Source organism: Populus trichocarpa, chromosome 16 (assembly GCF_000002775.5).
Source record: "Populus trichocarpa isolate Nisqually-1 chromosome 16, P.trichocarpa_v4.1, whole genome shotgun sequence".
Lineage (NCBI taxonomy): Eukaryota > Viridiplantae > Streptophyta > Magnoliopsida > Malpighiales > Salicaceae > Populus > Populus trichocarpa.
Window position 1 is genome coordinate 14,435,933 of NC_037300.2, and position 102,014 is coordinate 14,537,946.

Genomic DNA, 102,014 nt, shown 5'->3' on the forward strand with positions numbered 1-102,014 from the left:
AATAAATTCTCCTTGATTACTTGAAGGGAAACCAAACATCATACATGTAAGTCAAGCTTCATTTTCAGAAGTTACAGAAGCAGATGGTTTTGGTTCTATTAAATTAGCAAGGATTGCAAGGTAACTCCACCCTGTTTGTGGAGTTCACATGTATTCAATACACACATGATGTTCAGAATGAATTAGCATAACTAATTACACAAGCCTTACAGTTCCAAGAAGATTCAATTTGATTTTCATGCCAGTTAGAATAGCAAAAACTTGGTCATGTTCATCAGAAAAGTTGAGTATCAATGCTACTTTCCAATTCCTAAATCTTGTATTACTTCAAGTGATTTGACACACATGATAATTCAGATGTAGGCCTGTTGAGTGCGTAGGCAAATGTTTTAAGTCCCAGGTCTAACAAACCTCGCAAGAGCTTTCAGAATCTCACTGTTTACATGCTATGCAAGTTTCTAATTCCTTAAAACTATATTGATTCACTAACTCCATATATGAAATTAATCCATATTATAACAAGAATAGCTGTTCTTTCCTTTATTCTCCCTTTCTATAGAAACTTGTCAATGAGTCTGGTGCACACAGGCAGCAAAATTGACATGTTCCAATTTGCTTGCAATCAGAATAACGACCAACCACAAATAACAAGAAATGATTTGGTGTAAGAGGCAAGCATACCCAAGAATATTGCAGCTGTCAGTGAAAAAGAAAAGGGGAGAATCAGTTGTAAAGATCAATTGCTTCAAGAACGGTACTGCACCAAGGAACATAGCTAGGATCTGCAGAAAACATGTAAATATGAAAAGGAAAGTTAAAAGAGGAGAATAATAAAAAATTATTCTCTCCGTTGCTTCCTTTTCTCCTTCTTTTAATATAATGCACTCTGCTGGAAATAAGGGGTAAAGTCAAGGCTTTTGACAAGAACCAACTTTACTAAGCCAGCTCACAATGCCAATTAGTTAAAAAGTGGAGCTTAGAACTTTGGCCCATTAAAGGATGGTGAATTATAAAGGTGATCGCATGCTTCATCTTTAGGCCTATCATAGTGCCAACAAGTGGAAGAAAAATGATATTAGCACAACCATGTTCAGGGTTATTTCCTATTCAGGCCATATAAGATGCACCAACACAACATTCCATGAAACCAAGTGCCAGCTCCACTTGTCAACAGCATTCTTACGACCAGGCAACAGATTTTGCAATTCTAATAGGTAACAAGAATCTCATATTGCAGTTTCATGGAATCACTTACGAGTTTGCCAAAAACATACCAAAATAAAAGGTCAAGGAAAAAGATGAACTTACCGAAGCAATGATAGGGGGCTGAAGAATTTGCTTGAGCTTCAACTTGTCATAGAGAAAGACAAGAATCTGTTTGATCTGCAACACCAAGAGATAAAGAAACTCAAGTCCATGCAGATAAAATATTGATATGATACAACACCAGCATCAGGTTAAATAGGAAAAAATCGTTTTTATGTGCTTTTTTCAAAAGTTTATGGTGTTGGGTCAGAGCTTAGAGAAAGCTCTAACAAATAGCAAGAGCACTGATCACCAGTATTGAGAAAAGTGGTAAGTTAGTCTTAAAACCACTTCAAAAATCAGTAAAAATCTGATCACCAGTATTGAGAAAAGTGGTAAGTTAGTCTTAAAACCACTTCAAAAATCAGTAAAAATCTCACTTAAATACCAAGAACAATAAGTTTCAATGTCATTAGTTGTGAAATTCATCTTAGTACCATTTCCTTGCTAAAAATATAGAAACTTAAGAGCAGATTGCAATCAATTGACACCAAATAGTAGATACCATTGGTACAGAATGTCAAGTTATTCATCCATAAGATAATCATGATCTGGAAGTTTGATTGCCAACTGTTTATCAAATAAGTATAACATGCAAACATAACTTAATTCATACCTTCCCTCTCTTTGGAGCATCTGGTTCTGCCGGTGCCTCCTCCTGGGCAAGCAAGGGGACTTGCTCCATGGGAGCATCTTTGGCTGGCTTCTTGATGGGAAGATTCGGTTCATCAATATCAAAGGTACCTTCCGGTGGAGGTGCCAACATGTTAAATACATATGTGTATAGAATGATTGCACCAACCTGGCATGCATCAACCAGAGCTTAACCAGTCAATTTCTTGAGAATATATATAAAGACATGTTTTCACAGTAAAAAAATTTATTTCCTTAATTTTTAGCTTCCAGCTTGTTGGGTGAGGTAGTGAAAAGAGAGTAAGCAATCACGGAGTGTGAAGAGTTAGTAGTGAGAGAAACCCCCAACTTATTTCAGCAAGAAAACTGTATTTATCACGAAGGATACCATATATCTAAGGGGAAGAAGTATGCAAGGTAATTTATTAACAACCAAAGTATGACATGGTTTTGCAACTCTGATCGTAACATACAAGCAATTGCAAAAGACTAACAGATGCTTGCGACTTACCCACTGGCCAAACGAGATGTAAGCAGTCCCATCTGTGCTACATTTTTCCGAGTCACCAAAAGGGTTGGATGTATCTCTACATAAAGCTGCAATCAAGACAAGTGGCACATTCCCAATATTCCCTGCACGTTATAAACAAAGGTTTGAAAAGAGTGAACACCAGCACATTTGAAGCACTAATATGTAGAGACTGCAGTTTATGTACTTAGAAATTAAAAAATGCAGAGATTTTCAAAATTACTGCATAATATACACACTTGTTTTTGAAACTTGCATATGCATTTCACTGCCCAAGTAGCAGACAAATTAATAAGCACACACTCAAAATTAAAATTTCAAAAAAGGAAGTGGCTCACCAATTCCGATTTGTACAATTGAAAATTTGAAGAATGGGTAAGGTGGCCGGACAATGGATGCAACAATAAAACCTATTAGCGAGCCACAGATGGAGCTAAGAACAACATTCACGGGAATAAACCACCTGCAATCAAACAGACAGCAGCTAATTAACAACAAACCCTATTACAATTTCGCAGATGTAGTAAATTGAAAAGGAAAGACAGGAAATAATTACCACTCCAACATTTTCTGTAAAGTGACAGCTTGTCCAAGTTGAGAAAATATCAAACAAGGAAGCAAAAGTGAAAACACCAACTGCACATATAACAAGAAAACATGTTTGTTTAAAATAGCCGATTAGTACTGTATTATTACTAAAGCAGCAATGAAAAAAATAAAAATAAAATGAAGTTGGAGTTGGTTTAAATTTACCCCATTTAAGAGTTTCCTTCCACTAGCAGGCAAGATGTTAACATACTTGGAGGCCATGAGAAATCCCAAGAAGCACATGGTAAAAACTTTGGCAATGGGCAGAACAGCAATTTTGATGGTGCCCAAGAGAGTCTGTCCTCCTCCCACCTGATTTGCTCCCATGGTGTCCACAGCTAATAAAAATCTCTCCATGGTCTTTTCTGTGATCCCTTTGGCCGATCGCTATGCTCATTCACCAAGTCTGCTCTGCTCAGACAATCATTTACCTATATCGGCCGAGAGACAAAACACTATATTAAAATCCATTTCAACCAAATACCAAACACACTCGTCTAATGAATCCTCTCCCTATAATATTGGAGTAAAAAATTTATGCATGTAGGTAATAATCGACCCAACCCAGCCTGATCGAATTCTAATCCAACATATCATCATCATCATCATCATCATCTGAATAAATTTCTTGAAAAAACAGAGAAGAATAATATTCTTGAGAGAGAGGGGGGGGGGAGAAAAGGCATACCAATTAAAAAAAATGACGAGGGAAAAAGAGAGAGATGACGTCTCCTTCCTCGGTGCAGGTTCTCTTCCCTTGGGTTGGTAGAAGAGGACAGAGAAGAACAATAAATTGGGAAAAAAAATGAGAGACAGGGTGATATGAATGTTTCTGTAGATTGATGATGCCACAATAGGGTTCCAGACAGATAAATCTAACGTTGTATCAATCAAAGGAAGTGAATTCTTGTACTCTTCTTCTTCTTCCTCCTCCTCCTCTTCTGTAAATTAAATGAATTTTATCATACAAAGAAAAGATGAGAGGGGGGGTTAGTGTGGAAAGATGAAGGACGAAAAGAAGGCTTGGAAGAAGAAGCAATCTGTTTTGTTGTCGAGGAGGAGAGAATGGAGAAGAGACTGTTAGCTGTTGATAAAAATAAAATAAAAAAGAGCAAATAAAAGCTTATAAAAAAAAATTATTGATGAAGGCCAGGGCGAAGGCACGGACTGACTGTTGAGTGCTGAATTCCGTTTCTTTTCTTTTTGGTCTTGTAACGGTGGGGAGGTCGGTCACTCACACTGTTAAAAAGAGAGATGGGATACGTGGTGGATTAATTTTGATGAGAATAACTCGGAAACGTACGCCTCTCTCTCTCTCTCTCTCTCTCTCTCTCTCTCTGTCCTATCGTAAATAGATGGGACACGTGACACACGTCCATAATTTCTTCAAGGGAAAAAAATAAAATAAAGGATTTTGTTTTTGTCTTATCACTGAATTATCTCGTAGTTAATATAAAAAATAATTATATTAATAATAATTCTCAGAGTTTAAGTTGATGTTTTCTAAAATTAATATTCAGGTCGTATGTAGTTGTGGTGTGAAAAAAGAAAAATACATGTCCTTACGTGTCAAATAGGATACAATTTGTGTGGCCCTTCTACCCTTTTTCCTACCGATTTTCTTCTTTTTTGTCTCTGTATTTCACGGATACCATTTGCTTGTACACTTTTTTTAATTCCTTTTCTGCCCCTGCTCTCGCAGAGGAGACATCAAATAGGTCTCAAACTATATTCACCCTTGATATTTTATTATTTTTTTTTATTTTATTAAAAAATAATATATATCTGGCGGGATAAGCCGCCATGTTTACCATGGGCATTTACTCGATTTTTAATAATAAATCTTCAAGATCAGTCCTTTTCTTCGGACAATTTTCTTTGAAAATATTAAATCAGTTAAAAAGGCACTGTGCATGTGCGGGGGTGACGTACGAGCAGGGATAAAGAAACAGCGTGAGAGAGAAGGAAAGATACAACTACCCTTCCATCCCACCCACCGATCAACCCCCTCAATGTTATTTCTTCGGCCCCACCTTTTTTTTTTTTTTTTTGAGATTGCCAGTTTGTTATTATTATTCTTTTATTTAAAAAAATATATTATTTTTATGTTTTAGCCTCTTTTAAATAGTTCTTCACCCGGGAAGTATTACATTGACTTTTTTTCAAGTGTGTTTTTAATGATTTTAATGCATCGTTGTAAAAAAAATATTTTAATTAAAAAATATATTTTAAAAATACATCTTATTACTAAACACACAATTATTACAGGTAGTAGGCTAATTGAACTAAACTGGGTGTTTGGGAGTGTGGTAGTGGTTGCTTTTCAAATAGCTTTTCGTGCCGAAATATATGCCAATGATGTTTTTTTATTTTTTAAAAATCATTTTTGATATCAGCACATCAAAACGATCCAAAAGGTACAAACCGCACTCAATTTTAGCAAAAAAAAAAAAAAAAAAATTGAAATTCGCCGAAAAGCAGGTTGAACAGCAGAGCCAAACGCTTAATTAAAGGTCAATATGGAAGATGGATGCGTGATAGAGGGTTTTTCTTGCATGTGGCACAATAATTCAGCATTTAATTATTATTTAAAAAAAGGTATTTAAAGATAATTGACGTGTGAGGGACCATGTAATTATTGGTAAATCCAAGGGGCGCTTGTCCTAATAACACCTAATGAAATATTAATGTTTATATATATTATACTGTATGAGTGTATGTGAATAGATAAAATACAGAACTGGTTTATTAATAAATGTTCTATTAAATAATTCCTACTATTTTATTAGCTTCTGTGTAATTACCATTTATTTTTCTATTTATGATTCTTTTAATTTAAGGTATATGACTAAAGATGAAGAAATAAGTATGAAAAAATCTCAATCCAACCCATTCAACCTAAAAAACAAATCTGTATGTAGTTGTTATCCTTACCCCGTTTATTTGGAGTTTTTTTTAGCACTCCAAAAAAACAAATAAAATAACACAATATATAAAATATTTAGAAAAATAGTATAGTTTAAAGAGTCGTAAATGACATCTATGACTCACGAGCCGCGAGTGTCATATGCGACACTCTTCAAAGTTAAAAATAGACCAACATAATTTACAATAAAGATAAAGAAAATAGAGAGAGAGAACAAAAATCCTATAGACACATTGAAAAATTGATATCAGTATCATAGGTACCGTTGAAAAGATATTGACGAGACGAATCCAACGACATTGAAGAATGTCATGAGCGGTGACTGGAGTGGGTCACACGAGTCGTCCAAATGTGCAGAGACTCGTTTGCTTTTGGACGGCTCGTATGACATACTTCGGTCACCGTTGATGATCTTATTTGATATCGTTAGATACCACTCGTCGAGATCTTTTTATCGATATTTGTAATGTATTTATAGAAGTTTCGATGTGTCTATATGATTTTATTTTTGTTTCTTTATTTTTTATTTCTTCTTCTTATAACTTGTGAAGAGAAAAGAGAAAGATCACATGGTACAAGAATACTCATATTTATTTCCTCTAGGCTCTATGTCGTATATTCTTTTCCTATTATTAAGCCTTTATATTCTCAGTCAAGTTGTCTAAAAGAGTCCTCAAATAACTGGATTCCAACCTTCTCATATTTAATTTATGATTTATCATGTCTTAAATCCCATCATCATTTTTAAATTCAATAATATAGATCAAATGAGAGAGTAAAGGTGATAGATAGTTAGTTGTTATATTTTTAAAATACATAGTTAGTTGTTATATTTTTAAAATACATTGAAATTGATCATCTTGATGCATTTTAGATTTAATTCTTGAATTGAAAAAATATTGATAATCTCATAGAAACGATATATATATATATATATATACATATATATATATAGGAGGTATTTTTATTTTTATTTTTGTTGATTATTGTGTACCGGCCTGGGAGGTAATAAAATAATGAATAAAAAGAATCATTGAATCGAAAAGAGGCTTGGATTTACTTCTTTTAATCACTTTCGATGGGACCACCGCAATCTAAACAATGTCCTTTCCCTCCCTTTAAAGCAAGTCTTGTTAGAGCCATCCAACCTAAAAAACCTTGCTTTCTACCACATCCAGAGATCTGGATATCTTTGATTACGCGGTGTAGGGTATTTTTATAAATTTAGCAATTTTCAATTAAAATAATATTTTTTAAAATTTTTAAATTAACATATTAAAATTATAAAAAAATATTTTAAAAAATATTATTTTAATGTTTTTCATATAAAAAACAGCTTGAAAAATATTTTAAAAAACAAGTCAAGTGTAAAAACAAATATCACCCAAAACAAAACTTTGTTTTCTAAAGAAAATTTGTGTGCAACGTATTACTCTCTAGGGGTGAGCAAAAAAATAAAAAAACTGAGAAAATCGGAAACAAAATAACTGAAAAAATCGAACCGTGAAAAAAACCGATTAAAATTTTAAAAAAACCGGCCGGTTTGGTTCGGTTTTGGTTTTATAAGCTTAAAACTGAAAAAACCGAATTGAACCAAACCCAAACCAGAAAAAAACCGAGCCAAACCGGTTTCGCTTTGGTTTCGGTTTTTTTTAAAAAAATTCGGTTTGGTTATTTTTTTTTATAAAAACCGAATCGAACCGAAAATAATCACTCTTATTACTCCCTCACCTAACAGGTTTCGAGTTTTAACAACACCTTCTTCATATATATATATATATATATATATATATATATATATATATATATATATAAAAAGTTATAAACATTTCACATCTTCTTTATACACCATCATAAAAAAGAAGGAAGATATAACCATTCACGTGATAATATGGTGGGTATTGTATGGTGGTGGTCTAGGACCTGGCTAGCACATGGAAGCGATTACAGCTAGCATATGATTTTTTTCTTCATGAACTCTTTAGACAAGTTTTAACAACACAACGTGTGTTTGTTCTTCAATCTTTTTTTTTAAATCTTTTTTTATTTAAAAAACATCATATTGGTATGTGTGTGTATATATATATATATGATTTTAATATGATAATATTAAAAAATTCCAAACAAATATTATTTTAATACCTTTCAATTAAAAATCAACTCCAACCATATTACCTAACACATACTGAGAAGTATTAAAGGAAGCAAGCATGAGGGCTCGGAGGCATGTCAAGCAATCTTTTTTGGGAATGCTTAAATATCTAATTATCTCATGTAAATTAATAGCATGTTTAGCATTGTGGCAAAAACTCAATTTAACCTGAGCTATGTCATTTTTTTTCTCTTTGATCTTATGCTCTCTTAAATCCATTAAATTGACACAATCATATAAATGTGATTACTGCACGATTGAATTTGAAACTTGATTTAAGTAAAGAGTTGAGTTTTGAGTGCTCGAGATTAATCCATTATACCAGGTTTAATAATATTATAAAAAAAATTACGGGGTAGATGTAACGCCCTAACTATACGTGAAGGAGCCTCTCGTAAATTTTCAGTCTGATCCGACGGTTGGATTGAGCGTTATGTTTAATAGCGCTAAATTAGCCAGTAGGTAATTTTTACCCAAGAAAAATTCAAATTTTCTTGTTTAACCCTTTTATAGAACATATACATTAATCCTCTAAGCCCTAGGGGTCATTTTATCATTTGTACACAAACCTATAACCTTATGTTATTTGAATATTAACCCCTCTTGATATTACGTATTTATTTTATCCCCATAAAATTTTCTTTCTAACAATTTAGCACTATATTCACTTTTCATTTTATTAATTTCACCGTTTTTATCTTGATTTAGGTTTTTTAATTTAATTTAACCTATTTTACTATCAATTAAATTTTTTATATTTTAAAAACCTAGAAAAATTATAACCGAGAGTTTGTATTGGATGCGGTTTTGTTATGCTTTTAAAAAAAAAAAATCACCCCAATGCTAGTAAAATATAAGGGGAATATTGAATACCTGTATCTCATAGTATCAAGTTTTCCTGGCCACATGCATCTATCGGAGAATTAAAAATATCTATCTGACGTATGGTGACAGAATTTCTTGCTCACGTTGTCGGGATAAAAAGATTTTTCATGGTTGTCCTAATTTAAGTGTGAACCAATCCCAAGAGGTTGATGTCGTAACTTAAATGTTAATCAATTATAAGGTTAAAAATAAAATTTAATCTTCAAAATAATATGAATTATACCGAGTGTTTTTATAATATGATGGATAATGTTTTTTAAAAATATTTTTTAATAAAAATATATTAAAATGATGTTTTTTTATATTAGCATCTCAAAATTATAAAAAAAAAACATTTAAAATAATTAATTTAATGTATTTTTAAATAAAAAGCCAGATTTTCTCAAAACTTCTACTAAAAAAAATATAGCCTTAAAGGGGACAGTACGGTCTACCACGGGCATGGTGTCAGGTCAGCTAGCAGTTATTGTAAAGTAAAAAAGGGTAAAAATATTATAATGGTCCTGGAACTCTGCTCTAGGTTGATCTTCCTCTCCGCTAACTACAATTTAATAATATATACTTAATTCCCGAGGCTTCATTATTAGTACCGTTTCGGTATTGTTCTTCTTTTAACCGTAGAAAAAAACTACTTCTTCACCTAAATAATTTTTTTAGCCACTAGATTTTATATTTTATATGTAATTATGTTTGGTTTTAATTTATTTTTTATTTTTTCTACTTATAAAAATCCATCCTAGTTTTTATTAAACACATATTTTTTAATTTATTTAAATCATAATTAAAAATATTTTTTTAAATCTATTTTTTTAAAGAACACTATATATAATGGTATTGTTGTGCATAACACTGCATGTATATAAACACTATTAGACATGTAATTTTTTTAAAAAAATAACTACTAAAATATTTTTTAAAATATTTTTTTTAAACAACAATCGTAAAAATTATCTATAATGGTATTGTTATGCAGAGTACTTTTCAAAAATATTTTTCGTTTCAAAATAAATTTTCTTTATATTTTTCTAATTTTTAACTCCCGCACATCAAAATAAAAAAAAATTACTAAAATACATTAGATTTATGTCTTTTCAAATTAAGCACATTTTATAACGCAGTTTCAACCGCAAAAATATACCTTGCAAAATCTTATTTTGTGTTTTAAGTTCCATGGTGCAATTTAATAGGAGGAAGTAAATTTATTTAATATAGTAATGAATATCTTTTCCATGATGTGACATATTTCCTTCGAATATGTGTTTATACAAAACATAGGTTTTCACCAGTGTTTTAAGACCCGGCCCGGCGGGTCAACCCGGAACTCGGCCGACCCGGGCCTGTGGCCGGGCCGGGTCTAAGCAAAAAACAGGCTGGGAATTGGCCCGGCCAGACCCGGTCGACCCGGAGGGTTGACCCGGGACCCGGCCGGCCCGGCCACACCCGGCTGAGACCCGGGTTTATTTTTTATATATATTCTTATGCCCGAAACGACGTCGTTTTGGCCTTTTACAATTAAAAGGCCAAAACGACAAGAGCAGAGAGACGAATCACGAGCATTGCAGAGCAGAGAAGTGAGAAGAAGACCTAATTAATTTTAAGAATTTGTCAAACCCATTTCACTCTCAGTCGTGAAGAAGAGTAGATGAGCAGAAAAATCTTGAATCATTGATCGCCGTTTCAATTCTGAGCATAAGGTTAGATGAGTTTTTAAGTATTTCTTTCTTCTTTCGCCTTTCGCTCTGTTTCATCTTCTTCCTTCTGTTGAAATTGCAGGAGAGTATAACAGTGGCATCGATTCTTCCCTCTGTTCAATCTGTTGTCCCATCGGTTCTTCCCTCTGTTCCCTCTGTTGACCCATCGGTTCTTCCTACCGATTGACCCATCGGTTCTTCCCACAGGTATGTATCTCTGCTCTTTTATTTTTCTAAAAACCAGCAGTTCAAATGTAACTGATAGTATGAATTTAGGTTTAAGCCATGGGAAAGAATTTAGCTGATAGTAATCAATGGTTTCAATTGGGTTTTGAGGAAGCATTTTAGTAGGGCTGTTGTTTAAATTGCCTCAAGATTGTTGGTGAAGATAATTGTGTAAAAAATGAGTTATTTCCTTGATTTTTGCAAGGCATACTCTCATTTTCGGATGTAAAATTGGGTTGTGAGGTCAGGATCCTGGTATGGCACAGACTTTTTCACCTATCATCACCACCATCTCTACCTGTGATTGTTTTATCAGAAGGAGATGGTGACATGAATGGGAGATTGAGGGGTGATCTGATTTTCATTGCGCGCTGAGACTTTGTAGAAGCGTTGCAAAGGCATTATTAGTTCTTATCACCAATAAAAATGGTCATGGAACTGTCTTGCCATCTTGTTTGGAGAGATACTCCATTGAGGAATGTGTCATCACAAGATGGAGTCAACAAATAACAATCAGAAAGCTGCTGAAGATGGAAGCACAAGTCCTAAGGAGCAAGTTTTATAAGGACCCTTTGGGAGGCTAATGATTTTGCTCTTTATGGGAGAAGAATCTCTCAGCTTTGAAGGTTGTAAGAGAAAGGTCAGTAGTCTTTGCACGCCCATGAAGGATGTAGGGTTCGTTACATGATTAGAGCTGGTGCCAGGAATGAATGAATTGTGCACTCAAATCCCTCTTCAGAGTTTTAGTGTGATATTGGGAAATGTTAATTACTTTTTTCTTGTCATCTTGAAATATTGACCAGTATGGGATCATCTTACATTTCAGACCAAATTTTGCTGACTTTTGTGAAACTGCTTTATTTATCTTCAAATTTTCTATGCTTTCGTGATCACATTCATACAACAAGTAATTCCGTATGCCATGTAGTTTTTGCATGTCAACAAACCAATTTGTTATGATTGTGCATGTATATATGCTCAGACACTGATGAATTCAAGAAATGTTCACTTTTATTTCTGCTGGGGTTTTCGTTCAAATTTCAAATGAGAAGTTCCTCAAATTTTACACTAAATATTTGCGAGGCAGCTGATTTTGATTTGACTGGGCAACTTGTATGGCCTGGTGCCCTGCTTTTGAATGATTATCTTGCAAAAAATGCTGAGATGCTTCAAGGATGTTCTATTATTGAGCTGAGCTCTGGTGTAGGTGAGTGATAAGTCTAAGCTATTTTTTCTTTCCTTCTTTTTTTTAGAAATTCCTATTTGTGCTTCATAATTTACTGATTCTGGGAAACCAAGTTATTACAAACAAGTTGAATCTATATTCTTGTTTGAAACCAAAGTATTGCTAACAAGACAAGAACTATGCCCCTTGTTGATTTTCTAGACAAATCAAATTGAGAGAGGCTTTGCAATTAATTGATAGATTGGCCCTTCTAGACATTCATTTTTTTGTTTTTGGGTTGACCCGGGTCAACCCATCTGACCCGTGACCCGGTCACTGGACCGGGTTGATGACCGGGTCGGGTTTTAAAACTATGGTTTTCACCCTGGAAAAGAGAAGTGCCTAGAATGTTTTGTCAATTCACCAACTATATATTTCCTAGTACTGGCAATAAAAATAAATTGGCTGGAAGAAATGATCAAACAAAACAAGGTTCAAAAGTAGTTTTTGACTTTTTTTTTCTTCAAGAAATTGGGATGCTGTGCCCAACAAATCCTTGGATTTTCTTGGAAGATATATTTTAGTGGTCCAAAGATGAAGACCACTCTGTTATGCATGTCTTTTTCCCAATTAATATTTTTTGTATTTTTTTTTATTGTTGTTAATACATGGAGCCTCTTTGTTAGACGGTTATTTTCTAAAGTATTTTTTTACTTGAAAATGTATTGGAACAATGTTTTTTTTATTTTTTTAAATTTATTATTAACATCAGAATATCAAAATAATCTGAAAATATTAAAAAATAATTAATTTAAAATAAAAAAATTAAATTTTCTCAAAGATATTTTCCAAACACGAGATCAAACGGGCTATTGTAAATTCAACGCGTGCTTGGGATTCCAAGTCAAAAGATTTTAAAATAAAACACAACTTGCAGGAAGAAAGGTTACGGTATAAATATTGTTATTATTACAAAGAATGCATAGAGACAGAATAAGAGCAAGCACGCAGACGTTACGCCTGGACAGTGTATAATAATAAATACATGACAAGAAAATAACACGTGGGCCCCTTCCCTCGCTCGCGCACCACTACATACCAAAAGACGAATCTACAGTGAAGCAACACATCCCATGATCCCTCCGCTAACTGCTTCAACTGCTGGCAATTTGATTGCGACATACGAAACTTCGTCGTCTACATGTCCATGCGTATATATGGTTGCTGGTTAGAGTAGCCGACGGGGCCTGAACCTGTTTTTTTTTTGGAAGAAAAGAAACTTATCTGACCGGGCAAAAATCTTGAGTTGATCCAGTGATCGAAAAATATTTAAGTTTTTTTATATGCGGTAAAAGTTATTTTTCTATCAATCATGGGTTTATAATAAGAGTGTCCACATGTTGTGCACTTGATTAACTCTATATTTTTAATATAGTATAACATGTAGAAGTTTGGACACGTGTCAATTTTCCGGTATCTTAGACAAAGGGGTTTCATCATGAACTTAGAAGCATATAAGTTTTCTTCCAGTTTGTTCCCTTTAGGTAAAATGCTTCTCGCTCATTCGACAATTCTATCATAATCAGCCTCACTCAACCCCATGATATGATTTGATGATGAACACCTATGCAACGACCGATAATTTATTGTGATTTATGCAACCATCCTGTAATAGTTCGTTAGAATCTTTTAAAAGATCAAAAAACATGGTCGTGTCTGCATGAGGTTCTTCATCTATGAATGTATGTTGACCGACACGATCCTGATTCATTCTCATCGCATCCATAACCATATTTTTATAAGGATTAATATTGCCATCTACAACTCCATGCACGTTACTAGAACTAGAAGTTGACTCAACCATCATTTCTACCATGGTATCATGAGGAACATGTTTCTCTGTGTGTATACCAACACAAATATTTCTTCATGAACCCTTTTTGTAGAAGATGTATCGTTACAACATCTGGATCAAGCAACTTTTTATTTTTACACATCTTGCATGGATATCCAATACCCTCTCCACTAATATTTCTCGGACTAGATAGTCGTAATTAATAAAATTCTGAATCCCATTACAATAATCCATCCTCCGCAACTCTTAGAATGAATCTCTAGACATACATAAACGATTATCTATTACCTATATCAAACCTATATAAAATAATAATGACAACATGTATTAATTAATTACTTTAACTAAATAAATTTGAAAAAAAATACTGATTTAGCTCAAATTTATTCAATTTATTTTAATAATACTTTTAATTCATTATCAATTATCTACATAAAGTCAAATTTGTACACATTTACCAAAAAAATTAACTCGGTAATAAAATTAAAAAAATATAAAACGAACCGTTAAATAAATTATTATTTATTTCATCACAAAACACCTAAGTCAAAAATTTGATATAAATTTCATCAATTTACAAACAAATATAATTTTACAAAATCTAAAACAAACCCTAAGATATGCAAATCATAAATCCATACAACAAATTTGTATGAAAAAAAAACTATAAAAAAATTAAATACCCAAGCAAAATACATATACTATAAAAATATACAAAAAAATGAACATTTTAAAATTGAGTTCAAATAAAAAAAAGAAGAAGAAATATTTGCTTACTTAAAGTGGAGAATCCTCAACAAAATTTAAATCAGAACATAAATACTGACAAACTAAGTATTGTGATGACAAAATTTGTTGTGGGAGGTTGAATTGTATTATGATTAGGAGGTTGTTGTTTGTTGCAGAAAAATACACAAGGAAGAAAGAGAAATGGAGGAGGGAAATGGTCAATTGTCAGGTCATAAATTAAATATTACTGATGATATTACCGATAAAATTATTCCATTAGTAACTTTGTTGGTTATTCTGTTGGTAAAAATATTATGTCACCGCATGATTTATCTTTTTTTAATTCTACTGTAATACTTTCGGTATATACTGAGAAATTTTTTCTATTGATATATTTACTTATGTACTTTATTTTTGAGTTTTTAAACTAGAAGGGTTTTATAATCATTCTGTAATTTTTTGTTTGCATATTTTTTTAAAAAAAAATTATAATTTTTTTACCTAAACATTATTTAAAAAAAAAAATGGGCGAGGCGCGGCACCAAGGATGGTGTCTTTCTAAAGCGTGTTTATTTCTGCAATGATTTCTCCCTGTTTCTCCAATCCCCACCCACTCTCTTCTTCTTCTTTTTTTTTGGTTCATTTTGTTTCTTGTAATCATCAGCCAGCAGCGCCGCCCTTTCAGTTTCATTGCTGAGCTGCAAGTGGAGACCCCGTGCATGTCCGTACTCTTTTTTGTCTTCAACAGCTGCCGTGTCCTCCTCCACTCCCATACGGATCAAAGATCTTTCCCTTCTTTAAGAACCCAACTGCGTCTGGTCTGCCCCTTGCATTAAAGTTCCACGCATATACATAACTCTCTCAGACTTTCCAGAGTTTTCTCTGCTTTTATATGATCGAAAAGGTTTCAAACGGCATGCATGCATCCATGCCGTGACAGAATCAATTAGCCTCTTTATTATTTAAATGTGGTTGTTTATTCTCTTCTTCCTCTAATTATTTATTGTTCAAAAAGAAAAGGGTAAAGAGAATAATAAAACCAAGCTATGAAGAAGATACATACGTGTTCCATGCACTGCTAGCTAGCGAAAGGATGCTGCAGGGAGGGAGGGAACAAGAAAGTTTATTAGTGTTGATCATCTTCAATTTATTATATTTTTCAAGAAACATAAAAAAATTGATGAGAGCATGTATGGAATTAAATTAAAAAAAGAACAATTTTTAAAAACACATAGTTCATGAAACCATCGAAATTAATTATTATTTTTTTCATCAATCTACTTCTATCTATCTGTTTCTCTATAAATGAAAGATAATAAAATTAATTTTATGTTATGTTTTGTTTTTATTTTTCTTAGGTAATGTTTTAGAATATAGTAATAGTTATTTTTTAAAATATTTTTTATGAAAAAAATAAAAAGAAGCAGGAGTAAAAAATAAATATCTGCCGTGACTTTTAAAACCAAGTGCACTTAAAACCGTGGACCAACGGTGGAGAAATCTGCCAAGGGAGGCCCAGCTCATGGTCTCGGATCTTCATATCCAAGGGAAGGGAGGCTCGAGAAGTTGAGGGGCTCTCTCACTTAGATTTCAATCCTGGCAAGATAATCCCAAAAAGTGGCCAAGTGGTAGAAATCAAATGCATTCCTTCCTAGAAAAGTCTGTCCGAGCGAGATGCAGACAACTAGCTACTTGTTAGGTAATCCCAAATCTTAACGTCAAAACCATGAACATCTCAGATATGGAGAACACATTGTTTTGTTAAATCAAGCTGGTGATTCTGTACATGAATTTCAACATGCAAAAAGGAGAAATTTAAAAATAAAATCACACAATATTGGGGCCAAATGATCTCTTGCAATGAGCAATAGCAGCCTGGATTGAGTTATCCTGAGCACATATTTTGTGATTCTGATCTCCACTCGAGAAACCTAGGTGAGTTGGGGAGGATTTTGTAGAACTTGGACAACTTTTGGATTTCCTATCTTTCCCACCAACGCTAGTACTCATTGCTTCCAAAACTCCTCTAATTGCATCCAAGTTCTTCTCCATAACTCTTGACCTGTCACCATTTCCGAAAGGGTTGTTCGAGTTGCTGCTGCTGCCTTGTCCTTTTCGCACTAACCATTTGTCAAAAGGCTTTATTAACGTCTGATATGCGCCAATGTTTTTCTTTCCTCGGGGAAAGTTAATTTCTTGGCGAGACTTCATAAATGATGCGAGCAAAGTCCGAATTCTCAAGGTTCGAAACTTGACCAAGAACTTCATCACGATGCCACTGCTGTTCATTGCCGTTTCCTTCGATCCTTTCATTGTGCTTTGATTGAATTGAAACAGGAAATCAACATGGCAAGTACTCAGTGATTATTGTAATGTCAAATGCCTATAGTCATCATCATATACAAATAAATATAAATTATTGCAAATAAAATCTATACCCACATCGCTGTATATTAGTTGCCACATTCTGAAAAACTCGAGAAACTAAAGGGGCAAAAAGCTATCTTTTATCCTTGTTATTTTCCGGATTTTTCTCTTGAGTTGCGTTTAGTTAGTATCATAGTGTAGAAGAGGAGATCATAGACTAAATTGAAATGGACGACTCAAGGTCCATCTGCGTAAAATTGTGACCATGGGCCTTTTTTTCTTCCAAAGTCTAATGTATTTTTAATGAACATTAATACTGATAACGAACATGGCCATTTCTGAAAAAAATGCCATAAGAAAATCGAAAAATGATAATCAGAAAATATTGAAGGATACCTGGGGCGTACAAGCTCCAAGTGATTGCTGCTAGCCGGACGGCCATTTTCATCACTGGCCTCTGATGATACCGTTAAACTGGGCTTTAACATATTGAGAAAACCGTGAACTTTAGGAAACTGAGCCTTCCTTTTAATGGTCTTTTGGATTCTACAATTAGAATTAGAAGCCTTGGACCCCATTTGAGTATCCCATTGATCACCCTCCTTGGAAGGAGAAGAAGAGTTCATAGTGAATGTTGTTGTTGTTGATGATGCCGATGGAGACTTTGACATTGTCGCAGCAGACTCATTCTCAATGCTGGTTGTTGTGGTGGAGGGTTCTTGGAAGGGAACACTAGAAGAAAATGATATACGTAGCTCCATTTCCTCATCAGCCCAGTCATCAATATCTCCATGATAATTCTTCTGTTCAAGGGCTATCTCAATGTAGGATTCATCGTCGCTTTCATCGGAGAAAATGGACTGGAACGATGAGGAGTTGAAGTCATAGCAGCTGCTGAATGAGAAGCTCTCTTCTAGCTCTTGATCTCTGTATGCGATACATGCCATGTTAGATAGTTATTCATCGGCTAATCACAACAAGAGTATTGAGATCTTTGTGAAGCAAATGATTCTTGACATATTTTGAGGTATTTATGATGATCATAATCTCGAAACCTATAATAGAAAACGAATCCCTACAGATAAAAAAGATCAGAGGTTGTTGGAATGAGGGTAGAAAAACATGAGAATGGAGGTAATTAAGCTAAGGTAGATTTGATTTAATCAAGAAATTTTGCTAGTTAGCTAAGCTTTAGCCTTTTTGGTTTTGGTTTTGGTTTTGGTTGAAGAGTCTATGTCTAATATAGTCTTGGTCCAAATCAGACAACGCCAGTGGTTATATTATTTCAAGAGTCATCATTTTAGACCCTTGTTTATTCTAATAAACTGTGTTAAAAGTTGAACACTTGGGCTTGTATTTTTGGTTTAACAAACCTCAAAATCCCTCGACCTCCGTGATTCAATATTCTCTTCTCAGAAGAGACCAACCCATCTTACGTTTGCAGATTTGGTTGTGTCTGCTACACTTGTTTTTCAATTTTGTTACAGATTATGACCTCTTAACCCATCTACTAGTCCTCTTGTGCCATATACCATGCCACGTCTTCCATTTTTATACATTGAACCAGACTAGGTCCATGTGTTAGCCTTTTCGGTCTCCCCGGCAAAGCCAACACTCATAGTATTAGGACCAGCTCGGCAATCTGATTCTTGTAATTGTTAGTTGCAATCTCGAAATAAAACCGCAACTTCATGCTGAAATTTCCCCAGTATCAGGAAGGGAAAGGGACTGTCTGGTCTAGTCTTACATCATCTGGTGTTGATACTTGGCAACATATCATCATGTTTCGTATGAATATGCGCCTATAATGCTGATAAAAGCTGATTTCTGTGCTGAAACAAGGTACCATGCCCTCTGAAATACTCCAAGAGTAGGCGGATCCGGCTCCTGGTGCTTGGTTTTGAAAACGTGTACTAAAACAGAATTGAACTACCCCATTTGCTGTGTTTGTGATGTTGGAAACTTTGAAACCTGCTTTGAAACTAACTACCTATGTGGGCCTACGATTCCTTCTTATTAACTGTCTTGCTTGTTCCTCAATCTAGTAATCAAATTAATTGCAGAAATCAATCAAATGAAGCCTGGATTTAAGGTAGTTTGATGACGTCTTCTAGATGTAGCTGGCATTGGTGCATGGCTCCATCCTGTTGTTTTATTCGAGTCATCCTTTCATATTGCTTCAAGAATCATAATTTTTCCTGGATTCCCGCGCTCTAATTTGGTTCTTATTTTTCTGAAAAAATCAACAAGCAAGCACAACACAAACACACAGCCTGGACCAATGATTTTTTCTGATCTTATGCAGCTACAAGCAATGTCAATCATAAAGTTGAAACGGATTTATTACCAACGTCAAATCTCCATCTTGAATGAAAAAATTCACCAAGACTTTTCTTGGGTTCCCAAGTCATCTAATAGACTATAAGTTTAGAACAGTCAGACTGCTGTGTGAACTCAATTAACAGGTTTTATTTTATTTATTTTCTGCTTTCCGTGTCTAGCTAGTTTTCTCCTTTTGATTATTCAAACGTAGATCGAAACTATGATAAAAAAATTATAGTATTTCTTAAAAAGAAATGGATCAAAATTTAAAGGTCGCTGTTGTCTATCCCCTTCTTGAAAGGAACATTTTTTCTTTTACAGGAAATTGTATGAATGCATAGATGTCAATGGTAGTATATTGTTGACAAAGTCGTGCAAGGGCTAGCTCAATCACAATCTAGACTCTAGAGGTCAACTTAAAGCTGCATTTTGAACAAGATCCAAGCTTTGGGCAATAAAGAAATAAAACCTTGCTGTCTCTGTACATGTGCTAATTATCTTGGAAGATGCATAAGCAAAGAGAGAATTGCTTATGCCCAGGCATATGGAGCTAAGAACACAAAGAAAGAGCAGACACCGCATGATGGGATCTAAGAGAAGCAGCATAGAAATACATGAGAGTGCAAATCCTGAAACATCAAAATCAACAAGGATACCTTATTAACACATACAAACATGAAGCCTGAGCATCGTTGGTACAATCATGACAATGATTGATTCATATTTCAAGCTTCATGCATATGAAAACAAACCATAATTAAGACTAATTAACCACTGAAAAGAAAGCGAAAGAAAGGGAGAGAAAAAAAAAGGTTTTCAGGGAGAATTAAGATCATGAAGATGAATAATTAAGAGCTCCTAACAAGAACGCTCCTCATCATTTCCTTAAATTCAAAGAAATCAACACGACCATCATGGTTGCTGTCGACAGTGATGATCATCTTCTGAATTCTGTCAATCTCTTTGGCTTCAGGAAATCCCAACTTCCTCAAGACCACTTGCAGTTCATGTGCTGATATGTAACCATCCCCATCCTCGTCGAAAACCTTGAATGCCTCTGACAAATCAGATTCCTCCATTCTCATCCAAGCTTGATCTCCAATATCATTCGCAGACGCCTCCTCCTCGGCCGCATTATTATCGTAACCAAAGAAACTGTTGTGCAATGATTGATGAAGGGACACGAAATCTTCGAAAGAAAGGCCATTGTTGTCTGGCTTAATGTGGGATTTGATGGTGAATTCAAGCTCAGAGAAGTCAGCGTCGAGGCCAAGAAGGCTGAGTGCTTGACTAATTTCCTGGATGGTGATCATGCCATCGCCATTCTTGTCGAAAAGATCAAAAATGCGGCGGAGGCGAAGGGAATTGAGACTGGGGCTACGTAGACTAAAGGAGGAGGATTTCTTGTGTCTGGCAGAGGCAGAGGCAGAGGCAGAGGCTGCTGCTGCTGCTGCTGCTGCTTCCATAGTTTGCTTTATATGTACTTGGGTTGTTTCTGTTGCAGCAGTAGAAACTGATTTAGATCCACCAATAGCTAAACTGATTTGTTGTTGAAGGGATTTATTGCATGGCGATTGCGTTGTCAAAACTGTGAAGGACAAAGCGCGTTTGGTGGCGGGGAGCTTGTTTGGCCAGCCAGTGATGACTCACGACCATTTTCCTGGTGTTTCTTTTCCATGCCATCCCATAGATTTCAGTGTTATAAAAATTTAGATCAATTTGCATGTGCTCATTACATAGAAAAAATTAGAGATGATGAAGATACGAAGAGTCTTGCTAAGTATATAAATTTATTATTAAAATTAAATTTATTTTATATTTTTATATTCATCTCTTAACTAAATATATTTATGTCATTTCTGAGATATTAATCAAATATAATTTAAACATTTTCATTCAATATGAGGAAGGGAGGAGTTATTATTTCTAATGTAATCGATAAAAAAAGAAAAACAATGAATAATTAAATAATATAATAGGGTTTGAATTGAGATTTTCCTTATTTATCTCCTAACACATAACACAGTGGACCGTCATAAAAGCATGAATTTTATGACATGAGGCATTATACCTAAATTATAAGAGTTTTTTTGATATTGTTATTGTAGTTGTATTTTAAAATATATATTTTTAAAATATATTTAAAAAAATACTTTTATTTTTTTAATATTAAAGTATCAAAACAATTTAAAATTAAAAATTAAAAAAATTAGAAACACACAATCAAGTTGTCATAAATGCTCTTTAAGTGACTGATTTTTTATTTTTATCTTTGTTTTAAATTAATAGTTTTTGGTGTTTGTAAATTGTTTTGATATGCTAATATTAAAAATAATATTTTAAAATTAAAAAAATAATATTTTAATATATTTTTAAATAAAAAATATTTTTAAAAAAATCATCCACAGCTTCGTAGAATGGCATGAGAAATTTCGAGGTAATTATAGCGTCAAATTCACGGAAGAGGTCTTGGTCCATTGGAGCATGCACTGCATTCCCAACACGCGGCCTGTTGCGGTGCACACATAACAAAATATCTCCCTGCAAATTGCTTTTCTCGGGAAAAGTTGGGGAAAAAAGAAGAGAAGAAAACAAACGTCAGCCGTGGAGCATGGAAAACGATGCTAAAATTAGGGTTCATGGTCACAATGTTTTCTCTTTCTTTTTGAGGTGTCGGTCCCTGAATGAATGGTCCACCGTCGAGCTGGTTGGAATGGGTGTCTGTCAAACGTGTTGGTATTTGTTTCACGTGGATTGTAACATTTCTATTCTTAAAAACACTCTTATTTAAGTGCTTTTTAGGGGTAAAATAGTCTTTTTATTTTATTTATTTGTTATTTGTAAATTATTATTATTTTTTTTTTGCATAGTTCAATCACTTTGTTGCTCTTAAAAACAAATAATTAATTAACTATAATTTAAGGGTTTTATTTTTTAGCATTTCATATTTTTGCTATATTCTATTACCTTTGGATTCAAATTTTTTAAGGCTTGACTTAAGGAACTAATTCGTAATTGCTTTATTTCTTTATTTTTTATTTTTATAATTAAGCTTGGGTTCTAAGAATAGAATGGTGTTTTAAAAAAATTATTAAAAGTTGTTGTTGATGCACGTGTTAAACACCTCAGTCACTTCATTGTCTTCGGGCGACACATGTGACTAAACACGGTGGTTAAAAAGTTGATTTCGCCACATCACTGGATTCATATAAGCCTTCTCTTTCTCTCTATGTGATGCATGTGCTCGCCGGACCTCCAGTGAGTCGCGACATCCTTTTCTTTATCTCTTTTCTCCTTTAAAGTCATGTTTGACCCTCCACATCCCATATTATCCCTTCAAGCTTCATTTCTTTTGATTTTATCCCTGATTTTTTTATAACTATCTGTTTTGTTTTAATTCATTTATTAAATTTTCTATGTTTTTTTCTTTTCAAATACCACACCAACGCTTCAAATTTTCAGACCAACCCCTTCAATTTCATTTTCCTTCGCATTTAGTTCTTTACCTTTTGATTACTTTTTTTTTTAATAATCTATCAAATTACAAATATCTTTCAATCTCACCCGTATTATTTTTTAATCTTTAAAATTTGATCTTTATTCTTTTGATTGTTATTTGTTTTAATTGAGGTCATTTTTAAATTATCTTTTTGAAATTTCATCATTCTTGGGGTTTTTCTCTAACAAGTTTTATCCCAATTCTTTTTGTTGCTACCTTTTATTTGCTTTGACAAGTTTTTTTTAATTGATATTTTTTTACAATTTCATTCTTCAAAATTAAATCGGGTTGGAATTAAGCTTCTTTACTAAACTCAAGTTCTATATTTCACGGGTTGCGAGTTTTAAAGACTAGGCGATGTTTAGTAGGTTTGCTTTGTTTTTTTTTTTAATATATATATATATAAGTTGATGTTTTCTTATTTTTTTATCCTTTTCTTTAGAGTTTTGCTTTGTTATTTCTTATGCCTGCCTTCTATAAGTTAAGTTCTGAGTTCATGGCAAGAATAATTAGTTTCAAAAGTTAACTTAGATTGACTTTTGTTTTGTTTTTTTTTATCTTTTTTAATTGATTTATTTCAAATTCATTCTTCAAGTTTTTCTTTTCTTTTCTTTCTACGAGATTATTCTAATTTTATATTCATAGTCGCAAAGTTTGCGAGTTCACCTAGGTCAATAAGGCTTTTTCTGGTTTTTTTTTTTTTTGCAGTTTTACCTTTCAACATTGAGTTGTTTGATAACTCAGATGGGCTAAGTTTTTTTTTTAAAAAAACTTATCAGTTTATTTATGTTATTTTTTTTGTTCATATTATTTAAATTATCAATTAAAACAATTACTAGGGTTTCAGATTTTTTTACCCTAATATTTTTTATGTAGAAAAAAATTGTCTAACCCGCAGCAGAGCGCAGACATGAAATCTAGTATTTTATTACATATAATAATTATACTCCTTAGAAAAAAAATCATAAATTGGAGTCATTTCTTGTTAATATCATCAAGTTCAAATTAATTTCTCATACTAGAGTTCCTCCTAGTTCTATAGTATGTTTGGAAGTGTGATAAAAGTTGTTTTTCAAAGTATTTTTTACTTGAAAATATATTAAAATAATATATTTTTTAATTTTTTAAAATTTATTATTAATATCGGCACATTAAAATAATTAAAAAACATAAAAAATTATTAATTGTTTTTCTTTTCAAAAACACATAATAACTACAACCCCACATCATCTAGTCCTAGATTCCCACGCGCACACGCTCGCAATAACTGGACTCCAACTCCAACTCCAACTCCAACTCAAAGTTCAAACTAAAAACTCAAGCTCAACCCAACCCTAACATATTTTTCTGTCCCTAGAATGGACAAGCCCTCCCCTAGTCGAAACGCGAAAACGAGTGACTGAGTGAAAAAAAAAACGCTGCCGTTTTCCTACCTCTCTCTTCTTCTACGTTCTCAACTTGCTCCCCCTCCGCTGCAAAAATCATACAGTTTTCTCTGTCCAAGTCAGGTAAGCCCTTATGTCAAGATTTCCGATTTCTAATCTACTACACGTTCCGCTGCTATTCATACATTTCTATCTTCCCTCTCATAGAAAATAACTGACGCTAGTGCTTGTGAAAACCTTGTTTATTTAGGGTTTTAATTAGGATTTGAAAGATAGTTTACTGGTTATTGTTTTAGTGAATTAGGGTTTTCATTAGGAGCTGTGAAGCAAACTTTTCTTTGGATTATTAGCTGATTAGGGGTAGTTGTTGTCATTGATTGTTTTTGCTCTTTCTTACAGATATCTCATTTGCTGTTTGATTACCATGGATTCTGAATCTTGTACGGACCAAACAAACAAAACCCAAGATGAGCAAGCTAGCAAGGCCATTGTTGAGGCATATCTAGGTCCTGTCACCCCTGATTCTATCAAAGAGACTGGGGATTTCCCACTCTCTCCAGTCACTTTAGTTAAAAAACTGCCCAAAGTTCTCTCCTTTACCTCTAAAACCAACAGAAGTGAGGACCATTTTGACAACTTTAGCAGCCCACGAACACCCAAGGACGGTGTTTTTGACCCTTTTGCTCCTGGCCATGAAGACAAAATCCTGGCTCCTCAGTGCAAGAAATACAATGATGAAGCGAGGGCCAGTGTTGTGCGCCGGCTTAATTTTACTTCTTCTTTCAGAGCCTTGAGAAATGGGAGTTTTGGTGATGATGTGGAGTTCTTATCGGATGAAGAGATGTTTGAATCTGTGTATGAAAGTTTATTGGAAGCTATTGTTTCGAAGCAGACTGAGGGTGCTCTTGAAGAAATGACAAAATTAGAATGGGATTCTGATGACTGCACAACACCGCCTGCAGCTCCTATTCTAACCGGAGTTCCTGATACTTGTCCCGCCGCTCCTCTGAAGCGAAAAGGTAAATCTAGGATTATTGATTTGGGATTATGCAGAAAGCTTGAATTCTAAAGGTGATTTACTTGTGCTTATCTGATCTGATGAGAGTAGGATGCAGTGCTGCCAACTAATTTTATAAGATTTCATAATGTATTTTGTATGAAAGCTGTTGACATATGTGCCTCTAAGTCATAACTTGTGGTCTATACAGATATTATTTAACTAGGATGATTTGCCGGACAAAGATCACAATGTAGTTGTAGCATTGTATAGGAATTCTTGACGCGTATTTACTTTTGGAAATGAGCAACTGTAGCGACAAGTGTACTTTTTTTTTCTAATGACTCTACCCATGGGAGTTCATTATGTTTGTATCTCATAATGTGAATTGTTGAAATTAATAAAAAAGAATGCCTTCTTGTCTTTTTTGGAGTTAAATTAACTTTTGCTGATAATGGTGCAAAAGCATTACATGCCTGTTCAGGGTCATTTTTTAGGCAAGATATGAAATGAAGGAGGGATAGTAAATGAAGAAATGCCTCATGTTTAAGAACTTTATTTATTAAGGTTGGATTGACAAAGATGGAACTTCAACCTGAATCCTCATTGCTCTTGCTTATGCAATGGTACAACTGAACTACGGGCTCATTGGTATACTTTTTAGCACCTGTGCATTAATAAGCTACTTTATTAATTTTCTCTTTCTTCGTCTTTGTGCTATCTAATGGGTTTGACATTTTGTGCTCCATCATAATTTACGTACTATTTACTTTACATACTCTAATGAGATGCTTATTTCTAACCAAGCATCGATTGTTGTGATAAGACTGGTGGTTGAAAAAAGTTTGCATGCTAACAATAATTGCTAAATACTAGTTCAAACTGCTCAATGTGTGGAGATACAACGAATTGCGTAACCATTAGTAGCAAAAATGAAAATAAAATAGCAGTAGTTGTGTTTGCAGATGATTACAATATACAGATGTTTTTCCAGCCTCTACTCCCTACTCTCTAGAAGTGGCTGAGAAAAACACACAGAATATACGCAGCACACAAATAATGGATTTGGATTCTCTAAAACGATTGAAACTGATGAACAGAAGAACTAATTGACCAGCTTGCTTACTGTTTCCTACGTATATGGTGCGCAAGGCAAAACTGAAGAAGCGTGGTGGGGATGCATGCTTTAGTTGATTTAATCAAAATTTAGTCTTGTTCTTGCATTCCTGGCTTTGAATCTTCAGGGAAGGAATATCAATAGTGAATCGACACTCAGATGTAGCGACAGCATGCTTTTTGATTATCTTCAGGAAGGTGGCCCTGCCTGGAATTCTAGTGCGTGTTTCCAGAACAATCTGTCCGGCAAGAACATCACTGATTAAAGCTGACATATCAGCTGCCATCTGATCCACCTGTATAGTAAGCCGGGAAGGAAGTGTCTCGGTGCCCTTAGAGGGTATCAGGCCGGGGTACAGGTCAGCATCTCCCACCTCATCGCCTCGATATAGAAGGTAGCTCTTTCCGGGGCCGTGCTTGAAGCTGACATGGTTAGGATTCTTGACGAGGAGCGTTAGGTTGAGGGTGATGTTAAGTTGGATATTAACAACAGGGAGTGAGATGCGAGGAGAGATGCCTTCGAGGGTAGCTGATAGCAGCTGGGTTTGGGGCGCTTTAGGCTTGAAGACTGTCAATACTAGGATAAGAAAAATAATGAATAGCAGCAACTGCAAGAGGAGAATCACCCCACCAACAATGAAACACCTTCTAGCCTTAGGACCACGTCCTTGGTCGTTGGTTTCTGTCATTGATGCCTATAGGGTTTGGCTAGTTATTGAGATTCTGAAGGAGGACAAGGGACATATAGGGAATCCACAGAGTTATAAATACAGGCCACAAACAGTACAGGTGGGAAGGAGGAGGTATAAATGCATGGATGTGCCAGCTACCAAACAGGGTGTTGGGGGTTGGAGGCTTTTAATAATTTCCCACCATCATCGCCCCAGAGTCCCAGACAATCTTTTCTTTTCTCACTTTTACGAATGGAAGAACTTGTTTGGCTTATATTTGCCCCCTCTAACCTCTACCAAATATTGGTCATAATTATACTTATACGGCCTTTAAATGAAGTATCTCCTCATTTAATTACCAGTTCGATTTGTTTTCACACCATGATCCATGTACGAACACGCAAACGTTAAGAGAATCAAACAAATCGAGAAGGGAGATCTTCACACCCAAAAGTAGTAGTAGTTCTCTTCACGAGATGACTATCGGTTGCATATAGTGTAATAAAAAAAGAGATAACATGAGCTCAGCAACTTTCGTGCAAGGGGGTTAAGTTCACTTATCTGATGCCGTCACACTCACTACTATTCTGTTTTTAAAACCATTTTATCAAGTCACAATGATTCGTTGATCATGCTGTTGAAGTAGTTTGTCACTGCCACCTCCGGGAAACGACTTCAGAAGAAGGGCCTCCCTTGAGGAGGCCTTGCTTAATTGCTTGATGGTGAAGTGAAAGAACCAAACAAGCAATGAAGATTCCCGCTTTGCAATTCATATACTGAAATTAAGCAAGAGTTGGGCCATGAAGCCTGGAAGATGTCTCACGGATGAACAGTTACACGTGGGCATGGTTTCAGCAGTTGGATCGTACTGTGTGATCAAATGCTCATATGAACATGGACAATTCAGCTTCCAACTAACTCTTAATTGCAATTGCTTGACGTGAACAATATGTCAAAGGCTTCCTAAATCTGTGACATGTGAAAGAACCAAACAAGCAATGAAGATTCCCGCTTTGCAATTCATATACTGAAATTAAGCAAGAGTTGGGCCATGAAGCCTGGAAGATGTCTCACGGATGAACAGTTACACGTGGGCATGGTTTCAGCAGTTGGATCGTACTGTGTGATCAAATGCTCATATGAACATGGACAATTCAGCTTCCAACTAACTCTTAATTGCAATTGCTTGACGTGAACAATATGTCAAAGGCTTCCTAAATCTGTGACATGTGTGGCTCCAGAATAAATGTTGACTGGGTCACTGCTTTGCTCTCAACAAATTACACACGCAAAGAGTACGACTTGCTGAGGTTTGCACGCCTTATTGTCTGGAGATGCAAAGCATAGGCATTGGCTGAGTAATATAGCAGCATGGAACCCCTGGGTTTCTGAATTATCTGTTAGTTTTACCCCCCAAAATCACCATTTATCTCGATGGTAAATCATAATGCAGCAATCATAGAAAAAGAATATTACTACGGCTGCTTTGATCTTGATATCATCTTGCCCATAAAAGTAAATCAGAATTCTCAGAAGAAAACAGACCGACTGGTCAAATTTCATTTTCTGAAAGCAAATCACAATGAATGTAAGATACCAAGGAGATCACGCTAGTAGATACATATGATTCTGATATCCTGCTACTCAGTTGTAAAGAGACAAACATAGGAGTAGCTAGTTTGAGCTGAGCAACTGCTGCCTTTGAGACACCAGACAATCCATCAGATTTCTCATGACCTTACCATTGCGAGATTGGACATTTCCATGTCCTGAGGAGTGTTTCAAATTCACTTGGTTGGTTAAAACTCTTTCCTTCAGAAATGGGAAAGTCTAATAAACATGGTACAGCTATAAAGTGCAACAAAACTGATTTGACTAGAATACTAAATCAGAAACCCTCAGTAGCAAGCTGTTTCCACATAAAAGAATAAGAGACGACATTTTGCAATAGAAAAGCAAAACAAGTCATTAGAAGTCGGTGAAATCAGAAAATCTGATGTCAGAAAGAAGCTTGAAGATGAAGAGTTTTTGCTTCAATTAGCACTGGATTGAATCATGCGGGGCAATTTATCCCCAACATAGCTGGAGAAACAAATCACATCTCTAATTCTAGTCTCATAAATTTACAGTACCTGATCAGTCTTGAAGCTTTGCAAATTATGAATCCAAACAAAACACCATATTGGGAAAAGAAACAAAAAATCATGAACAAGGCTTCTCCAGAAAGCTGCAAATAGGTGCGAGTGTGAAAAGATATGTAATTGCTTTCAATACCTTGCCATAAACAAACATAAAACGCAATCAAGAATTATGTCTGCATCTGGCCAATCCAACAGCAATCAGCATCACAATATGATGTTGCTCTATTAATACATAATCATCTCAATCAAAATCAACAAGAACTAGTAACACAAAAAGAAAGAGAAAAACTAGCACTATAATCTAAAACAAGAAACAAGAGAGAGGAAAGAAAAGAAAAGAACAAAAGGGTTCCTACAATTTTGTCTTATACTTGCACTTTTGATCCCCTATAGTTCTATTAGAAACAAAAACAAGAAGATCACAACTACTGGTAGAAGTGATATGTACATTAAACAGATTAAAAACGCTAGCTTTTCCAGAAATCTTGGTCAAGGTATTAAAGGGTATAGTACCAGCCATGACATCAGAAAAAAACTGCGAATCAGACAACAACCGATCTGCCATAAGTGTAACGGTTACGTTTATGGGTTGTGTTTTGTCTGCTAAAATCTTACCCGCAGGAATTGGAGCTTCACCAACAACTTGGCCTCTATAATTCAGAAAAGCAGAGCTGTTCTTGTACTTGACACTCACCTTGTTCGGATTCTTGATAGAGAGATCCACGTCAAGACTCACGTTTACATCCACTCTTAGCCTGGCTATGTCAAAAGAAACCTTCATGTCACTGATGGAGGTGGAATCCACGGTGGTTGTCGGTTGTTTGGGCTTGAACACCGTTAACCCCAAGATGAGCAAAAGCAGAAAAATAAAGAGGATCACAGCTGCGGTCACCCCTAAACAAATGTTTCTGCGTTTGTGTTTCTTAGGAGATTCAGCTTTCATTGCAGCAGCTTTTGACGATTCCACATCCATTTCTTTTTTTTCCTTCAAAATTGTCTCTTCTTAGGATTTGTAATTCCGAGGGGGTCACATGCATGCCTATTTATAGTTGCTAGAGCTTCTTTTATTTATTTATTTATTTATTATATTAATAAAGATGCAATGAGTTGTTATTTTATTATTTGAGTGTGTTTTTTTAGTCAAATCGAAGAGATATTTGATATTTTGATGATGGATGCATTGTCATGATTCATGAATTTCGAGGGATTTCTGTGTGTCCGTATGTTCCAAATAGAAGCAAGCAACTTGATGGTTGGAAAGATGGCTTAAAGGGAAGCTCTTTCTTTAATCATCAATCTGAATTATTTCATCCTTGATCAGAAGAAAATATAGTAATTTCTTTTTCCAAATCTCTTAGTTTCCTTAAATATGTCTTCAACTATTTTAAAAAAATTATATACTTAAATATCATTCGATAATAATTAATGAAACCGTGCGAGAATCATACCATACTAGGTATATTTGAAGAAAAGATATATGTTTTTCCTTTAAGAATTGTTTTTGAAAATCTTTGATTTTTTTGTTTTAAAATAATTTTTTTATAATTTTAGATAGTTTTAATGTATTGGTGTAAAAAATAAATTAAAAAAAATAAAAACATATTATTTTGATATATTTCGAAGAGAAAAACACTTTGAAAAACAACAATTACCACAATATCAAACACTATCTAAATATTATATTCACATTTGACCATGAATCTTAATTAAATCATACTTAAAAACAATCCCATCTTATATAGAATTTAGCATTATCTTTTAACAAACCCTAAAAAAAAAAAAACTAAAATTGAGAAATCAAAATTGTTTGTTTGGGGATAAACTTGGTATAAACCAAAGGGTTGGAGGGTATTTTGAGGATTTGCCAAAGAAACATCTTTTCCATCTTAAGAGGCAACAACGAAAGATTAGGACTCTAAAAGCAAAGATGGGGCTGTGGTTAGGATGTCATCATCTCCATTTTCCTCTCTTAGTGGGTTTACTATTGCTTGTCTTGGCATCAAATTAATTGCATGGACATGCAATTTCTTGGCCACTCTTTTTTTTTTTTTTTGGTTCCAAGAACACTATATATTCATGAATATAAATTTAGCTTATATCATAGAGAAATTAATTTAACATACCATTATCAGGAATATTTTTTTTCCTATCTTGTTATCAAGGAATAAGTTAAGAGCAAGCAAAGCATCAACTTTTATATATAGTTTACAAATAAGAATAACACTGTATAAATATTGAGTAGCAGCTCAACTAAATAGGTATTGAGTTTGTTATATAATGATCACGAGTTCAAGTCCTCTCAAAGTTATTGGAAGGTTACATAATCGTTAATTTTAAAGCCCGTGGGATTAGTCGAGATACACGCAAACTGACCCGAACATTTATGTTAATAATAATAATAATAATAATAATCAACAGACGAAGAAATAGCTAGTTTGGCAATAAGCTTGATTTGCAGGCATGCATCCCATCCAATCTTCATCTAGTGTAGTTAGAAATATATGATTGAAATTAAATACAATAATAATAATAATATTTAGTAACATCCATCAGTCACATTCTATTGGATTAATCAGTCAAGAAAAAGAAAAAAGATTTTAATTAGGTAAACTTGTAATATCATCACATTATCGATCTTTTTATATATATGTATGTCCTCACAGATCCATATCACACCTCAAGGATTCACATAGAAGAACCACTGGCAGGCATATCCCTCTGTAGAAGCAATATATAAAATATATTTTATAATTTAGATATTTATGAAATATTTGAAGTTTAGACCATCGATTGCCTGAATCAATCAAGACTTTACGTACAATATATATATCCTCCAAAATCTTCAGATATTAATATATAAAACAATCATATAAAATTAAATTCAAGGACAGCACATTAATTTATCTTAATTTCATTAATTAACTATGAGAAATCTCATTATTTAGAGATCGATGATATCATAGTTCATCAACCTACCTAGTTAATTATGATGGGCTATATATAGAATGCCTTTGATCATACATCAAGTCCCCTTCCCCTTCCCCTTCCCCTTCAACATCAAGAAATATTAATTAAATCCTAATTGGATACCGCTTTCGTCCATGGTAGCTTCTTCAATTTAATATCAACCTAGAATAGTTATATGAACTTTACAACAAAACAAAGCAGCAAAATTCACGAACATAATCTATGTTACAAAAATATTCTTGTTTAAAATATTCTTTCAAGTATGAGCATCCCGAGGGGTCACTCTTCTTCCATAAATTTCTCATGATTTCTTATAAAATTATTTTAAATATGAAAAATATTCCTAATAATTTTTTCAAGTACGAGTTTCTCCATGATTTCTTTTCACACGCTTATAAATTTTCTCAAACATGGTACATATCCCTACGCGCGAGCCCTTTAATTTATTACCCGGGATTTCAACCCCTCTTGTCATATAAGTCTAGCAGCAAGGAGGTAGTTCTTCCCATGAGATGAAGGGTGTGTTTGGATGGAAGGTGTGATGATTTTTTTTTAATGGTATAACCCTTTTAAAGCAGGCATCACACTTTCTAAAAGTAAAAAATACATGTTTTTCATTGGTTCACCCAAACACATTCGAACACGGTTTGAACCTCTCACTGGTTTGAACCTCTCACTGGTATTGAAACCCGTTTTAAGATGCCTGACAATACCATGAAGGGGGTTGGTCTTGCGGCTCAGGAGAGGCGGAAAAAAAAAACATGCCCAGGCACAACCACGGAAAAACTTGGAATTTAAATTAGAAAAAATCAAATCATTTTTATTTTTTATTTAACTTGACTCGCAACCGATCGAGCCACGTCCTCTGGCCACACAACAGGCCCACAGAGATCACAGTGTCCAAGGGTCGTGTGTATAGAATAAATATATTTTGATTGTTAGGTGATTTTTTTATATAATAATGACACGAGTGTGTTAGGCGGACAACAAACTAACTGGAGGATAAATAATGATACAGGCAGTCCTTCAAGATTCACAATTCGGCTATATTAATACTTATACCACCATTTTGTATATATACGCCTCGGAGGCCTATTAACAATCCTAGCCATATATGTTCACGTACAAGCTCTAATGATTCAAGGTTTGTTTTTGCATTCTAGATTCATCAACGTTCCACTTTTCACTCTACAATTCGAATATCTCAATTTTACCCATGCAATTTTTACTTCTTATTACTACTAAATAGCTAGCAAAATACTCATTTTTTTACTTTTAATATTTTTATTTAATTTAATTCTTAGCTTCTTCCTCTCAATTATATATATATATATATATATATTTTTGCTAGTGACATAAAAATAAAATCTCGGGTTGAAAAACCTAGGTTACCTAGCCAAACCAAGCAAGTAGAGGCAACAACTTTCCTGCTTGCGGCTTAGGTCAGTGTGAGAAAAACTTGGTTTTTTTTTTGTATTTTTATACATATTTTCTCTCATTTTGACCATTTTCTTACATTATTTTATTTAAGTATCTTTACACATAACAAATTTTACCACACAATTCAATAAATAAAATACTTAAACTCACTTTTTATTAGATGAACAACAAGGTCAATCAAGCATTGTTTTCTAAACTAATGAAACTCAATCTCTTATTTCACAAGATAAGAATCTTTTTAGCATAGCTATCTTGCACGGTGAGACAAGTTTTTATAAGACTTAATCGTAAGCGAGAGGTCAAAGCTCTCATCTCTCGATTACACATAAAAAATCACTTTTTTTATCGTTTAAATAATTTTTTTTACCTGCTTATCCCTTGAACAACGAAAACTAATTTAACCATTAGAGAGTTATTTTACAGGTAACACCAGCACAATCCACACCAGTATGACCCAGTTCGTTGTTAACCGTGAAAAAACTCAAAGAGATTCGTTGAAGTTCTTCACCGATTTCATCATATATTATCTCACAAAAACTATCAAAAACATAAAAAAAACTCAAAAAAACATATTCAAAATATAGATTGATTAATGGAGTATTTAACATTAGAACTTATAAAAAACTAGAAGAGTAACGCCTTGAAATTTTAAACTACAGTGGTATAATTGAACCATTGATGAATCTATTAGGGAAAAAACAAGATTTAATGGTTTATCATAGGAACTTGGGAAACTAGAAGAGTAATATTGGAAAATCTTAAAGTATAAAGGTATAATAGTAAGATTAATGAATCTACAGGGACAAAAACGAAGTTTATCCTGAAGCGGAAAGGAGTATAAATAACGTGGGCGACCATCACGTGATACAAAATCTGCCGTCAATTATTATTGAATTGAGAGGCCCAATGCCAATGCTACTGCGCAGGATAACAGAGTAACTGACTGCCTACTACTACACTCCGTTTAGCATTTACCACACAACAAAGAAAGCAATGGAGATGGAGATGGAGATGGAGAAGACGAGAGGAGGAGAGAGTGAAGAATCAGAGAGAAGAAAACTGATATTACTGGAGAAAGTGAAGGAATGCCTTTCACAGAGACAGGATCAGAGACGAGAGGAATCGCCGTTAGTGTGGGCGATGGAAGTTGTGAAATGTTTAAAATCGTTAAAAATGGAAATGCCAAGCCCTGACTTAGCTGAAATCTTAGTCTCTCATCTCTGTTTCGATAACAACAACGCTTCTACCTGGAAGTTTCTACAACAGGCTCTTTCCTCTCGCCTCCTCTCTCCGCTTCACGTCCTGTCTCTCCTCTCCTCAAGGTATAATTAATTTTTAAGAATTTATGTTTATTATTAATTGATTAAATAATTATTATTACTTCTTTTTATTGTATTGATTGATTGATTGCAGAGTGATTCCGAATCGACGGTCTCAACCGGAGGCCTATAGATTGTTTCTGGAACTTTTCAGCAGATATGCGTTTTCGCTTGATACAGCTGTTGATGATGCTTGCAGAGATAAGTATGTTTTTATTTCTGTGCCAATCCTGTTTAATTAATTCAATTGAATTGAATTGAAGGTTAGGATGCAGGCAGCAATCAAACATTTTTTTTTCCAATTTTTTTTTAAATTGATAAATTAAGAAGTATTCATTGTTAAAGTAAGAAGAGGAGAGAGGTGGATTTTTGTAATATTAAATTACTTGTTGAGTATTTTCTGCCAAATTTTAATTCCTATAGTATCTGTCTGTGGAAATATTGGTGGTTAGGAGGCTGTCTGATGATTTTTACTGCCTGATTGTGCTTCTGTAATGTGTTTGTGTTTTTAGTGGCAATTTAGATTTCTTGTTGTCATTTTCTTTCTCCTGGTTTTGTGGCACTATTCAATACTCTAGCTGAGTAACTATGGACGTTTCTCAAAGAATCATGCTTTGCTTGCCTTTTCAGGATAATTAATTCTGTTGATGCTGCTCTTCAACTGTCACGGACTTATGAAGTTCGTCTTTCAGAGCTTGGACAGTTGTTGGTGTTGTTCTTTTTTACTGTTTTTGTTGGATTGATTGATAGCACTTTTGATGATATGGGATTACAGATAAAATCTTCAGATATACAAGAGGGACCATTGGGAACAGATAATTTCCAGGATATGGACATGGATTCCAGAGGGGATTATAGTGTTGAGAGAAATGAGCATCGTGAGCTTTTAAGGAAGAAAAATACTATCATGTCCATGGAAGTGCTGGCAAAGCTTATGGAAAGCAGAAAAGCTGTAGTTCTGCTCCGCCTTGTACACTTTAACATGTATGATACATTTCCATTTCTTATTTACTTTGCCACTGAATAACTATTGTTGTTTCCACAACTGAATTGTGTGTATCTTTTTTTTTTACTCCTATTCTTTTGATGCTAATGTGAACGAAGATGGTGCCAACTTTGTGTTGACATTACTTTGATAATGCATACTTTCAACCCATCTTTTCTGCTCTTTATCAATCCTTACACTTTTAGTTCTCTAATTGCTATATTCGTTTTTTTCTCATTTTATGTTCTGATTGTGAATCCCATAATGACTTGATTGGTAGTGGTACTCTTTTGTGTACCCTCAAGCTCATGTTCTTAGGATAGTGTATGGTATGCTGGGGATGGCATCTACATATGGATCAACATGTGCCTGTAATCATCCATGTCCTACTGTTCTAAAATGTAAGAGTTGTCCACCAAAACAGGAACCATTCATTTGCACATGACCGTGGAAGGAAACACTTATCACCAATGAGATCACAACCCAAATGCCATAATTAATAAATTTCTCTCATTATTTTCTGTCTTTGCATTTCTGCTTTCTTATAACTTATAAGAGCTTAAAAGATGATACGACAGAACAAAATGAGGGAGAAGGACTTACATAGCCAACTAACTAGAAACTGAAGCATAGCGAGTTACTCTTTTATAGTTCGTGTTATACAGTGGTTACTTTCTTTACTGAGGTCGCCCACTAGGCATATCTGATTATAATTGAATATGTTTCTCAAAATTAAAGAGTTCCATTGTCACTTTTCTTTAACTGTTTAACAATAAATGTTAAGTAGAGACCTTGTGATGAATTGGAGCTGAACAAGTTGGATTGCCATCTCCACAACAAGAAGTAAAAAAGAAGCCAATGGCTGTTATACTTCGTTTTTCTTTTTGGAGAAAAGAATCATGGGACCAAGAAGAAAACATTGCCTCTTTATTTTACGCATGCTATTAGAACTATGCTCACATCTATACTCTACTTAGTATAATTAAAATTTGTATAATGTCATCCCATTTCTTAAGGTTGTAAATGTCTGAACCATGTACATTCATATCAGTTGCTACACGCCACCTTTTCTACATTTGTTTCAATATTTTCCTTCACAGGCCTGAAAAGTTCCATGGCCTCCTACAGAGGCTGTGGTTTTCTGAAGCCAATAAATTGGCATCCTCAAGTATGAAGCCTGCAAGCCAGTTTTTTGAAAGATTCTCAGCCAGCATCCGTAACGTGTGTGATTTTGAATACCAGTTAAACAAGGGCCAACTTGTTCGGATGCTTACGGATATCAGACAACCAAATAAGCGGCTGTCCTATTGCAATTCTGAATCTGTACAGTCTGCTTGTTGGGCTCCCTTTGATATTTACCTAGAGCACATAATGGATGGGAAGCAACTTCTTATTACTTCAGGAGTTAGTATGCTCACAGGTAATGCTCTTGAAGTTATATGTGCATATTTCAATCTATATTTGTGCTTTTGGGTAGGTATATGTAGTGACTTTATAAAATGCATGGTTTTTCTTTTTCTTTTTTTTTCCCCCCTAAAAATCATATTTTGAGTACTTAAAAAAAACCATGTGGAAGTGGCAATGACACGTTTTCTGATTTGCATGTTATAATTGCAGAAACAATTATGTTGCTTCAGGTTTTTAATCGGGCAAGCTGGCAAGAAACCTTCCTAGCACTCTGGCTTTCTGCTCTTCGGCTTGTGCAACGAGTTGAGATCTATCTATCCTAACTTTTTTTCTTGCAGAACATATGCATCTACGTGTAGTCTGAAGCTTATTCGATTTCATGGCTCGCTGCAGGAACATGACCCTCTGGAAGGCCCTATTCCACATCTTGAGTCTCGTCTTTGTATCCTTTTGACCATTGTCCCTTTAGCAATTGCTAATATTATGGACGACGAGGCGAAGTTTTGCTCTTCTTCTCTTCAGGGAGCTGCAAAATCTGGGTTCATAGAGATTGATGGACATGAAAATCAAGTGGATGGGAAGGGCCAAACTTCAAGAAAAAATGGGCTTATTTCCTCTCTTCAGGTCCTTGGACAATTCTCCGGGCTCTTATGTCCTCCAGCATCAGTTATTGGTGCAGCTAATGCTGCAGCTGTAAAGGCAGCCAGCTTCATTTCTAATTCCAAGAGTGCAAGGGGTGATTCAGTTTGTGGCACTCACAGCGATTCTGATATAAATGCAGGTATCTTAGAAGTATTTAGTTCACATCTAGGATCATAGAAAATTCCAACTCTGAATCCATACTTTATGGATTGAAATGCACAGATACTTTTAACTGGCTGCTGCTTTACACTGTATCTTGGCAATATTTATCCTTTTCAGGTGGTAATTTGAGGCATCTCATTATCGAAGCTTGCATTGCAAGAAAATTAATAGACACGTCTGTATACTATTGGCCTGGTTATGTGTCTGCTTCAGTCATCTCATTTATAGATTTACCACCAGCTCAAAAATCTCCTTGGGTAATATTTATGGAAGGAACGCCATTCAGTAATTCTCTTGTGAATTTTCTACTAGCAACACCTGCTCCAAGGTAGAATAGAAATTTTTCCAATTAACCTCTAGTTGACATACTTGTAACTGATCTCCTTCATTGCTCTTCTGTTAAAGTTTAGCAGAGATAGAGAAGCTATATGATATTGCATTAAATGGGTCAGTGGAGGAGAGGTCAGCAGCGGCAAAAATTCTTTGCGGTGCATCCCTAAGCCGTGGATGGAACATTCAGGTTTGTAGGTGTACTATATTGATGCCAAAAATTCCCAAGTTGTTTGTTTGGTGACCATTGTAGAAAATAGTAGTTCTTAGCCAACATATTTTAGTTCTTTATTCATATGTTTCAATTCTTGAGTGTACTGTTTGCTCTGATCAATGCCTGCCAAAGGAAGATGAACATGCATTTTTAGATTTGTTGACTTGCTGTGGACTAGGGATGGGGGTGCGTTTACTAGTGTTTCTTAATTGAAGATGTTTTTTCTTATTTTTTTTTTAATGTTTGTCAGGAGCATGTGCTGCACTACGTGGTGAAGCTTCTTTCTCCTCCTAAGCCTTCTACACATACTGGACAAAGGAATCACTTAATTGATTATATGCCTATGTTAAGTGCCATCCTTTCTGGAGCTTCTTCAATTGATACTGTCCATGTGCTTTCTTTGCATGGTTTGGTAGGTGAAGTACTGTTCCTTTTTATGGTATTTACTCCTCGAGTATGCAATGACTTAAGACTCTTTCTCAAACAAAGCCATTTATTTATCCATGCTGGCTATTATAGGCTTAATATCTTGCCATCCAGCCCGCTATTTGTCTTGAATCTATTTGCTGTTTTTCAGGTGACTTTGTGTCACATTGATGTGGGCTTTTCTTAATCGTAAGAATAATGAATTATTAAAGAGCTATGTGGGCTGCATGGCTGGTCAAAGCAGGTTTTAGCAGGATCATCTCATTTGTTTTAGCCTAAGGCCAACATGAAATCAAATGCATATGCTGAAGCTGCACCAACCAGTGCCTTAACCACTATCCATGAATATGCTGTTCTTACACACCCATTGTTCTTGAACTGCTGAAATCTGTTTCGAATTTCTATCGCCGCCTCTTAGACACTCATAAAGTATTGCAAGTTGGATCTTCTTTGAGTTCTGATGGATCTTTGTTTATGTTCATGTAGATCCCTGAAGTTGCAGCTTCTTTAATGCCTCTTTGTGAGGTGTTTGGGTCACTTATGCCTACATCAAGTAACATATCAAGCAAAGGTGATGAGCCCTCCATTTACATGGTTTTTTCTTCTGCCTTTCTCTTTCTTCTGCGTCTATGGAAATTCTACAGACCCCCTATCGAGCAGTGCTTAACAGGAGGAGGAGCCATTGGAGGTGAACTCACTTTGGAGTATTTATTATTATTGCGCAATGGTCGCATTGCATCTCACAATTATTCTGCCCAGGATGAAATTAATAGCAATCAGGTTCAGCATGAATATTCATCAGATAAACCTGAATATGTTGATTTTTATCCAAAACTGCGAGCTTGGTATTGCCAGAACAAGTCCTGTATAGCCTCTCCGCTTTCTGGCATTTCCACTGGAAATCCTGTTCATGAGGTTGCTAATAAAATCTTAAACATGATTTACCGGAAAATGACTAAAAGTGGGTCCTCATCCGGGAATTCTTCAACAGTTACAAGCAATAGTTTATGTGGGTCCTCTCCAAGTACTGCCGAAGATCCTTACCAGAGGCCCATGCTTCCTGCATGGGATGTGTTGGAAGCCATCCCTTTTGTTCTTGAGGCAATTTTAACAGCTTGTGCTCATGGACGACTTTCATCTCGGGACTTGACCACAGGTTAATCACAAGTCTAGCTTTAATTGTTGCAAAGGATTTTTAGTTTGTGCTTTGGTTTTCGTTTTATTTGTTATGGTTAGGGTTCAAACTATCTCCTTGATCTCTAAAACTCCTGTCTTGTTATTAGAAGAATAACAGCTGTGCTATCAAGATTTATAAGTATAGTTGAGTCTCTCTAATGTGTTCCCCTCTGGCATGCATAGACTTGAGAACTCTTGAATCCTTGCAGGCCTAAGGGACCTCATTGACTTTCTTCCGGCAACTCTTGGAACCATTGTCACTTACTTTGCTGCAGAAATCACTCGAGGTATATGGAAACCAGTTCCAATGAATGGAACTGATTGGCCTAGTCCAGCAGCGATCCTTTCAGCTGTTGATTCTGAAATAAAAGAAATACTTGCTGCTGCAGGAGTTGATTTTCCATGTGGTTCCTCTGGTACATTTCAGCAGCAAATGCTTTGATTTATTTACACTGATTTACTATTGCATGATAAATTTTTAATGCATTTCATGTCTGCTGTTCACCAGCAATTTTTTTTTTTGTTAAGGGATATCACCTAGTTAGGATCTTTGCTGACTTGTGAGAAGGGTGTTATCCTGCCTTCAACCTTTTTGCAAGAAGTGATTATGCTCTCATGATTCAGTTATGCTCTCTGGTTAAGACTCTGCACCCTATCTACATTCAAGGCCCAAAAATTAGTACTCCACCAGGCATTCATCTCCTTCTCCATGTCTTTGTATGTAGAAATAACTTCCTAATGATTAAACAAGTCCTTCTTGCATGATCACCGTATTTACTGTAAGGTAATTAGCTATGTCAGTTAACCTTGCCTTTATGGGGACTTTACATGGTGCAGACTTTCGTTGAGTGTTTGAATGTGCTCATATTGCTTCTGTTCTGGTTTACCTTCTCTTGTTCATGGACTTCTTATAATAGGCAACTCAGCCAGTGATGCAATTGTTTGTCATATTTGGATGCACATTATAGATTAACACTGACACGTATGAAATTGTCATTTGAAGAGGAGAATGCTAGTGTTTTGCTTGCTAAATCCTGTATAATCTCTTGCAGGGCAATCACCTCCCATGCTTCCATTGCCAATGGCAGCTCTGGTCAGTTTAACCATCACTTTCAAACTCAACAAGAGCCATGAATACATACATGCCGTAGTTGGGCCTGCCCTGGAAAATTGTTCGTCAGGTTGCCCTTGGCCTAGTATTCCTATAATTGGCTCTCTGTGGGCCCAAAAGGTCCGTCGCTGGCATCACTTCATAGTTGTATCATGTGCTCGCTCTGTCTTGAAACGAAATAAAGTAGCCGTTGCCCAGCTCCTGAGGAGTTGCTTCTCATCATTCCTTGGATCACTTAACGATTCCACATCTTTGTTGACCAATCAGAGCAGCGTAAGTCGTCTATTGGGCACCACTATTGCAGTTCCTGGTGTTTCTCCTTCCCTCGCACCTGGATTCCTGTACCTTCGCTCTTGTCGGACTATAGAGGACATTCAATACGTAAATGGTGTGGTCATAGGTCTTGTAACAGAGTATGCAAGGGAATTAGCCACCAGATGGACTGGGATGGACTCCTCTCGCTTGAAGTCTAGCCAGGCATCCCTATCCCATGCAGCTGCCAAGGCAAGGGAAGTTGCCATACTGGGCGCGAGCCTGTTATGCTTGTCAGGTGGGATGAATCTGATTCAAGAGCTTTACCTGGAGACTATCCCAACATGGCTGCTCTCATCCAAAAAAGAGAAACTTGGTGAGGTCAGTGCCGTGTCCCGTATATTGGAAGGGTATGCAATGGCATACATGGTGGTTCTGTCGGGCTCAGCTTTATGGGGCATAGGGCCCACACCTCCAGCATGGGCATTGTCTAGAAGAGCGCGAGTGGTCGGCGTCCACATGGACTTCTTGGTTCGAGTGTTGGAAGGAAATATTTCACTTGGCTGCCATCCAGCCACATGGAAAGCTTATGTATCTTGTGTAGTGGGTCTAGTAGTGAGTTTTGCTCCAGCGTGGATTCAAGTCGTGAAGCTGGAAACATTGAGGAAATTGGCAAGTGGATTGAGAGGGTGGCATGAAAGTGAGCTGGCTCTCTCTCTGCTTGAAAGAGGTGGGGTTGCAGCCATGGGCTCTGTAGCTGAGCTGCTAAATGTAATTAGTTGAGTTTTGAATGCAGAAATGCAGTGTCCATCTGCTGTCATTTGAGTTCTGAATGAGATTAGTAAGGTCCATCAAATGTCGTTAGAAATTGGTGTCTTCACACCGCCGTTATAGCAAATATTTGAAGGCCGTAGCTCAGAATGTCAGAGAGACCTCCGGGGCAGGCTGATCTACGACCTTTTGGAGAGTAACCTGTTAGTAGTTGAGTGGTGGCAGCTACCTTCATGATAGTTTTTTCTTTTTCTTTAAGCAAATAGTTTTGGGGTCTAAATCTTGATCTCCTCCGTGTACGAAACCTTTTAACTATCTCTGCAAATGCTATCATGTGTTTCCTGTGTCGCGGGCCGAAGTCCCATAGAAGAAGCCAGGAGTGATACCAAATGGCGTGGGGCGATCATTTGTCCTGGTCTCGTGTTGAAGAAAGATATCGTCCGATGAAAAAAACAATATGAGCAGCTGAGGACATCAGATCTTGCTTTTGCCCATGAAAGGTCCTCCGCCGACAATAGAGAGGCCTGCTCCTTGGTAAGTAGCCACACTTTGACTTGGGATTCTTTTCTTCCTTTCAGTTTCCCGTTGGGTGGAATTGACAGTATGCATGTACCCATCTAATGTTATTCTTTTTAATTAAAATAATCTTCTTAATCTTTAAGCACATCTAATTTGAATCATTTGCATTAATAATAATAATAATAATAATAATAATTAAAAAAAAAAGACTTCTCGATGGAGTCTTCAAACCAACTGCAATTTATGAAATTGAAATGGAACTGTTTTCAATTTTCATCTCAAATTGTATAATTCTATTTATTGTGCAATTGTACTTGAACACGGGCGGGAGAAATTATGGTTAGTGCGTGATAGTGTTTTGTTGTGTTTTTAAAAGTGTTTTTTAATTGAAAATATATTAAAATAATTTTAAATTATTTATTTATTTTAAATTTTAACATATTAAAATCATTAAAAATATATCAATTTAATGTTTTTTTTAGTAAAAAGTATATTGGAATTAGAAAACAAACATTCATTCTATTTTGGTCCAGTTTAAGGTAGTGGTTGAACCGGTTTTTCATCAAATTATGATTTGTTTTCTTCAAATTAAATTATTTTTTAGTGTTTTTAGATTTGATATGTTAACGTTAAAAATAAATTTTAAAAAATAAAAAATATATTATTTTGATATATTTATAAGTAAAAAACACTTTTAAAAATAACCTCAATCGCTCTCCCATGTAATATTTCATTTTGATACATTTGTAGGAAAAAAACAAAAAAATTTAAAACAATATCAATCTTAATCAATGAGTTCATGCATTTCATTCATTCCATTTATTAGGTTGTTTCGTGCTTCGTGTGATTTCAATGGAGAGCAGGCTCAAATAAAAAATAATATAGAAAGTTAAGTGAGGTAAAAATCAAGGATAATGCTAATGGAATCATCTTATAATTATTTCACCTTGGGTGGAAAAATTAACCTATCTTATTCACACAATCCATAGACTGTAGTAGATGAGTCACCAAGGAAAAAGGCATGATCCTCATCTCTACAAACATAGGGGCCCAGGTGGGTGATGGGCAAACAAGCTTATTTTTTTGTGTGGTTATAATGCTTAACTTTATAAACCCCCAACTCCATTAAATAATATTAATAAAAAATAGGCACTCTCACATTACTCACCTACCTTTCTATCATTCTTAAAAAAAAATAATATTTTTTTTTACAATTATGAAGGCACAAAGAGTATTTAAAAATTATTTTTTTATATTTTTAGGCCATTTTAATATGATAATTTTAAAAATAATTTTTTAAAAATAAAAAATATTATTTTAATGTATTTCAAAATTAAAAACATTTTAAAAAACAATTATTATTATAAACATCCTTAATTTTTTTTTTTGTTTGGGCGGTGAAGATTATAAATTTATTTTACTAGTTTAGACTCTAAAGTTTTAAAAAGAAAAAAACAATAATTTTATTTTACAAGGGTCCGAGCCCTCCCAAGTCCCAACCTTCCTGACTCTGCACCCAGTGCTGCTGTTCATTGAATTACTCGTGAGAGACTAAAAATTGGGTAAAACTCTAAGAATCAAACCAAGTATTCAGATTCAAATTTACCATCAATTAATTATTAAAAAAGAATACGAGTAGAAATTAGTTGATGACACATAAACTGTTAAGAAATTTACTATATAAGCTGTGACTCATAATTACTCATTTAATGTAATACAGAAAAAACTTAATTCACTTCTCAAATAAGAAAAAAAATTAAAAACACTTTAATATTATCAAGTGGATAAGTTTAAAATAAAGATGCCTCTTGGCCACAAGATTAAACAACAAAAAAATAAAAATAACCGACATTATTATTATTATTATTATTATTATTATTATTATTATTAAATTATAGGGAAGGCAACATGGTAAGGAGTGGGGTTTAAATATCTGTTCGGTATTGTTAACTATATTATTTTTTAAGAGTATATTAAAATATTATTTGTTTAAATTTTTTATCGTTAAAATATTAGAATTATAAAAACAAATATTTATTTTCAGAACCTTTTATAGTATAACAGTGAATATATTTCAAGTATTTTTTATTTAAAAATATATTAAAATAATATTTATTTTATTTTTTAAAAATTTATTTTTGATACAACCCATCAAAATAATTTATATTAAAATAATTAATTTTAAATAAAAAATAAAAAAATTAAATTATTTTAAGTTTAAAAATACTTTTCAAATAATAGAAATTGAATTTAGATTTACATATCCTTCCTTCCTGTTTCCTCTCATCATCATCGCACACAATCTCCACTCTCTTTCCCTCTCCTCCCTCCCTTAAGACATTATTATTATTATTATTATTATTATTACTATTACAACTCTTCTGAAGAGAGAGACAGAGAGATCAATTTCTTTTCTCTAGGGTTTGGTGTTCCAAGCGCAGAAGCATATTAAAAACACTGAAGGAGGAGGAAGAGGAAGACAGACAGACTGCTAGCAGGCTAATTAGTTTCTGTAAATTAGGGTTTTTTCCTCCTCCTCCTCTTTTTTATTATTTATTAAAATCAATTCAAATTTTGAAAGAGAGAGAGAGAGAGAGGGAAGATGATGATGGAAGGGTCAGGGAGGAGGATATCAGCAGCGAATCCAAGGCCGTGTTCGGGGAGAAGGATATTAGCAGCCAAGAAACGGGGTCGATCTGATGGGTTCTTGAACAGTGTTAAAAAGCTTCAAAGAAGAGAGATTTCCTCAAAGTCAGATCGTTCTTTCAGTATCACCAATGCCCAGGAGAGATTTCGCAATATGCGCTTGATGGTACCCTCCTCACTCTACCACTCCTCTTCACAACCTAATTTTGTCGCTTTGTTTTTTAACCATCGAGACTCATGTGCTTCTACTGCTCTTGTTTCTGCTAAAAAGGGTTCTTGAAACCTTTGATTTCAATTCTTTTTCCAGGAAGAATACGATACTCATGACCCCAAGGGCCATTGTTCGATGGTGCTGCCCTTTTTGATGAAGAGAACTAAAGTTATTGAGATTGTGGCCGCCCGGGACATTGTCTTTGCCCTTGCACATTCTGGTGTATGTGCTGCTTTTAGTAGAGGTACTCACATTCTGTCTTCATTCTCATGTCATGTTACATAGAAATATACTTGAAATGTTTTCTTTGTGAATGTGAAAGACTATGACTGCATCATATCTTATCTGCTGTTCACTATTTGAAATGCAGAGACAAATCAGAGGATATGTTTTTTGAATGTGAGTCCTGATGAAGTCATTCGGAGTTTGTTCTACAATAAAAACAATGATTCTCTCATCACTGTTTCGGTCTATGCGTCGGATAACTTCAGCTCCTTGAAATGCAGATCAACGAGAATTGAGTGCGACTGCGCTTCCCAGACCTTTGACTTTTCTTGTCAACTTCAGTCTTACATGACTTGCGTGTGTCCTAATTGTGTGATGATGATGATGCCTTGTATTTTAAATGTTTAGGTACATTCGAAGGGGTAAGCCAGATGCAGGTTTCCCTCTTTTTGAGTCCGAGTCCTTGAAGTGGCCAGGTTTTGTGGAGTTTGATGATGTCAATGGAAAGGTGCTAACGTACTCAGCACAAGATAGGTACCGTTTACAGTCCATCTGCTACGTCAATTACATGCTCCAGCTATCCTACTTCTAATATTTTGTTATTGGTATCTGTGATCAGTATATACAAGGTTTTTGACCTAAAAAACTACACAATGCTGTACTCCATATCAGATACAGATGTGCAAGAAATCAAGATCAGGTACTTTCTCTCTCCCTCTGTGTGTGTGTGTATGCGCACATGTTTAAGATGCATCATTATCTTATTAATTATAAGATACTGTTAAAATATGATAGAGGCTTATGCCTTTTACCTTTTGTTAGTGTAGATGCATGGCAATAAATTTTACTCATCATGGCAGTCAATTTGTACGGTCATTCATTTAACTTTAACATACAATACTACGTATCTCGTTTTCTCTTCTGGAATGTGTCTGTTTGATTGGCCCTTGATTTGTTTGTTCTGCATGCTAAATGTCTTCTAACTTTGCCTATGTTTGGCTTCATCTGCATCAGTCCGGGCATCATGTTATTGATTTTAAATAGATCAAGTGGCTATGTTCCTCTTAAGATTTTGTCAATAGAAGATGGTACAATTCTCAAAGACTTCAAGCATCTTCTTCATCGAAATAAGAAGGTGGACTTCATTGAACAATTTAACGAAAAGCTTCTTGTCAAACAAGAAAATGAGAATCTCCAGATTCTTGACGTGAGTTACGTTTTTTCGTTTTCAGTATCTATCTTTCAGCTTGGCTTGTTGTCTGCTCCAGTAGTTGTATCTTCTTTATGCAGGTTCGACATACTGGTATTAGGGAAGTTAGCAGAACCGACTTCATGACACCATCAGCATTTATCTTTCTGTATGAAAACCAGTTGTTCTTAACATTCAGAAATAGAACTGTTGCTGTTTGGAATTTTCGTGGAGAGCTTGTTACTTCATTCGAGGATCATCTCTTATGGCATCCTGACTGTAACACAAATAACATTTACATAACAAGTGATCAGGATCTTATCATTTCATACTGCAAGGCTGATTCTGACGATCAATGGATGGAAGGAAATGGTAATTTTTTTTATCATCATTTTGGTTGGCAAATACTAATGCTTAAATACTCATGGTCGATACTAGATGAGGTCTAGAATCCTTTGTTCTCTTCTCATTTTTGGAGAAAAATTCTATCTTAATTCTATAGAATGCAATTATTAAACATAAAACTGAACATATTATTATACTGCAGTGTGTCTGAGTTTTTAATTGTTTGATTTTAAGCAGATGGTATACATTTTCTTTCTGTCAATTGTAGCTGTACTGCCTATTAACAGCTTGAACATTGTCAGATACTTTCAGGTTGTCCAGCAAGAATAAAACTTGTTCTCGTACACTGATGGTCCCATATGATCCAACTGAGCTTACTATAATTTTGAATCCCTTATGAATTCTGTGCTTTGGTTTGTCTAAATAAATAAGCTGCTTAGAACTGACCCAATAAATTATGCAAAACTTTATCATCCAATTTGACAAACATTTTTTGAGTCAGGTTGTTGGCTTATTGTAATCCAGTAACTTTTTTGAACTGCTGTCTTGTTTCCAACCATACAGTGTATGTTATTATTTCAGACACTTTTTTTAAGTGACTTGATACTTTTACCAGTCCATATTAACTACCCAATTTAAGTGGCATGGTCTAGAGTTAGATCTGTTATCATCTAGAGCTCTGATCTACTCTGAAGAATAAATGTTGATCCTAAAAGCATGTCTGGATGCCACAATGCTGTATCAACTTTTGATTTTTTTTGTCGAGCATGAAAACTACTAAACATTATTGGCAAGAGGAACAAATAATCAATGGAGAATTTGGAACATCTGTGTTCCTGACACTTTGTTAATGTAGATTTTTTCGTTTCTGTGGTTGGTGTCCACGAGGACAATCCCTCTGATGGTGTTTCTGCATGAATTGCTTTTGAGGAAAGACCAATAAGTTGTCGGGCCTTTGTTTGTATAAGATCTTTTGGGAGTTGCCTTAATTGTGATGCAGTGAAGAAAACTTCTTATCGGGAAATTATCAAATCTCACTGTCTGATTCTGGATGCAGCTGGTTCTATCAATATCAGCAATATCCTGACGGGAAAATGCCTAGCTAAAATAAATGCCACCAATGGCAGTCCCAAGGACGAGGAATGCAGCAGCAGCACAGGAAGCTCAAAGCAGAGCCGCTTGATGATGAGAAGTACAGTGGCAGCGGCTTTGGAAGACATAACCGCTCTTTTTTACGATGAAGAGCGCAATGAAATCTACACTGGTAATAGGCATGGTCTGGTTCATGTGTGGTCTAACTAAAGAGGAGTTTTCATTATTTTGATTTTGAAACTGCAAGAAGGGGATGTTGTGTCATGCCTGCACTACATAACTTGAGTGCGCACTGTATCATTAGATTGCATCGGCATTATTTGTATCGGTAGATATTCTTGGACTGCAGCTGTAGCTGTCTGTACATTAGTATATAGGCTTCTTGATTGGGATTCGGAGGAGGCTTAAATCTTGATGTTGTCTCCATGTATACTAGATTGTAGTTTTCTAAATTCTAGTGTCTAATTGTGTTTGGATTTTATTTTATTTTATTTTATTTAAAGAAAAACATAATTTTAAGTTGTGTTGTGTCACTCGCAATAAATCACAAAATAATATTGCGAGGTTGTATAAAACATAAATGATAATAATTCTTGGAATCCCCAAAAAATTAAATCAACATGGAAATAAAAAAGAAAACTAACCTGGGGTCTGGCTATACCTATACCTGCCAGACCTATGTGTTGAAGTGCACTTTGTTCTTTGACATCCTCTCTTGGACCGCAAGAAAGATATAATTTTGATAATTTGATTATAATATTAAATAATATAATACATGTAATTTTTTACAAATGCAAGCACATGTAAGGAGAAAATTTGTTAAAGGTGCATGAATATGTGAGTTTTTTCTCTTAATATCCTGCAGAAAAATGAAAAACTTGTATATATAAGATAAAACTTGTAATAAACTTCTCATAAAGTGTTTATTCACACGTGCACGTGTGTGTGTATATCAATGCGCGGAATCTTATGTAGGATATTTTTCAATAAAAAATAATTTAAAATAGTTTTTTTAGATATTTTATAAATAAAATATATTTTAAAATCTATATATATATATATATATATAGAAAAGACTAACGATATTCATCAACACACTCCGGTACAAACAAGTGTTGAGCATATGTTTTTCCGACAAATTGATAAGAAAATGTCTTGTCCAAACTAACTTGCATTCTCAAGCAACAAAGAAAGGGGGATGGACTGAAATTCACGGCAGCTCGAGAAGACCACCTGATCGTCACCTACGTGTTTACATAACATTTGTTGGAGCATAACGCATCAGATGTCATGATAATCTTTCATTTATACATATATCTACTCCATTTGTGGCGGTTGACCAATTTTTTTTACATAAATAAATAATGTTAACAAAAATAATCAAAATCCGAGTTATTGATTTAATTAATAATTTAAATAATAAAATATAACAATAAAAAATAAACTAATAAAAAATAAAATAAAAGAACCCGACCTATCTCTTCTAAATTATTAAACAATTCATGTCTAGAAGGCTAAACTAAAATAAAAAAAAAAACAACAAAAAAAGTGACCTCGGTTAAACCGAGTTAAATCACTAACTTCATAATTATGAACATAAAAATGAGATGATCTTGTAGAAAGGAAAGTAGGAGAAAAAAATCTGAAGGTCAATTCTTAGTAAATCAAATGAGAACGTAATAACTCAATATAAAATAAAATGAAAAGTTAAAAATTGAAGCTCAATTTTAAGCAAATAAAATATTGAAGAATGGAAACTAAGAAAAGACATAATTTCAAAAAAAGGTTGAAATACTCATCCAAGCCCAATCGGGTCAAGATCAAATATCTTTGACCCAGTCTTGATATTAGGATAATTATGTTTGAAAGGCAATTGAATAAAATCATGAAACTCAATTATCGAATAACCTAATATTTTTTTAAAAAAGAAATTTTATTAAAAAAAGCAATGAAAAGGCAAATAGTAAAAATAACATGCAAAACTCTAAAATTAGATGATAAAAAACAAAAAACATTAGCTTAAAAAAAAAAAGCAAACCTCAGTGAATTTTCTAAACCTGGTCTAATATTTAAAACTCACAACGTGTGAAATCCTATATTTAGGCTTAATTAAGAAGTTCAATTCACAACTACTTTAATTTTGAAAGATGAAATTATGAAAAAAATATCAATTTAAAAAATTTGTCAAAGCAAAAAAGATAGAAATAAAAAAATAGGTATCAAATTTGATTGAAAAAAAATCAAGGAGAATGAATATATATATAAACAAGCTAAAAATTAACCGCAATCTAAATAATAAGGATCAAATTTAAAAGATTACAAAAATAGAAGGGGTGAAATTGAAAATCATAAGTAATTTTATAGATTATTAAAAATAAAAAAGTAACACTCAAAAGGATATGAACCAAATGTAAAGGAAAAAAACTGAAGGGGCTAGCATATGATTAGAGGATGAGAGAGAAAAGAAAAAGAGGAAGAAGAAAATGGTTACCAGCAAAACCAGAGGCACATTAGAAGCATGCACTACCTCATTGTGTAGGGGGCGTAGAGACCTTTCAAACATTGTAATGAAAGACGATATTTGATAACCGAACAACCATGCATCGCTACTTGATGGGTGTGGGGGTCTTTCACTATGCACGCCCCATCATTTTTATAATAATATTTATCATGTGATCAAATACAATAATGATCCTAAGTAACCTTCACATTATCACTAAAACCAATGTAAAAAAATAAAAAAAAAAAACACTCATGTAATAGAGTTATGTTGATTTTGTGTCTAGAGTAATAAAATAATTTTACTATTTTGAAAAAATTAAAAAGACAATAACACCCTTGTTTGATTGAAGAATATTCAATTTTTTTTTTATTTCAGTGTTAAATTAGTAATTCTACTGTAAAAAAAAAAAAAAAGCTAACCTAACCTTGCACAAATTATTAAAAACAATTATATCATGTAAAAAACCACCATATCCTTATCCCTAATGCGTAATTTAAAGTTTTTTTTGAGCAAATAATTTTGTGAAATGACTATTCCAATTAATAGACATTTATAACCAGGAGTATATCGAAACATCCTTCTCTTTGGGTGTTTTAATTTGTTAATGTACGAGCTCACAAATTCATAAACCATGGCATTTATTTAGAATTTATTTTGCTGCTAAAAATCCATCTTTATGAATGCTTTTAAAAGTAGAAGTGGTTCAGGTAACGCGGTACCATCCGCGTTCCCAAGAAAATCAAGAACAACATGCTTTGTTGTTTCTGATTTTTTGAGAAAACAAAAAGTCTAGCCATTTTTTAACTGGTGCTGCATGGGTATAATAGTGGATACCCACGATGTCCATAAATTAGGGAATTAATTAACTTTTTTTTTTTTTGTTTTTTTTAAAAGAAGAAGAAGACAGGGCTGGATGATCATGCCTTGCATGATTATTATGAGTAGTAGCAGTAGCTGTTAATTAGCTAGAAGAAGAAGAAGAAGAAAGCTGCCTAATCTAATGAGTGGATTGCATTTGGGTTTGGCAGCAGGCAGAGAGACAGGCAGAAGGTGGCTTCTCAAGGAAGAGAGCAAAATGGATGGAGGCAGTCCGCAGCTGGCATGGATGTCGGGAGAAGCTGATTCTTCACCCTAAATATATCTTCAACTCTTGCGCTTCTTTCGCCAACTCCCTCTCCCTCTCCCTCTCCCTTTCTCTCTCTATATCATCCAACAGGTCATCTTTCTCTTTTCAGTACTTTTTAACTTAATCAAGAATGAAGGGATACTTGTTCGCGTCCTCATTTCATTGCCTTGCCTAGACATTGTACATTTATTTATCTATTTATTTTATCTTAGTATTAGTTAGGAGGCCAAACTGATTACAAAGAGAAAAGAGAGAGAGAGAGAGAGAGAGAGATCAAATCTACGTTGGAGCAGAATGTTGGTAGATAAAAGGAGGAAGAAGGGAAGGGTTGGGATGGAGGGATTGGAAGGGCTGATACAGAGGTTGCTGGAAGGAAGGAATAATAGAGGGAAACGCATCCAGCTGACTGAACCTGAAATCCACCAACTCTGTGTCACCGCCAAGCAAGTCTTTCTTGCTCAACCTGTTCTTCTTGCATTAGAAGCTCCCATCAACATCTGTGGTACATCTTTCTCTTCCTTCCTTCCTCCACCCCCTTTCCCATCTTGTTCTTCTGCCTGTTCAATCGGAATTCCACAATCAATGGCCTTTTTTCTTTTTTATGCAATCTATATATCAATTTGCTTGCCTTTTTGTTTGATCTTGTTCCATCTTTATGTTGCCCATTGACTATAATAAGCATTCTATCTTCGTCTGCAATTCTCATCTTCCATTTACAATGTTAGATAGATGTTAGAGTTATCTCATAGAACTGATTAATAAGGCAACATTTTGCGAATTGACCCCCGCAAAAATGACACCCTTTTGGACTCGCATATCTCTGCAGAAGAATTACATGCCGATCCTGTTTAACACTTGATACATATTGCTGTTAGTATTCTGGTTGTTTGCAGGTGATATACACGGGCAATATCCAGATCTCTTGCGATTGTTTGAGTATGGCGGGTTTCCACCAGATTCCAATTATCTATTCCTTGGAGACTACGTAGATAGAGGAAAACAAAGTATAGAGACAATATGCCTTCTCCTTGCTTACAAGATCAAGTTCCCTGACAATTTTTTCCTTCTTCGAGGGAACCATGAATGTGCTTCTATCAACAGAATATATGGATTCTATGATGAGTGCAAGCGTCGTTTCAGTGTCCGTCTATGGAAAACTTTCACGGACTGCTTCAATTGTTTACCGGTGGCTGCAGTGGTCGATGACAAAATCCTATGCATGCATGGTGGACTCTCACCGGAAATGGATAGCTTGGATCAGATCAGAGCTATAGAGAGGCCAGCAGACGTGCCAGACCAGGGCCTCTTGTGTGACCTCCTTTGGTCTGATCCTGATAGAGACACCAAGGGTTGGGGTGATAATGATAGGGGTGTCTCCTATACCTTCGGAGCCGATAGGGTCACCGAGTTCTTAAAGAAACATGATCTCGATCTCGTATGCCGAGCTCACCAGGTATTCCTTGATTGCTCTCCCCCTTTCTTCAGATCAAGTCCATTACCTTCCAATTCCTGCCCTAATACTTGTACTAGGAATAATAATGTGATAAATAACCCAAGGTGTTCTTCGATGGGAAATGATTGACAGGTAGTCGAGGATGGCTATGAATTCTTCGCAGACAGACAGCTGGTCACCATATTCTCAGCACCGAACTACTGTGGAGAGTTCAACAATGCAGGTGCCCTTATGTGTGTTGATGCTAGTTTGCTCTGCTCATTTCAGATTCTCAAGCCATGGAGGGGGAGAGAAGGGCATCCTGAATAGTTCCCAAGTGAAGGGAGAAAAACGTTGGATGCCCAGCAAAGGAAAGACATCTACCATCCACTACAAACAATATTCTATCTAGTACTCTGCTGCTTCTTCTCATGTACAAAAAAAAAAAAGAGGGAGATGCTTGCCCACATTTTGCATTGCAATACTAGCTGCAATAAAAACAAAACATGAAAGCGTATGCATGCAGCAACAAGTGTAACTAAATCTAGCAAACTTCACTCCTCAGGAAACCTCTAGTCTAGTTACTGCTGTATTCACAACCAACCAAATACTTTCTTGTAAGGCATTATAAGCTTCTCTGAAAACCTTAATCCATGCAAAACAATGCTATGTGAACACACTAAATTAGCTTCTAAAAGTAATGTTCAGTGACAAGTTTTATTTCACTGCAACAGATAAATTTACTCAAACCTTTCCTTTGCCAAGTTCTTGGAAGACATAGTGATCAGAACTTAGTAATGCATTTACATACAGTCAAGATATGACAGAGGCAACACAAAGTTGAGTGCATGAGCGATTTAAATGTCCATCACACTTCATTTTACTAACGAAAGTCAACAATACAGAAGACCTTACAACACCTGGACCCATTCCTTCAACAATGAACATTTAATTATCACGTAAAACATGGAGAGAGGCATGAACAGTGAACAACTGAATCGCCATTCACAAATACATGCGATATTTTACACTTGATCAGCAGTTATCCAGAGATTAATTTCATTCTTAAAAAAACAATAGATGAAATCTTGCAAATTTGGCGCGCAAAGATTAATTGTACGCATAAATTGCAAAAAAAAAAAAAATATATATATATATATCATATAAGTTGTGACAAAGTTCAAAAGTTACATCACCAAGACGATGAACCGAACATCTTTTACATAAAGGTATCTAATCCTAGAAAATGCATGATGGAAGCAGAAAGTAAAATCCCCAAAACCTTGTAGCTTCAGAACTGCGACTTGTCAAGGCTGTCGAAATAGGGATGATCCATAGCTGCTTTGGCCGAGATTCTTTCAGCTGGATCGTACTTGAGCATCTTCTGCATTATCCAACACAACATGATATTAGTATCCCAATATAGAGGTGATATTGGCAAACGAAGAAGAGCCAAAGTGATGGATCAGTAGCCAGCTTGGAAACCGTAGTTGCAGGACTAAACCTATTGGTAAAGAAATTTATTAGAGTATCTTAGAAACGTAGAATTTGCATATTCCTACTCACATCACTTGTAAAATTTGATTTCATGTTCCCATCCACATTATTGTCATAATCCGGCTCTACTTGTTACTTTTGAGCAAAAAAGTGATTAAAGAACATACATAAATTCTGACAATATTCCAAAACAGTACGATCTGCGTTGTCATTTGTCAGTGTGAGCATATCAGTAATATGACAAAATCAACCATTTGTGAAAAAATATTTAAATCAGCGTAATCCTCATCAGCCTATAGTATTTCTTGGCCAAATTTCAGTCGTGTCACCTATATTGTAAACTATATACTTTGATAATCATCAAACATCAAGCTGACTTGATTCATACCCTATATTCTAAAAATTAGTTCAAGATAACACGAGAATGTATATACATGAGCAACAATATTATATACATTCTCATTCCAACCGATGTGGGACAAACATATACATTATATACCTTGGCTTGAAAAGGATAAGAACTTCTTTGCTGGATTGCCAAGGATGTATATAATGTTGGTACTAATGTATACGTTATATACACTATTACATTACATGTTAATGTGTATGTTTATTCCACATCAGTTAGAATGAGAACACTCCCCTTAGACTAGACTATAAATAGGATACCCCTCTTGTAAACAAATCATACCATTCAATACAATTCTCCTTGTATTGTCTCACTCCCTCTCTTAAATTCAACTTGGTATCAGAACTACTATTCTAAGAGTTGAGCATGCTCTGTGATCCATTATTAATAGACCTTTCACATCAGAAATACTTCTTATATAGTCTTGGTATATCAAGAGTCAATTATGAGAATGTATATTTATATATTAGCAACAATATTATATACATTCTAATATGGGACATACATATATGTCTGTCCCACATTGGTTAAAATGAGAAACCTTGCCTTTAGGCTAGACTTTAAATAAGATACCGTTGTAAACAAATAAGGTTGGTTTCTCATTCTAACCGATATGGGACAAACTTACTCTTGGGCTGGAGAAGTACATCTATGGGAGAGCAACAACAATTCCAGCGCAGAAGCTTATGGCAAGTGCCACATTCACATTCAATTCAAGCCAACATGACAATCCAGCTATTGAGGTGCACTTTGCCACCCATAAAACAAGAAGCCAACAATTGGAAAAAAGCATGCACTTATAGCAGCAGCAGCAGTAGTTACCGATAAGAGGTCCACCCCTTGAGGTCCAAGAGATGGAACAGCTCGTGCAAGGTTTTGAGGCTCCCATTTGGGATAGACATGCCAATCTCTAAGAGAAGTAACTCCTGGCCACTGCTCTTCAGTTGGTGTTCCTAACAACCTTAGAATTAATCGGTAGAAATTAGCTTACGTAATTTATAAAAGTAAATGTATGGTAAAGTGCAAAAGCCACTCTTTTCATAGCTATTAAACCCGGACTGGCGGGTCGACCCGGGAGCTGGACCGGTCCGGGTTTGTCAAAAAACCAGCCGGTGCAACGATCCGGCCAAACCCGGTCGACCCAGCAGGTCAACCCGTGACCTGGGCAAGACCCAAGTTTTTTTTTCCCCTTCAAATGTAGGATTTAAAACTAATTAGTATATATACTCTATGTTCTAAAAAAAAAAGTTATGTTTTTTCAATGTGGTATAAAAAACCTTTTGGTTTAAATACTTCAACTTAAAAGGATAACATAGTATCTTTTTAATGTGGGATTTGAAATCCATTAATATATATACTCTATGTTTACAAGAAAAAAACCATGTTTTTTCAATGTAGGATTTGAAACCCATTAGTATATATACTCTATGTTCCTAAGAAAAAAACTATGTTTTTTCAATGTGAAATTTGAAATCCATTAAGATATATATTCTATGTTCCCATGAAAAAAATTGTGTTTTTTAAATGTGGGATAAAAAAAATTTTTGTTTAAATATTTCAACTTAAAAACTTAACATAATATCTTTTTAATGTGGGATAAAAAAACATTTTAAAATATTTTTTAAAACTTTATTATTTATAATATGGATAGTCTATGTTTACATGAATTTTTTTTTTAATTTTTTTATATAAAATATTAAAATTTTTTTTTTTTTTAATTTTTTTTTGTTGATTCGAGTTAACTCATAAAACTCGGGATCCAACCTCTTGATTGGATCAAACCTCATACTGGATTTAATAACTATGATTCTTTTATCTATAAAGCGCAAAATTAAATTAAATTAGATGAATAAGAGTGAAGCATGCCTGAAAATATGAAGCAACTGTTGAAGCTCGGAGTCTCCAGGAAACAGAGCTTGCCTTCTCGACATTTCAGCTGCAATGAATACAATAAGAAACGAGACTTTCATCGAGCACCAACAAATCAAAATCAAATTGATCACATTAAATTATATTACCAAAGATGCAACCGACAGACCACATATCGATAGCGATGGAATAATGAGTGGAACCAAGCAACACCTCAGGAGCCCTATACCAAAGAGTGACAATCTCATGGGTATAACTCTTAAGAGGCACAGTAAAGGCACGACCCAATCCCAAATCAGCAATCTTAAGAATACCTCTCTCCTGATCAAGAAGAAGGTTCTGAGGCTTGAGATCGCGGTGAAGCACACCGTGGCTGTGACAGTGAGCAACTCCCTTGCAGAGCTGGAAGAGGAAGCTCTGGATGAGGGAAGGGGAGAGAGGTCTAGGGTTGGGACCTTTGCGGTGAGAATCGATGAATTTCTTGAGATCCGCATCGAGAAACTCGAAAACCAAGTAGAGATTGGATTTGGAGTCGTCGTCGGAGTTGTTGGCGTCAAGGTGTTCGACTGAGAGGAGGCGGACGACGTAGAGAGATTGAGAGAGCATCTGAAGAAGAGAAACTTCGCGGAGAGCGGTAGGGGGAACGCCTTCCTCATCCATTTGGAGCCGAGTTTTTTTGAGAGCAACGAGCTGACCTGTTAGTTTGTCTTTGGCTTTATAGACTTTGCCGTAGGTGCCTTCCCCGACCTTCTCCAGTTTCTCATACTTTTCCATCTTTCGTAATCTGGATTGTGTTGGATTGGTGATGGTGATGGCGAGGGGGGAGGGAGGAGGAACCCTATGTTATTTTATATATATATACAATTGGACAGGAGGAGGAGGAGGAGGAGGACATCCTCGCTGGAGTAATAAAGGTTATTTCCCTCGGTTTGTAGGGAGAAGCGTGGCTGCTTTATTTTGAAATTCAAAAAAGGAAGGGAAGGAGGGAGGGAGGGTTGCGTCGGGTCCAATCCAACGGATAGGGTAGGAGCGTGCGGGCGTCTATCCCCTCCGGTTGAGTAACGTTGAGGTCAAAATATTTTATTTTATTTTGATTTTCCAACAACTTTATTTATATATTCATCACCATGGTTGGCTAGGGATCCACGAATAAAATAAAATAAATGCAAGACCCCTTAACTAATTGATTATGGAGTTCCAAGTCGGGACCCATTCGGTGGATGTCGAAGTTGTTTATTTTTGTGTGTAAGATTATATTTAAAAGCGTTTATTTAAAAAAAATATAAATTGATATTTTTTAGTGTTTTTAATGATTTTAATATAATAATTTAAAAATTAAAAAAAATCTAATATAGAAGATTTTAATATATTTATTTTTAAAAAAACACTATTTTGCTTACAACATGAGCGTTTGGAAACACGGGTCAACCCGCGTTTTAAAAAAATTCAATTTTTTTTGTTAAAATTTAATTTTTTTATATATTTTAGATTGTTTTGATGCGTTGATCTCAAAAATAATTTTTTAAAAATAAAAAAACATCATTTTTGATGCATTTTAAAATAAAAAGTACTTTAAAAAACAACCACAATCACAATTCCAAACAGCCCCAAACACGATGAATGATCCAAGATCACCCACGGGCTGCAACAATTAAAGCCTTGTTTGCCTAGACGATAATGTCGCGATCATTTTTATGCTTTCAATATTAATGCATTCAAGAGATCTTAAGACAGATTGTATTGCTAATAAATCTTCATGGCATAAACAAGAAAACATGGCATTCATTCCAAAACAGACAGTGCTCCTTCACAGCTCATAGGCAACTGGATGTCATGATATCATCACAAACAAGAGCACAATCACAAATAAGACCGCCATTTGAAATACAATTCTGTCATCCACCGAGGGGGCAGAAATTACAATGTTCTCTCTCAAGTCTCAACTGGGAAATGGAAAGCCCACCGGTCAGAATCAAAATTACAACTTATTTTATCGGATAATACATAGTTCTCAACAGGCTTCTGCAATTATAGTTGCTTAAAATCAAAATTTATGGGATTACTGATGTGTTTTAATTATGCTTCCCTTCTCCTATTTATCGACAACTTCAATCAGAGTGGGCTCGTAGTCGCTAGGAGCCTCAAATCCATGCAGATTCATCACGGTTGCAGCCACATTGGCAAGTCCACCAGTGGGAACATCATTGCGGAACCTGGCACCAGGGGCCAGTCCAGGCCCTCCGATTGCGATAGGCACCTACACAGGAAGTGGGCATATTTAATCGGTTGACTCTATATCAACTCAAGCAAACGGAGAACAATAACCAATGAAACCACCATGCTATTAAATCCAATCCTTCAATGGGGATATTAGACACTATTTGTTACTTACTGGTTGAAGAGTGTGGGAAGTGAGTATCTGAAGGTTGCCATTCTTATCTAAAAGAGGTTTGCCAGACTTATCCCTCTTGACCATGTCTTCAGCATTACCATGATCAGCAGTGATTACAAAGATTCCACCAACTTGCTCTATTGCATCAATGATCATCTGTGGTAAAGCATATCTCCAGTCAACAAAGAAGGTAACAAAATGCCAGGGCAAAGAAAATACAGCATGCCAGGAATTAGGAAGGGACAAACAGTCAAACAGAAATTATACAACTCGCTCATTGAAAATGCGCAGTTACTAACTTCATGTTCACATCTCTATCTAGGCGTTGTGCATAAACCTTTTTACTAATTTTTTCCCCTCCATCAGCCCCTAGCTAACGCTTATTTGTCCAAAGTTGGGGGCAGCTTTGATATTCACATAAATTGCACTGGAGGACAACTTTTTTATTTGACCTCCACTATCAAGTCTAAAATGAAAAAAATGGCAGCAACACGGTTACTATTAACCACTTTCCAAGTACTCTAATGCTTTGCTACGTGGGCTGGCTCTTGTAATTCATTTAATTGTGTTAGCTTTATTCTGAAGAGAAATAAATTCCCTGGTGGTATTTCCTGAGAACTACTAATTCATTGTCGCTGTCCAAATGATGAGCGAATGAAATTAATAAGAATAAAAGCATCCACACAGATGGATGACACCATACCAGATGGACCAGCACACAAGTTAGCCTGAAATAATGGTAGCATAGACCATACAACAATCAAGTTCAAAGAAAAAGAAAAGAAAAAAAGATCTAACAGCAAGGAAGTTGTACCTTGACAGCATCATCAGCAACCTTGCATGCCACGACTGTGGCCTCAATGTCTCCTGTATGTCCCACCATGTCACCATTTGGTAGATTGACACGAACCTAAACAATCATGTGAAACAACATATCAGTCACCAGTTCAACTAGAAATGAGAGTTCATTCATCACATTATACAAGGCATTAATTACCTGGTCAAATTTGCCACTAAGGATGGCATCCCTTGCCTTCTCAGCAATCTCTATTGCCTTCATCTTAGGTTGGACATTGAAGGTAATTCCAACATCACTTGGAATTTCCACATATTCCTCCATTTCTTGATTAAAATAACCAGAACGATTTCCATTCCAGAAGAAAGTGACATGGCCAAATTTGACAGTCTCACTGTTGTACAAAAACCCAAACATATGTAAGAAAATAGCTAGGACTTAAAACTTTCCAGAAGATGGCGAAGAGGAGAAATAGATTTATGCTCAACATACTTGAACAGACAATTTATAAAACTAGTTGAAGTAGCAAAAGTGTCAAATGTTCCATCACAGATAATTAGCCACCTAAAGAATCTGTTATACCTTATACCTTCATAAATATGCAACTTTCCTATGCCAAAGTTAGACAAGCCACAAGGCTGGACCAAGGAATCAAAGAGTCGTGAGATGGAATAATTGCATTATCCAAACAAACATTACTTGAGAGAAACCAGCATATGATTATTGACAGAATTTACTAGACTATAAGATGCAGGCCTACAGTAAAGCCCCCTAATGACTCGTGTTTAATCATTCTGCCAAAATATGGTTACGAAATGAGTTTGCTTGTTGATTTATAATCAAGTTATTTGCAAACCAAAGCAGCTAAAATAGCTGAGGATGCACACACATATAGAAACAAGAAAAGGAATTTAAACAGTTTGATGAAGGCAAAGACCATTCTATCAATGGTTCTAGCTCACCTGCAAGCAAAGGTGCGAATGCCGTTGTGCACCAAGTATTCACCAGATGTCCTATCTATCTCAGGAGGAGAAACAAGGTAGTGGCTTGGAAGCTTCAACTCGCCATCATATTGAAGCATTCCAGCATAATGGATTTTAGGAACTCGAACCCGATCAAATTTGTCAAAATCCTCGTATTCAAGCGCCTTAGCAAGCATAGCCATGCGATCTGCTCGGAAGTTGAATGTGACAACAGCATCACCATCCTTGATTGGTCCCACAGGATTTCCACTCTCATCAACAATGACAAAAGGAGGTAAGTACTGGTCATTTGCCTTGGGTTCTTCCCTCAGTTTCTTGACAGCTTCTACTGCATTTCTAAACTTGTATGGGGCTTCACCAAGAACTTGGGCATCCCATCCTCGTTTCACCACATCCCAATCATTCTGCAGAAGATTTACAGAAAATGTTCAGACATGCACAAAGAAATGATGCTAAATCTATAACTGTAAAGAGGCACACAGACTGATATGTTGAACATCATTTAAAGAAAAGATCATTTTTGAAAAACATGCAAGTTACTTCCCAACTTCTAAAGGAAAGACATCCATTTAGACTTCATCTTATCATCATCAGAAACAAAGCCTTAGTTTCAAACTATTTAGCTTAGGCTATACTTTTACACCATTCAACAAGACCATAAACTAAATCCTCCTTGATAAAAAAGATAGCTTAAATCATTTGGTAGTTGATGCCTCTTCCATCCACGTACATTTTTAGTCTCCCCCTACCTCTTTTACCCTCACCTTATTAAAAGAAAGTCTTAATTTGCATCATATTGGTTTGCGGGAACATCATTAATATACGAACTACATGCCACTAGTTACCACCCATAAAGACCAGATTGGATAAGAGTGATCCATTCCTCCCCAAAATCTCAGTTTGACTAGATCCTTTTTTCCTCTGTCCACGTTGCCCCTCATTTGGAGGGAAATAGAGGTTTTTAAGCCCCTAATGGTGTGAAGATATCATGTAAGTGTTGAGTTTCTATAGAAATTAAGTAACAAAATATAGAGCGGGAAAAAAAACACAGATTCATACAAGAATAGACCATAAAATGAGAAGCATCACAGGCATTCTTCTCCTCAAGAAAGAACAGAATTTACAAGCATACCTCATAACGATCCATTGTAACATACATGCGACCACCACCAGATGCAATTTGTGCATCGATACCTTTCTCACGTAAATTTGACAGGTCCTTCTCAAGAGTCTCCACAAAGCCAATGCTTGACCCATCTAAAACATCACGGCCATCAGTGAGAATGTGAACACGGATTCTTTTTGCACCATTTTCAACAGCACCTTTTAGCAACAGCTGCAGAAAGAAAAAAAAAAGGAGGAGAATAAGCGTTAGGAAAAATACTAGTATGATTTCGAGAGAACAAGCCAAGCAAGATAAGGAAAGAGATCAAAAACAAAACTCACCTGCAACTGATCAAGCCTTGAGTGAACACCACCATCACTCAATAACCCGATGAGATGCAAGGTGCCGTTGTCAAAACATTCCTTAATGTACTTAAATCCCTCTCCGTCGTAGATTTTTCCCGAGGCAAGAGCAAGATCAACAAGCTTGGCTCTACATTCACAAGTAAATAAATAAATAAAAGATTGTTTTTTATCCGTGAGCTCTCAAGAGAATGAAGCAACTACGTAAGACACCATTGGGGGAGACAAGTATCCGCATAGGAAGATTGAAAAAAATAGAAGATAAGTGAAGTGAAGAGATTAGTTAAGTCAGATACCCTTGGGCAAAAATGCGACCAGCACCAAGAGCGTTGTGACCAACTTCACTGTTGCCCATGTCATCCTCACTTGGAAGCCCAACAGCAGTACCATGGGCCTTAATCAATCTCCATTTCTCAGGGGCAGTCTATCCAATTCCAAACAACAATCATTCATCATTGAAATTGAAATTGATGGATGCAGTTATTAAGAATAATTGATAGAAAAGGAAGGAGAAGAAAGGTACAGTTTTGAAGGAATCCATGGTAGGAGTGTGGGCGACGTGGATGCAGTTGTACTGATCAGGTTTAGCCTCACCCCAACCATCCAAAACCACCATAGCAATAGTCTTCCCCTTCGGAAGCTTAGGATGATCCGCCAATTTCCATGCGTTCTGTCCTGGGCTCCCCATTTCTTATTTCTAACTTCTTTCTGATCCAATAAAAGAAACCAATTAATTAACGAATAGAAGAAGAACCACAGCGATTATGCTAGGCTATGGCTATGGCTACGGTGAATGGAGGAAGATAACTGACAATCGAAACAATCTCGGAGGAGAAGACTCCCGGGCTCTCCTTTTATTTTCTCTTTATTCAAACCGAACTTGATCTGATACTCAGAAACCACGTCTCTGGCCGTTCGATTTATAAAAATACATGTGCTCCTACTTACTATTACTAATAGTGTGTTTCGCAATGTGATTATAGGTATTTTTTAAATAAATTTTTATGTTAAAATATATATTAATGATATTGTTTTATTTTTTTAAAATTTAATATTAATATATCAAAATAATCTAAAATATATAAATTATATTAAATTTTAATAAAAAAAAAATTCAAAATTTTTTAATTTTTTATTATTGATTTAGACGCCGTTTAAACCGCTGCTTTTGCACGCAAAGCCACTTAAATTTAAAAAACAATACCAACCAGCTATACACGTAGCACTTCGCCATTGGTCTCCTCTCCTTTCCCGTGATTTTTTTCCATACAAAATTACCAAAATAGTAGAGATGGGTTGAGTAGGTTAATTTTAGTATCTTATTCTTAGGACGGGTTGTAACTTAGTCCTTTTTATTTGATATCATATAAATTAGTCCCTTGATTCTGAGAGAAAAATTTTCACTCATTAATTAAAGAGCCGGCCCAATAAAATTTATGGTGAAGGAGATAATTTATGTATTTTCAAATACGAAGAGCTATGCTATAATCACATTGAAATGTGAGGGACTGAAGAAGAATTTACTCAAGAGTAGTAACCGATCGCTCTCGACTTCCCCTCGTGCATCATGCGGGCACGCGATTCTTCTCGAAGTTTTTTTTTTTTTTTTTCTAATTTAATTTAACCATTTCGGCTCTGTTGTCAAGTAACGGAATATCCCTTGTGGTTCCTTTTATTATACAACTACGACCGCCGTCCAATGCATGCCCCAGCCCTTACCTTAATTTTATTTATTTTCAATTCTAAGTGTCTTTCGAAGCAAATGTTTTTTTTAAGTATTTTTTTTAATTAAAAATATATTAAAATAATATTTTTTTATACAATATATTTTAAAAACAGAATGTAATTTTTTTAAAAAGTTTTATAGATTTTTATTGAAGACAAAATTAAGGTTTTAATAATATCCTTGAATGAGTTTTTTACATTTTAAATTGATTGAAATAATATTATTTTTTTAATATCAGCTTATTAAAAAAATTAATTTAAAAAAAAATTAAAAAAAATTAAATTTTTTTCAAAAATAATTTTAAAAGTAAAAAACAACGGGCTCTTAACCTGTTGGCACCATGTGTTTGTTTAAAAAGTAAGAAATGAACTTTTACAAACAAGTCAAACACAGTAAATCTTGTACGAAAAGAAAAGAAAAAACCAGTAAATAATAATATATAAAAAAAAGCAGAAGGTGGATCATCGAATCCGTAGTAACAGTAGTGATTATCATTCACAACTTGTATCTCCATCTCTAGAGAATTATGAAGTTGTATTTCATAATAAATTAATATATATATATATAGCGGGTCAATTAATATATAAATTTAATTGATAATAAATTAGAATAAAAGAAACAAGGATGATCATAAATCAATTATGTTTAATGTATTGAAAAAATAAAACTCACTTGTAATATTAAAAAAAATTCAAATTATAATTAATACAAAAATAACCAAAAAAACAATAAAAAAAAATAATTCTTGATAAAAAAAGAAAAAAATAGAATATTTAAAATTGACTTGCTTGAATTCGAAGAACAACACGTGCATAACATGTAATCAATCATTCTATCTTGCTGAAGAGAACTTGTGAATTTAAATATACATGGAGGAAATAGGTTTTGGGATAAATTGCGAGTGGAAATAATATTTGAATATAAATGTATTTTTTTATTATTAATTAATAGAAATAGTTTGTTAAATCCACCAGCACATGATCACCGAAGAGGGCAGGCGCGCCTGCATGTCGACGACTCCACCCATTGTTTATACGCATGCAGAGAGAGAGAGAGAGAGAGAGTTGACTCCCACAATTGACAAGTACCGCTACCGAGTGCTAATTATTTGTCTAAAATCCTAATTAGGCAAGGCAGCATGATGCTTAAGAACTAATAATAAAAAATAAATCCATCTCTCTCCTGTCTCTAGCTTTATGTTACCAGGTACTGTCTGGAACCGTATTTCTTTTTAAAAAACACTTTAAATTAATATTTTTAATATATTTTAATCATGTTAATATTAAAAATAAAACAAATAAAAAATATATTATATTAATATATTTTCTAACCATGACTTCCATGGACCAACAATGTCTTACATAAAAACACAAATCTTGGGCCACACCCTTCAAACCACAAAATATAGCCTAAGCCCACATCCCATATACAGGCAAGTTGAGTGCCTATAGTGTTTGGGTGGAAGGTATAGTAGTTTGTTTTTTAAAGGTATCACTTTTTGGAGCATATACCATACTTTTTAAAAATAAAAAATACATGCTTTTTAGTAGGAGGTGTGGTAGCTTTTTGAAAAAAAACAACCACACCTCCCACCCAAACACTCTAAATCCCCATCTATCTATCTCCCTTGGGTTGTTTTTTTTAATTTTATTTTTTTTAATAATTTTATTATGTTAATATTAAAAATAAATTAAAAAAATATTATTTTAATGCATTTCAAAACAAAAAAGTATTGTGAAAACGATCTCTACCACGTTTCCAGACAAGCCCGAAATTATTATTATTATTTTATGCTTAATGTTCACCTTAATTTGTAAGGTTTATTTATAATAATGAAGTATTATCCCAGTAAGAAAGAGTTGAAAGACAACATTTTAACCATAAAATCAACAATATATATATATATATATATGAGAGACCCTATAAACATTAACCTTATTTCCCTTCTTAATTCTTGAGAATCGTAGATCATGCTTAATTAAAACATCAAACATAATATGGGAGTGATCAGGCATCGGATGCCATGCATGCTCTAATTATGAGCATATATGAGCTTTAAAATCTCAAAAGTGCTTGTTCATCAAATCATAAATATTTGGAACCATATCAAGTTGGATTCCCCATGCATCAGATCGATATGGCAAAATTATCTTCTGAAAACACCATCACTTCCTATTCTGAGAAGACAAGAATGAGGTATCCTATGCGAATCTGCATGCGGATTGAAAGATCGATCGATGTAAAATCCATGCTATAGCATTAACGTAGGATCCTTAATGTCTTATGGAAATAAATAAATAAAAAATAAAAACAGCAAACTAGCTAACACATGTTATTTTAATTTGAGAATGGAATAAGATCAGAAAGCAATCATGGACGTAAACTCATTCCGTAGGCCTATACCAGCGAGTGTTCGGCCAGTTCGCTCGGCATGTTAATGGTCTAAGCCCATATATACCCTATAACCACCAAACTGAGAGCCTGATTCAGCTCGCATAGGCGCTCCCTCTCTTTTCTTACCCCTCGATCTTCACAAATCACAGGTAGATGGTTAATCAAGTATCAAATTTAGAGTTTGCCCCAACGTCAACTCGTTTTTATTTGGTTGTTCTCATATACTGTAACTTCACTTTTATTTCCCACTAAGGAAAAATATCATTACAAGGAAAATAAATCATAGCAGATCACCATCACCCCACTTATCCTGAAACATTGGCCCCACAAAAAAGAAGAAGAAGAAGAGATGAGACATCAAACTATTGTAGTTTGGTTTTTTCTATTGAAATACATGCGTATATACATGATATATCTCCCACATGGAGCTTTGGTTTTTTATTTAAAAGGAAAAAACCAAGCTAGCTCTGATTGCCAGTAAAAAAAAACAAGAAGAAGAAGAAGAAGAAGAACTAAAGAAGAAAAGGTGGGGATTTGCATGTAAAAAGGTCGTAAAAACAAGAAGAAGAAGAAGAATTAAAGAAGAAAAGGTGGGGGTTTGCATGTAAAAAGGTCGTATCCAAGAAGGTAAAGGCCCTCAGGGACGAGATGGTGATGGTGGTGTTACAATTAACTTTCCAGTTCCCACAGTGTTCAAGCTGGATAAAGCTAGCAGATCAAAATTCAAAATCAGAATGGGATGATCATTCGTTCTTTGCAGATTAATTATGTACTGTACTATAAATTAATATACCCTGGCCTTTGATTCCATGTTTGTGGCAAGTGCCATAGCTAGTGCTTAGGTAGAGAATCGTCTGGTTGAGCCAAACATCTGGTCGAGGAGGATGACCATGGCCATGGCCATAGAGGTTCCCATTTCTGGACCAACAATGAGGCGGAATACGTCAACACCAAAAGCCACCCCACCCACCGACTCTTTCTGCTTGATCTCAGCCACTCTTCTCTTCTTCTCATCGTATACGGCACAACATCTTTGTGCATACGATCCCTCTATCTCGTACACAACGTTCTTGTTACTGCCTGAGGCCGGACTAACGTGAGCCAAACACTTTGTGTTGAGGATGTTAACATGCTTCTTCACCAAAAACCGAGGGTTGGTGGTTGTTTCCCCTTCATACACTAGCCAGTTATCTCCAAGGCTCAACCTCTGCAAATTAATTACATATAGATATAAATTAGTAAGACCATTAATATTTGTCTAATAAGTAATCAAAGCATTATTAATGATAAGTATAGAAATTTACAACTAAATGAGATTATTATTATTATTATTATTATTACACATGTATACCTTGCGACGGATGGTGAGGAGAGGCTTGCCAACAGCATCCATGAGAACGATCTCACCATTATTACCGGAAGTGGCCATGTAGTTGTCAACCCTAAACACAAGGTTGCCCCTGCCGTCATAGACCGTGAAGCCATGGCAATTGAACAGCAAAGACTTCTTCCACACGGTTAGGACAACCGCATGATCTACATCCAAGGCGTTATTAGCGGGCTTGAGATTGAACAGCTGCTGCTTCTTATTAGTAGTGGTGGGAGCGACGTTGGGGTATACCTTTGTCATTCCAGTACTTATCCAGGGACTAAATTAACCTTGCTAGCTAACTGCCCGGCAAAGGAGATGAATCAGGAGATGATAGGAAGAGGAGATCAGAAGGGGCCGGGGGGTGTAGCTTCTCTTCTTAATCTGAGCTGTGAATGGCAGGTGTAGTTTCTCTTCTTAATTTGAGCTGTGAATTAATGGCAAGTTGATATACTTAACACTCACCAACATTTATATATATATACACACACAGCAGCAGCAGCAGGAGGTGTAGCCAATGGGGGTACTGGGGTGAAAGGCTAATGGATGAAGTGTGGCTAATATTCCTGCGGCTATCTATGGGCGGTCCAGACAAATCAAGAATTCAAAAAAGGAAAAAGGAAAAAAACAGAGGATGCCGTGACACGGACTAAGAGACGCACCGCCTTCGGAACGCGGTCAAACTGTGTTCTCTTACTCTCTTTTTTTTTTAAATTAATATTTTTATATAAAATATATTGATATTAAAAATAATTTAAAAAAATAAAAAATATTATTTTAATATATTTTTAAATAAAAAACATTTTAAAAAACAATAACAATTAATCTGAACAGCTGATTGCATCACCCCACCCCTCAATGTCTCTCTCTGTTTTTTATTAATTAGACTGGATTATTATTAGCACAGGATTAGTACAAAGCTATTTACCTCTTTGAAATAAAATATAATTAATGGAATTTGATGGTAATCACTAACTAAATGTAGATCAACAACAAGGATAAGATTTCCTTATTTAATTATTGCAGTCTTTGCTTCTAAGCCAATTAATTATATATAAAATCATTATTAATTAGCAAGCAAACAAATACAAATATTGCAATATTATACAGGGAAACTTGTGGCTGAGGACTAATTAGCGGTGGGAGGAGGGACACGAACACCTGTTATGGCGTGTTTGACATGTACGATCGAATCAAGCTCTCCTTTGTGATGATGATAATAATAAAAAATCTACATCACAATCATGATCGTTGCTATCCCCTTGGCATTGGCTGGGGCGGTTTATGCGACGTCGTCAACCCCCCCTGTAGCCATTTTCTATGAGCAACACCTCTGACCTTCTTGTTTTTTTATTTATTTGATTTCTACATTTATCAGGGTCCATTTAGATAGAATTGATAACATATATATATAAAAACTCTTCCGATTAAATATATGTATGTGATAAGGTAATTAATTCAAACTTGACGATCTCTCCAACTTAATTGGATCAGTTTTACATTCTAAATAATCATGCATTGTCACATAGAAAGGAAATTATTGTGAGAGTTACAGGAGTTGCTACTAAAGTCCAAAATGATTCTCATTTTCCTTTTTAATTTCTCTCTTATCTTAAACCCTAAAAAATAAAAAATACAAATAGTAGTTTGATGTCAATGTTCATGTCTTTGATAGGCAGTTAATTTGTTCGTTCTCTAAAAGTCCGATTTTTTTTCGAGATGGCTTGTATCTAGTGCTTGAAATATATGAAAAGATTATTTTTGATGAATTTAGAGACTCTTTAATAGTTAAGTTAGTGACTTTTTAAGAGAAAATACAATAATATTACAGATAAATACCCTAGAAATAAAAATATAGTAAAGAATAAAGATTCTGAATATTTTATTTAAAGTATTCATGTTATATTTATAGTTAATGAGTTTTTTTATAAAGATAAAGGATTAAAATATTAATATATTGATAATATTAAAGATACAAAATATATCTAATATGTGTATTAATATTGATAGAAGAATAACAGATTTTTTTATATATCTAACAAATATAACAAGAATAATATCCAAAATATAGGATGGATTGCTGCGCTCATAGGAAAGTTTTGGAAGCTTGTCCTTGTTGAAAAGAATATGTGTGTGGCTTTCATGATATTATCATCAATGCTGCAATTGAAAATCGACAAGAGGCGTAGTCAAATCATGACCCATCAAATATTGAGGATCTATCTCAGCTGATCTTGATTCCAATTCACATGCTCAAGGCTGAGAAGGCGCGGCCAAATCATAGCCATCAATGGAATGGAAGAAGAAAAGAGTAGAAAACTCAATGACAGAAAAACCAAGAGCGAGGGTGGTACTGTTCAACCAACCGCAATTAATACAGTGCGAGAGTATTAGGGCCATGACGAGATACATATCAAATCAAACTAAAAAGCATAATATTTGATATTCAGATGGCCTCCTGCTCTCAGAATATCAATCAGTTCATATTTCATTCGCAGCTCCTGGGTACTGCTCAGGAATAGGAGCTGTCTCTGACTTTGATGGCCATCTAAAAAGCAAGGAAGAAAAAGGGTCCTTGATGCGATGAAAATGGAGGAAAGAGGAGAAGACGCGCTGCTCGTGGCCTATGCTTTGATGGTGATGGGCATGAAAGCGTAGGAGACCGTGCATTATTATTAATAATAATAAACACGAGCTTTCGTTTTAGTGGGAAGGAAGGAGAACCATTGATTCCACCATTGCATTCCTGATCAGATGTATCATGTACGGACGTAGTAATTATACAATACTAGCACCACAGCCAGCCACTAGTGACAGACACCACACTGTGTAGAGATCGAGATGAAGAGATTCTTAATTAATTATGGCTCCCATTTCATAATCAAACAAGCAACGCCTTTCTTTTTATCTCCTCTTCCTAGCTAGAATTAATTCCCATCTACTTTTCTATTTTGTCTCTCTCTCTCTCTCTCAACCACCCCATGCCATAATTCCTACTTTTCTAATTAACTTAACCCTAATTAACCCAGGTAAATACATGTTGACACGCATCCTTGCGGTGGCGACGTTCACCAACTTCTGATTATAAGAGCATGGCATAATTAATGCTTTCAACTGTCAGCTGCGAAACAACATATATGATGGGATCTCGAGAGATTCACAACATTCAGATTTATTTCCTTGTCGTTGAAGGACCAATCTGCCGTGAAATCCTTGATCATGGTGTTTTTAAATATCATCCATGCTCAAGGACCGCGTTAACTGTGACACCTGTAAGATGATTCTTTGACATCTACTTCCTTTCTTGATGCCCCCCGGCACCAATGGCTGCACTGCACATAAAAAAAAGCATAAAAAAATCACACCGACGTCCCAACTAGCTAGCTAGCTAGTACGACTACTTTTTTGCTGGCTGATCTCCTCAGTTTACCACGAACCAACTAACCCACAGAAATTAAGCTGATATTGATCTCTTGATTCCCATCCTATTCCAAAGTTGTGAGGAAATACAGGGACGACGCAATCCCAACAGCTGCAATAAAACAAGCAGAATGCACGATGAAGATTCTAAAAAAACCCTGAAAGATACGTGCTTTAGACTAGTCTTTTTCGAGGTCCTAGTGTACGTATACTTCTCACTCGATCGGGTGCAAATGTGGAGCTATATATATATATAAACTCTGACAAGATTTTACACGGAGGGAGGACGTCCTTCCTCATTTTCCATGCGCCTCAAGTTCCTCCTAGCTACAACCGAATATATAATTATATCACAATCACAACCAGCATTCAAACCATGCCCCCCATGAAACATACATACATGCAGGGGTATATATATATATCTTCCACACATACATGTATATAGATGTTGTCATTTGACCAACAATTAATAGTTGTTGATCAAGTCAATTGGGAAAATGAAGATTTCAAAACTGGATGAAAGCTAGCATGCATGCTTGACACCTTGGAGGAGAAATTAGCAACATCATATCTTTAAAGCAAAATTAAAGAAGCATGGATTACGACAGCAGGATGGAAGTTTGGTGGGACTCTTATGCACCTTGTATCATCATAAATATTTTATGGAGAATAACTTAAATAGTTAAGTTTTAACTTTATTTAATATGAAATTTTAGTTAAGATTTATATATAAATTAGGTTTTATTTGTTGTGTTTGATTTAATTATTGCTAGATATTTTATCAAGCGGCTATAAGCTTAATCATTTTTTATATTTAAAATCTTAATATTTATACCATATTTTTTAAAATATTAAACAATTTAGATTAATCAATAAAATAACATATTGTTTCTCATTTGAATTTTCTCTTCTTCCAGGTTTTTCTTTCCCTACTCTCAATTATTGCATTGGCTTCCTTCCTTCCTTCTTCGCTTTTAGATTTTTTTTTGGTTTTTTATGGCTCTGCATCAGCTTTGATATCATGACACAAGCTTTTAATTATTCTTTCAATTAATCAATCTCTTAGTGATTGTGAAAATTTTTTAAAATTCAACACACACACTTTCTAAACCCTAGAAATTATATAGAATCATGATCAACAGTTAAAAAAAATTAATCTTTTTATTTACAATCCATATCTGAAAAAAAAAAATCACACTCAGCTAAACACACTCATGTTTATTAATTTTCCCCCAAGCCCTAGCCATCATCCATCCTCTCCAGCGCCAGCTATCCAGTACCATAGTTTCTGCCACCCCACACCAGTGGATCAACCACCTCCAGCCGACCCACTTGCCCACCTAAAATCTTTGGCCAAACACGCAATAACAAGAGCTAGTACCAGTAGAGAAAAAGAACAGAGACATCAATTTGTCTTCCAGAGAAATAAATGCAAGGGGCTGATTTCTTTGATACTCACGTCTTGAAAGAGAGACATTGATGGGATATGTTTTAAGCTTTTTTGTTCTTGATGCTAATAAGTGGGAGGCGAAACAAAAGCGGTGGAGCAATTTGTCTTGTGAAAATAATAATAATAATAATCAAAGAGGCATGTTCAACAACCAGACACCAGCACGACACCAACCGCATCAATCCGCTGTGGCAGTTTCAATCTCTTCTTTATTTATTTCTTTTCTTTTCACTTTCTGTCCAATTCCACAACGTCTTTCTTCGTAGCTTTTATTCGCAATTTTTCTGTCTTGATTAAAAAATAGTTAGAAAATAATAAATAAATAAATAATTAAAGAAAAAATAAGTGAAAGCAATAAAATGACATTATTGGGTACATCACGGTGATAGCTTCATAACATCAATGATAGCTCACATAATCCAAGTAGTCTATCGTTAATATTATGTAATTTGGTTAATAAATTACTTAAACTTTGATTTGTTGAAGTTCATTTAATTTTTTTTGAGAATACACTTGTTATTCAACTTATAATTTATAGTATTCTTTTGTGGCTAAAAAACATTCTCATCTTGCATTATATTCTTTGCCCATTTTATATTTCGTCATTCATTTTTTTCATTAATTCTTTTTAATAACTATATAGCTTATCGAAACTAGTAAAAATTTATGAAATTTATTTGATTAATCACTTATGTTCAACGGTCTAACATTGCATGTTTAAAATTTTTCTAGTGTTTTTTGTTCGTGATTAATCTCTATATTTTAAAAAAATAATAATAAAATGGAATTAATTTTCTTTTTGTATATGATCTCAATTTTGTTTTTAAGTTAGTGTTATATGTATTTGTGTCTTGATCATCTAATGTCTAAGTTTAAGTCTACACTTACCATGGACCCGATCCTCAATGATAGTCATAAGGTCATTTGAGAGGAACTGCAAATCTAGATGATTAACATGTTTAAAAGAATTGAACCCCGAGAGAGTTCTCAAATAAGGCACCTAAAGAACAATAAATATTACATTTTTTTTTTGGATTTGAGGAAACCCCACCCCCCGGAAAGCGCACTTTGTGGGCCCAGATGAGCGAGTAAAACACCGGCTGTCCCAGGCTCTTACAAGAGGTGCACGCCCTGACTCGAACTCGAGACCTGCTGTGCAGATCTTAAGCCCTTTGCCATCACGCTACTAGGTTCCATGTGAACGGCACTTGCACATGGGTTAGTCGATCCTAAGAGATGGGGGAAGCCCGTCTGACAGCGCGTTCGCACGCAAGCTTCAAAAGGAAATCGGGTTAAAATTCCTGAACCGGGCCATGGCGGCTGACGGCAACGTTAGGGAGTCCGGAGACGTCAGCGGGGGCCTCGGGAAGAGTTATCTTTTCTGTTTAACAGCCCGCCCACCCTGGAAACGACTTAGTCGAAGGTAGGGTCCAGCGGCTGGAAGAGCACCGCACGTCGCGTGGTGTCCGGTGTGCCACCGGTGGCCCTTGAAAATCCGGAGGACTGAGTGCCTCCCACGCCCGGTCGTACTCATAACCGCATCATGTCTCCAAGGTGAACAACCTCTGGTCGATGGAACAATGTAGGCAAGGGAAGTTGGCAAAATGGATATGTAACCTCGGGAAAAGGATTGGCTCTGAGGGCTGGGCTCGAGGGTCCCAGTCCCGAACCCGTCGGCTGTCGGTGGACTGCTCGAGCTGCTCCCGCGATGAGAACGGGTCGTCGCGTGCCGGCCGGGGGACACCATGGATTTTTTATATATGGATTCGTGATATGGATCAATTTTTTGAGTGGTACAACTTGTCTAATAATAGAAGAGTTAAATTTTCTAAGATGATATCCATTGGTGAAACTCAATTTTATTAGGAAGATGTTGGATATTGTTTAGAGAGCAGAGGTAAACCTCTCATAACTAATTGAACCAAAATAAAACTAAAACTACAGGAGAAGTATTTATCTCAATCTTATAGGAATAAACTATTAGATCAATAAAACAATATAAGGTAAGGGAACAAGTATGTCAATGAGTATATAACACAATTTGATGATTACCTGATGAGATGTGCTATAAAAGAAAATGAAGTCATGACTTTACATAGATTTTATAAATGTTTGAAAGATGATTTTAGAAAAGAGGTTAGACTCATAATGCTTTCACTCTTAACCAAGCTTATACTATAATGCAAGATTACGAGTTACTTATAAAAAGTAATGGATAAAATGTCAAGACCATTGTAGTACCCCTTTTAAATCTCAATTTAAAAATTATGGTTCTACCAAAATTTCAGCAAAGTTTCCTCTATAACAAGGGGTCTTAAGTTATCAACTTAAACTTGTTTCAAATCCATACACAAACTAAATCCTTAATCCATCTTTTTTGGATCATAAACCACACAAATCAATGTTTCCCAATCATTTATATCTATTCAAGCAACATCAAATAAGGTTATATAATGCAATAATTTCAATCCTTAAGAATTCAATATAAAATCCAGCATATATAGATATTAGAGAACATTTAGTTTAAGTAACTACAACAACAAAAGATAATCATTTATGTTTACATGCTAAAACAAAATAATATTACAATTCAAAATGCAAATATTATACTTAGTCTATATGATCAAAAGATGTAGAGTGAATCTACTTTTGGTGTGATTGTGATTATCCTGAAACAAAATGCAATATTTAATACATCATCTAGGAAATAATCAAGTGAGTAGTTAAAAACATTTAAGATTATAAATAAATTTCTTTTTATTTCATGTTCATTCTTATTTCCGACAATTACATTAATCATCATAATATCATAAATCATTAAATGACTCAAGCCCACTGAGCAAGGCTAATATCAATTCTAAATTGATGTTTCTAATCATTATTTGAAACATGATTCAATTAGTACATGCTGGTACCAATGATTATCATTGATATCATTAGTTTTTCATTTTGGAAACGATTGATTAAATTTAGTTCATGCCGATATCAATGACTATCATTAGTTTTTCATTTCCGGAAATGTCTAATCAAGTTCAGTTAATGCTGATATCAATGACTAGCATTGATATCATTAGTCTCCCATTCTCCGAGAACGACTAATCAAATTCATTTAATGTCGATATTAATGATCATCATTGATATTATTAGTCTCTCAATTCTGAAAATGACCAATCAAGTTCAGGTAATGCTGACATCAATAACTCTCATTGATATCATTAGTCTTTCAATTCCAGGAACGACTAATTAAGTTCATGTAATGTCGATATCAATGGTATCCCCTGCCAACATAGGATAATTTCATCTTTATTAATTGTTTTTTATTTTCCAAAATCTTTGAACCTTTACACAAAATTCCCTAAGTTACACCTTTTGATTAATTTCCATATATATATCCAATTTTCATTCCCTTTTTTTTTTGTAATTCAATATTTACTGTACATAATTTAACTTCAAATCACATTTTCATTTCACACACATTTTAAATAATTTTCCTCCCTCTCATTTTATGGCCAATATGATCGAAATATGCAATAAAGGGAACCATGAGTTCCTTTTCATTTTCTTTTAATTTTCCGCATTAATTTGTCATCGTTACGTACTAGAACAACTTGCAATATAATTTATATGCCAATTTGAAAACTATTCTCCCCCTCCCATCATAACTACTTGACTGAACCTATGGCTAATAAAGGAGGCAAGATTTTTCTTCATTTTGTCTCAAATTGATACTTTAACCCTTGTTTATTTACTTTAATAAACATGTTCCAAGCATTAAACTAGTCATTAAAACAATCAATTCCTCTAATTCAATTTTTTTCATAATGCTAAACAATACATAATCCAATAAAATACATGCTAAAACTTTAAATTAAGCTTTGATTAAGGTTCCTCACCTCTTAACCACAATTTCTTAGGAAGAAAATAGCAAGAAAACAAGTTTTTCCCTTCCCTTCTCTCTCCCTTCCTTTTTTTTCTCCAAACCATTTCCTTTAAAGCAACCATTTCCATAGTTTTTCCTTCACTTTCCTAGCTAAATCTCCTTCTAACCCATTTTTTTATCTTTTATTTCAAGTGTTTGCTTGAGATTTTTAAAGAAAAATTGAAGAAATTTGGCAAAAACAATCCCCCTCATTCTTTTCCCTAATGGTCAGTCACTCTTAACTTCTTTAAAAAGTCAATAATGTATTTATGTCACTTATATACTACAACTTAAAACTATGCCCTTTTCTTTTAAATTCGAGTGTTTTTCCTAAACTAGTTATTCGGTCGCATCAATTTTCTTAAAAATAAATCGCATTCAGAACTCTATTTCTAAAATAATTATCACTACCGTATTTATTATATTATCATTTTATTTAATTTAATTTTTATCTTAACTGAGATTTACAATTATTGTGTGCAAGTGTATGAACTCAATACTAGAAACTTTAGTGACCTAGATGAAGAGAATATGCAAGAAAATGAGCTTAACACCATTAATCCAAATAGATCTGAAAAAGAGGTTAATAAAGAATATAATAATTTTTGTTTAGTGGTAGAGGAAGAAGTTTTAGACAACTATAATGGAATTGCTTAAAAAGATAAATATGGTGTTAGACAAGTCTCATGATATTAGTCCTCTTAAATTACCTAATTCCCCACCTTTCATGCTTGATGTCCAACACATCATAGGTTTAGAGCAACATATTGAGCTCTCTGATCCCTTACCCCCGACACTTGATGAAGAAAACAAAGATAATCCTAATTTACTAGGTTATGTTTAAATTATATCTATTAAAACTTCAAATAGTGTTTGTTTCACTTCATATCCTAAATCATATAGTGTTCATAGTTATGAACCTAGAAAGCTTGAAGATATTCTTTCTATGCCTCCTCTTTTTAAAATATATGATTCAACTGAGTTTTTTACATGTAGAATTCATAATTTGCATGTTGAGATCATAAAATAAATTTAAGCAAGTAATAAACAATACAAATTTCAAGCTGATATATATAAGTATCATGATGTACTTAATGTTAAAGATTATTTTGTGATATAGATTAGCCATGAACAATGTCCTTTAAAAACCAATCATAAATTTCAAGTGAATGTCTTAGACCATTTAAAATGTTGCAAATGATTGAATCAAATAGTTGTCATTAAACTGCCATCAAACTTTGATATTAACTCTATTTTTGACATAAAGAACTTCTTTAAATATAAAACACAACTTATCTCTAATACTCATTTTGAAACTCTTGTCTTATTATCCTTATCTTTGAAAAAAAAAACATATTAATGCTACTTTGAATATACAAGTTTTTACTAAAAATGATGAACTTTAATGAATCTCAATATATGAGTTAGACGACCAGATTCAGACTATACTTGAATTATCAGAAAGGCATCACAATAACTTGATTGTGATCTTTGGGAGCATTATTGGAGTCGCCTTGAACTACAATCAACGGAGTCAAGTTTTTCAAACCCCAGGAGAGTTGGTGGGAACACCAGACCCAAGACACTTTTTACACACTTGTGTGATCATGTACGATAAAAGATAGTCCAAACCGTTAAGAAATTAAGCTTTAACTTATGTTTTGATTTAATTTATTTGAACTTTTAGTTGAAGTTTTATTTGTTGGGCTTAATTTAATTATTTTTTTGATATTTTATTTAGTGAACTATAAGCCCAATTATTTGTATTAGTTAGAGTTTATTATTTATATCATTTTTTTTTCTTTTGATGAATTGATAAAATAACATACTATTTCTTATCTGAATTTTATCTTTTTGCGAGCTTTTTTTTCTCTACTTTTAATTCTTTGCTTGCTTCTTTCTTTCTTTGCTTTTAGTTTTCATTAGTGTTTTTTTTTCCGCATCAAAGTTTCCCATACGATATCACCATGCAAAAGGCATTCACTAGCAACATGACAAACCAAAGACTGTCCTGTTGGCATCGGGGGATAGAGAAACCATAGGGAATCCGATATCTAAGAAATCATATGATTAACCAAATTAATTAAAAAAAAAAATACAACTGAACAAGTAAAAGAATAGAAAACTAAGTACCAGATGTAAAGACATTCTGAGACCAAATGTCTAAAGCATAAGAAAAGTGCGCCAAAAAGCTTAGATGGAGGAGTTTTCACGGTTCAGACATAAAAGAATCTTTACATGCACATCATTAAGCTACACTCTAAGTTCCTAACGGTTTGGATTTCGCTAAACCTTTGTTGACATTTTGTTTTTAATCTCTTCTACTCTTAATGAAAACCTGTAGTCATATCATTTCTTTCTTTTCCTTTTCACTTCATGCTAAGTAAAGCTCATCTAAGGCAATGGTTTGGACATGATAAACAGTCATGCAGATTGACACACATCACTCACAGGTTTTAAAATGTTTACTACGTATGGAAGATGAAAAGTGATAAGCAATGTTTGCTAGGAGTTAATAGCAAGCAAGAATTGCAAGTTAAGTAACGACAGGCAAACCCACAACCTAGGCATATATTTTGGGACGCAGGTGTAGAAAGCCTTGGAACAGAGCATATGATTCAAATGACCACAGGTCAAATGAAGAACTAAGAATGTAGGAGATGACGAGTAAAATGATAACGACTGAAAAATTCTAAAAGATGCACCCTTTAAGAAGTTTTAAAGTAGTACATGTTGAGATCGGTGATAGAGGAAACTAGCTGACAAAATCAGGTCCTTCATTAGAAAAAAAAAAATAAGAACATCAAATTAACAAATACAGAGGATCCCTTGAGTATAATCCAGTTGGTGCGGAATTACATGGGATAGTTACAGAAGTATTTAAGCACCTGCTGACATGAGATAAAAAAAAATAGAGTATGAACTTAAAATTACACTTATATGGAAATGCCTAAGGAGGAGAGCGGTGCAAAAAGGTGGTGCCGAATGGAAAAAAGAAGATAAAAGGGCACTGACAAAATAAGAAATTCATAGTTATGAAAAAATTCAGAAACACAGAAGAGCCTAAAATCAATAATGATTCAAGCGACCACAGGTGGAGAAATGGTGCAGGACCAGGTGGAGAAAGACTTCAAACACAAAAAATGATTCTAATATTCACTGGCCAAATGAAGAACTAAGAATGTCAGGATAGATGAGTAAAATGATAATAATAGACACATTCCAGAAAAGCATCATTTTGGAAGTTTTAAGGAAGCACAAGCTGAGGGCAGTGATAGACAAAATTAGTTGGGACAGTAAGATCCTTTTTTTTTTTTTTTTGGGGGGGGGGGGGGGATTCAAAACAAAGGGTCCTTTGAGTACAATTTGATGGTATATAGGATAATAACAAAAGCCTGTACAGGCAGGCAGGTACATGATCAAGAAATAGAATGTGAATTTACACTTGTATGAAAATGCTGAAGGAGGAGAGTGGTGCAAAAAGATGGTTAATAAGAGGAAAAGAAAATCAAAGGACTGTCAAAATTAGAGACCAGTAGTGATGTGAAAATGCAGAATATAACCATAGAAGACCCCAAAATGAATAATAACTGTGCAACAATATTACAGTGGCTCAATTTGTGAAGTTGAATCGAATAGCAAGTTCCACTGTAGAGAACAATTGCCAGAGAATGAAGACAAGGAAATCTGAAAAAAGCTCAAATTCAGAGAATTTAAAGCTAAGATGTTCATGAAAATCCAAGTAAAAGGAAAGGTAGAAGCAGTGATGTAAAAAAAGAGGTAAGTGGAAGGGAATTTGTTGCCAGTCTTCAGAGTTTAAAGTTGATTGGCAGGATGGAGTGCTACATTTCTCTACAGAAGCTGCACTACAAATTAATATACTCCAAAGTTAGGTTTATGACATTGATTTCTTACTTTTCCTAGTTTGTTTTCATCTTGAAGTTTATTAATAAGGGTGAAGATCAAACTGTCCATCCTTTTAACATGCTACTTTCTAAAAAACTCATCTCAAAAACCAAAGAATTAGCTGAAGACCAGGTTCTTGTGTATGGATTGATACTATCATTACACAAATAGTAAGGAAACCAAAGGATCAAGAGACAGGACCGTCATCCAAAGCACAAGAGATTGTCTCCACTCGAGGAAGAGAAAAAAAGGGATAGAAAAGTGTAACGTATACATCCTGCAATTTGAGAATATATGGATTTGAGTCATGATAGGTTCTTTTGAACTTGTTGCTGCGGTAGTATTCAGACCAATCAGTATAACATATCCAAAAGGCAAAATGCAAGTTTAAGCTAAAATAAGTAAGCAACATCGACTCAATACCTATAGAACATGTCCCAAATTAAGTAAACAGCGAAATCATAATGCACCATTTTCATTGCACACAGCTCTATCTCAAAAATGGTAAATATCAATACAAGCATATGGTTCGGCAAACAGTAATATCAAAATAGAATGCAAGAATAAGCTGAGCAAAAGAAAACACCTAGACAAGTTCAATATAGGCCATGGGTGCGTTATCCCCTCGTCTCGGTAAAGTTCTAATAATTCTGGTATATCCACCATTTCGTTCCCCGTATCTGTCGGGGACCTCAGCAAATAAGGCATGGACAATCTGCTTTTCAAAGATGAAGCCGAGGGCCTGTCTCCTTTTGTGGAGAGAACCATCCTTAGCCAAAGTGATCATCTTGTCAACATACTTCCTCATGGCACTGGCACGTGCTCTGGTGGTCTTGATGCGACCATGCTTAAGGAGCTGAGTGGTGAGGCCTCTGAGAAGTGCTCGACGCTGGTCTGGTGGGCGATTGAGCTTGGGAACCCGCTTGCCATGCCTCATGGCAAAAAAGCGAGAACCATTATCAACGTCAGGGAAGACATGCCCACAGGTGACATTGTCTGTAAGTAGAACACACAACAGTCAGAATGGTAATCTGAAACGGCATAACCTTATGGCAACAAAATTTCCCTAAACCCTAAATTTGTAATCAAACAGGTAGTAGTAGCATTACAAATAGGTAATTGAAAGAATAGTAGAGAAATTACCGGAGAAACCAAGGGAGAGAAGAGGGTTAAGAACGGTGAAAGAACGAGTAAGGACTGGTTGTTGCCGTTGTTGGCGGCGAGGCGAAGAGAAGCTGATGCTTTTGTGGAAGCATTGGCGACCAGATGATGATGGGAGTCGAATAGTGGCTGCGGCACTCGTTGAAGAAGAGGAATAAGGAGGAGAAGGAAGGGAAGACCTGAGAGAAGCCATGTTCCATCTATGACTGCTAGTGCTAGGAGAAGCGTCCACTGCCACCGCCACCGCCACCGCCACTGCCATTGATAATGCCACTTCTTCTACTACCACTGTTTGGCTGGACTTGTCTCTTTGTCTCTCAAGGTTTTCAAGGAAGGAAGGATTGGATCAGATGAGAGAGCTGAGAGCGGATAAAATGAGAGGACAAGGATTTTACTCCCTCCAAATCTTTGGGCTGGGCTGGGATGGGCTGGGATGGGATTTTCTTCTGTATTGCGTGATTTACTACACTAGATTCCAGGAAAAAAAAACATATTGAATTGCTTTTAAGAAAAAATATTTTTCAATGAATTTAATTTTTATACTTTTTTACTTTAAATTCATAATTTTTTTAGTATTTTCACATTATATGTTAATATTAAAAATATTTTTTTAAAAAATAAAAAAATTATTATTTTAAATTGTTACCAAGCTATCAAATTCATTTTTAATTTGTATTTAATATCAAATGAGGCTTAAGGAGTTATAAAAATCTCTATGATAGTATTGAATTGTTATTATCGGAGTTTTGGTGTGTATAACTTTGAAATCTTAAATTTTATTTTTTTTTCTTTTTTCTTTTTTATGTTTTGAATTTATAGGATCTCGTTTTAACCATTTATTTAAAATATTTCTTTCTAATTGCGACTTTTAAAAAAAATTACAAGTATCACCTGCCACATGTGTTTTGTCCATGCTGCTTTGCCTTCTTTATTGTCAAGTGCAGCAATCCAATTCAGCGCCCATGATTTCAAATTCCAAGTGTCAACAGGCGATACATAAATCAAGGCATCTGGTCAAACAAATTCCATTTTCCAATCGTTTTGCTTTTGTATTACCAAAGCCCATTGGCAATTTGGCATGGTCCTTATGTCGTTTTATGCACTCCTCGTGAAATTTGTTACTCCTACTATTCTAGACTTTGTCCATCATTTTTAATCCAACAAATATGAGTTATCAGTACATTTTTATATATGTTTATCAATAAATATTAGATCAAAAAAATATACAGGAATTTTTTTTTATATTTTAGGTTTGTTGTGCTGACACGCACCAACACCAAACATATCTTAATAAAGACATGTTTGGTCTGGTGTTAAACAGACCCAGCCCTGAATGGGATTAAATTCATCATAGCTTATCATGTTTTTATCTTTTAGTTGAATAAAATGAGTAAAATATAGCTAACAATGCAACTTAAAATATCACAAAGATGAAAAGTTACACTTTAGCCCCCTTTTCTCCACAAAAGAACAAAATGCATAACCTATAAATACACAATGAGACCTTCAGAACAAATGTTCACAATTTTTATTCTCCACTGCATATATATATTTTTAGAGCATTTCTCTATAATATTATTGTATTTTCTCTATCTAAAAAGATACTTATTTAAACATCAGAGAGTCTCATGGCCACGAGTCAACTTGGTCTACCAGGCACCAAATACAAGTTATTAATCACATTGATTAGGGAGAATGGGTGAGATTACTAGAACCAATTGATTAATTAACTATCTAACCCTAGAGCATTTTCCTAGACTATTTGGATTTTTAGGAGTGGTGTTGTCTATGAGAAGACTAATAAAAAAGCCATCGGTTTCTTTATAAAACTTGCTTTTAGCATTTACAGGGCATTTCATAGCGCACAACCAATTCCCTCTTGGGCTTGGACGCAGCACAACTCGTTGCCGCGAACACTCTTACCCAGCAAGAGCTTCAACACTTATCAATCATGTGCAACTCCTCACCCAGGTCGTGTTGGCAACCTGGGGGAAAAATCAAATCTTGTCACCCCTAACAACACACAATGTCTTAGCGTCATGACCATCAACTGCACAATAAGCTTGTAAAACGATTACACTACCCAGGGGAGACCAGTAAGAATGATATTCGTGGAAGTCTCTCAAGGGATCATAGTCACACCCATACACAGAGTAAATACTCTGCATGTACGCTTTCTAGTTACTATAGGACGGACACCGATCATTGTAATTGTCATTCTACGCCAAGCTCTCTAGGCTTCCAAGAGCCTAATAAACAAAAAACTAAGAAACAATTTATGCATAAGCATACCCAGAGGCGGAGCAAGAAGAAAAAAAGTAAAGGGGGCCAAATTAAAAGAAATATTTTAAAAAAATTAAAATTTTAAATATTTTACAAAGGGAGAGGCTGGGAAAAATTTCCTTGCAGGGGCCCGGGCCCCTGCCAGCCTCCCCCTGCCTCCGCCACTGAGCATACCCATGAGAATGTCTATAGCCCCTGTCAGTGAAGAGTTTATTCTTTGTCTAAACGCATATTAAGCACTCAACTCCCTAAATACTATATTTCCATGAAAACGAGTTTGGACAACTATGATGGCTTGGTCGACCCAAGAAAGCATGTACAAAATATACACGGTAGCTTGGATTTGATCATCCAATACTGTGACTCAATATGCAAGAAACTCCTACAACCTTTAGAGGATCTATGCATGTTTGGTACAACAACTTGAAACCAAACTCTATTAAAGGATTCAATGACTTATGAACCAAGATAGTGGCACATTTTAGCACCAATATACCCGCAAAAAAAAACTCCACAAAGTTTCTTAGTGTTGCCCAATAAGAGAGAGAGTGTAAACATGTATATTTGAGGAGATTCAATAAGGAGATATTCAAAGTGGAAGAATTGATTGAGTCAATGGCCTTAAAAGCCTTGATAAGAGGAGTAAGGAAACATGTTTTCTAGAAAAAACTTTATGCCTTACCAGATAGAAGCTTGTCTAAAATAAAGCAATTCATGAAAAATCACATATGAGTTGAAGAGGCCAGTTTACTACGACATGGACCTCCTTATTTTTACAAGGAAAACCAATGTAACTAACCTTTCAAGTGAAGTAATGAAGGTATTCTAAGCAAACATCTTCGCATCACCTCCAAGACATGTTTCCTTTTAAGAACCTCCTTCGTACTTATCACTAAGATCACCTCAGGATGTATAATCCTTGATAAAAATATAAGTTTCTTGAATATGAATGATTTATTCAAAATAACTTTTTTATTTTCTCTAAGTGATGGCTAAAGGCTTCTCAACACTTATCATAATGCTATATGCACCACTTTCAAAGGGATGAATGTAGTCTTCCTAGTGCTATGTATCACTCTTCAAGAGATAAACATAATCTCTCTAGTGTTATATGCACCACTCTTCAAGGGATGAGCGTGATCTCACCAGTGCATTATGTACCACTCTCCAAGTGATGGACGTAATCTTCTCAGTGCTATATGCACCAATTTTCAAGTGATTAATTGTTTGCTAATTGTTTTAATTTATAACTCATTGAAGATAAAAAAAATATTTTATTTTTATGTCATATTTGGTCCTTATTCTTTGTTTGCTAATTGTTTTACTTCGGTATTTTTTTACATTTAATTATTTTTTCGGTTTCATCTTTTAGTGATGAATTGATTTTTTTTTTAATTTCATCCTTCAAAATTTGATTGTTTAAGGGATTGAGCTTCATGGTTTTTTCAAATAGGGTGCTTCCGGTCTAATGACCCGAGTCAAGGGTTTGAACGTAGGTTGATATTGTTTTTTTCCTACTTATTTTTTTTTCTTATTTCATCATTTGATATTGTTTTTTAAAGATATGGGCTTTGTATTTTTTTTCTATCGGGTTATCCTAATATCATGATGTGGACCGCATGTTTGGCGGGTTAATCCAGATTAGCTCGACCTTTATCACAAGATATACATGTTTGTCATGATAACTTGAGTTGACTTAGGCTGAGTATTTTTGTCCAATTTTCATCCTTCCGTGTTTAATTGTTTGTGAATTTAGTCTTACTGTTTTTCTCCTTTTGAAAAAAAAAGTTTTTTTTCAAGTTACTTTGATCATTTTTTTATTTGATCAATTTATTATTGTTATTTATCTTGTTTTATTATCTAATTAAAATAAAAACATTTTATTTGACTAAGCGTCGTGAATAACACTGATCACATATTTTTGTTTCTTCTTAAAAGGCACTAAAATATATTTTTAAGAAAAAAATACGCGGCCCCAAAGCGCAGCGCCCATCTACTAGTCGTATAAATGGTTGCGGTTACAAAGAAGATAAGCTTTGCTTTGAAAAGGACCAAAGCCATTTTTAGACAAAGCAAGCAAAGCCCTTGAGGTAATTTGGAGTAATAATAGTAGAAAAGTAGTTATGAAAGCGAAGTGTAGTTGAAAGAAGAAGCATCAATAGGAGGAGGGTTCGTGTCTAACTGACTCTCACTGACTGAGTGGTCCTACACACCTTCGCAATAGCAAATAGGGGCCGGAGGAGATTCACAGATCCTCTCTCCACCCACTGTCTGATATCTATCATCCATACAAAAAGAGAGAGAGACAATCCTTTTTCCCTTTTCTTGGGATAGCTATTTCTTTTTCTAACAAGTTTTACTCCTTATTTTAGTAACCTGTGTTAGCAGTAGGGTATATAGTATTGCCCAGTCTCAGCATGTAATATTGTAATGTAATCTTAATTATTAATTAACAACTACTGCTATAAATCATGGGTTGCTTCAATATTTCAAATTTTCCTTTTTTTTATATAATAAAAACACTGGTAACAGTGTGAGAGAGAGAGAAAAAAAAAAGTGTCAAGGGGGAAGGCAGTGGGGAAAAAAAAAGTAGCCAAGAATGAAACAAGTAAGCCGCTGCATTATCAGGACAGCCATTCTACCAGTATCTGCTGCTCCTGCTCCTGCTCCTGCCTTACCCCTTCTACTAATAAGTCTTCAAAGTCACTGTCACAACATTTCTAGTACAGGTAATCAAGATGGGCAACTGCGGCACTAGAGAAGAATCTGCTGTTGTCTCCACTGCTCAAGGTTATTAAATTTCCTGTTTTAGTTTCAGCCCCAGATCTATCCCTTCCCCCATTTCTCTCTTTAGTGTTCTACATTTTGCTTTCTGGGTATTTAAGGTTTCGTTAATAAAGCTCGAAATTTTGGAGATTTTCCATCGAAATCTTTTAAAGTTTGAATCTTTATTCTCTTATAAAAAGAAAGTTTGAATCTTTATTATTTATACGAGTGTGAAATTTGGTGGGCGTGCAGTTCAACAACAGCTTCACATACTGTCATCATCAACATCAATTAAAAACGGCCAGTCAGACAAGAAGCATACTAGGTCAATTTCAGATCTGAGTGATCCTACTTCAACTCCACGCAACTTTGAAGACTCAAGAAAGAATGCCCTTCTTTATACCCATGTTATAGCCTTCACTTTGTATGAACTCGAGACTATTACCAAGAGCTTTCGCTCTGATTACATTCTTGGGGAAGGAGGGTTTGGAACGGTTTATAAAGGCTACATTGATGAGAATGTCAGGGTTGGCCTCAAATCTATTCCAGTTGCTGTCAAGGTTCTAAATAGAGAGGGTCTTCAAGGCCACCGTGAATGGCTTGTATGTCTCTGCTTAATGTGCATTGACCTTGCCCAACCCAACCTCTTTTTACTTCATCTCACTTTCATGTCTTTCCTGCTTATTGAACAGTGCTTGTTTCTTTTTTGTTGTGTTTACTAGACGGAAGTGAACTTTCTGGGGCAGCTAAGGCATCCTAATTTGGTGAAGTTGATTGGGTATTGTTGTGAGGATGATCACAGGTTGCTTGTTTATGAGTTTATGTTCCGAGGAAGCCTTGAGAATCATCTATTTCGAAGTATGCATTTTTTTGCCTTTTGTTCCTCTTCAATTATTGTGTTTCTTGTTACCAATTACTGTCTTTAATGCTACTTATTGCTCCGTCTTGACTGAAAAGGGTATTGCTACTGCTGTAAATGACAATATGGTATGATTGACTTTTGCTGCGATCATCAACGATTACTATTTTTCTGCTAAAAGATGCTTTCTTTGCCTTCTCTTCTTTCTTTTGATGTTTTACAGAAATTAATTGCAATATAATTTCTGCTGCCATAGCACCTGCATTCGATATCATGGCTGCTTTTGTAATGAAAAATTTACTCATAGTTCTGGCACCTTTGATGTGTTCCAATTCAAGAATGATAAGCATCGGTCCCGTGGTTTTCTGTGAAATACATGAGTTGTTTGTTCTATTCATCGACTGACAACAGTTATTTGAAATGGCGTCAAACATAAATTTACTACTTTGAGGATATGCTGCTATATCCTTAGCTTTCCAATTAGGTTCATTAACTAGATTTATTGCTGTATGGGAGGTTCTCTCATTGAAGAGTTCTGAATCTGATGTGTTATAAAACTTTCTTGTGTTTTGATTTGTTTAGGGAATGTGATGTAAATTGTTTCAGAAATTATATCGGTTTACGTTTTCAATTCCTTGGGGTGGTGTTTCTCCTTTGGGAAAAGATACAAGACTCTTTAAAAATTATATACCGTAAGGATGAATGGATTGTACTATACTGTGATGAAACTACATAGATGATCTATCATTTTGTATAACCCTTAATTTAGCAATTTTATAATGATTTATTGTGATTATTAGTGCCAAATGGATTGTACTTGTTAGTTCTAGTGAGAAAATATACAAGACCTTGCTTAGTATTAGAATCTGTAACCTCAATGTTTTGTTAACTTGAATTGCTATGAACTTTTCCGAGGAATCCAGAAGCAACAGTTCCATTATCTTGGGCCACAAGAATGATGATTGCTCTTGGAGCTGCTAAAGGGCTTGCTTTTCTTCACAATGCAGAAAGGCCAGTTATATATCGGGACTTCAAAACTTCCAATATATTACTGGACTCTGTAAGTGGGGTTTCTTATATGTCATTTATCTGAGATTTCTTGTTTGGTTTTCTTGATACATGACTGTCCCTCCTTGTTACCTGTGCTAATACTCGTTACCGATGCATTCACAGGATTATACAGCCAAGCTCTCTGATTTCGGGCTTGCAAAAGCTGGACCCCAAGGCGATGAGACTCATGTATCAACTCGAGTGATGGGTACTTATGGTTATGCTGCTCCTGAATATGTAATGACTGGTACGACCCTCTACAATCTCTAAAATTCTTGAGGTTCAGTGTTATTTATTCTAAGGTTTGGTAAGGAGACTAAATACATTTATTCAGAGAAAGCTTAAACTAGGAATTGATCAAGCAGTGTTTCTGTATGTATGGAGAAAAATCAGCTCTGAGGGTTGCCTGGCAACGACTAGTTAATCAAGGAATTGGGTGGCAATGTTGGGTAATCTGATATAAGCATCATTGAGAAATATGTGGTTTCTCACTTGGATCTCATAAGGTTATGATGTAGATTTTCATTTCAGCTGAATAAAAGAATTGGAAAAATAAGGGTGGCATATCAAACATCTGACAATTTAAAATGCTTGAAGTTTGATGATGCTAATATATGCTTGGCAATGCAAAATTATTTACGAGCATTCAAAATCCCTATTCAATGATGCAAAAATGATCCAAGTACTTGCAATGTTAGTCTTGTAATAATAAACAATATAGAAGAAAACCTGTATGACCACGTGTTCAAACCTGTATTGAATGGACGAGAGAATGGACAAGGATTCTGGTAGGTTGACAGCCAGAGTAAATTATTTATATCGACAGAAGCTAGAATGAACATGTCATATTCTTTTGATATTGATTTCAAGGGGAAAATGCTTAACATAGGCAACCACAGTTGTTTCCCAGAATCAAGGAAGTGTGGAATCTTTGGAGCAGTTGTAATTCCAATCTTCTGCTTCCTTAATACTGAGAAGTAACTTGGTTATTGACAACCACCTCCTTTCTCTGCCATTTTTTGATTGTGAAGTCACTTTTCGCACGATCCACATTTTAAATTTGTTGTTTATGGTTTATGGTATGATGAATCAATGATTGCTGTGCATGCATGTGCCTAATTTCATGGACACTGCAGGGGTGCCAAATTGCCTTTGTGTAAAAGCATGTATCCGCGCTTGCTTTTCTTAAAAAAGTTTATATGGCATGCAGGCCACCTGACTGCAAGAAGCGACGTATACAGTTTTGGAGTAGTTCTTCTGGAACTATTGACAGGAAGGAAGTCAGTTGACAAGACCAGACCCAGCAAGGAGCAGAGCTTGGTGGATTGGGCCCGTCCAAAATTGAATGACAAGAGAAAGTTGCTGCAAATAATTGACCCAAGACTGGAGAATCAGTACTCTGTAAGGGCAGCACAGAAAGCCTGCAGCCTGGCATACTACTGTCTGAGCCAGAATCCAAAGGCAAGGCCCCTGATGAGTGATGTAGTTGAAACTTTGGAACCTCTACAATGTAGCAATGATGGCGCCAATGGAGTTTCATCATCGTCACTGACCCCAACCCTAACAGGTAGTGCCAGTGCTTTTGCAATGGGCGGGGTCCCTGATTACCGGATGCGGAGATTCACCAACAATGTTGTTCCTGGTTCTAGTTGTCGTTCTCCTAATCCAAATTGCTCTCCTGGTGGCCCTGCAGCGTGCAGGGTCAGATGAGCGATATCACCTTCTATGTATTTGGTGTGCCTTTCCGTCCCCGTCCATCTTTCTAAATGACAACTTCTGATTGTTAAGTCGTGAGTGAATTTGCTGCTGTTAGTACTTGGTGTACATTCTATCATCTTGACCCCCAGCCAGCTGTTAGTTGCTGCTCGCTAACTTGTTGCTCGTATCAATCTTCTAGCAAAGTTTGCACAGCAATGAGAATTGCCAAATGAAAGCAGTTTTTCTTATTTAGGAGATATCTAGCTTTGCGTTCTGTTTTGCCTGTGTGTTGAGGAAGGCATGTTAGAGGAAATATCCTCGAGTTCATGTACATTTAATTAAGAGTCCCTTCATACCAAACTGTAACTTGATTAATAATGTCATGATTTTCCCTCTCGGATTGTTTGGATTTGGATGCGTCAACAGTTAACGGATGCCGAGGAGAACCAATGAGCATTCTCACTTGAGCTGGTAGGGGGACTAATAATACGAATTAATTAGCCTCACAGTCCAGGCATTATTCCGTTCATGCATTTGCATAGTTTTAAATGGCCCCTCAAAGGGCCTGATTAATTTGAAAATATTGTGCCTATCACAACTCTCTAGTCTCTAGCCCCTCCTTGGATGGTTTCATATCTGGGGCCAGGCATCACTGTCAGACAGTGTTGAGTTGAAAGCTTTCTGTGAGGAGGCTAGATGATTCTCAGAAATGGCCCGTGCCAGCAACTTTACATCTATCGAATGATCAAGTTTCCAAAACTACTTAATGGCTAAACCCCTTGTCTCCATCATTGGCTGTGCATGATATCGTATAATAGCACAAGAAAGAAAGAGAAAGAAAACCCACTTCATTGACCCACTATTATAACTCTTCTCCACAGCTCTGCACCACACAAAATTTGATTCCTCAATTCAACTCTCCTCTCCGTCTATGCATGTATGTATGTACATGAGCAGCTTTTGCATGCCTCCTCTCTGGCCTGTCAGCCGACATATATTATTGAGATGAATTATTCCACGAAACTAGCAGTATTAGTATTAGCAATCCTTTTGTTGATCATTGGTCCAGCTGGTAAGTTGGTTTCTGAGCAAGGTTTTCAATCTTCATCTTGACTCACTATGTATAGACATGGAGTTGGTTAATCTTTCAAAGTAACTAATATATTTGCAGTTGAGGCTTCTCCAGTAAACACATCGTTGAGTTCTACCGCAGGAGAATTCCGGCCTATGGAGGCAGCTGAGTACAGGGTAATTGGAAGAAAGGGAGATGATGATTTGTGGAGAAGAAGGCTAGCACCTTTCCAGCTGTGTTTGCTATGCAAGTGCTGTGCTGGGGCAGCAACCACCACCTGTGCCACCATGTCTTGCTGCTTCGGAATCGATTGCCGACTTCCTAACAAGCCTTATGGGGTTTGTGCTTTTGTACCTAAGACCTGTAATTGTACCTCTTGCGCTACTGTCTAGCTACTACTGCTTTGCCATATATATAAATTTAACCATCTTCAATTAATTAATATTTATTAAACATCAAATTAAACCTTATTAATTTACTCCATGGCTTCCTTTAAGTATACACCAGTCATCCCTTGCTTGAAATGAATTCAGAATCTTTTTGGTCTGTACAAATCTTCATGTTTTTAATTGGTTTCATGCATTGATATATATATATATATATTGAATTTCATAGTTAAGAGAATAATAGTATTTGTTTTGTTGTGGTTAAGAAATACAGAATCTGTAAGAGATATTGGGAAGAAAACAATCATACTGGGCCACTATAAAAATAGTATATAATTATTTAAATTATTGTAATTTTCCTGTAATTAATTAATGGTCCCAAATACAATTCCTGGGTTAATTAATTTTTAAGGAAAAAGGGGTTGCGTGATGTGATATTAGGATGAAGATGTGTTGATGGTAACAGGGAGACTAATGCGAGAGAGAGAGAGAGAGAGAGAGAGAGAGAGAGGAACATAACAATAAAAATAAAAATAAAAATAAAAATGGTTGGTCCTCATTTTGCCGCACCTGCAACATTCAAGTGCTCTGATTCGTACGTACGTTGGAAAACAATTCACATGCATATATATATATATATATATATATATATATATATATATATATATATATAGTGGGGGTTGCTTTCGATCATTTTCGTACCAAGTCCCACTACAGTACAAGGAGGATAAACCCTAATGTAAATGCAACTCTTTCTTGTCATTTTGTTTGTCGTCTTCTATATATTGAAGTTTTCATTGCTAGTTAACCCTATCATCAGACAGAAAGAAAGAGATTCAGTTTTATGTTGGTAGCTTATCATAAGATAACAATCAATGGAAATGGTCACTCACAAAAATTAAAATTAAAAAAATCAACTTCATGAACTCTAAATAAAAAAATACTTACATAATCGTATATCCAAACACTCAAAAACTCATATTCATGAGCATATTAGATTTTGAAATATTATCGCTAATTAACTTGTTCTCTAAAATAAATTGATGCTAAGGTAAGTATTTTATTCCACCAAAAAGTAGTATTAAGACTAGTCTAAGAGCATCCATTCTTATAACTATCTAGCTATCCATTAAAATTCAACACGGAATTAAACCAACCAAATAAGATTAAAATCGAATACCAACATGCATGGTGTTTGAAATTGCCATGGAATTGAAATCAATAATTATGAGGTTTTAAATGTAGAAGATTGTTATAGTTACCAGAAGATTGTTATAGTTATCTCCTAAGTAGTTGTGATTAAGAACTCTACGTTAGTCTGTTATATACAATGTCTATCACTTATGAGGCTTATCTCCTATTCTGTTAGGAGTCTGTACAAGGGTCTATAATTAAAAGGCCCTTGTGTTCCTGTATAATTGTAATTGAAATATATGAATAAAGAGAAAAAAAGAACTCTGTTTTTCATGGTATCAGAGCAGGTTTTCTAAATCCCTGCAAACTTATTGAATCAAGCTATCCCTCAATACGATGGCTACCGAATCAACCCTCATATCATCCTCTCTTGTTATACATGTCCAATATGAGAATTCAGGTTTCAATGTTGGCATAATTCTCACTGAAACCAATTATGACACCTGGTCCCAAATCATTGAGATGCACATTGCTGGTCGTGAGAAACTCAATTATATTATTGGTGACTCACCTCAACCCGAACCAACAGACCCCTCTTATTCGAAGTGGTATGCTGAAAATAAAAAAAATTAAAGGCTGGTTACTCACATCAATGACATCAGAGATCATGAAGAGGTATCTTCGCCTACGTACTGCTCGTGAAATCTGGAGTGCTCTTGCTAAAACATTCTATTATGGATCAGATGAAACACAAATATTTGCTCAATCAACGTGCCTTCTCCATTCGTCAATCAGGTCGTTCTCTTCCTACATATTATGGTGAGCTGGTGAAGATATTTCAAGAACTTGATTATCGTGATAAAGTTAAGATGAGGGACCTTGAAGATATCATTATGTATAAAGCATCAGTTGATAAATTGAGGATACATATCTTCTTAAATGGTCTTGACGCTGAATTTGAACAAGTATGAGGAGAAATCCTTCGCATGGATCCAAGTCTTGATCTTGAACGCACATATGCATATTGAAGCCAAAATGCCCCTTTATGAGATGAGGCAATTTTTACATGGTTAGGGCATAATTCACCAAACTACATGCCCCTATACCCCTCAAAAAAATGGGGTTGCAGAAAGAAAAAACAGACATCTCCTGGAAATGGTTCGAGCTACACTTATTGAAGCCAAAATGCCCCTTTATTTTTGGGGCAAATCACTTGCTACTGCTTTGTATGTGATAAACCGTATTCCATTTCGCAGCTTAGACTTCCAAACACCTCTTGAAACATTAAATCAAAGCTTGTCCTCGCCACTCACACTAAACCTGCCCCCTAAAATGTTTGGTGGCACTGCCTTTGTACGCATACCAAAACATGTTCGCCATAAACTTCAACCATGTGCCCTCTGATGTGTTTTTATTGGTTATGGTCTCCATCTAAAAGGGTATAGGTGTTTCCATCCACTAACTCACAAAGTGTATGTTACCATGGATGTACAGTTTCATGAACACCAAATGTACTTTCCTGCAACAACAACTACAAATCAAGGAGGGGAGAGTAGTGACTTGAAGTCTTTTACCTATCAGAGTGAGAACATAAGTCACACTTTGACTGAACTTGAACCACCAGAACCTGAACTGGTAGGACCAGAACATACAGATACAACAACTGAGCCAACGATAATTGAGCTTCCATTGTGTGATCATCCTAATATAGTTGAATCGAATGTACCACAACAACAATTATCTTCGCTTGATGCTCCTAGTCCTCATGAGTCATCACCACCTAATGAATCTCAGGTAAATCTTGAACTTCCACTCCGAATCTTTCATAATCGTACGACAAGAGGAATTCCTAGAGTTAGTTATGAACCTGTCCGAACTTCTGCTCTTAAATATCCACTAAATAATTATGTATCTTACCATAGGTTGTCAAAGGTACATGAATCATTTGCGAATCAATTATCTATTATACAGGTTCCTAATAATGTGCAAGAAGCTATAAAAGATCCTAGGTGGAAAAATGCAATGAACGAAGAGATGAAATCTCTCCAAAGAAATGCAATATGGGAGGTGGTTGATTTACCTGCTGGAAAGAAACCTGTGGGATGTCGATGGATTTTCTCAGTCAAATACAAAGCTGATGGATGTCGATGGATTTTCTCAGTCAAATACAAAGCTGATGGTGAGATTGAGAGGTTTAAAGCTCGACTTGTGGCTAAAGGATACAGTCAAACATATGGAATTGATTATGCATAAACTTTTGCACCGGTGGCCAAAATAAATACAGTACGCATTCTCTTATCCTTAGCTGCAAATTTTGATTGGCCACTACATCAATTTGATGTAAAGAATGCGTTCCTGCATGAGACTCTCCAAGAAGAAGTATACATGGAGTTGCCTCCAGGATGTAAGTTACAGGTTGAAGGGAGCAAACAAGTGTGTAAACTGCGTAAATCATTGTATGGTTTAAAGCAATCACCAAGAGCTTGGTTTGGCATATTTACAAGCTCAATGAAGGCATTTGGTTATCAACAGAGTAGTTCTGATCATACTCTCTTCATAAAGCATAATGAAGGAAAGCTCACAATGTTAATTATATATGTTGATGATATGATTGTAATAGGAAATGATGCTATTGAAAAGGAAGCCTTGCAGACTTATCTTTTCCGTGAATTTGAAATGAAAGACCTCGGACCTTTAAAGTACTTCCTAGGAATCGAGGTCTTGAGATCCAGAAGTGGTATACTCTTATCACAACGAAAATACACAATTGATTTGCTGAATGAAGTTGACATGTTAGCCTGCAAATCGAGTGATACACCTGCTGCTGAAAATGTCAAGTTGAGTACATATTCTAATCAGATTCCTGCAAATAAAGAACAATATCAGAGGCTAGTAGGAAGGTTGATGTATCTCTCCCATACTAGACCCGACTTGGCATACCCTCTCAGTGTTGTTAGCCAATTTATGCACTCTCCAAGTGAAGAACATATGAAGGCAGTAATACGTATCCTACAATATTTGAAATCCTCTCCAGGCAAAGGAATCGTGTTCGCTAAGGGAGATACCTTAAACATTGAAGGCTACACTGATGTAGATTGGGCTGGCTCAATTGATGATAGGCGTTCAATTGCAGGATACTTGATGTTTGTTGGTGGAAATTTGGTTACATGAGGAAGCAAGAAACATGGAGTTGTCGCTAGATCTAGTGCTGAAGCAGAGTATAGAGGTATGGCTAAAGGTGTATGTGAGCTGTTATGGATTAAAAATTTGTTACAGGAACTCAAGATTCCAACAACATCTCCTATGAAATTATATTGTGATAACAAGGCCGCATGTGACATCGCTCACAATCCTGTTCAACATGATCGAACAAAGCATGTGGAGATTGACAGATATTTTATTAAAAAACAATTGGAAGCCAAGATAATTGAAGTTCCTCATGTTCGATCTCAAGATCAATTGGCTGGCATTCTTACTAAGACTGTGTCAAGTAAAGTTTTTCACCTAGTGTTAGACAAGTTGGGCATGCAAAACATCTATGCACCAACTTGAGGGGGAGTGTAGAAGATTGTTATAGTTATCAGAAGATTGTTATAGTTATCTTCTAAGTAGTTGTGATTAAGAACTCTATGTTAGTCTGTTATATACCATGTCTATCACTTACGAGGCTTATCTTCTATTCTGTTAGGAGTCTGTACAAGGGTCTATAAAAGGCCCTTGTGTTCCTGTATAATTGTAATTGAAATATATGAATAAAGAGAAAAAAAGAACTATGTTCTTCATTAAAGAGTTAAAAAAAATGAATTTCGATAGAAATGATCAATCTCTAGAATTTTTAGCATGCACAGACGAGAATCAAACTCCAACCCACATGATCCTATTTGCTATAGCAACTCTAAGAATTAATTTCGAAAATTATATATATTTCCTAAGTATATACTCAGTAATCAACATGATTAGGATTTTAATTAGACAAACACGCACTTAATTAGTAAGGACGGAGGAGAATTAATTAGTATCCATTATATACGTGTGGTTAATTAGAGAAAGTAAGAGGGAAGTGAGTGATCAATTATGTATTGGGAATACGAGTATATATATCGAACTAATAATTATAATAGCTGATCTTATGTATCGTTAATTTATACTCTTATCCATTAGAAACGATATTCGAAGTGATCAATTTTAGTCAATCAATGGTGGTGGTGAATCATGCATGCGCATGCATACCTATATAAAGTTGTTTTACGAATTAATTTTTTGAGAAGTCATGATATGTCTGGAAAAGCACTCACTCAAGCTTGCTTACTTGAAAACCACGGACGTACTACTGCTTATCCATCCCTCCCCACGTTTGGCAAAAGTCAGAGGATATATAGAACTTGTGAAAAGCTATATAGCTAATTCTTAAGAGCAGATCGAGATGATGAGATCATCGGATTGACACCTGCTCTTTCTCATCTTATGCCAAAAATATTATTATGAGATGCTCGCGAACCTCACCACAGCAATTCCTAGCTTGCTGAGGCCGGCGTGCATGGCCCACTATATATATATATAAACATTCTTTGTTTCGAGGACGACTTGTCAATTTCTTTTTACTTAATTGGTTCCTGGAAAGTCAATGGGATTTTAGCAAGGATGATGTGATTAACTAGCAAGCACATACCACCTAATAATTAAGTCTGTAATAATCTATCAAGTAAACTAATATAACTTACGATCATTCAGGCAAAGACCCCTTGATTACCTGTACATATTAATCCAACAAGAGCTGCCTTAGCAGCTAGGTCACATGCATAAAAAATTTGATCCAAGAGGCTCAAGCTAGCCATCATGGTTTTAGGTCCCCATTGCGCCAATCAGCGAGCCTTAATTCGCGTGCTGCGTGAGGCCATTAATTAAGAATTAGGTAGGGGCCGGGAGGACATTGGTACGTAGTGTTGATCAAGATTGTCAATTTTGTTTCAGTAAATATTTTATTTTTTCAATTAGAATGAAATATTTCAGTTTTGAAGTGTTTCGAGATGCCGTTTCGGAGTTGTACTGTTCATATATATATATATATTCAACCAACATAATTCAAATTTAAGATAAATTAATTATAAATTATGCAATAGAAACACAATGTCAAACAAATATAATTTTAAAATTTAAAATATTTCTAAATAGCAAAGATTAAATAGATCTTTAACTTAAAGTAATTCAACTTAAACAAAATATCAAAATATTATGAAAGTAAAATGTTTTAACACAAATATTTTAAATATAAAGTTAGGTTAATGTTATCAAGGCTAATGGAATCTAAATCATCCCTTGTTTTGCTCAAATTCCTACAAAGTATAAACATGAAAAAAAACAACATGAATATAAACCATATATATTAATGATAAATTTAATATTAAAAAATTAATATCATTATTAATGAAAATAGTAATAATAATTTTCAAGTGATGGAAAAGAGGCTGTAGCTCTCCTCCCATGCTTGCTTGCATCATATGATGTAAAAGTTGGCTTTTTTCATCTTGAAGCCATTAATTCACTTCTAATGGCATTCGTGACTTGGTATATATAATGGTAACTTCACTTTCGATCGATGATACGAATTTGACCCTCATGAAATATCGATTCTTTGTTGATCACATTGTAATTTGAGTATTCAACCTCTATTAATTTTAATTCTTATTCAAACTCTTGCAAGGTCTCTTCAAATATGATATATTATTTGAATTATGAACGAATCGAACTCAAGCAGAAATTTAGCATTGCAAAACTTGAACACAGACCTAAATAAAAAACATACAAACTCATGTACGTACATGGTTCACCAAGTTCATTTTCAGATTAACAAGAATGTGCTTTTACATTTGTTTATATGTCTATTTTTCACATTTTATTTTAAAATTAATTATAAATACAATGATCAATGTTCAAATTGAAATCTTTGAATGTGATCAATAGAGCAAAATGTCCTTATATAAGAAAGCGAAGAGTATAATTTTTGTAATTCTCTAAAGTTATATGTTTTTTTAAGGACTTTTTGATTGAACAATCCATCCAGAGATAGAAAAATCAATATATTTATTTATTTATTTATATCTTGGTTTGGTTTGATGATTTCATCCGGTTAACTATAATTATAAAATCTAAATTCAACTAAGATATTGAATTATAAATGTCATTCAAATATATAATAATTTGGTGTGTATAGTAATGAGGTTTAGAGAAAAAAACTCACAAGATTGAGATTTTTTATGGTTGATGAATGAGTAAATAGATTGGAAATAGCTAGAATACTGGACTTGTAAATGCGTATATGCAAAAAAAAAAAAAAAATCTCATATTGAGTTTAAAAGACCATTTAATACTTAAGTTAACATAAATAATAAAGCCTTATAAGTTATGTAATGTATGAGTTAATAAAATTTAAAAGAGATGTGAAATAAAAAACTCAAGAAAAAAAAAATGCACTAATAAATATTATAGAATTATAACTTGTCTTATCTAATGGTTCATAAACTTTTATATAACCATGAACCACCCAACTTGCATGGAGATAAAAAGAGAGTGGGGAAAATATTTCATACCTATTTTAGTAGCAATCATTTGAGATAACAACCCTGAATAGTTAGTGATTCATGGTTGAATGAAAGAGATAATATCATATGGGTCATTTATTAAATATGGACATACCCTAAAAATATTTTTTTGGGACTAACTATGACATGAAAACATGTGAGCATTTAATGCTTTATATCAATTGTATGAAAGGTAGGTGGAGTAGTTTGAGGTTAGGGTATGTCTGTTGAGTATATCTACTTTATCTTGTGCCTTCAAGTGCACCCATGACAATGTTGATTTGGGATATATGAACATCCCAGGCTCAATATAGAGATTAGTGTTTTGAGTTAGCTAGGTCAATTGTGCTTCTTAAGAGTTGAGACACCATTTCTTAATTCAATTTTAGCAATGAGATGTGTGACGTATCTGAACACAAAGACATAATTCACACTCGAGCTTTGGATCACTTGGTACATTTTATGATGTATTAAGGTTTCGGCCAATACTTTATAATGGGTCTGGTGATTAGAGATATAAATCTCGATCTATTATATAAACACTTCTTTTTAAATTGATTCTACTCATTTAAATTTATTTTATTGTTAAACGAAGTTTCTCTTTTAATATATTATTTTTTTAAAATTTTTTTAGAAGTAGTGGATATATATATATATATATATATATATATATATGGGTCAAGTTGGGCCACAATTAGTCCTCCCAATTGTTCACAAGAGTTTAAAATTCCCAATAGGATTTAAACACATCTTAAATAAACTTTAATGATACTAATCATCATCTTTTCTACTTTCCACGAATGATCTCTCTAGCCATTTTAATCATGAAATCAATATTTTCAACAATAAATGCTGCTTTCCTTTCCTGAAGAGTTTTGAATCGGAACACGAGATGGAACTCAATTTGATCTTCCTTTTTTCAACTAGATATATGACGCCAACACAGCTTTAATCTGCTGTGCAATTCAATTGTATTTGTACTGGTGGAAACTTCGGAAACTGCTCAGGAGTCAGGAATATACATAAAATTAAGTAGGCGCTCCAAGTTTGGGTTAAAATTTGATGCAAGCTAGCCTATAGCCAACTAGTAAATTTCTTAATATTTGCATCTTGTTCTTCGTTAGTTATACGTATCAAACTCTTACCACAGACTTGTATGTATATATATACTTTGAGAAACATTCCTGTCCTAAGAGATGTCAGTCCCCAATTAAATACAATTAGATCTGAATCTTTCTGTTACTTAAATTTATCCTAATTAATTAAGAAATGGCATAAATTAATTAATTAGATGGATGGAGAGAATGTGATCCCACAATCACTTAGTGCTTTCGTGACTCAAAACATGGGGCACTTTACCAAGTTGCATGATTAATTAAGTGTTAAACCCTTACTTTACAATCACTAACACAAGTATTCAAATTGTTAATGTTACGAGCACATATCTATCATTCCAATCTCTACCCTCCTTCTCCTTGTTCTTATTCGAATTTGGTTTTCATGTGGGTAAGATAATACCATGGAAACCAGTACTGTCGAAATCCTGTGAGAAGAATTTTATGAAACAGGACAGACGGCAAGAAAACAAAGGAACCCATTGGTTCCAACTAAAGCACGCGGGTTACGTATAGGGTAAAGTAGCAATCTAATTAATTCCTAGATCTTAATTTTAGAGCTCTAATGAATTGGGATTTACAAGTTGGTAGCTATAATATAATAGATATTCACATATTTTGTGACGAGAGAACCGAGATTTTCA

General features: G+C 35.0%; 15 protein-coding genes and 1 long non-coding RNA gene across 21 annotated transcripts in view; 7 read left to right on the top strand and 9 right to left on the bottom strand.

Annotated features, from left to right (window-relative positions):
• LOC7482620 (protein PIN-LIKES 6) overlaps positions 1 to 4,254 on the bottom strand; it is a 5,713-nt gene extending 1,459 nt beyond the window's left edge. The window contains exons 1-8 of the mRNA XM_002323654.4: positions 3,744 to 4,254; positions 3,221 to 3,486; positions 3,024 to 3,103; positions 2,806 to 2,930; positions 2,450 to 2,571; positions 1,922 to 2,107; positions 1,309 to 1,383; positions 682 to 782 (exon numbers count right to left, since the gene is read on the bottom strand). Of these exons, the coding sequence (XP_002323690.1) occupies positions 682 to 782; positions 1,309 to 1,383; positions 1,922 to 2,107; positions 2,450 to 2,571; positions 2,806 to 2,930; positions 3,024 to 3,103; positions 3,221 to 3,412 (881 nt within the window). The 5' untranslated portion in view covers positions 3,413 to 3,486; positions 3,744 to 4,254. The remainder of the gene's footprint in view (positions 1 to 681; positions 783 to 1,308; positions 1,384 to 1,921; positions 2,108 to 2,449; positions 2,572 to 2,805; positions 2,931 to 3,023; positions 3,104 to 3,220; positions 3,487 to 3,743) is intronic.
• Positions 4,255 to 16,425: 12,171 nt separating this feature from the next.
• Positions 16,426 to 18,722, bottom strand: LOC7472497 (suppressor protein SRP40). Its single transcript, XM_002323655.4, has 2 exons — positions 17,447 to 18,722; positions 16,426 to 17,000 (listed from the first exon to the last, which is right to left on the bottom strand). Exons 1-2 carry the CDS (start codon positions 17,995 to 17,997, stop codon positions 16,511 to 16,513), a joined length of 1,041 nt encoding a protein of 346 aa, XP_002323691.4. The 5' UTR covers positions 17,998 to 18,722; the 3' UTR covers positions 16,426 to 16,510.
• Positions 18,723 to 19,956: 1,234 nt separating this feature from the next.
• On the bottom strand, positions 19,957 to 21,104 carry LOC7472498 (probable calcium-binding protein CML43). Its single transcript, XM_002323656.4, has one exon. It carries the CDS (start codon positions 20,836 to 20,838, stop codon positions 20,221 to 20,223), a length of 618 nt encoding a protein of 205 aa, XP_002323692.3. The 5' UTR covers positions 20,839 to 21,104; the 3' UTR covers positions 19,957 to 20,220.
• Positions 21,105 to 24,174: 3,070 nt separating this feature from the next.
• LOC7472499 (unknown protein 1) lies at positions 24,175 to 25,676 on the top strand. The gene is made up of 2 exons (XM_002323068.4): positions 24,175 to 24,379; positions 24,656 to 25,676. The coding sequence occupies exon 2, from the start codon at positions 24,681 to 24,683 to the stop codon at positions 25,323 to 25,325; it is 645 nt and encodes a 214-aa protein (XP_002323104.1). The 5' UTR covers positions 24,175 to 24,379; positions 24,656 to 24,680; the 3' UTR covers positions 25,326 to 25,676.
• Positions 25,677 to 26,147: 471 nt separating this feature from the next.
• Positions 26,148 to 27,465, bottom strand: LOC7482621 (uncharacterized). The gene has a single exon (XM_024587737.2). The coding sequence runs from the start codon at positions 27,056 to 27,058 to the stop codon at positions 26,453 to 26,455; it is 606 nt and encodes a 201-aa protein (XP_024443505.1). The 5' UTR covers positions 27,059 to 27,465; the 3' UTR covers positions 26,148 to 26,452.
• A 2,068-nt stretch (positions 27,466 to 29,533) lies between these two features.
• On the bottom strand, positions 29,534 to 30,154 carry LOC7472500 (uncharacterized). Its single transcript, XM_002323658.3, has one exon. It carries the CDS (start codon positions 30,152 to 30,154, stop codon positions 29,534 to 29,536), a length of 621 nt encoding a protein of 206 aa, XP_002323694.2.
• Positions 30,155 to 34,471: 4,317 nt separating this feature from the next.
• LOC7472501 (mediator of RNA polymerase II transcription subunit 33A) lies at positions 34,472 to 43,044 on the top strand. Of its 4 annotated transcripts, none has more exons than XR_002978462.2 (13): positions 34,472 to 34,910; positions 35,002 to 35,112; positions 35,538 to 35,891; positions 36,993 to 37,312; positions 37,510 to 37,601; positions 37,693 to 38,080; positions 38,221 to 38,431; positions 38,509 to 38,623; positions 38,898 to 39,059; positions 39,560 to 40,229; positions 40,459 to 40,665; positions 40,778 to 40,885; positions 41,302 to 41,423. XR_002978462.2 is itself a non-coding variant. In XM_024587887.2 (13 exons), exons 1-13 carry the CDS (start codon positions 34,582 to 34,584, stop codon positions 42,393 to 42,395), a joined length of 3,957 nt encoding a protein of 1,318 aa, XP_024443655.1. In that variant the 5' UTR covers positions 34,472 to 34,581; the 3' UTR covers positions 42,396 to 43,044. The 4 variants fall into 4 exon arrangements, 3 of the variants coding, with proteins under 3 accessions (XP_024443655.1, XP_024443654.1, XP_024443656.1); XM_024587887.2 differs by lacking the exon at positions 40,778 to 40,885 and having other exon boundaries at positions 35,538 to 35,586; positions 35,683 to 35,891; positions 41,302 to 43,044; XM_024587886.2 differs by lacking the exon at positions 40,778 to 40,885 and having other exon boundaries at positions 41,302 to 43,044.
• A 2,141-nt stretch (positions 43,045 to 45,185) lies between these two features.
• LOC7482622 (uncharacterized) lies at positions 45,186 to 49,129 on the top strand. Of its 2 annotated transcripts, none has more exons than XM_052448009.1 (8): positions 45,186 to 45,714; positions 45,856 to 46,003; positions 46,130 to 46,280; positions 46,393 to 46,518; positions 46,604 to 46,684; positions 46,999 to 47,191; positions 47,275 to 47,545; positions 48,576 to 49,129. In XM_052448009.1, exons 1-8 carry the CDS (start codon positions 45,505 to 45,507, stop codon positions 48,818 to 48,820), a joined length of 1,425 nt encoding a protein of 474 aa, XP_052303969.1. In that variant the 5' UTR covers positions 45,186 to 45,504; the 3' UTR covers positions 48,821 to 49,129. The 2 variants fall into 2 exon arrangements, with proteins under 2 accessions (XP_052303969.1, XP_052303970.1); XM_052448010.1 differs by having other exon boundaries at positions 45,566 to 45,714; positions 45,820 to 46,003.
• Positions 49,130 to 51,972: 2,843 nt separating this feature from the next.
• LOC7482623 (uncharacterized) lies at positions 51,973 to 54,435 on the top strand. The gene is made up of 3 exons (XM_002323071.4): positions 51,973 to 52,741; positions 53,133 to 53,692; positions 53,825 to 54,435. The coding sequence occupies exons 1-3, from the start codon at positions 52,534 to 52,536 to the stop codon at positions 53,999 to 54,001; spliced, it is 945 nt and encodes a 314-aa protein (XP_002323107.2). The 5' UTR covers positions 51,973 to 52,533; the 3' UTR covers positions 54,002 to 54,435.
• Positions 54,436 to 54,604: 169 nt separating this feature from the next.
• On the bottom strand, positions 54,605 to 58,475 carry LOC7482624 (cyclin-dependent kinase B1-2). The gene is made up of 4 exons (XM_006373999.3): positions 57,596 to 58,475; positions 57,444 to 57,513; positions 56,400 to 56,538; positions 54,605 to 55,055 (listed from the first exon to the last, which is right to left on the bottom strand). Exons 1-4 carry the CDS (start codon positions 58,218 to 58,220, stop codon positions 54,963 to 54,965), a joined length of 927 nt encoding a protein of 308 aa, XP_006374061.1. The 5' UTR covers positions 58,221 to 58,475; the 3' UTR covers positions 54,605 to 54,962.
• An 810-nt stretch (positions 58,476 to 59,285) lies between these two features.
• On the bottom strand, positions 59,286 to 64,037 carry LOC7472502 (2,3-bisphosphoglycerate-independent phosphoglycerate mutase). 2 transcript variants are annotated; one of them, XM_002323660.4, is made up of 10 exons: positions 63,897 to 64,037; positions 63,608 to 63,792; positions 63,381 to 63,508; positions 63,064 to 63,214; positions 62,750 to 62,953; positions 61,597 to 62,021; positions 60,836 to 61,028; positions 60,653 to 60,748; positions 59,839 to 59,994; positions 59,286 to 59,703 (listed from the first exon to the last, which is right to left on the bottom strand). In XM_002323660.4, exons 2-10 carry the CDS (start codon positions 63,770 to 63,772, stop codon positions 59,539 to 59,541), a joined length of 1,683 nt encoding a protein of 560 aa, XP_002323696.2. In that variant the 5' UTR covers positions 63,773 to 63,792; positions 63,897 to 64,037; the 3' UTR covers positions 59,286 to 59,538. The 2 variants fall into 2 exon arrangements, with proteins under 2 accessions (XP_002323696.2, XP_024443709.2); XM_024587941.2 differs by having other exon boundaries at positions 63,608 to 63,797; positions 63,897 to 64,013.
• Positions 64,038 to 67,214: 3,177 nt separating this feature from the next.
• LOC127904409 (uncharacterized) lies at positions 67,215 to 68,014 on the top strand. The gene is made up of 2 exons (XR_008057550.1): positions 67,215 to 67,730; positions 67,795 to 68,014. It is a non-coding gene; the product is annotated as an uncharacterized LOC127904409 (long non-coding RNA).
• On the bottom strand, positions 67,555 to 69,033 carry LOC7472503 (protein LURP-one-related 8). The gene is made up of 3 exons (XM_052447742.1): positions 68,976 to 69,033; positions 68,556 to 68,937; positions 67,555 to 68,411 (listed from the first exon to the last, which is right to left on the bottom strand). Exons 2-3 carry the CDS (start codon positions 68,832 to 68,834, stop codon positions 68,043 to 68,045), a joined length of 648 nt encoding a protein of 215 aa, XP_052303702.1. The 5' UTR covers positions 68,835 to 68,937; positions 68,976 to 69,033; the 3' UTR covers positions 67,555 to 68,042.
• Positions 69,034 to 81,710: 12,677 nt separating this feature from the next.
• On the bottom strand, positions 81,711 to 82,801 carry LOC7472504 (50S ribosomal protein L17, chloroplastic). Its single transcript, XM_002323662.4, has 2 exons — positions 82,412 to 82,801; positions 81,711 to 82,264 (listed from the first exon to the last, which is right to left on the bottom strand). The coding sequence occupies exons 1-2, from the start codon at positions 82,689 to 82,691 to the stop codon at positions 81,855 to 81,857; spliced, it is 690 nt and encodes a 229-aa protein (XP_002323698.3). The 5' UTR covers positions 82,692 to 82,801; the 3' UTR covers positions 81,711 to 81,854.
• Positions 82,802 to 86,922: 4,121 nt separating this feature from the next.
• On the top strand, positions 86,923 to 91,494 carry LOC112324530 (probable serine/threonine-protein kinase PBL8). Its single transcript, XM_024587825.2, has 6 exons — positions 86,923 to 87,502; positions 87,731 to 88,080; positions 88,201 to 88,336; positions 89,261 to 89,397; positions 89,511 to 89,634; positions 90,598 to 91,494. Exons 1-6 carry the CDS (start codon positions 87,451 to 87,453, stop codon positions 91,095 to 91,097), a joined length of 1,299 nt encoding a protein of 432 aa, XP_024443593.1. The 5' UTR covers positions 86,923 to 87,450; the 3' UTR covers positions 91,098 to 91,494.
• Positions 91,495 to 91,663: 169 nt separating this feature from the next.
• On the top strand, positions 91,664 to 92,656 carry LOC7482625 (uncharacterized). The gene is made up of 2 exons (XM_024587826.2): positions 91,664 to 92,157; positions 92,257 to 92,656. Exons 1-2 carry the CDS (start codon positions 92,025 to 92,027, stop codon positions 92,547 to 92,549), a joined length of 426 nt encoding a protein of 141 aa, XP_024443594.2. The 5' UTR covers positions 91,664 to 92,024; the 3' UTR covers positions 92,550 to 92,656.
• The last annotated feature ends 9,358 nt before the right edge of the window (positions 92,657 to 102,014 follow it).

Bases quoted from the DNA above. Each gene is read 5' to 3' on its own strand.
- LOC7472497 (XM_002323655.4), bottom strand. From the start codon at position 17,997: ATGGCATGTATCGCATACAGAGATCAAGAGCTAGAAGAGAGCTTCTCA. The intron at 17,001-17,446 runs GTATCCTTCAAT...ATTCAATCAAAG, and splicing joins TTGGAGCTTGTACGCCCCAG to CACAATGAAAGGATCGAAGG.
- LOC7472498 (XM_002323656.4), bottom strand. From the start codon at position 20,838: ATGGAAGCAGCAGCAGCAGCAGCAGCAGCCTCTGCCTCTGCCTCTGCC.
- LOC7472499 (XM_002323068.4), top strand. From the start codon at position 24,681: ATGGATTCTGAATCTTGTACGGACCAAACAAACAAAACCCAAGATGAG.
- LOC7482621 (XM_024587737.2), bottom strand. From the start codon at position 27,058: ATGACAGAAACCAACGACCAAGGACGTGGTCCTAAGGCTAGAAGGTGT.
- LOC7472500 (XM_002323658.3), bottom strand. From the start codon at position 30,154: ATGGATGTGGAATCGTCAAAAGCTGCTGCAATGAAAGCTGAATCTCCT.
- LOC7472501 (XM_024587886.2), top strand. From the start codon at position 34,582: ATGGAGATGGAGATGGAGATGGAGAAGACGAGAGGAGGAGAGAGTGAA. The intron at 35,113-35,537 runs GTATGTTTTTAT...TTGCCTTTTCAG, and splicing joins GATGATGCTTGCAGAGATAA to GATAATTAATTCTGTTGATG. The intron at 37,602-37,692 runs GTTGAGATCTAT...GGCTCGCTGCAG, and splicing joins CTCTTCGGCTTGTGCAACGA to GAACATGACCCTCTGGAAGG.
- LOC7482622 (XM_052448009.1), top strand. From the start codon at position 45,505: ATGATGATGGAAGGGTCAGGGAGGAGGATATCAGCAGCGAATCCAAGG. The intron at 46,281-46,392 runs GTGCGACTGCGC...TTAAATGTTTAG, and splicing joins TGCAGATCAACGAGAATTGA to GTACATTCGAAGGGGTAAGC. The intron at 46,519-46,603 runs GTACCGTTTACA...ATCTGTGATCAG, and splicing joins ACGTACTCAGCACAAGATAG to TATATACAAGGTTTTTGACC.
- LOC7482623 (XM_002323071.4), top strand. From the start codon at position 52,534: ATGTTGGTAGATAAAAGGAGGAAGAAGGGAAGGGTTGGGATGGAGGGA. The intron at 52,742-53,132 runs GTACATCTTTCT...GGTTGTTTGCAG, and splicing joins AGCTCCCATCAACATCTGTG to GTGATATACACGGGCAATAT. The intron at 53,693-53,824 runs GTATTCCTTGAT...AATGATTGACAG, and splicing joins TCGTATGCCGAGCTCACCAG to GTAGTCGAGGATGGCTATGA.
- LOC7482624 (XM_006373999.3), bottom strand. From the start codon at position 58,220: ATGGAAAAGTATGAGAAACTGGAGAAGGTCGGGGAAGGCACCTACGGC. The intron at 56,539-57,443 runs GCATGCTTCACT...ATTAATTCTAAG, and splicing joins CAGTTGCTTCATATTTTCAG to GTTGTTAGGAACACCAACTG. The intron at 55,056-56,399 runs GTAACTACTGCT...TGGATAATGCAG, and splicing joins AAGGGGTGGACCTCTTATCG to AAGATGCTCAAGTACGATCC.
- LOC7472502 (XM_002323660.4), bottom strand. From the start codon at position 63,772: ATGGGGAGCCCAGGACAGAACGCATGGAAATTGGCGGATCATCCTAAG. The intron at 63,509-63,607 runs GTACCTTTCTTC...GGAATTGGATAG, and splicing joins CCATGGATTCCTTCAAAACT to ACTGCCCCTGAGAAATGGAG. The intron at 61,029-61,596 runs GTGAGCTAGAAC...TTTGTACAACAG, and splicing joins ATTCGCACCTTTGCTTGCAG to TGAGACTGTCAAATTTGGCC.
- LOC7472503 (XM_052447742.1), bottom strand. From the start codon at position 68,834: ATGACAAAGGTATACCCCAACGTCGCTCCCACCACTACTAATAAGAAG. The intron at 68,412-68,555 runs GTATACATGTGT...ATTAATTTGCAG, and splicing joins TCCTCACCATCCGTCGCAAG to AGGTTGAGCCTTGGAGATAA.
- LOC7472504 (XM_002323662.4), bottom strand. From the start codon at position 82,691: ATGGCAGTGGCGGTGGCGGTGGCGGTGGCAGTGGACGCTTCTCCTAGC. The intron at 82,265-82,411 runs GTAATTTCTCTA...TTCTACTTACAG, and splicing joins TCTCTCCCTTGGTTTCTCCG to ACAATGTCACCTGTGGGCAT.
- LOC112324530 (XM_024587825.2), top strand. From the start codon at position 87,451: ATGGGCAACTGCGGCACTAGAGAAGAATCTGCTGTTGTCTCCACTGCT. The intron at 87,503-87,730 runs GTTATTAAATTT...GTGGGCGTGCAG, and splicing joins TGTTGTCTCCACTGCTCAAG to TTCAACAACAGCTTCACATA. The intron at 89,635-90,597 runs GTACGACCCTCT...TATGGCATGCAG, and splicing joins TCCTGAATATGTAATGACTG to GCCACCTGACTGCAAGAAGC.
- LOC7482625 (XM_024587826.2), top strand. From the start codon at position 92,025: ATGTATGTACATGAGCAGCTTTTGCATGCCTCCTCTCTGGCCTGTCAG. The intron at 92,158-92,256 runs GTAAGTTGGTTT...ATATATTTGCAG, and splicing joins GTTGATCATTGGTCCAGCTG to TTGAGGCTTCTCCAGTAAAC.